The sequence below is a fragment of the Balaenoptera ricei genome, chromosome X, assembly GCF_028023285.1.
Source record: "Balaenoptera ricei isolate mBalRic1 chromosome X, mBalRic1.hap2, whole genome shotgun sequence".
In the NCBI taxonomy this organism is placed as follows: Eukaryota; Metazoa; Chordata; class Mammalia; order Artiodactyla; family Balaenopteridae; genus Balaenoptera; species Balaenoptera ricei.
In genome coordinates this window covers 118,491,211-118,635,389 of record NC_082660.1, presented here as the reverse complement: position 1 = coordinate 118,635,389, position 144,179 = coordinate 118,491,211, and the positions used below count along the sequence as shown (strand labels likewise).

The following is a 144,179-nucleotide window of genomic DNA, read 5'->3' as shown; positions in this document are numbered from 1 at the left end:
ACATTATCAAAAGATCTAACATATAGGTAACTGTCCCAGGCGAGAAAAAAAAAAGTTTAATTATAGCCAGAAACTTCCAAAATTCGGTGAGCCCCAAACAAGAGAAATAAGAAGGAATATGAAGAAATATGAAATATGAAGAAACCTATGCCTAATACAGCATAATCAATTGGATGAAAGCCAAGGATAAAAAGTAAATCTTGTATGTAGCCAGAGAGAAACAAAATATTATACATGGGGGAATAATTATTCAAATGACCACGGTCTTCTTTTCAGAAACCATGAAAGCCAGGAGACAGTGGCACAACATCTTTAAAGAGCTAAAAGAAGCATTGTCAACCCAGAATTCTATAACCAGTGAAAGGATCCTTCAAGAATGAAGATGAAACAAAGACATTTTCAGAGAAAAGAAAACTAAGAGAACTCACTGGCAGTAGACCTGCACTATAAGAAATAAGTTCTTTAGACAGGAAATAATGTCAGAGGGAAACTCAGATACTCAGGAAAGAATGAAGAACATCGGCAATAGCACCTAAATAGCACTCACTAGTCAGAAAGTGTTCATTTAGTCAAAGAGCTAGATATAAAATACTAACAGTGGTTTAAAGGGCTTAAAGATGGTGTCAGAAGAATTTATTGAAAATACAGAGCTCACACAATCTCAGTAAGGCCATAAGCAGTTTCCTACTATTAAAGACATGGTTGGTCTCCCTTCTTCCTCACTGTAAATGTGTGGAGGCTTTAACGAGTGAGGATGGTGTCTCAGAGCTGGTCCAGAATGGATCACTTCCTATGTGCCACAGGGAGGTCTTGACTCGTGATGTCTTATCTGTACTGGGATGGTGCCTTCTCTCTTCAGGGCCATTTTTTACTAAATATGAAATATTGCTTTTGCACTTGTCCATAGGGGATACACATGCACCCCTGGACACCTGTAAACTTCTAGATATATCTAGATTTTAAAGTGTGAATTACATATAGGACTCATGCGTTCGTCAAATTTTATTGAAATGGAATGGACAAAATTAAAACTACGAGATAATATTTTAAAACAATTACAAAAATGATTTTAAAACAATACTAAAACAAAAAACCACAATACTGACAGAATTGTGGTTAAAATGTTACCTCTATACAATGTTAATGCAAATTGGTTTAACCTTCTTGAGAAGCAACATGTTACCAAGAACTAAAAAAAATGTTGATCTCACTCTTGGAAATTTCATTCACTACAAAAACTAACAGGAAGCCCTGTGTATGAAGTTATTCAATTCAGTGTAATTGTGAACAGTGTGAGACTGAAAGCAACCATTCCCATTAAGAGGGGAATGATTAGCAAATGACTGTCCATTAATGGAATAGAAAGAATATTAGGAAACTATTAAAGTATATTATGTGGGGCTTCCCTGGTGGCGCAGTGGTTGAGAATCTGCCTGCCAATGCAGAGGACACGGGTTCGAGCCCTGGTCTGGGAAGATCCCACATGCCGCGGAGCAACTAGGCCCGTGAGCCACAACTGCTGAGCCTGCACGTCTGGAGCCTGTGCTCCGCAACAAGAGAGGCCACAACAGTGAGAGGCCCGCGCACCGCGATGAAGAGTGGCCCCCGCTTGCCGCAACTAGAGAAAGCCCTCGCACAGAAACGAAGACCCAACACAGCCATAAATAAATAAATAAATAAAATTTTTTTTTAAAGTCAAACCCTATAGTTAGTACTTAAAAAAAAAAGTATATTATGTGAAAAATAAATAATAACATGTACAAATGTGTACTGTGATGTTCAGTAAGAAAAGCAAATCATAAAATTACTTATCATGATTATGACTATGCACATACATGTATTAATTCCTTCAGGAAAACTTATTGAACACTTACTACTTACCAGGTGTAGTGCTATGTATAGGAAACACAAAGGTGAAAAGACATGATCCCCTGCGCTCAAGGAGGTTTGGTCTAAGTGGAAATTACACAAACAAACTGAAAGGTGTTGTAACTCACAAAATGCTTTTGGGAGGGGGAAGGAAGTTAAAGCCTGCTGGAGAAGTAAGGAAATACTTCACAAAAGGGCTAAGACATATGTAGACAATAACAAAAGAGAATATGAAAAAAAAAAATCAGTTGTATTAGGGCAGAGAGATTGGGAGTCATTTATCTTTGTACTTCCAAATTTCTTATAATGTGAAATGTTTAAATGTTTTTAGAAATGAAAAAATTGAAGATGTAAAAAATGAAAACTTCTATATTTGGCTGCTGCTGTGGGAAAGGTTTATGTGAAACAAACCACAAATATGTTGTAAAAATAAAGAAACTAAATTTTTAAAGAAAATAAAATAGGCTCTCTGGACATTCTCCCCCATTCTCACTTCCCTTAGGGACAGGGCAGCAGTATCTCCTGGCCCCCCAGCATGACACCACACTTAAAATATCCACCCCAGATGGTCGTTGACTTACCTCCTTGCACTGGGATCATTGTTAATAGTCTGGAGTCTTTGTGGGGGTTTTTTGTTTATTTATTTATTTTTAACCTGAAGTTAGGAAGTGGCCATGCCAGAACTCTTCAGATTCCCATGGCAGAATTCCACATTAGTGGGTTGAATGGTGCCCCCCCCAAATATATGTCATGTCTTAACATCCAGAAACTGTGGCTGTGACCTTATTTGGAAAAAGGGTCTTTGCAGATGTAATTAGGCTAAGGATCTTGAGATGAATTCATCCTAAATTCAATGACAGGTGGCCTTACAAGAGAAAGGCAGAGGGAGATTTGGGACACATAGGGGAGAAAGCCATGTGAAGATGGAGGAAGAGATTGGAATCATGCAGCCCCAAGACAAGGAATGCCTGAAGCCACCAGAAGCTAGAAGAGGCCAGGAAGGTATGATAGTTAATTTCATGTGTCAACTTGGCTGGGCCACAGGATACTTGGATATTTGGTCAAATATCATTCTGCGTGTTTCTGTGAGGGTGTTCTGGATGAGATTAACATTTAAATCAGTGGACTTAGAGTAAAGCAGATTGCCCTCCATAATCTAGGTGGGCTTCATCCAATCAGTTGAAGGCCTAAATACAGAACAAAAAGACCAGGTTCCCCTGAGCAAGAGAGAATTCTCTAGGGTAGCCTTCAGACTTGATCTGAGACCTGGCTCTCCCCGGTGCTATAGCAGGCTGCCTTCACACTCAAACTGGGACAGTAGCTCTCCTGGGTCTTCACCTTGCTAGCCCACTTGGCAGAGTTTGGACTTGTCAGCCTCCATATTCCTTATAATTAATTGATCAATAGAGCAATCGATCGACAGGTCCTATTGGTTCTGTTTCTCTGGAGAACCCTAACACAGGATCTTCTGCTGGGTGTTTCAGCAGGAGCATGGCCTTGCTGACACCTTGATTTCAGACTCCTGTCCTCCAGAACTATGAGAAAATACATCTCCATTGTTTTAAGCCATCCAGTTTGTGGTAATTTTTTATGGCAGCCCTAGAAAACTAAGATAGTCACCACGGCCTCTGACTTTTTAAGGACCTGGGCCAGGTGGCCTTTGGAACATTTTCAGAAACATGGACTTCCCTGAGTATTTTTAAGCCCAACATATGAGTCAGGGACATATGCAGAAGTAAGGAAGCAGAGTCATAGAAGCACACAGACCAGGATTCCAGTTCTGATTCTAGCACTTACCACCTGAATGGATTCAAGAACCTCACTTATTTTATATATAGTAGTGTGTGTGTGTTAATCCCAAGCTCCTAATTTATCTCTCCCCCACCCCCATTTCCCTTTTGGTAATCATAAAGTTTGTTTTCAAAATCTGTGAGTCTGTTTTGTAAATAAGTTCATTTATATCATTTTTTAAAATTAGATTCCATATATGAGTGATAAAATATATTTGTCTTTCTCTGACTTATTTTGCTTAGTATGATAATCTCTAGGTCCATCCATGTTGCTGCAAATGGCATTATTTTGTTCTTTTTATGGCTGAGTATTATTCCATTATATATATGTACCACAGAAAAGGAATGAATATATGTATATGTATAACTGAATCACTATGCTGTACACCTGAAACTAACACAACATTGTAAATCAACTATAATCCAATAAAATTTAAAAGAAAAGAACCTCACAACCTCTACGAAGCTATTTCCTCATCTAAGCAATGAGGATATCTCCTATCTTTCTAGGGTCCTATGAGGAATAGAGATAACACAGGTAAAGTGCCTGGCCCAGAGTAGTAATTATAAATTGTTTTTCTTCTTCTCCCCCCACCCCCTTCCCTCCTTCTCCTCTAATATGAAAGCTTTACAGACAATACTTCTTCCAATCCCATCTGGCCTGACATCCCTTGACTCCAACCAAAATGCCTTAAACCGATTTTCGCAGCATGTGCCGTGAGCCCCCCATTCCTGCCTCAGGGCTTTGCACCCCTTTGCCCCACCTACAAAAATCCTCTTCCTCCTCAAAGGCACAGCTCAAGCTCCCCTGCTCCAGGAAGTTTTCTGTCAACACCCAGCCCAGGGTCCTCCCTCCATCCTCCAAACTGCTACAACACACACTCTCTGAACAGTTCCTCTCACTCTCAGTGAGGAACCATCTCACGCGCTTCGGTTCCTATCTGCAGCCAGTTCCCACATGCGATCAGGCACTGTGGGAATTGGAAAGCATTTCCCACGGAAACGACGTTACGGAGAGTAGCCAGACTAGCAAAAAGTGTGCTCAATACTCTACTGGGCTTTGCGCTTCTGGAAAGCAGGCCTCACATGCGTTCCAAGTATTACAATTATGACCCATTACGCATAAGGAGGAGCAATATAGACGGTGCCCCGCTGTTCTGGCCACACCATCCTGCGTAGCTGCCTCCTGGGCTCAGATCCATCCATTCCGTCCCAGGAAGGCTGCCTGTTCCCCAGGGCCCTGGTCCGGGCCCAGACCACCCAGACAGGTGGCTACAGGTGTCCAGAGAGAGGCCACCAGCCCAGCTGGGCACCTGGCACAGAGATGAACCAGCCTGACGGGCAGGAAGTGCTTGCCAGACCCAACAGGGAGGAGGGGGCCTCCGTGCCCTTGTTTGTGGCTAGTGGTCGTGGCTGCGGGGGGCAGAGGGACTGGAGGAGGGGCGGGCCTGGCCCACACTGAGACCCCAGCGAGCCCGGGCGTCTTTCCTGGGACAGGGCTGCCTTTTCAGCCCCGCCCAAGCCTGGACAATCAATCACTTGCCTTTCAGCGGGGTGAGGCTCAGAGATGGGCAATCCCTCTGGCTGCGGTTCGGGGCTGGGGGCTCTTCCTCGGGCCCACAGGGAGGTAGCGGGCAGCTCAGCACTTCGCCTGGGGCTGGAAGGACAAAACAGGTTTGTGTCTGGGTTAGCTCATTTAACTCCTTCGTGCCTTCTACCCAATCCTGAAACTAGCTTGATCAACATCACCTGGGTGCTTATTAGAAATGCAGACTCTCAGCCCCCCACACCTACGCATTCAAAATCTGCATTTTAATAAGGTCCCCAGGTGATTCGTATGCGCATTAAAGTTTGAAAAGCACTGCCTTAATTGTTCAAGGCAGAATGGACTGAAACCTGGATTTGCAATTTGAAGACTGGAGGCAGCAATGGTGGATTTCAGCCACTCTCCAAGCAGAAAAACTTCAGCAGCAAGGCTGGTGTGGATAAAAGCCAAATTCCCTACAGCCCAGCCCAGCCTTCCAAAACTCCAGAGGTGGAGAGTTTCCAGCTGAGATACATGAGGGTCTTCTGACTGTGAGGAGTGTCCATAAACCCAGGACTGACTGTACTTGTATTTATGTGTTTGTTTTATCTTCTCAACTGGACTACAAAGTTTAAAACGTCAGGAATCATACTGTATATGTATGAGTATATCTATTATAGGAGGAAAATGGTATATAATTAATGAGCACAAGCTCTAAAGTAGGCAGACATGCCTTGTAGGCTCAGAATTTCCAAACTTACAGTGTGGTCTTAACCATGGCGCAAGCTCTTTTGGATACTTTCAGTGACTCAGTTTCCTCATCTGTAGTACTAGTACTAGTGAAAACCTATCTCCCAGGATTGCTGGAGGATGAAATGAGTAAACATCAAAAGTGTACCTGGTAAATAACCGGCCCTCGAGGAAACAGTCACGCCTTCCCCTTTGAATCTCCCCACTCCCAGTGCCTAGCTCCAGGCCAGCAGGTTTTAAATGCTAAAGAAAAATATGCTAGGTGATTGATCACCCTGATGGTCCTGAATAAAATACATTCTCAATAAATAACTTGCTGTTTTCTTGCTGCTGTTTTGCCAAATATCAAAGCAAATCATCCTTGTTATGGAAATTTGGGGAAAACACAGGAAGGTCTTAAAGAAAAGTCTAGCTCTTTTCCTACCACCCCCCAATCACCCGGAGGCGGAGGCTCGGGCGAGTTCAAGATTCAGCTCCACTGGGAAGCCAGGGCCATGGCCCAGGAAGGCATTGATGCTGGAGCAGCAGTGGGCTTTACAAGGAATGCTGAAGACCGTCCAGTCCGGGATGACCTAGCAAGTGGAATTCGAGAAGCTGCCAAAGCCTATCTTTGTGAGCTTGCATCCAGCTGGGATGAGCCCGGGTATGATGAATTGGTGGAGGCCCTTTGTGCTGAACACCAAAGCAGCCTAATTAAGGCTGGTGAGGACAGGTAACTAGGGGACTGCATAGACCTCTGTAAGATTGACAAGAGGCAACTCAACTGTTGGTTGCAGTTGTGTGGTAGTTAAGGACTATAGCAGAGTCTCAGGCCAAGGATGTCGTCAAGGGGGAGTACTTCAAGTGCAAGAAACAAACAAATAAAAAACTTGGCTTTTGTTCCTCAAAAAAAAAAAAACAAAAAAATCTGAAAACTTTTGCTCTAATACCACCACCCAGCAACAACATAACATGTTGATACTACTAACATTTTGGAGTATTTCCTTTCAGATACAAAGATAGAGATAGAATGAATAGGAAGGTCATAATAATTATCTGTTATTTCTGTTGTTTTACACAAAAGTTTGTTGGTCTCTGAAGACAATGGACCCCTGGATTTCCTTCCTTGCTGAGTGCTGGGTGTGTGGGTTCTGGAAACCCAGGCCTTGGAACCAGCCCAACTAAGACATTTCCCTGGTTCCATGGCTCGCCTCAGTCACTCAGATCACCAAATGATGTGTGTTGCACAACCATACTTTCTTTTTTTGTTTGTTTCATTAAGTAGTACCTGGTTCTCAATGCTAACATATTTTTTTTAACATCTTTATTGGAGTATAATTGCTTTACAATGGTGTGTTAGTTTGTGCTTTATAACAAAGTGAATCAGCTATACATATACATATATCCCCATATCTCTTCCCTCTTGGGTCTCCCTCCCTCCCACCCTCCCTATCCCACCCCTCTAGGTGAACACAAAGCACCGAGCTGATCTCCCTGTGCTATGCAGCTGCTTCCCACTAGCTATTTTACATTTGGTAGTGTATATATGTCCATGCCACTCTCTCACTTCGTCCCAGCTTACCCTTCCCCCTCCCCGCGTCCTCAAGTCCATTCTCTAGTAGGTCTGCGTCTTTATTCCTGTCCTGCCCCTAGGCTCTTCATGACCATTTTCACAACCATACTTTCGAAGACTCTGTGCAGAATAGAAAGTCGTGAAATAAGAACACATTTGTATTGGTGAACATTCGAACCTAATCTATGTTTCCAACCCAGTTTTTAGTGAAATAATGAGTTGAAATAAGGGGCTAGGGGACGAGTGCCTTTGAAAATTTCACTCTGGCTTTGTCTACCACAGACCCTCTAAGCCAGGCACAGTTTCCACTTTAATTGAGAGAGAGGGGAGGTAGTTGAAATTGAGCAGGAGACATTCTTTCATTAATCTAGGGGAGTGGAGAGCCTGTTAGGCAAACAGGAATGCTTGCAATCTCACATTCACTACTCTGGCCCCAAGAGGAGCTGGCATTCCGAATGAGGCAGTGGTTAGCTCTAAGGCACCTGGCCTTCAAATAGCTGAGGATTTAGAAATCAGAATTCTTGTTAGGCCTTGGTAAATGGCCATCAGGGCCAACCTATTCAGATGCAGGCCGGGATTCTGATGACCCTGAGCCCCTACTCCCCAAAGAATTTGAGGGTGTGGGCCTGACCCCCAGGCTTTCATGATCTGGATAAATGCTGTTTCTCTTCCCTCCTTTGTCCAAATCTTATCCATGATCCCGAAGGTATTAAGTTTGAAGTAGAAAGGCATGGTTTCAAGTCCTTATTTCTGTCACTTGTAATATATGTGAGACCTTGGCTGCTGCACTGAACCCCTCAGATCCTCAGTTTCCACATCTGTAAAATGAGGCTAATGATATTACTTCTCTCCTTGGTTTAGTGTGAGGATTCATTGAGATAGCCTCCAGAAAGTTCCCTGGGTTCGGGGAATGCGTTCAGTCAGTGAGAGTCAGAGTGGGGGATTCCCTCCCCCCTGTACCTGAGAGACTCTGTCATTTCTTTAATCTGAAATTCACTTCTCTTTCATCTCTTCGCCAAATCCTTGATGCCGATTTCATGTCTGGAGTCCAGCCTCTTTTGCTTCCTATTGGTCCAAACAGCTGCTAATAAACACGGTACATCTTTCTCACACCTGCGCCTAGGACCACATCAAGGGGCCTGCTGGCTCCACCGTTTAGCCCTCCCAAGCTCATCCCTGACTCTCCCTGTCCCTTTCTTTCCATGGAGAAAGAACTTTCATCCACTTCTTCCACTTTGCCATTTCTCCTTAAATGTCATTACTGGGACAGCCTCCCAGTTTTTTATTCACTAAGCCATCTTTCTTCATTCAAATCCCACTCACTTCAAAAGCCTTGCTTAAAAAATACAACCAGAAAAAAACTAGTAATCAAACTCAAGGGGTGGGGAGGAAAGTGTTCCTTTCACTGTCAATCAAAGCATAGTTACCCTGAAAAAAACAATCAACATTTTTTTTAAAAAAGCTGATAGCCTGTGCTGGGAAGGGTGTGATGAGAAAACACTGTCACGTGGTCAGAGTGTATATTGGTTCAACCCTTTGGAAAGCATTTGGGCAAGATTTACGGAACCATAAACATGTTCATACTCATTAACGCCATATTTCAATTTCTATTAGATGACTTTAAGGAAATAGTAAGAAATTTGGGTGAAAAGGCATTATACTAATATATATTCATTGTAGTGTTAGTTACAATAGAGAAACATTGGAAACCACCTAAAGGGCTAACAACAAGAAAACTGTAAAATAAGTGACACTGAATCCCCTAGGTGTAGTCCACAGTTATTGAAATAATAACTATGAAGTATCTACCTAGAAAAGTTTTTAGTGTGAAAAGCAAGGTACAACAAAGTGTGTGTGTGTGTGTGTGTGTGTGTGTGTGTATAGAAATAAGTAGGGAAAGTTTAAAATGTTTTTAAAAAACAGTAAAGTACTACCAGCGTCTGTGTTGAGTTGTAATTATGAATAGGGAGGGATTTTCTTTTTCTCTACTTTTCAGAGGTTCTGTCATGTGGTTATATTACTGTTATAAATATATATAAATTATATGTTACTTTTATAAATATATATATCTGAAGCCTCCCTGGAATTAAGGAGTTCAGAACAAGAAGTTCCCTTCCCAAAGAAGGACCACCACAAACAGCCCTCTACCCTTGCCATGTTGGTGAAACCACCAAGAAACCAACCCCCCAAGGGACCCTATTTTGGGATCCACTAATCCCAAAGCTAGAGCCTGGAAGATGAGCCAGGTCTGCGCCCTTCCTCCATGGGAAACACTTGCTAAATCTTGGGCTTGCAATGAAACACCTGGAGGATCCGGAATGGGAGGCCGAGAGGAGCTCTGCTCTGGGGCTGTCCCTTCCCCGCCCCCCTCCCCATGCCTGGGGGAAGGGAATTCTAAGTGGAATCAGGGAAGAAAAAACTCTGACTCCAGGCTCTTAAGAGACGGTGAATTGGGGCAAATACTTCCCAGGAAGAAAGTTTTAGTGGCCATTTGGAAAACTGAAAGAAGCAATTCAGGTGTGTGTGCTCCCGCAGTGATTGGGAATTAGGGTTTTCTCCAAGGCGTGGACTGGATTTGGGAGACAAAGGAACAGGATTGGAGCCAGAGTGTTTCAGGGTTGGAAGGGACTTAAGGAGGAAGCCGGAAAGGAACTCAAGTTTCCTGAGTGCTGGCTACTATGTGCCAGACACTTTAAAAACAGTATCGCTTTAATCCTCAGGATAGCTCAGTCAGGAAGGTATGATGGTCCTTGACTTTCCAGGCGAGGGAACTGAGGCTCAGAGAATATCTGTCCAAGGTTACACAGCGGCCAGTGGCCGAGCCAGGAGGCAGACCTCCAGCTGTCTGACTCCAGAGCCGTGCCCTTTCCTCTAGGTCTAGGTCAACCCCTTTCTTTTGAAGATGAGAAACCTCAAAGTCAGGGAGGGGAAGTGATTATACCTTGTCGCAGAGCTCTTCAGAAAGAGGACAGGACTTGAAGCCCAGCGCTCTTTCCACTTCCCCCCAGGGCTGTCGCCCACATTTGCCTGGAGGCTTCTGCACAATCTGTTGCAGGAAGGGGACCCCTTCCAGGGCCCAGGAGTGGGCTCTTGTCTAACACTCGGAAATGAATTGTCCGAGGAGACTCACGTGCTGACAAAGCAAGAGACTTTATCGGGAAGGGGCGCCCGGGGGAGAGCAGCAGGGTGAGGGAACCCAGGAGAATTGCTCTGCCGTGTGGCTCGCAGTCTCGGGTTTTATGGTGATGGGATTCGTTTCCAGGTTGTCTCTGGCCAATCATTCTGACTCAGGGTCCTTTCTGGTGGCGCGTGCAGCCGCTCAGCCAAGATGGATTCCAGCGAGGAGGATTCTGGGAGGTTGGCAGGGCATGTGGACTGGTGTCTCCTCTCTCCTTTTGACCTTTCCCATATTCTTCTGGTTGGTGGTGGCTTGTTAGTTCCCTGTTCCTTACCAGGACCTCCTGTCCTAAAATAACTCATGCAAATTGTTATTTTCCTTGCCTGGCCAGGGCGGCCGGTTTCAGTCAGTGTCTCCCCTAACAAACCTGCTGCTTCTATCAAGTTCCCCTTTCTGGGGCAACTCCTGCTTGCGTGGGAAGCCCAGGTTGATGTCTCTCTGGGTTCTTTGCAATTTGGGACTTATTGTTATTAACATCACTATTATTTTTATTTCATTTGATCGTTCGCTTCTGTATTTCCTCCCGGGCTGGGAGTATTTGTGGCAAAACATTATCTGTGAAGTAAAGAACATGTAACTGAATACAGAAAAGCTGTTCACCCTGGGGCTTTATGTTTGAAACCGAAGTCGGCACGACCATTGAGTGTATTATCTGGATGATATCTAATACCACTGCTTTAGAGTGTGAGAGTGAACCCTTTTCTTAAAAGAAAAAAAATCAGAAAAGAATATTGACCTTCCTAATGTTTCCCAGCACAAAGAAATCCATCTACTGTAGATTCCAAGACAGACCAGACCAATATGTTGACATGCTGGGCTCAGATTTCATTCCTGAAAATCTGGAACCTTATGCTGTATAAATAACATGATCTTTTCCTTCGTTCGAATCACAGGGGAAAACAACTGCTGGCAGATCTCAGAGTTTGCCCTCCCCGCTAACTGTCCCCACAAATCCTAACTTGCTACCCACAAGTCATGATTCGCATATTTTCATTTGAAGAGTTTTGAAACATTCTGGAAATCATAGGGGGAAAGAGAATCAAATCCTCCTGAGACATACAGTAAGGGGAAAAAAAATTTTTAAGAAAAAAAACATAAAAAGAAATGTCTTGCATATATATGTGTATATTGAAATAGTTCATGGGACTTCATAGTACATTTTCTAGCATTGCCTTGTCAGATATAGAAGCACTGTTAGATCTCTCTTCATTTTCCAGAAGAACAAACTGGTGTGCAGAGAAGGCATATGCCCAAAGCCATATAAGGAACTGGCTAACTTTGACTTCTGGTCACGTTCTCACTTCTCTGGGCCGATCAGAAGAGCTAAATACCATATTTTAGTCTTGGTAGAATAACTTTCTGCCTAAACCCCTATCATTTCCTGGTAAAAGCTTTGATATTAACAAAGTGATTATTAGAAGTCGTTATCATTCTAAACATGTTTACATGTCTTAGAGTAGTGTTACATTTGCTACTGTTTAAATTACAGCCAAACCCTCTGATAGAATTCTAGATTATTCAAATAGCAGAAGAGTTGAGGGCAGTGGCCATTCCTTATTCTTCTCTATATTCCCAGAGTGCTTAGCACTGCGCCTTGCACCTTGGGTCATTCATATAAACCAGCTGAATGAATGGAAATTAGCCTATGGCCCATTCCTAGGCTGTTGCCTGTGGTACATTTTCAGAGACAATGGAATGTACTGTACAGATAGAACTTGGTTGGAAGCTGAGTGACCTTGAGTGAGTGATTTCAATAAATATCTTGGGAGTAGAAGCAGGGTCTCTGACACTCTACTGGTTTTTCCCATGCAGACTTACCCCTCTCTAGTCCATTCTCACCAATATGCCTTCCAGTGTGTTCCCATTGTCATCAAGTCCAAACTCCTCATAGGGTCTTCTATGGCCTACCATGCCAACTCCAACACCCAGGTGTCCCCATCTCCTCCCCACCTCTGCCCTGGGCTGGAGCCAAATGCTATTAGTCTCTGCTCCCCCGCCATCCAAGGCCAGACTCTTAGATGCCTCGATGCTTCTCCCTTGAACACCCAACTCTCCCCTATTCTTGGCGAGTGAACTTCTACTCATCCTTTATTTAGTTCTCGCGTCATCTCCACGAATCTTCCCCTATTTCTGCATTCAGAGTGCAGCATTCCCTTTCCTGCGCTCACACAGCACCCTGTATATCTGTACGTAGCACGTGCCACACTGCATTGAAACACATTGCTTAGATGTCTGTGTCCCCTGCAAAAGTGTGATTTTTTTGAGGGCGGGGACCGGATTTTGCTCATTTCTGAGTCCATGGTGCCTAGCACAGAGCCTGGTCAGAGTAGCCTGGCCCATTTAATGATGTCTAAACTGCCCTGAGGAGTTTTAATGGGTGAGACCACAGCAAGAGTGCAGTAAGGGTGTTCTCTCTTAGTTGGGGGAGGAGTCAGAGGGAAAGTCTAGCATTTCTGGGGGCTCCCAATCTCCTTATAAGGAGGAGTTTTACTTCCTGGAGCATTAGGATAATAGTCAAACGTCACTGTTGCCTGGCTTCGCCCCGCTTCCCACCCCTCCACTCTATTTCCACTCTGCTGCACAACTCCACTCCCCACTATAAGGTTTGGTTTTCTTTTTTCCTGAACCCGGGCCATGGCAGTGAAATCCCGGAATCCTAACCACTAGGCCACCAGGAAACTCCCTAAGGCCTGGTTTTCTGTGAGTAAGGTGCGGGGGCAATAACTAGCTTTAAAATCCGATCAGATATTTCAAGATCTACCAGGAGACCTCACCCATCCTGCCAAACAGCAGCCTCTCAGACGGACTGGTTGTCTTAGAGAATGATGGGGGAAACTGGGTCTTTCCATGAGTCAAGGTCAGTTACTACCTTAAAAGTGGTAAGATCGTGCTTTCAGGAAATAGGGTTTTATTACTTTCCATCATGTAATAACAGTAAGAAAGTGTTGCCCAAAGAGATTGGGTTCACCTCTTTGAATGAATATAAGGAAATAATGTGAAACAATCAGGTTACTATCAGCAAAGGATTCCAAGTGGGTGCTCTAAAGACATTTGGTCTCTTTAGTAGGGCTAGTGTATGATTAAGACACATTTGATATGATTTTGACTTGCAGATCTCTTTTCATAGATGTTCCAAAGCAGCAGTATCCAGTAGAACTTTCTGAGATGATGGGTATATTCTATATTTGCATTGTCCAATATGATAGTCACTAGCACAAGTGGCTGCTGGGCACTTGAATTGTAGCTAGTGCAACTGAACTGAATTAAAAATTTTTCTTTATATGTATAACTGATTCACTTTGCTGTACAGCAGAAACTAACACAGCATTGTAAATCAACTATGCTTCAATAAAAAATTTTTTTAAATAAAAAATAACCTTCTTAATTCCAATGAATTTCTTTTTAAATAGCTATGGTTATCTAGCGGTTAGCATATTGGACAGTACAATTCCAAAGTAAATCTCAGGCCAGTGAAGGCCCCAATCACCTTGCCACCTATAGATCAAGATCAGTTTGTCTCTGGCAAACTTTCTTTTAACAAAGCAATTATTATTATTATTATTTTTGGCCTCACCGCATGGCTTGTGGGATCTTAGTTCCCTGACCAGGGATTGAACCCGGGCCCCAGCAGTGAAAGCGCTGAGTCCTAACCACAGGGCCACCAGGGAATTCCTGCAACGAAGCAATTTTTAGAAAAATTACTATAAATACTTTCCTGAAAAGGGAAAAAATTCATTATTCCTAATCTTAGGATTGTTACAACCACTGATACATTTTGGTACATATTTTTCCCACTTTGCCCAGCTTGCTCATTAGGACCTTGGGCCTTTTGGCAGTCAGAAGGCCTTTGCAGGGCAACAATAGACATGTGCTCTTCAGTGGACCCCAGGGACCCCGGGGTCAGCCATGGCTGGTTATCCAGAGCCTCACATGAGTGCTTCCGGAGGGGTGAGCAGAGGGGCCGAGGCTGTTCACCGTGGAAGCGGCAAACATCATGGCATCCCAGTTTTGACTCCCCAGGTGGAAAGGTCTTCTGTGTGTTCCAGACTCATGTTCTGTCCTACCTTTTAACTTCTAGAAACTCTCCTCCAGAGGTAAATTCTGGAATACTGGAGCTGGAAAGATCCCTAGCAATGAGCTAGTCCAACCTGCTTAGAATGTAGATGAAGAAAGACACAGGGCCAGAGACTGAAGGAGATTGGATCCCTGACTCTTGACTCCCAGCCCAGTGCTCCTTCCCCTCAATCACCAGTCTTTTCAGCAGCTTCCCAAGTCCAGTGACCAGGGCCTCCTTCTCCTCCTCCTCCTCCTGGTACTGTCACACCACAGCTGCTGAGAGGGACCGAGGCAGGAGAGGGACCGAATGTGATGCACTTCTCCTCTCCCAGATCCTCTTCTCTGTTTCATTTGCTCAGCAAAGCAGGAGCAAGTGCCCATAACTACATCTGGCCTCTGTCCTTTGGGAAGCCCCAGCCAGATAGCGAGGCCACCATTGCCTCTCCTCCATGCCTGCCACCATTGTGAAATAAGGTCCTTCTCGCCTGTTCCCACCATCCCCTTCTCTCCGGGCCTTCTCAGAATGGCCTGGTGGAAACCTGAGCCCAGTTCTTTCCCACACAGGAAAGAAAGGTTCCCACAATGGAGGCCACCTCTTTAAAGGCTCCCATGGCACACAGGAGGGAGGGCCACATTCCTCTAAGGAGGCAGTCCTGGCCCCAGGTTGGGTAATTTGCCCACATGCTCCTGCCTCTTAGGGGGAAGCCCTCCAGCTAGGGTACACATTCACGACTCGCTCTACGCCCTCTTAGTTTCTCTAAGAGCCCTGGCCATCACGGGGTCTCCATAACTTGGAAGTCGGGACCCTATTGCTACTTTCCAAATCCCCTAGCCCCATTTGCTCCCAGTAAATTTAAACAACTGCCTGAGTGCGTCTAAACTCCCCTTTGTGCTATAATTAGGCTGGAACAAGGCTCACCCCAGGACAGAAGTACTGTATGCAGCGGCTTATAGACTACTGCTGGTCCCCACAGTGGGGAAGGAGCGACCTTTTCAATAGGAGGATTAACACATTAGCACATAGATTCCTGCTTCCGGGGAGGGTTGAATTCTAGGATAAGAGCTCCAGCTTGTAGAAAGGGGGGAGGGGAAGGGGGAAGCCGGCACACTGAAGACTGTGTGTTCCCGGGGTACCTGGGGAGTCGACACAGGAAGAGGCCGCCAGGCACCAATCAGAGGAGCAGAGCCACTCCAGACCTTCCCCAGTTCAGGGTTGTGCCGGGAAACTGCAGAAACCCAGGAAGGAAAAGCCTCTCCTGCCATCGCCTCTTTCTTCTTCCCTGTCAGGTAGTGTTGGCGCAGCTGGCAGGCTGCAGCAAAGCCCAGGAAACAGGAGCACTGAAGCCAGCCTCACGGTGGTACCCGGAGAGGCAGCTGCGCGGCCTGGGGCAGGTGCCGGCACTTCTCCGGGCCTCTGTTTCTTCACACACACAATAGGGGATATTGACATTCATCTCAGGAGGTTGTTAGGAAGATTACATGAGATAACATAAGAAAGCACCTAGAAATGAATAAGTAACACCTAGCAGGCCCTCAACAAATGATAAGGCCTCACGCTCCAACATCCCCTCTGCCACCCACGTTGGCAAGAATTTCCTCAGCAGATTCCCCACCGATTCTTGTCTTTGACTCTGTTTCCAGCTATGCCCCAAGACAGTTGTCCCATGACGGTCCCCTCTCCTTGCCCATTTAGTATACGGGGCAGAGTAGGAGTGATTGTGGCCACCCTCCTAGTTCTCCTTCAAAGGACTCAGCCCTGGAACACAGTCAGCCCAAGTTGGTGATCAGCTCCGCCCTGCTACTCTTCACAGGAACTCATGGAAAGGAAGCTCTTGATGTCCTCAAGGGCCAGAAGGGAGGTGATGGTGGCTGGGAGGGGACCCATAGGGTCTCTGTACCCACTCATGAAAATGCATTGAAGTGGGCTCCGAGACAGCAACAGAGGAAGTCAGCAATCAAGGGGCTAGGTGACAGGTTCATTTAAAAGAGAGCAAGAGAAGTTGGGACGTTACCAGCTTTCGACCCACCCCCCTTAAGAAAGATGAAAAAGAAGAGAAAAAAACTTAAAAAAAAAAAAACCTGAAAAACTTTTAAAAACCAAAGAGAACCTGACAATAATAAAGTCTTTCTCAAATCTAACAAAAACAGCCAAGAAACTCAGGGAAATGTCTGGGTTGTTGAGTCCCTAAAATAATGAAAAGCTTTTCCTTTACCTCTAGGGTAAGATTTGAAGGGGGCAAAAGATGTTTCACACCCCAAACCTGCTGGACAACCACGACTCTGCAGCTTAGATATGAGGCAGGGTGCAAAGCAATATGAAGGATGGCAGCGGAGCGCCCCTTGCCCTGCAACAGATTTGCCTTCCCCAGAACAGCACAGGGCCAGTTCATTTTCATGGTTTCTGCTTGCCCTGTTTAGTTGAAGATTGACAGATGAGGCCAGAAGACAACTCACTGAATGTCTATAAGTCTCAGTTTCCTCATCTGTAAACTGCGGGTGGGTGACAATACCTGACCTGCCTTCACCCCAGTGGGACCCTGTCATGTGAGTTTTCATTTGAGATCTTAACATTCATTGAGCGCATATGTTCCTGGGGTGTGCTGAGTCTTTGCTCCTTTGAGTCCAAGAAATGAAATCCTTTGTAAATTATAAATTAATACCCACCCCCCGAATTATTATTATTGAAAGTAGCACTCCAAAGTCTTGAATGCGTTCTTTAAAATGAATGTTCGTTTAAGGACTGAATACACTTAAAACTTAGATGGAACTCAAGATACAGGCTCTAGGACTTCCCTGGTGGCGCAATGGTTAAGAATCTGCCTGCCAGTACAGGGGACATGGGTTCGAGCCCTGGTCCGGGAAGATCCCACATGCCGCGGACCAACTAAGCCGGTGCGCCACAACTACTGAGCCTGCGCTCTAGAGCCCGCGAGCCACAACTACTGAGCCCGCACGCCACAACTACGGAAGCCCAAGGGCCTAGAGTCGTCCCTGCTCCGCAACAAGAGAAGCCACCGCAATGAGAAGGTCACGCACCGCAATGAAGAGTAGCCCCCACTCGCTGCAATTAGAGAAAGCCCACGCGCAGCAACAAAGACCCAACGCAGCCAAAAAATTAATTAATTAATTAGTTAATTTTTAAAAAGATAAAAAGAAGGCTACACAGATCCTATGGCCTGATTGTCATCTTGTTCTGTCTAGCAGAGCTAATATTAAAAAAAAAAAAAAAAAAAGATATAGGCTCTAAATCTGCCTCTCCAAGTGCAAATCTCCAGGTTGAGTCTATCAGGCCTGAATGGCTGAATTCTGCTTTGTGAATAGCCACTCTTTCAGAGAATGATGATTTGTGTAGGGTCAAAGGTCAAGAATGCTAAGTTCATGTTTTTACTCTTAGAGTACCTTTAGGGGACTGGCAAGCTACTGAAAAATGGTTTGGAGTTTGTAAACGTCTTGTATTTACTTGCCAAGCTTGCTTGGTGGCAGCTCTTTCTTGGGGCAGAAGAATGTACTTGCCTTGGAGAGTGACTAAACAGGTGGGATGCTACAGCCAGAGGGCCTGCCTGGCACCCGGGAAGCCCAATAACAGAAGGAAGGCCCAACACCTGGAGTGCCCAACTCCCCGAGGGTCAAAGCGGGAGCACCTCAACTCACCCCAGGAAGTACTTGGTCTGGAGCCACGTCCCCTCCAGGAGACAGGCTTGGGGGGGCCCTACTTAGATTTCTAAGGGAAGAAATCCCCATTGTACCAGCTGGCACTGGCATTGGCCCTGGACCTAACAGCCACCGAGGTCAGGATGCCAGGATCTCATATTTAGTCACTTTGAATTATGGGCGGTTAGGGCTTTGGTTTTGCAAATTTGGGCAGAGAAGCAGGATTCGTGGTTAGGAGGACTAAATCAGAAACTTAAACACTTACCCACATGGAGAACTCGTTACCTTAGCAGGCAACCCATCTAGATTTTAACAGCTCTAGTGTGTTAGAAATCTCTTCCTTATATAGCATTGAAATCTTTATCCTTGTAATTTCCACCCTTTGTTCCCAGTTTCTCCCTCAGAAACCACATGGATTAAACCTGCTCTCTTCCCCCCAAGAGGCCTTAGGAACATTGTTCCTTGACTCTCAGATTTGGCTGGGCATTGGCTATAGTGATATGCAGTTGGTTAGATAGATGCCTTTCCATCCTTATGATTCTTTGCGGGAAGGAAATTGCTCCTAAAAGGAGACATGACAGTTCCTAAGTCACATAGTATCTCAGTGGTTCCACTAGGAATCCTTCCTGACTCCAGGTATGCTCTCCTTTACCCCCTCCCCCAAGAACAAAAAGGCTCCCCTGAATTTCTGTTATCAACCAGAATGTTGTGCTTTGGCTAATATGATCAATAACTCCTTAGCCAACAGAAGCAAACATCACACAAAACCCTTTACTGTGGTGGGAGTAGTAGCAACCAGAAATGTTTACAGTATTAAACATACCTTAAAAGGTCAGGCTTTTCAAAATAGACACCTCCATCCTCCCACCCCCACCTCCCCTTCCCCACTCCCTTTGGCTTCTAGCACTTCTAATAGGCAATTTGGGGGGACTTCCTTGGTCGCGCAGTGGTTAAGAATCTGCCTGCCAATGCAGGGGACACGGGTTCGAGCCCTGGCCCAGGAAGATCCCACATGCCGCGGAGCAACTAAGTCCGTGCACCACAACCACTGAGCCCGCGTGCCACAACTACTGAAGCCCGCACGCATAGAGCCCGTGCTCCGCAACAAGAGAAGCCACCGCAATGAGAAGCCCGCGCACGGCAACAAGGAGTAGCCCCTGCTCGCTGCAACTAGAGAAAGGCGGAGCGCAGCAAGGAACACCCAACGCAGCCAAAAATAAATAAATAAATCTATTCTTAAAAAAATAGGCAATTTGGGGACTTCCCTGGTGGTCCAGTGGTTAAGACTCTGCACTTCCACTGTAGGGGGTGCAGGTTCGATCCCCGGTTGGGGAACTAAGATTCTGCATGCCGTGCGGTGCGGCCAAAAATTTTAAAAAAATAAATAAAATTTAATTAAAACAAAATAGGCAGTTTGCTGTCAGAGACTCAATTCCACAGAAGGTAATCTGGGCCTACGTTGGAGAGGTAATTATATCCAATCTCCTGAAGGAGATGACTGAGCCACCGCCCTGTGCCACCTCCCCCCACCCCCATCTGCTCACAGGCAGGCTTTCTGGACCGAACTGCCCTTGGCATGTTTGCACTTTGTGGTTCCTTTTGCACTGTCTCAGCCAGCCAGCCAGCCAGCCAGCCGGCCAGGTTCACCAGTTAATGCCACTTAACACTACTTAAGCTGGGCTTCTAACTAGCCTGTTGACCAAGTCCCCAAGGTCAGACAGTCAGCAACTTCTATTGAGTCTCTGCCCTTTGCTGAGTACTGTTCTAGTCGCCTGGAGGGGGAGAGGGAAACAAAAGAAATAAAAGCCAGGGCCCTTGTCTTCGATGGGTTTACAGGCCCAATTAGCGACTCTCTTGAGAAAAGACTTAAGGACACTTACAAAACAACACACAAGTGGGTATAATAGGGAGGGGAGTGAGCCAAGGGGAGATTCTAAGTTCCTTGAGGGAAGGGCTCTGCCTTTGTGTCCCCCCAGGAAGGACCTCTCCACTTCCTCATTTACCTTTTGTTTGGAGCAATTAAACAGACCTTGAGGCTGGCCGGCCTCCTCTTTCTCTCTGGTCTCAGGCTCAATGATCAAGTTGACAACTCTGGGGACTTCATTGACTTCAGATGGGGGTATTTCAATATCTTGCTGAGATGGCTGAATAGGCCTTTGATGTCATGTATATCCATTCGGATCTCAGCATTCCATCAAGGAGAGGAATGATAAAGCTTTCCTCTGGAGTGTCTTCCCCTACTGTCTCCTGCTTTATAATAATAATAGCAGCTGCTAATAACTGAATACCTACCCTATGCCAGACACTTTACATATGTTATTTCATTTAATACAATAGAGGATTATTATTAAGTTAAATGAAAACAGTACTCTCAGTATTTTATTTGTTCAGAAACATTAATCTGCAAAAACAAGAAGGCCTGGGTCCAACCTGGAGTTCTTCTGCAGGATGGTGAAAAATAAATCTGAAGAGGACACAGAAAAAAAAACACCAAAGGAATAAAAAGTTCTGAACATACAGATGAGATCCGACTATAAAACACGCCATCACAGCCACATCTCCCCACAGCAAAATGCTGGCGAAAACTCTAGGCAGTGTTACATTGATTAAAGTAATATTTAGATCAACAGAAATTGACATAGATCATGTTTTTTGAAATGGATTAAAAAAAATCGGTATGGCACATTGACATAAAAAATGAAGGGAGCTAATATTTGTCATCAGTATATTGTGTTCAAGCTTCACAACCACTCTTTGAGGAATGCCCTATTCTTATCCCCATTTTTCAGATGAGGAAACTGAAGACTAGAAAGATTAAATATCTTTCCTGAGATCACATATGAGCAAAATGGCAGAGCAAGGCTTGAGACACAAGTTTACCTAATTCCAAATCTACATCATGTTGCCCTCTATCAATGAATGAGTTAACCCAGACAATGAGACAACAGAGGAAAAAACTCAATTGCATCCATCCAGCCCCAGGCAAAGTGCTGAGCTGCCCGCTACCTCCCTGTGGGCCCGAGGAAGAGCCCCCAGCCCCGAACCGCAGCCAGAGGGATTGCCCATCTCTGAGCCTCACCCCGCTGAAAGGCAAGTGATTGATTGTCCAGGCTTGGGCGGGGCTGAAAAGGCAGCCCTGTCCCAGGAAAGACGCCCGGGCTCGCTGGGGTCTCAGTGTGGGCCAGGCCCGCCCCTCCTCCAGTCCCTCTGCCCCCCGCAGCCACGACCACTAGCCACAAACAAGGGCACGGAGGCCCCCTCCTCCCTGTTGGGTCTGGCAAGCACTTCCTGCCCGTCAGGCTGGTTCATCTCTGTGCCAGGTGCCCAGCTGGGCTGGTGGCCTCTCTCTGGACACCTGTAGCCACCTGTCTGGGTGGTCTGGGCCCGGACCAGGGCCCTGGGGAACAGGCAGCCTTCCTGGGACGGAATGGATGGATCTGAGCCCAGGAGGCAGCTACGCAGGATGGTGTGGCCAGAACAGCGGGGCACCGTCTATATTGCTCCTCCTTATGCGTAATGGGTCATAATTGTAATACTTGGAACGCATGTGAGGCCTGCTTTCCAGAAGCGCAAAGCCCAGTAGAGTACTTCAGTTTCCCAGTGAGTCTCTCACACACAGAGGCACGCACACACACTTTAAAGAGCAGGCCAAAAAGTGTTCTAAATAAAATTCTAGGACATGAGTGGGAGGAATAAACAGGAAAATTTCACTGTAAGCGATGAAAATGCACCAACTCCTTGTCGGATGGCTTTGCGCCAGCAGCCCACGATTGTGCTGTTAATCAGAAAGCAGGTGAGATCTGTATTGTTGCTTTGCTCAGGTTTTTTCTCCTTCTCCTTGTCAATACACGTTAGAGACAGTGTAACTACCATTGGTTTTCGGGGTAAAGCTAGCAGTAAGGGAAAGAAGACAGTCCTCATCGATACAGTGACAGAACACAACCTGACGTTGCAGAGCATCCCTTCCTCCCAGCCACTCCGGGCTCCAGGCTGCCGACCCCATGGGCTTAGCTCGCTTGCTCCCCACCACCTGTATCCACTCTCCCCCCAGGCTCAGATGTCCTCCACACTCCGCTCTCTGCTCGTCTCCAGAGGTTCCTCATCCTCTAGGCCTTTGTTCAAGGTATTCTGTTCATCTGACACACCCTCCGCCTTCCTCCTACCTCTTTGGGGTCTCTCTGGTGTGGATAACACCCCTTGCCTGGACCCAGCCCCAGAAGGCCCAGCCATCTGACCCCTCCTCTGACCATGAGGACCGCCGGCTATCTGGATCTAACACACACTGCCTGCTTTGTGAGTTAACAGTTCGGTCCCCACTAAAAGTGGATGCTCCCGGAGGCCAGGCCGGGGCTGTGGCTTATTCCCTCTTCATAATATGTACTTGATACGTGACTTTTTTCAAAACTTGGAAAGCAAAGGAGTTGTCCAGGGCATGGTCCCTATTTTGATGGCTTTCATCAAAGCGTAATTTACTCAGTGGCTGCGTACGTGATTCATAACTCTCTTGACAATTCCTCTATCACTTCATTCTTCTCTTATTCGCACAACCTCTCCTCTCCCCCACCCCTGGCCTTTGGCTCAGTGTTTGTGATGGGCCAATAAATCATATTTTTCAGGCCAAGGTAGTATTTTCAAAAATAACACAAGAGCCAACTCCATAGCGCTAGAACTTCTTTCAGTTCTTATATTGTACAAGCCCAGGAAATACACACGGAGTTTGCTAGGAAGTAGAGAGATGTTTTTCTTTGGGCCTCCACAAATTAGAAATAAAAGAACCCATGGGAAAAGACGGGTTCTGGAAGGCTCAGAAGAACTCTTAGAGAATCTGCTAAATAATATTTTTGTCTGCTGTTTGTAAATGTGACTCACTTTGAAACCATCTGTCATGCAGTCCTTTGGAGAGAGCTGAGAAGTATTTAAATCTGTGAAAATGAGTATATTTTGGTATATACCAAAGCAGTGTTTTAATGGGCCCCTGCTGCACGTTGTCCAGTGCATTCTTTGAACTGTGAATTTATCCAATTGTCAAGTAACATTTAAAATGGAGTTGAAAGAAGGGACACGGCAAGGAATGGCGAGGCCACGGTGCAGTCTGTAGCTGTGTTTCTTCACGGAATGGGCAGAGAGGCTGCAATGCAGGTGGGAGAGCCATGTTTCCTCAGGGGTCTAGGGTGGAGTTAGAGATTTTGCTGCTTTTCCTTCCGTTTAGGGAAGCATCCTTCCCCAGGTTGGGGGAGGACTCTGGCCAGCTGCTCCTCATTTCCTAGTAAAGGGCTAGCTTTGTGCAGGCAGAATTGGGCATGATGACAGCTTAGCACTTCAACCTTTATAACATTTCTGTTTTCACTGCTGTTTAAATTACTGGCAGCAGCAGCAGCTGCTGCGGTAAAAAATTTGAAAATCATCAAAAAGGGCTTCTTCATGTAGAGTGGAGAAGGTAGATGGAGAGAAAAACTCCTTTCTCCCGACACCCAAAAGACTAATTCCTGGTGTTTCACATGTGCGGTGGTGGGTCACCAATTGTCTCTGGGGGACATGCCTTGTTTGCCAAGTAAAATTGTAAATTTCTTGAGGGTCAGGATCTTGTTTGGGGCAAAAATCAAGCGTCAGACCTGGAAGGAACTCCAGAGCCCAAATATCAGAGATGAGAAAGTTGAAGTCAAGAAAGTGGGAAGTGGCAAAGTTAGGACTCATCAGAAGCCTCCAGATTCATGGCCCAATGGCTTCTTACTATGCCATTCTCCAAAATCTGCCAAATACAGACTACTCAACTACTGTGCCACGGAGGACAGCAGGCTAGAAACTTCTCTTATAATACCTGGACACAATCCATGATAAAGAAAGTATGTCAATACCCAAAAGAATTGGAAACTGGTACTCAAATACATGTACATGCATGTTCATAGCAGAGGATGAATGGATTAACAAATTGCAGTATATATACACAATGAATATACTTGTAACGATTTCTTTATGCATCTCCTTGGTTATTTCCTTAGGATAAATTCCTGGGCATGCAGAAAATGGAAACAACCCAAATGTCCGTCAACTGATAAATGGATAAACAAAGTGTGTACATTCATAGAATGGAATATTATTCAGCCCTGAAAAGGAATGAAGTACTGATACATGCTATAGTATGCACGAACCTCAAAAAAAATATGCCAAATGAAATGAGCCAGACAAAAGGACCAATATTGTATGATCCCACTTATATGAAATGTCCAGAATAGGAAAATTAATAGAGAGAGGAAGTAGATGAGAGGTTACCAGGGGCTAGTAGGAGGGGGAAAGGAGGAGTTATTACTTAATGGGTGTAGAGTTTCTTTTTGGGGTGATGAAAAGGTTTGGACATAATTAGAGGTGGCCGTTGTACAACCCTGTGAATGCACCAAATGCCATGCAATTGTTCACTTTAAGATGGTTAATTTTACGTTATGTGAATTCCAAGTCAATTAAAAAAAAAAAAAAGAAGGAAAAAAAGCATGTCAGCATCTTAGCTCATAGGTCTAGGCCGTATCTGACTGCTGGCTGCCCCAGCATCCCACGTGGTCTCACTGGGACGCAAAGACCAGCCTGGCAGTCAAGTGCAGGGCTTTAGTATCAGAATCAGGGACAGTTCTCAGCTCTGCTACTGGTCATCTGGGTGCCCTCGGGCAAGTGATTTAATCTCCCTGAGCCTCAGTTTCCTCAGTTTCCTGTAAAATGGGGATTCAGACCCTACCTCATGGAGTTGCCACAAAGATTAAATAACATATAGCAGGTGCTCAAAAGGTGGTAAATAATATTTTTAGGGACGGTGTATAGATGAGAAGAAATCAATAAATAGTAGCTGTTATCAAGGGCAGGGCAGCACCCTCTTCCACCAGCCTGAAAGAAACAACAAAGGAGCCAAATGAGTCTTGGACCTTAAAAGTGCAACATCTAACAGTATTCAGCTCAGGGGATGTGACTGTCGCACCCTATTACCTTGAAGCAGTTGGACAGCCAGGAACTCAGGTTCTCCTGACTATTAAAGATGGACTATGCTCCTCAATAGAACTTGTAGCTTGTACTCTTTATTTTATTTTATTTTATTTTGGCTGCATCGGGGCTTAGTTGTGGCCTGCGAGATCTTCATTGAGGCACGTGGGATCTTTCGTTGCGGCTCGCGCTTCTATCTAGTTGTGGCGTGAGGGTTTTCTCTTCTCTAGTTGTGACGTGCGGGTTTTCTCTTCTCTAGTTGTGGCACACAGGCTCCAGGGCGCGTGGGCTTTGTAGTTGTGGCACGTGGGCTCTGTACTTGTGGCACGCGGGTTCCAGAGTTAGTCCCTGACTAGGGATCCAACCCGCATCCCCTGCATTGGAATGCAGATTCTTTACCACCGGACCACCAGGGAAGTCCCCCTGTAGCTTGTACTGTCGACTTTATCCCTAGTTTCCAACCAAGTTCTCACTTATGTAGTTTCTACCTGGTTTTCCACTTTCAGCTCTGTAGTTGGTAATGCCACCAAATCAGCCCTGGGATGCTTGTGTCTATACAGTCACTTATTCTTCATCCTCAGATCTCCCTCCAGGACTTGGTTCATTCATTTTTCCAGCTTGTCAGCTTCTGAACATCCTGGGCAGGCCTTGCCTGGATAACTCAGCACTGCATTCTAATCTTCACCCACACCCATGCCCACCCGAGAGCCCTGAGGTGCCGGATTTCCAGAGTAGCTGCTTGGTAAATGCTTGAGAATAATGCAAGAAGAAAGAAGACTTTTGTTTAAGTGGGCCGAGATATAATGTAACTAACAGACTGGGAGCATCAGGGAGGAAAGAAAAAAGCAAGTAAGGAAAATGAGAGCTTCTCTTCACCAGGACAGTGATACTCATTTTAAAAATATATGTTTATTCAAACTTACCAAACAGGAAAGGGGGGGAAGGGATAAATTAGGAGTTTGGGATTAGCGGATACAAACTACTATATATAAAATAGATAACCAGCAAGGACCTACTGTATAGCACAGGGAACTGTATTCAATATCCTGTAGTAACCTGTAATGGAAAAGAATCTGAAAAAGAATATATATATATATATATATATATATATATATATACACACATATATATATGTATAACTGAATCACTTTGCTGTACACCTGAAACTAACACATTGTGAATTAACTACACTTCAATAAATATATATATGTTTATTATTTTCGAGACTGTAAAAATCACACGTTTTTACTGTAAAATAGAGAAAAGTTTCCAAATTTTATGTGTACACACACACACACACCCCCCTCAACCCTTCCACTGAAAAGAATTATAGTTGTGGTTTGTTGCATCCCCTTCTTTTGTATAGCATACATACAAAGTGCATGAATCTGCAATGTATAGACTGGTGAATTTTTACATACGTACACACTCATGTAATCACCACGAGGTGCTTACAAGATATAGAACATTCTAACACCCCAGAAGGTTTTCTTGAATTCCTTTTTTCATAAATATTGCCTAACGCCAGCAAATTTTAAAAGTCATATCATTTGTACATATTTATTAAAGGTGGACAACCTGACACGAATCTATACTTCAAAGGAAATAAAGTTAGGAGTCAGAGACATGAGAGCATTTAAATCGGAAATTTGACTTACGAAAACAAATTTCTCTTGATACATTTTGTAGCTGCCCCCTTACCTTGCCCCTGAGAAGTCAGGGCAGAACAGGCAGGGTCCTCTTAGAGGTGGTGGAAGTGGAAGAGTGGGGAAGAGCCTCTTTCTCATTTCTGCCAACTCGTGTGCCTCCTCCCCCTTCCCCCCAAGCCACGTGCATGCTGTGTACTCGGAAAATTAAGAAAATGGCAGTTTGGATTCTGGAAAGTCAGTCTGGGTAAGGGAAACTCGTGTATGTCAGCAGAGAGGGACACGGGCAAGGCCAAACCCCTGTGCTGCGTGTGCAGCCTGGATTCAGCGAGAGGCTCGGAATGTCTGTCCAGGTTTAATGGTTTCCTTGCTCATTTGAATGTGTTATTGTTTGAGCGGCAGCGAGAGCAGCCGTTCTGTAGACATTACCCATCACTGGTTAGAAAATGACAATGTCAAACTATGTCTGACCCTGACTCTCTTCAGCTCTTTTTATCTGTGGTATCTCTTTGGAATAAAAATGCCTGCTCCCTGCTGGGTCTTCTTAAAAATGCACATTGTCTCTTCACATAAAAGCAGGGATGATGGTGCTAGGGAAAAAGAAGAAAAAGAAGAGGAGGAGGAGATGGGGGGAAAAAATAAAAAGAAAAGAAAAGGCATTCATTCAGACTTCTTAGGTTTGAAGTGCAAGTCCAAAAACCTGTTGGGCTAAATTGGCACTTCATTAAGAACTTCCTTTAAAACATTCTGGTGCTTTCTAAAGGGGCCTTGGTTCCGTGGTTTCGTAGCTCAGTATCCTGATGCTCACAGAGGAACTGGTTTCAGAATGTTCAGGGCCAGTACTGGGGAGGGTGCCCTTCAGCTTCTTGGAGCCCTGCAAGTGGGAAGCTGCCACCAGACGGCTTGTCTGTTTTTCTAAACAAAGCAGAGAATAAATATAAAATGCGCTGGGCAGTGCCACGTGTCCCTGGGTGTCCTTCGCCACCTTGAGCCACAGTGTGCCCGATACCTAGGAGCCTGTGTTCTCAGGTAAAATCCTCAGTAGAAGCAGCCAGGTTGGACAAACACCATTAATATGGCCACTGTTCTAGTCAGCACCTATGTTTTGCCTCTGACAGTCTTTCCCTGGCTTGAAATTTCAAACAAAAAAGGAAAGGTCAAGTTTGAGGTGGACTGACTAGACAAATGCCAAGTTCCCTTCCAGATCTCACAGTCTAGTAGCCTCTACTCAGACCATGCTGGGTTTCCTGCCTCCATGCTACCTTTTTGCCTGTGTGATTTTCTCATCAGCTAGGCGAGATGTGGAAGAGTTATATAAACAATTTTGAAAAATGAATGTTCCAGAAGCGCCTTCACAATCTAAATGCCAAACACTTAGTACTTTTATTTAATCAGAAGGATATGAAGAAATAATTTTCTTTCCATCAATGAACCATTTATGTCCAGTGGGTAAATTACAGAAGGAACTCTCTCCCAATTATATTGAAATACACATTTTATATCTAAAGCTGCAGGGCAAATTATAGTCAGCAGCTAGAGTTTTGCCATTACATGGAAGTGTACCCACTGAAAAGTGGGGGTTTTTTTCCCATTAATTAGAAATCCTCTCTATAAATCAGACTATAAATAAGAGCTTAGGTGTACAGAAGACCAAGACCAGAGACAAAAGATCTCTTCCCATACCACCTTTGGTTTTTGTTCTCCTACAAGCATGAGACATGAGTTGGAATTTTTACAAACTACATACTTCATGAAACTTTTGCCCCAGTAATAAAGTATGAGAAAATATCAATACCAGTAGATATGTGATTATTGCATAAAAATGTCCACGTTACTCTCTGGGCCTCAGTTATCTCATCAGGAAAATGGGGATAATAAGAAACACCTTCCCTGTAGTGACAGAGCCATACTGTATGAAAGTAACTCAGATCCCTCTCTGCTCTACAACTTGTATAATTCAATGCTAATTATGGACCAATACAGAGGTAATTCATGTATCCCAATACAAAATTATCAGACCAATTTATTATCCCGCTAAATAGCATTCAATGCTGACAGGGCTGGATCTGCGCAAACTGTGAAGTAGATGGAATTTATAATAACCATAAAAACAATAGTATTGGCTCATATTGATTGAGTCCCAAATTTTAGGCTCCATGAGAGAAGAGACATTGTTTTATTCATGAATATATTCCCAAAGCCTGAAAGAGTATTGATCTTCTAAATATGTGTTGAATGAAGGAATGAGTGAATGGATAAATAAGTGGATGATTTGTACCAGGCTGTATGGTAAGTGCTTTTTGATTATTTCAATGAATAGATATTTTCTCCTCCATGCTTGGTGCTGAGGGCACATAAAGGAATTCGACATGCTCCAGGCCAAGAGGAATGCTTTTCATATGTTTTCTCTTGTAATCTTCACAGTGTAGGCATGACACATGAGAAAAGGGAGGTTCAGGGAGGGTAAGTTACTTATCTAGGGACACACAGACAGGAAGTAGCAGAGCCAGGATTCAGCTCTTGGTCTGACTGACCCTATAGCCTCGCCTCTTTCACTGGGCAACACTACCTTTCTTCTGTCTTGTATTTATTTTCTGCTCTTCATAAAGAATCCCCGGATGAGGAATCGTTGGGACTTTATCACTTGGTTGAGAAGACTGCCATGGCCTAACTTGCCTCTTTTCAGTCCGTCCTGTGCCTCCTCACTTCCTCACCTCATTCTTTCGAATGCACTACTTGTATCTTTTCACTCCCTGCTTATAAATCTTCCGTGTTGATAGGATCAAGATGGCACCATCCTCCCACGGTAATGTGCCCCCCTTATCTGGCACCGTATTTCATGATAGTCACCCGGATGAACCTGTACTTGGTCAAGATGGTGTCTTCACTGGCCTCATAATCCCCAATCCTCTCTGCCTAGTGATTCTTCCCCATCCTTCATGGTCCAAACGGAGACCTACCTTCTCCACTCCTTTACACATCAGCCTTGCACTGTCTTCGAAGTTTTCCTGGGCATATTTTGGGCTTGGAACATAGTGAGAAGTGACTACATCATTGAACTTGGACTCAGAGGACCTCAATTTAAGACTCCGAGCCAGTTTCCTCACCCATAAATTATGGAAAATAATACATGCTTCACAGATAATACATGTGGAAGCAATACCTAAACTCTGCCGCACTAAACAAATGTGTTATTATTGTGAGATTGTCTTCCTATGGAATTCTTTTTTCACCAAAGAGTGTGACACTTGGAAATCATGCTATAGGAAGATTGATTCTGTGACAGTCCCTGGGTGGATGGATGGAGGGAGAGGTTGGAGATCTGTTAGGTGTTGGCTCTACAGTCCAGACAAGAGGTAATAGAACTTGGACAAAGGTTGATGGCTGTTGAGTGGAAAGGAAGACTCAGTCCAAGTTTTTAATAAAGAGAGAGGGAGTGTGGCACCTATGGCCTGGGGAAAACAGGGGGCAACCCTGGCACAAGCAGGAAAGTATGGCGGCTAGGTACCTGGAGTTGGTGATTAAAGCTGTAATCACAGATGAGCTCTCTGAGAGAGAAGGAAAAGTAAGGCAAGCTTCAGGCACTAGAGGAAGAATACTGAAGGGAGGTCAGGAGTAAGGAGACAGGAACAGACCACACACATCAACTTCTTCAAAGTGGCTGATCCTTCAATTACTGGTACTTCTGTAAATTTCCAGAGGGACCCAGACAAGAGGGGCCACCATGAAACAAACAGCAAATTGGGATGAGTGTCCTGAGGGACGTGCATTGCCTTCTGCTTTCTTTGCCAGTGTCTTTCTCCATGTAGATATGGATCTTACCTCCCCCGGGCAAGATGCCAGCTCCTCAAAGGCTTCTGGTCTTTCAAGTTTCTAGGGCCTTCGCAGAACCAACTTTTGTTCACAGGAAGTGGTCAGAAGACACTACTTGCTTGGTTGCTTGGAAAGGAGAGGTGTGGAGCGAGGGAGGAAAGTTACTTGGTGAGATCTAGGCTGAAGACAGGCTGAGTTTGTCCAGGAAACTTTTAAGAGTTCTTAAGTAGTAACTAATTTAAAAATCAGGAGATTTCAGGGAGTTCCCTGGTGGTCTAGCGGTTAGGATTTGGTGCTTTCACTGCAGTGGCTCGGGTTCAATCCCTGGTTGGGGAACTGAGATCCCGCAAGCTGTGCTGCCTGGCCAAGAAAAACAAAAAAATCAGGAGATTTCAGATACAATTCTAGGTCTTTGTTTTCCCCTGGGAAACTGCCCATCAGGTGAACCTGTACCCTTGCAGGCAACAGGCATTTACTAAAAAGCCTAAAAAAAAAACCTTTTGGAGGCTGGGGGTTGAGGAATCCTCAGAGAAATCAGGACCTCTGTTAGGGCACAAATGTGGTAGTCATTTTATATAGACAGTGCTCTGGAGGCCTAGAAGCAGGAGCCATTAGCTCTGCTTGGGGGGAATCTATGAAGGTTTTCCAAGAAGAGACACTATCTCAGCTGAGTTCTGATGGATGAGTATGGAGGACTTGTCCAAGGAATGGAGGGGAATGAAAAGGTATTCCCAGCAGCGGCAGGGTAAGGATGCAGGCATGATGCAGAATGATACAGGGTTGGGGAGGCCCGGTGAGAAACCTGGTAATGTAGACTATGGCCCAATAGCAAAGATCCAGAGCTGTTGAATGACTTGGCAATTGACCTGGAAAGCAATAGGGTACCATGGGGGAGAGGGGCAGGGTTAAGCAGGGGTGGGGGGGGGACATTGTTCAACTGATGTCAAAGGCTCACTCTGATGGCTGTGGGAGGGTTGGGTGCGGTAGGGGGAGAGACTAGAGGCCCACAAGCCCTATGCTAAGAGAGGAAGCCACCCTACTCCTTGTCTGCCTATTTGGCAACCAAAGCAGCTTCCCAGCAGGCCAAGAGAAGGGCCCCCAAAGCTGAGAGAATGGACCTAACTCAACGAATTCTTGAGGACAGCAGCAGCGAGTACATACTTTGTTCCCTCTGCCCGCCAGCGAACATACCCCAGTGCTGCATCAGGAGCAATGCCTCACCTGGGAAGACCAACTATACCACAGATACAGTAAACCGTGAACTCCTTTTGGCTTGTATATCTCCCCTCTCTCTAGGGCTGGGCAGCATCTGGCACATAGTAGGTGCTCAATGAACATTTATTAATCTGAAATAGGGACACTCATATGGGATTCAGTCAGAGGCCTTACATTTTTTTCCATCTTGGTTCAGCCACTCAAGAGCTCTGTGGCTGTGGACAAGCCACATAACTTCAGTGAGACAGTTTGTTGATCTATTTATTATTATTATTATTTATTTATTTTTGGCCACGCCGCATGTCATGTGGGATCCTAGTTTCCTGACCAGGGATCGAACCCGCGCCCCCTGCATTGGAAGCACGGAGTCTTAACCACTGGACCGCCAGGGAAGTCCCTGTTGATCTATTTTAAAAATCACTAAAATTTTCTGAGTATGGGAGTGTGCCTGGAAGCACCAAAAGTGATGTATCCATAAAATGGAATATTATTCAGCCATGAAAAGGAAGTGCAGACACATGCCACCACATGGATAGATCTTAAAAACATGATGCTAAGTGAGAGAAGCGAGACACAAAAGGCCACATGTGACGTGATTCCTTTTATATGAAATGTCCAGAATTGGCAAATCTATAGAGACAGAAAGCAGATTAGTGGTTGCCAGGGGTTGGGGAGAGAAGGGAATGGACTTAATGTGTTTTCTTTTGAGATGCTGAAAATATTCTGCAACTAGATAGTGGTGATGATCGTACACCATGATGAATGTACTAAATGCCACCAAATTGTACACTTTTTTTTGACCACACTGGGCAGCTTGCAAGATCCTATTTCCCTGACCAGGGAGAGAACCCAGACCCTGGGAGCGAAAGCATGAGTCCTAACCACTGGACCACCAGGGAATTCCCTGTTAATGTACTTTATCACAGTTTTTAAAAAGCCCCCCAAAAGGGCTATATGAAGGTTAATCATCCTGAGAAGTTGTTGATTCTTGCGCTCTACCTGCAGACCCCAATCCATTTTTTGGCATTCAGAGAACTTACAGAGTAGATGCACCTCTACTAAGGAGCACAGGAAAACTGGAATGGGAGTGGGGGGAGGGAAGGAGGAGCTTCGAGCCATCAGAAAAGGGAATCTGGATGGTATTTGTTTCGTAGATTGCCAGTTGTTCACCCTGTTTGTATTTAAATGAAAGGAGGCTTTGAAGTGGGAGCCGCCTCTGAGCAGGGCTTGGGGTTCCTGGCTTGTGTGGTAAAGTTCAGACTTGTCCAGATCCGTTTCTAGCCAGAGGTTACTGTTTCTGGTGGAAAAGTCTTAAGTTTTGGTTAATAATACATGAACGGGAAGAGCCGGAGTAAACTGGGGGGCAAGGAATGAGTTCCCCCTGGACTTGGTATGAAAGGAAGCTTTCTCTGATTTGGGCTTCATAGTTTGGGAGTATCTTTTTCTCGCTTACAGTGGCTGGGTTTCATTTTATTATTAATGTTGGTTGCATCTCAGATCGTATTCTTTTTGGTAAAGAACATCTTTAAGTAAATGCATCAATCAATGAAAGTTAAAAGTGCTCTGGGCTAAGCCCTAGCAATGCCTTGAGGACCTGATGGTTATCAGTTTAAGGAAAACCTGGACCATTTGAAAGTCCCTTGAAAATGGCAGGAAATTCATCTGTAGTTGAGCTTGCATATTTAGAAAGACTCCTCTCCTAGCTGCAGAGTTAAATATTATGCCAACCCACCGAAACTGGAAATTTAAGTCCCACTTATAGATGGGTCACAATCTGTCTGTTTATGCTGATGATCTCCAAGAGTTAATAAAATGTAGAAGAGTCTGCAGTGGGCTTTCAAAACAACAGCTAGCTACTTTCTACAGCTCCTCACAGCCAACCATGTCAACGAGGTTCACAAACAACAGTGGAGGAAGTCTCAACAAACCCCATAAGGGCGATAATTGTAACAATGGTTCATATCTTCACCCTGTGTAATTTTATGGGAATTGAGAGTCCAGCCAAATAATAAGTTCTAGCCCCTTTTATCTGCCCAGTTCCCAGCACACTCCCGAGGTGTCTGAGGCGCTTCTCACCCTAACCTCTTAGAGCAGATTGTAACAATAACAACCGTAATGACAAGTTCTCAATCTGCACAGTTCCCTTCATTAAAGGAGCCCTAGAAGCTTCAAAAACACTCATTAATGGAATGTGACAAAGCTTAGAAGGTGGGAAGACTCACCCATTTCCAGTTTTCAGGTGGCTAAGTGGAGACAGGGTCCCAGAGAGGTGTGAGACTCTGTTAAGAGGCTTAAGGGCAGAGGGGAAGGGGGTTCCTGGTCTACCTTTATTCCACGTGACCTGGGAGTCAAGTCCCGGGTTCTGGACACCCCGCCCCCCCTCCCCACCCCCCCGCACCAGCTACATGCTATCAGCAAGTCGCTTCTCTGGACCCCAGTTTCCCTTCGTGAAGAAGGAGGGTTTGGGCCAGAAGATTTCCAAGGTCAACCCTGAATTTGCTCTGCGGTTGGCAGGGCGGTGGTTCTCCCGCTTCAGGGTTTGATTAGACTTGTAGCAGAACCAGACTGGGGGCTGCGGGGTCTGAGAATGCCTGCCAGGTTTCCGAACAGGTCGGTGCTCCATGAGCACCGTCTGCCGGAAAGCAGGTCTGAGGAGGCCAGGTGAGGCTCTAGGGCCAGCTCGGAGTCCCAAGTCCCTCTGGTGCCCGCATCAAACAATGAGATTAATGCCAGCGCTTTCCCCTCCTAGCCCAGGAGCTGGGCGGTTACGAGCGTCCTGCAGGCTGCGGGGCTGCAGCAGCGGCGGAGGGGTGCTGGTGGTTAGGGATCGAGGCCGGAGGGCTCCGTCCGGCTTTGGCCCGCGGGCAGCGGGTCAGGTGGCCGCGCGCAGGAGGCCTAGGACTCGGACGTGGGTTTCAAGTCCCCAGCCTCTCGGTCCCCTGGGGCTTGGGCCCTTCACCCCGGAGAAGTCAGCCTGTCCTCCCCGGGTGGGGGGCGGCGGGCAGGCTCCCCGCCTCCCGGGAGGAGGGCAGGAGGGAGGAGTCCCGCGGGGCGTGTCGCGCGAGGGCGTGTCTCGCGAGGGCGCGTCGCGCGCCCGGTGCGGGCCCCCTAGGAAGTGGATTTGGACGCTCCGGTTCCAACCCCGCTTCCAGGTTTTCCCCCGTCCCGGCCCTGCTTGCTCCCGCCTGTCTCCGGCCCCCCCGCCGCCCGCCCCCTCCCCCCGAGTGCCGCCCGCTGGGCCAAGTTTGTCGAGCGTCGCCGCGCACGCCGGCCAGTCAATCAGCGGCAGAGCTGAAGAGGGCACAGCCGTGCGGCCGAGGGCAGAGCGAGCCGAGCCGAGTCGAGCTAGCAGGGCGGACCAGCGCCGGGCAGCCCGAGCCGCGCGCCGCGAGCGCCCGCCGCCGCCCCTCACGCCCTCCTCGGCCCCCGCGGCGCCTGCCACCTTCCCCTCCTTCCCCGCGCCCCTGTCCCGCCTCCGGTCAGCCCGCCCCGATCGCTGCTCCGGCGGAGCCGGGAGGTCACCGGCCCGCGCCTCCGCTCCCCTGGGCCGCGCACCGCCTCCACGCCCTCCTCCTCCTCCCCGGGCTGGGCGCCTGGCACCGGGGACCGTTGCCTGACGCGCGAGGCCCAGCTCCACTTTTCGCCCCGCGTCTCCTCCTCCTCCTGCTGCTCTCCTCCTCCAACTCCTCCAACTCCCCTCGCCCTCAGACTCCGCTCGCGAGTCCCCGAGTCCGCGCCCGCCCGCCACTTTCCGTCCCGTCCCGAAGGTGGGAGCGCGTCCGCCCCGGCCGGCACCATGGCACGGTTCGTCTTGCCCGCGCTGCTCTGCACCCTGGCCGCGCTCAGCGCCGCGCTGCTGGCTGCCGAGCTCAAGTCGAAAAGTTGCTCGGAAGTGCGACGTCTCTACGTGTCCAAAGGCTTCGACAAGAACGATGCCCCCACGCACGAGATCAACGGTAGGTGGGAGCCCCCGGGAGGCGAGCGCAGAGACGGGAGAAGGGGCCGCAGAAGCCCCCTCGCCCCGCCGCCCCCCGCGCCGGACGCAGGTAGCCGAGACGGAGAAATGGGCAGGCGCGCCAGAGCGAGCCCCGACGCAGAGCGTTCTCTGCGGACGCGGGGGCCCCGGGTGCGCAGCAGGCGGAGGGGCGCCCCCGAGTTACCCGGCGGCACTCCCGCGCTCTGCTTCCTTCCCCCACCCCCGCCCCTCCCGCGGTCTCCCTGGTCCCAGGAAGCCCCAGAGGACTCTGGCCCGCAAAGTGCGTGTCACCGGCTCCCTCGCCTTTTCCGGGTTGAATTCCTTACTGGGCTCCCCGCTTTGTTGTGTGGGTGACGAGAGGTCGGGTAGGGTGGGGGTTGCCAGGTTCCGGGGGGCGCAAAACGTGGAACTTGATGTTTCATTGATGTTCCTTAAAAACCCACTCCCCGCCTCTCTTCCACCGCTGACACGGATTAGGAGTTTTAGTAGCTACAGCGGCTTTAGAAGTGGCCTTTAAAAAGCAAACGACTCTCCACTCCTCCAAACCCTGAGTTTTGGGGACTCTCCTGCTTTCCGGAACGTGTTGGACGAGAAGGGTATTTTCCCCCCTTTTCTTTTTTTCTCATCTCATTTTAAGGGTTAATTGCACTTTAAATTATAAACCTTTGAAAGGACTGATTACTGGAAGCCTGAATCTCAGTGTGGAGATGGTTATGCAAATAGAGACCGCTTAGCCTGTGAAAAAGTTCACCGGGTTTCGGCGCTGGGGGTGCGTGGGGTGTTTGTGAAAGCCCTCCTTGGAGCGCTGGGGAGGCAGCTTTGCGGCGGGTGCCCTTCGCCCCTCCTCGCCAGGCTGGCGGCGGTGGCCGGGCCGATCCCCTCTGGGTGGCACTCATTCGCAGAGAGGCCAACTGTTGCGCGCAGTCCCGCGGGCCGCGCTGGGGCCAGCGGCGGCGCAGGTAGCCTGTTCGCCCCGAGGGTTCGGAAAGAACCACGAATCTAGCTGGCTGGTGGCCAGCTTAACCTAACGGAGAAGTGAGCGATTCGAGCCCCGGGGGCCAAGCCTCCATTCCGAACCTTTCATGGAAGTGAGCAGAGCGCGCCTTTGCCTCGCGGTGTTGGTCACCCGGGTGGGGGCGGGCAGGGGGCCGGCAGCCAGCAAAGGAAATACTGTAATTTCAACCAGGCGCTTCCAAAGGCTTAGGAAGACGTGGGGGTCATTTTTTGGGAAGGGCTATTAATAACCTTGGAGATTAAGTGCAGTCATCAATTACATATAAATTACAAAGGTAATTGAGGGAAGTTGCTGGGCACTTTTCGAGTGTGACCGGCATCTATCTAGAAATAGAACCTAAGAAATGGTTGGAGCAGCCTAGGAGCCCGCGCACCTTGGGAGTTATCAAGTAACTCGCACGTTACTGATGAGAGACTGTTTGCCCTTGAGCTGCTTGTCTTTTGGGGAGCTCACGTCTGTCTTCACAGCGGCGCGATTTTATTGGTTGTAGAGCCCTAAGAAGCCCTCTTTCCCCTCTCCCTTCCGCCCCGCTCGAAAAAGTAAAGTTGAGCCAGTAGCCACTGAAGCTTGGGGGCTCCACAGGTCAGACCTGGGGTCTTTGTGCCCTGCACGGTTTGGGCCCGGGGCCCAGCGGAGATGATTGGCGTGAAGGCTACAGTTGTCATTCCCACATTTTGAAGGGATAGATGCAGCGATGCACTTAATGGGAACGTGACACGTTTTCATCTTCTGCTCATGCAGAACAATATGTGCCTTTGAGGGGGACTGAAGGCGTTCGGGGAGTGGGCTGTGAAATTGCCCTCCCCACTTTCTCCAACTTCGTTCTGTGCGGGCTTGCAAGGGCAGGACATCTTCCCCCGCCAGCATCTCAGGAGAAAGGAAGTTTGAAGGGTGCCCAAGGACAGTGCTAGGTGTTCCCTTTGATTGTCATGGTCCCCAGAAAACACCTGAGGAATATTTTTGCATAAATATTTCTCTGGACATATTCCCCCTAAAGATAGGAGCGTTATTAGTGACCAGCAGCAGGAAATGGAAGCTAATGTGCTCACACCCAAAACATTTTATTCTTTTTGTCTTGTCCTTCATCTCCCTCCCAGGGCTGCTGCTTTTATTTCCCCTTTTGAATGACCTACTGGACTGCATTCTCCCGAGGAACAAAGGAAGTGCCTTTTTAGCTGGAATCCTTGGAAGACCACCAAGGACTTTAGCTCATGCAGTGCAATTTCGCACCACTTTCAACAATAACAAAAATGCATGACTGAATGGCTCAAAAATGTGGAGTGTTAGAGGCATTCATTTGAGTCTAGGACACTGTCACAACACAGACAGACCCAAGTAAATACCTTTAGACGGCCAGTATAGAAACGGGGTAATCTTTACCATCACCCTGGCCTCTCCAGATGCATACATTGTCGTTGTCTTCCCTGGGCTCCACTCAGATAATTTTGGTCATTTGGGAGAGCATAGTCAATGTAGCCACTTGAATGAATTAATTGCCAGGCACTTTCCTTGGTTGGGGGTGTGTGCGTATGTTTTCTTAAGTGCAAAAAGTCCAGGATTGTTTTCCAGGCAGAGGGTCACAGTGTCTGGGTGCCTAGCCCCAAGTTTAAGGTTTGATTCTTGATGGACTTGCACTTGCCTTCTAGAGGTTTGAAGAGGCTTTGAGAATACTCCACGTTCTTAAGGACTCTCTGTCTTTTTAGATCATAATTAAGATAATTTGATGTGCTCACAAGGGTGTCAGGGAGTACAGCATGCTAACGGGGCTCCAACCTAGGTCCTGCATTGCCTATCCACTTGACCCCTGAACTTAACCAAATAATGGGGAGCCCAGATGCCATGATCAAAAGGGATCTTTAACACAAAGGATGGGTTTTTGTGCAGCTTTCAATGGGCATATCTTTTGGAGCGCCTACTGTGTGCGATATTCTGTGCTCAGCATCGTGGGGGCAGCAAGAAGGACGGGAGGGTCTCTGCCACCAGGACCTTCGCAGGTAATAGGGAGATAAGCCTTGCACACACACGATTGGAATACAACATGGTGTGTGATAAGGACCATATGAGTGGTACAGATGAGGAGAAAGGAGTACCCGGGGAGTTCAAGTGAGAAGGGATTTGGGACTAGGGTATTAACTTACTAATGGTAGTTCAATAGTAAAAAAAAAAAAAAAAAAAAAAAAAAGTATTTATAACAAGAAATTGTAAAATCTTACCATTCTCATTGCACCTCCCTCCATAAGGACAGGATAAAGGATATGCAACAATTGGCATTTTATTACTAATCTAATCTTTGCTTGAAATTGTCTTGAAGAGTGAGGCAGTTGGTTGGAAACCTACTTCACCTTGCCAAAGGTCCCTTCCACAGTGACATCGAAGGATACCAAGGAGAACTTTGCATCACAGTTGTGATTCGGGAGTTTTTATTTTCCTGTTCCCATTTACGTTCATGACCAGTGCACCTGTGAGTGTGCACGCATGCTCGTATGTATACCTCTGAGGGAATCACATAAGCTGTGTTAGGATTACGTGGGAAAACGTGTGCTGGAGAAGTAGGAATACTTTCTGATACTGCGTTGATTATTCCATGTAAGACACACAGCATGTATCTTCAAGAATTGTATTCCCTCTTACCTACTTTAAGTAGATGGGTTGGATTTTGCAGAGAACTTGTGATTTTTCTCACCTGTCAGTATAGAAATTGTCCCAAGTAGTACAGGGACTATCTCCTGGACATGCTCAAAAAAGAACTTGGTAAAAGTTCTGGCTTATGCAGCTCAATCTCTAGTTAGAACATACAAATATAAAATGTTTGATTCAGCATAATTACTATTTTCCTTTTTTGTTTGACTCACATTGGGTTGCATGCAATTTCAGGATTAGCTGGAGAGTAGACTGAGGAATGAAAAAGGAAGGTTTTTTGTTGTTGTCTCAACAAGGGAAACATCAGTGTTCATCTAAGTCAGTTGGGAAGGGGTCTGTAGCTCCCCAGTAACATCTGTTTTAGCACTGAGGTGGTTGCCATATATGTTCACCAGAAATGCATTTTGGCTTCAATGAAAAGATGAAAAGAGCTAGTGGCTATTAAGTGCTTTCCCTGGGCCTGGTCCTAAACAAGAGTGTCTCATTTAAAGTCCACAGCAACCATATAAAATCAGAATGATGATTATCTTCATCATCCCCATTTTACAGACAAACTGAGATTCAGAGGGATTTATTTATTTATTTTTAATTAATTTATTTATTTATGGCTGTGTTGGGTCTTCGTTTCTGTGCGAGGGCTTTCTCTAGTTGCGGCAAGCGGGGGCCACTCTTCATCGCGGTGCGTGGGCCTCTCACTATCGCGGCCTCTCTTGTTGAGGAGCACAGGCTCCAGACGCGCAGGCTCACTAGTTATGGCACACGGGCTTAGTTGCTCCGCGGCATGTGGGATCTTCCCAGACCAGGGCTCGAACCCGTGTACCCTGCATTGGCAGGCAGACTCTCAACCACTGCGCCACCAGGGAAGCCCCCAGAGGGACTTAGAAATCTATTCGCAGTCTTACAGCTAGTTAATGTTGGAGGTGGGCTTTGAACCCTAGGTCTTATCTGACCCAAAGTATAGTCTATGCTATGTTGTACAGATAATAAGAAAGTACCTTCCCAACTCCCATAGGGGGCTGGTCTTAGAAACATAAGCTATGAGAGGACCAGCAACTAACTAGTAAAAGACCATCATCACAGCACTATGCTGATGCTCTAGTAGAGAGATCCAGTCATGTCCTTTGCAGGCAAAGTGTTGTACCCGGACAGAGACAATCTAATGTTAACAGTAGAAGGACTGTAAGTTGTATTTCCTGGGTCATGGGGAGCCCACGATAGCTTCTGAGGAGGGGATAGCTTCCGAGGAGGGGAATTTCGTTAGTCAGGCTGTTTCAGGAAGATAGCTAGTGGCACTGCAGAGTTCAGGGTTGGTGAGGCAAGGGGAAGGCAGGGAGAGCTGTTGGGAGGCTGTTTTAATAGTTCTTAACTGCTTCTTGTCTGTTACCCCCCTATTCCATCCTAGATATTGCCAGCTTCCTTTGCTTTCAGCAGTGCTTTGAATGGAGTCATTCCTCTGCTTTGAGCTTCCCTGGTTCCAAGTATCTCAAATGATAGTTTCACTGAGTCACTCCTGAACCTCCCCAGGGTTATGTGCCTTCTTCCTCCGAATCCCCTGCTTGCTTGAATCGGATCCATGGTCTTTGCACACAACTGTCTTGTTTCCTAGTTCATCATGTGTGCAGGCACATGTGTGTCTTCTTGCCTCAACTATAAGCAACCTGAGGACAGATGGCAGCTCCTGGCATTTTGTGTACCCAATGGTACCAGGTGAGCGCAGTGCAGTATTTGTTAAACAAGTAGGGGGATGACATAGACAATTGTATCGCCTTGTCTGGCAGGACACTGGTGCTATCATGGGATTATACTGCCTTGGTGATAGATCATCATCCCATGGTCTCTTGCTCTCCTGGGAAGCTTTTGGGTCTAAACATTCTGAAGTGAAATAAATTTAGAGTAAATCTCCTAGAAATGTTGTTATAACTTGGAGAATGTTTTTATTCTTTTGGGAGCGTACTCATCTTCACCACTTCATTAATAACCGAGTGTCATAGGAATTTTTCAGAAGGATTCGGAATTCTGTTTTTCTTTCCGCCTTGAGATATACTTCTTTAAGAAACAAACAATTGAGACTTGTGATTAGGCAATTTAGAACAAATGGAGAAGAGTAATTTAACATCTTAGATTCAGCATATGGAGCTGTCTGATGCATGTCAATTACCTATAAAAAAATAAAATCTTAAATTTGTTGTCTTTACCAAGGTGAAGAACACAGGCTTAAGGATATCAATATTTTATATAAGCAGGGAATTCCCTGGCGGTCCAGTAGTTAGGGCTCCGTGCTTTCACTTCCTAGGCCCTGGTCGGGGAACTAAGAACCCACAAGCCGTGTGGTGTGGCCAAAAAAAAAAAAAAAAAAAAAAAAAAAAAAGCAGACACGCTAAAATACGAACAGGTAAAAACTAGCATTTTCAATTCCACTTGGCTAAACATCTGTTGCTTACTATAGAGAACATGAAAGTGCAGAAAATTCATGAAGCGATTCCATCTTGGAGGTAATTTGAAATATATTTAAGTTCTGATGCATTTAATTCAGCAATCTGGTGGGAGAGAAAAATCAAAGAGATCCATCAACCAGGTATTCAACGTTTGAAAAAGAAACTCTAACAAATGTTAGAAATTAGGAAAAAAATTGAATGGAAGAGTTAAAAAAAAAAAGTCAATAACCTCCAGGAAGCCTGGAAACTATGTAAAAACATCTTATTGGAAGCCCAGATAAATGTGTGCCAGACATCAAAAAGACCAGCTGCTTGGGGGAAGAGAAAAAGAACCCGGCATGACTAACTGGCAGAGTGAAAGAGGTGCTTCAGGGAAAAAGGCATCTTTCACAAAATGGAAAGTTTAAGCCAGCAGAAGAGGGAAGTCCACGAGGTATGGCAGGGCAGGTACAAACTAGAAATTAAGTCAGCTGAAAGAGAATCAGAGGTGAACCTTGCCAGGGATTTGAAAAAGGGCCCATGTGATGATAATGGTGAAAAGGGTGGGCTGAGTCCAGCCTCTTAGAGGAAAAGCAATATGGCTTCTTTAAGGGGCAGCCATGCCTGATTAACCTCCCGGAGTTCTGTGAAAGAAGCAAGTGGGTGGATACAGGGAAACAGACCTAGTTTAGATTGTCAAGAATTATGCAATGGGATTCCAAGACGGAGTATATTCAGAAGATGCATTTACTTTGGGATAGGTGAGGACATTGGTTTATTGAAAAGAGGAAATAATGGAGGAAGGGCGGGGGGAGAGGGAAGAAATCCCACTGTCCTAGGTGGAGTAGTTTACACGGAAAGGCCATGGTTTCTTGAAAAGAGCAGTTCTAGCCTAGCTCTGTGACAAATCAGTTGTCTGATACCTTTGGTGAGGTTCTTTCTCCTCGATTTGAAAAATGGGAGTGGGGTTGATAGAATACTGGATTACATCAGTGATTCTCAACCCTGGCTACGCTTTAAAGCACCTGGAGAGCTTTTTTTTTTTAAATAAATTTATTTATTTATTTATTTTTGGCCTGTGTTGGGTCTTCGTTGCTGTGTGCGGGCTTAGTTGAGGTGAGCGGGCGCTATTCTTCGTGGCGGTGCACGGGCTTCTCATTGCGGTGGCTTCTCTTGTCGTGGAGCACAGGCCCTAGGCACATGGGCTTCAGTAGTTGTGGCGCACGGGCTTAGTTGCTCTGCGGCACGTGGGATCTTCCCAGACCAGGGATCGAACCCGTGTCCCCTGCATTGGCAGGCGGATTCTTAACCACTGCGCCACCAGGGAAGTCCTTGGAGAGCTTTTAAAATCCAGTAGTGCCTGGGCATCACCCCAGACCAATTAAATCATACTTTCTGGCAGTGGAGCTAGGTCTTGGTAACTTTTTAAAAGCTCCTCAGTGGCTCTAATGAGCAGCCATGGTTGAGAACCAGTGCCCTAGATGATCTGTGAGTTCCCTTCCATCTCTGAGATTCTGTGATTCTGAATTTTCCAATGAAATTCATCACAAAGTGTTATCTCAGAAGAGAGCTTTGACTTAGACCCAGTGCATGCTTGTTTCAATCTTGGCTAACTTGGATTTAAGAGGAACGTCTGGTTTATTTATTTATTTATTTATAAAATTTATTTATTTTATTTATTTATTTTTGGCTGTGTTAGGTCTTTGTTGCTGCACGCGGGCTTTCTCTAGTTGTGGCGAGCGGGGGCTACTCTTCGTTGCGGTGCGCGGTCTTCTCATTGTGGTGGCTTCTCTTGTTGCGGAGCACGGGCTCTAGGCACACGGGCTTCAGTAGTTGTGGCGTGGCGCATGGGCTTAGTTGGTCCGCAGCATGTGGGATCTTCCCGGACCAGGGCTCAAACCTGTGTCCCCTGCCTTGGCAGGAGGATTCTTAACCACTGCGCCACCAGGGAAGTCCAGGAACGTCTGTTAAACTTGGGAAAAATATTTTTTAATCAAGGCGCAAGTATATGCCATAACCAGTGATGCTTTGCTGAGGGTGGAGAAATAAGACTAGGACATTGAGAGTACTTTGGAGAGAATTAGACGGGAATCCAGCCTTGCTGTTGTTTATTGATTAAGTGTCAGTGTGCTAGGTGATACTTCTTCCCCTCTCTTTATTGGTAAAATAAAAAAATCTCTTTATCCCTTACTTTAATGTCCTCTTTGCCATGTGTTTATTCTCTTCAAGTATCTTATCAAGAAATAGAAGTACAGTAAATCCCTAGGCTTCTGGCCGGCACAACCATCCAGAACACAGCTGGGAATGTGGAAGTAAGCAGAAAAGCTAAATGATGGAAACAGCTGTCATAAAGCCCATGCATTCTACTTGGAGAAAAGGCCTTCAGAAATTTATCATCCGCAATCATTGATTGAATAGCTCTTCCATCAAGAGCAGAATGCTACGTGCTGGGGATTCAAAGAGTTCGTTTAAAACCAGAATCAAGCTTTTTTGAGGCACTTACATTCAAATTAGGTAGATAGGGTTTAAATGTGGGAAGATAAAAAGTTTAGGTTACCTGGCTTCCCAGCACTACTTGCTACTCCTTACCTGATTAGGAGTAGCAAGTAGTGCTGGTTGGGTTGTGGACCCATCAGAGGAAGGGATGGGTTTGGAGGCAGGCAACCACTGGACCACCAGGGAAGTCCCTCAGGGCAGTATTAAATAATTGTGTTTGGTATATTCTGATGTAAAAGTTCCGAAGGTTTTTTTTTTTTTTTTTTTTTTTTGCTGCACCATGTGGCTTGTGGGATCTTAGTTCCCCCACCAGGGATTGAACCTCAGCAGTGAAAGCGCAGAGTCTTAACCACTGGACCGCCAGGGATTTCCCAGAAAGTATATTTTAGAAAGAGTGGACATCTTCGAAATACAAAAATTGCTCTTGAAAGCACATTACCTTTTTAGAGCACCTAGTTTCCCAGCAGTGCTGGGTCAATAAGGAGTCAATTCTGTGTGTCACTTTGTCCTTTTCTGGAAAAAAAAAAAGTATTTTAATATTAATATTAATACCACTGAGTATTATTAATTCAGTGGTTTACTCACTTCAGAGCTTTCGGTTGGTGATTTTGTTCCTCTGCACCTTGTCTTTTAATCCCCCTAGAATGTCAGATTTTGCTCCTACTGCTGTTACCACCTGCTGCGCTCAGCTTGGGAAACTGACATGCTGACCTGAAGTCACTAAAAGGCAAGAGTTGGTTTTGACTTAGAGGTGACAGGTTTAAATCTGTGAATATTGGTTTCCCTTTTATACATTTACCAAACTAAGTAAATGGATAATCATATTTAAAGAAACACTAGAAGTTAAGGATGGGAGCCCTGTATTAAGAATGAGGACACGCGATGAAGAGTAGCCCCCCGCTCGCTGCAACTGGAGAAAGCCCTCGCACAGAAACGAACACCCAACACAGCCAAAAAAAAAAGAATGAGGACACATTTGAGGGTCCTTGTCTCTGATGAGGTGGCTGTTGGAACCTTTAAAGGAAAAGAAGCTGTCGCTGCCCGGTCACGGCCATGCAGCTCCAGCTTTTATCACACTGCCCGGCACATGATAGGTGTTAGAGAAATGTTCGTGGTTCACAAAGAAGTTCAAGCATGATTTGTAACTTTTGTATTCATTCTGGGAATGAATATTTCTATTCATCCATCCCTTTTAATTCAGTTAACTTATTTTTAGCTATCCATTTTAAAATTTCTAATACGTTTAGTCCTAGATGCCTGAGTTAGAAAGAGAAAAATAATCTTTTTTTTTTTTTTTTTACTTAGAATGTAGTGTTATTTCTCAGTTTGCTCAGAGGTGGGAGCTAAGTATTTCATGTGGTTTGTTTTAATCCTGGTAGACAAATGTTTGCTGCTTCTTACATTGTCTGTTCCAGACATTAACAGGAACTCCGCTGTACCTGCAGAGGTGCTTATAGGAAAAATAGCCTTGCTCCTGGTCCTTTAGACTCTCAGCCAGGTGCTCGAGTCCCTCCCCTTCCCCAGGCAGTTCAGGTTGGGCCCCAGGCAGGGTTGTGGTCTTTGTCTAGTCTAGCTCAAGGTCACCTGGTCCCCCCCCTTCATCCCAGCCATTCTTTTCATGCCAGTTCTTTCTCCTCCCAGCTACTTTGTCCGTTGGCTTTCGCAAGCCTCTTTAAGCCTGGCTTCTTTCTTGATGTTGGGCTTCTGTCTACAGGAGCAGACTGGGAAGTGGTTTCTTTTGGACTGCAGAGGTTTCCTTAGTTCTCCAAACCCTTGACGTCGGCATCCCAGCAAGCATCAAGCCGCAGAAAAAAAATTTTCCCTTCAGTTATTGTTTCTATTCCACCACCCGGGTTTGTCTCTGTTGAGTTTTCAGTCTGGTGTTTGGTTAGAGATGAAAACAAAGAACTGTGTCCTTGCAAACTGCAGTGTGAAGCATGTGGTTAACAGTTACTGCTTGCGATGGTCCAGCCTGAGTGGGAGTATCATTTTTCTTGGCAGTCACTTCACAGAAAGTCCTGCTTCTTTGGTGCCAGAATAAGCAGTCACTGCATTCCTTACAATTTATAGTCAAATTATTATCTACTATTGTTAAAATTGCCTTAATTATAGAATATTTCCCCATGCTAAGATTTTAAAAAGCAACGCAAGACAGCTTTTCACTGGTGTACTTCAGAAATAGTCCTTGAAAATCACTCTCTGACTAGGATGTGTCAGAGGCTATGATGAGGAATAGTTTTTTGTTTTTATGGGGAGAATTTTTTTTTTAAGGGGAGGAGTGCAGTGGGTTCACTTTAAACTGAATCCGAACTAAATGCCCCCAGCTGGCTGGTTGGTTAATATTCTGCCTTGTTTATCCCCAGTGTGGAAGTAACTTTCTTTTTCCCCTGCCTCTTCAGGTCCCACGGGCCTGGATTCATTCTGGGAAGAAGGCTCTGCTGGTGGGAGGTGGGTTGATCATTAAGCAGTGCGGCGATGGGAGGAGATGGTCTTGTGTCTTTCAGGTTGGAGGGCAAATGAAGAAATCAGAACCTTCCAAAATAAGAGACTGTTCGTTTTCTTGGGATCAGAACAGAGATTTAGGTGACTGGGTGGGAAATGTTTCTGTTTAGATGCTCTCTCAGAATCTCTGCCTTTGAGCTCTGCTTTCAAGATGGATCCAAGAATCTGTCCCCTTCTTTACCACCTCGGTAACTACCGTCCTGATCTCATCTCCCATCACCTCTTCCCTGGATTATCGCAGTTGCCTCTGACGAGTCTCTCTGCTCTGGCTCTTGCTCCAGCCTCTTCCCCACCAGTGTGTTCCCAGCACATTAGCCAGTGTGATCCTATTCTGTTAAACCTCACTCTGACCTTATCACTTGTGCTTAAAGTGCTCCAGTGACTCCCACTGCCACCCAGACCGAAAGCCAGACGCTTAGGAGGCCTTACAGGGTCCGCCTCTGGCCCCCTCCCATGCCAGCCCGCGCTTTTTATCGTTTTCCCCCATATACTGGTCTGTCTTCCTCAGCAGGGCTGGCTCCCTCACAGGGTTCTGGGCTTTGCTTACCTGTCACCTTCATGGAGAAGCCTTTCCTGACCTCTGTGTAAACTCGAATGCCCCCCACAGACACTTTGTCCCTCTCCCCCACTGCTCTGTTCAGTTCTCACAATCTGACCTAAGGGCAGGGACTTTGCCTCTTTTACTCACTGCCCTACACCTAGTGTCTAGTGTGTTGCTTGGCACTCGGATGTTTGTTGAATGAATGCATGAGTGATTCCTCCTGGCAAGTAGCGTGCTCTTAACCGTCCGAAAGCTTTTTCCTGACTAAGAGCATCCTACTTGTGAGTGTGAGGCTACACATCTGACCCTCCATCTGTAGAAAGAGGGTGCCTGGGCTGAAGGTTCATTCAGCAACTACTTAGCGACTACCTCTGAATTGACGGGCATGGTGCTGGGCACTGAGGGTAAGGCAGCGACCAAAGAGGACACAGGCTTCGCATGCATGGTGTCACGGTCTAAACGGTGAGACACATATTGACTTGGTAATTCTCCAAATCAGTATTTAGTGACAGTTCTGATAACTACTTTGAAGGAGAAGTAGTCTTGAGTGCATGTTGCACGTGATCGGAGTGAAGCACAGTGTGCTGGAACTTTAGACCCCCATTTAGGCCCGTGGGGCTCTTCTCACTTCCTAGGAGATGTGCGTTTTACACCATCACAACCACCGCCCCTGCAACTTGAATGGCAGGGTCTGTTCCTGCCAGTGGGTCCTGAGGCGAAGGCCGGAGTACTTGGAGCAGCACAGGGGAGATGGGCCTAAGTTAGCGAGGCTTACACGAGCACTCTTCTCTGGTTTTATCTCTCGGCCATCATTTTAGAGACGGGGCTTACGTGGGCACCAGAAAGTGCACGGTGAACTCTTGTGTCACTTTGCACGGTTGTCTTCTGTTCTCGGGGTGCTCTGCGGGGGAACCACCAGGTACCATGAGTACTGAAGCCGCCAGGTTTCTGTGAAAGGTCAGCGTCCACTCTTAGCCCCATAGAGACCACAGAAATGCTAGTTTTTAGAAAATATTTTATTGAAGTATAGTTGATTTACAATGTTGTGCTTAATTTCTGCTTGGCAGCAAAGTGACTCAGTTATACATATATATTCTTTTTCAGATTCTTGTCCATTATGGTTTATCACAGGGTACTGAATATAGTGCCCTGTGCTGTACAGTAGGACCTTGTTGTTTATCTATCCTGTATATAACAGTTTGCATCTGCTAATCCCAAACTCCCAATCCTTCCCTCCCCCACCCCTCCCCCTTGGCAACCACAGGTCTGTTCTCTATATCTGTGAGACTGTTTTTGATTCGTAGGTATGTTCATTTGTGTCGTATTTTAGATTCCACATGTAAGTGATATCATATGATATTTGTCTTTCTCTGTCTACTTACTTCACTTAGTATGATAATCTCTAGGTCCACCCATGTTTGCTGCAAATGGCATTATTTCATTCTTTTTAATGGTTGACTAATGTTCTGTGTATATACATATGTATGTGTATGTATATATATATACATCTGTGTATGTATATAAACACATATGTGTATGTGTATATATACATATATGTATGTATATACACCACATCTTCTTTATCCATTCATTTGTCGAGGGACATTTAGGTTGTTTCCATATCTTGGCTATTGTAAATGGTGCTGCTATGAACGTTTATATAACGTGTATCTTTTCGAATTATACTTTTGTCTGGGTATATGCCCAGGAGTGGGAGTGCAGGATCATATGGTAACTCTCTATTTTTAGTTTAAGGAACCTCCAGACTGTTTTCCATAGTGGCTGCACTAATTTACATTCCCACCAACAGTGCAAGAGGGTTCCCTTTTCTCCACATCCTCTCCAGCATTTATTATTTGTAGACTTTTAAATGATGGCCGTTCTGACTGGTGTGAGGTGGTACCTCATTGTTGTTTTGATTTGCATTTGTCTAATAATTGAAATGTGAGTTTTTTTGACCAGTGAGTGGCTCAGCACGAAGCCCTCTGGCCCCGCAGTGACTGTTCCAGTAGAATTCTGGGTCAGCAGAAATGGGCCAGATGCTCTTGCCAGTTGGTAGCAGGATTCCTTCCCTCTCCAAGGCTTTATGAATGGCAACCAAGTGTGCAGGTCTCCAAGACAAGAGGGGGACCCTGGCTGTGAGGGTAAGTGCGGAGGCTGGCCAGGGAGATGATAGGATTGTAAGGAAATGCAGCCCAAGTGATAAGTGTTCTAGCAGTTATCATTGGAACAGGATGGGAAGGAACATTCCCTGCCGTACATTGAGCCCCTCAGAACAGGGTTGTCCCCATTTCAAGAAGGAGTGTTTTTCAGAATTTTATTATATATATATTTTTAAATTGAAATAGGATTGATGGTTTTCAGAATTTTAGATGAGTACTCTGGATAAAAATAGGGCCTTATTTTTGTTAGTATGTTTGGAAATTCCAAGCTCTAATGAGGAACCCTGAGGCTGAATTACGTATAGGCACCACCTTGCCTGCTTGGCAGTTTTACCTACCAGTGCGCAAGTAGTCATGAGATCCCAGTATTCCCAGTGTTTCCTGGTTACAAACCAGTGGTTTTCACCATCTTCTAATCCAGACCCCCTCCTTTTACAGCAAGGACAGTCTGTATTGGAGTGATGAAGGCTGAAGCCCCAAGCTCTTGATTTAATGCAGTGAACTGGCTGTATCTGTAGTAAATGGGTGCGTATGTTTGTATGCAAGGGCCAAGTCTTGCGTAGATACGCAGATTAAGGTGTTCCCTATTTTATATATGGATTTAAATATGAAGATTTTGGCGTATGCCCTATTTTAAATACAATAGGCTGGCACTATCAATATATAAGGATAAGTTGCCTGATGAAAAATAGAAATAAGCATTTTGTTTCTTGTTGTCCAATCAAGCAAATGGTCCATATGCTACGAAGTACTCATGGTGTGGACTAAGATGTGTGGGGTCATGCTGGGGCAAACCAGTCCTTAGCTATCTAAACATAGCTTTAAGTTTTTAGGGAGAAGTGATTAATTGTCTCTGGTTTTATTTTTAAAACAGACACAGCGTGGACCATTTTTTCCAATAACCTCTTAGTGTTTCTCTTAGAGCCCAGAGATTTTCTTGGTTGCTCCTAAGCTCAAGAATGAAGTAAAATACAGTGAGATTCTGGGATAATGGAGGCTGAGGCTAGGCTTGTTTATCTCTGCTGGATCTGTAATAAAAGGGTTTCCTAGGCAAATGAATGGTGTAAATAAGATCTTAGGAGATGTTTGACACCTGCATAGGGGAAGCAGGATCTCCAAACACCTCAGGAACAGCCATTTTTAATTGAAACCATTGTGTTAATTACGAGTATATCTCCGTTTATTGAAGTAGGGTCTCTGAGTTACTTTAAAACTTCGGATGGTGGGACCGCGGGGAGAAGTCCCTTTGGGTTTAAAAGTGATAAATCTGTGTTTCTTTAAAATATTGTATAATTCAACTCATATTCCCTCCAATTAGTCAAATTTATAGAAGGCATTTCTATAATTGACCATAGCAACATGAGCGACTAATGGCAGTTCTGCTGTTAGGGCAGGATATTTGTTTTCCTTCTTGAAGTCCCAGCAGCTGTTGTATCCTCAGAGTTTGCAGAAGGGAAAAACAACCCGAAAAATTGAGATGTGTTTTTCATGTGAGAGGAATGCAAGCTGATCACTAAGAATAAAGGGAAATGACTGCATTGGCGCAGTTATTAATTTCAGAAATGTCTTTGAATCTGTGCTGTATGCTGGAGTGTTATGCCAATGCTTTGTGGCTTCCTGGGGTGACACTTAAGAACCGTAAGATTTAGATCCTGTATTTTGCCAAATATGAATTGCCTCAGTATTAAGTGTTTTTCTTAAAAATTGGTTGTAAAGGAATTTTTCACCATTTTCAAGTTACTTGATGTGTGATCAAACCTTAAATTTTCATAATAGTGTATATTTAGTACTGTACGCTCTTGTGGAAGAAAGCAGAACCCCAACTGCAGACAGCTTCCAAAGGACCATTAAAATGTCCTTAAAGTATTTCACTTGTATAGTCATTCTTGGAAATGAAGGACAATTTTGATCCTTAATTTAAAAAAGGAAGAATAGGGCTTCCCTGGTGGCGCAGTGGTTGAGAATCCGCTGCTAATGCAAGGGACACGGGTCTGATCCCTGGTCCGGGAAGATCCCACATGCCGCGGAGCAACTAAGCCCGTGCACCACAACTACTGAGCCCGCGTGCCACAACTACTGAAGCTCGCACGCCTAGAGCCCGTGCATTGCCACCGCAATGAGTAGCCCCCGCTTACCACGACTAGAGAAAGCCCGCACACAGCAACGAAGACCCAACGCAGCCAAAAATGAATGAATGAATGAATGAATGAATTTATGTTAAAAAAAAGGAGTTACTCCCTCTTAATTGGAGGGAATATTAAAAAGAAAAAAAAAAGGAAGAATAGGTACTTCCTTGGCCATCCAGTGGTTAGGACTCCAAGCTTCCACTGCACGGGGCACGGGTTCGATTCCTGGTGGGGGAACAGATCCCACATGCTGTGTGGCTCAGCCAAAATACAAAACAAAACAAAACAAAAAAAACCCCAGGAAGAATAGCAGGACATTTTACTCCAGCTAAATGTAAAATGTTGGAGATTTCTTCAAATACCACATCACTTCAGTACGTTTGTTGGTTGTATTGAATTCTGTCCACTGAAGTAGTTGACTTTTGTGCTTTTGTTCTTTTCTAAACAATTTATTGTAACCTTGACCAGGCCTTTCTCATCTCCTTTCTCTTCTCTTCCTTTCCTAATATTTGTTTTGTTTAATCAGTCAATGTTGATAAATTTTTTCCATTTTAAAAAGACAACCAAGAGGGACTTCCCTGCTGGTCCAGTGGCTGAGCCTTTGTGCTCCCAATGCAGGGGGCCCACGTCCAATACTTGGTCGGGGAACTAGTTCCCGCATGCCATAACCAAAGATCCCGCATGCCGCAACCAAGACCCGGCACAGCCAAATAAATAAATATTAAAAAAAAAAAAACACAACAAACCAAGAAGAGGCTAACGTGATTTCATTAGCCCTCTAATTGCTTTATTAATGGAAATCTGTTGGTCCGTTCAACAGCAAGGGTGCTGGTGACCGGTTCTTCAGCCATATGTCTTTAATTTTTAAAAATCTGGCAGGGCCTGAAACTTTGAGAAGTCATGCCATTTTCTTCCAAGGTTTTAAAAATTTAACTGTAATATAAACCCTACCTACTTAAGATTATTTAATCCATATTCAGTAATATTCCTACAATCAGTGATCATCATTATTTTAGTTACAATAGATAGTATGTACTGAGCACTCACTATGGGTCTTTTTGGAAAGCATTATGTAGAGTAACCCATTTTATGTAAACAGAAAATAAAAAGACACACGATGGAAGGAGAAGGGAATGAGGAATTCTAAAAGCAAGGCTTATGCCAGTGAATGGGCTATGCCAGTAGGCTTTCCAGGTAGCATTTATCTGAGAAAAAAAAAAACCTGACAGTTATTCAGGCAAGACACTTTCTTGTTGTTACTAAACCTGGAAAGAATTTATTATATAGGTTTTTATGTAAAAGACATCAAACAGTATAATAATCAGTGTCATCAACATGATTTCATTTATTGTACTGATCTCCCATAAAAACCCCAAGAAACAACATTTGAGAAATTCAGTCTGGCTTTCGGATCCATGGTATTATCTTCAGTCTAAAGAATTCACCTCTTCTACCTTTCTGCGTAACTGCTTCCTTTTGTGTATGAATTCATATCTCTTGGTCTCTGAGTCAGAGCTCTCCTGTAACAGCCCCATGATGGCAGCAAGTACAGCCACCTGCAATGTCCAGAAAACCAGAAAGAGTTACATACCAGGGGAAGTGAGAGCCTGTGGGCTGAAGCCACTTTAGATCTAGGGATTGAAACCATTTTGGGCAGCTGGACAGCATCTTTGATTCTTCAGCCATTTTTCTTCTCCCTGTCCTGACTAACTCTGCTCTCAGGACTTTGTACCTGGCACTCAGAATTGTCAGAGTGTCATTTGGCCTCCAGAGATTGCTGTTTATGGTAGGTTACATTTTTTCCAATTGGAAAGATGATATAACAGTAATAATAATGAGTAACTTTTATATCCTTTGCACATCACAGCCCAATCCCTATTCACATGTACACGTTTTTAATGTGGCTTAAATTATAGTACTTGGTGTATCTGCTATTTTTCCAGTTTGATTGAGATATAGTTGGCATATAGCATAATGATGTGATTTACATATACCATGAAGTGATTAGTTGAACATTCATCATCTTGTATAGATAGAAAATTAAAAAAATTTTTTTCTTGTGATTAGAACTCTTACGATTTCCTCTTTTAACAACTTTCATATATAACATACAGCAGTGTTAATTCTATTGATCATGCTGTACATTACATCCCTAGTACTTATTTATCTTATAACTGGACATTTGTACCTTTTGACCACCTTCATCCAATTCCTCCTGTATCTGCTATTTTTAACATAACATGAAAAGTGCTTCTGTAGTTCTATAGAATTCAAATTTTCTAATAGCTGTATAGTAGTCCCGGAAGTTGATGTACCAGAATCTATTTTACGTACCCCATACAGCTGTTTAGTTATTTCTGGTGGTTTGTAGATGTGTGTGTTGGGTTTTACATTGAGTACAACAATGATCATCTTCATCCCTATGTGTTTGGCTTCTGCTGAAGAACTTCCTTAAGTTAAATTTTATGTAAATCTCTGGGTTTTTTTTTTTTTAATTTCAGAAAGCTTAAAAAAAAAAAAAAAAAGGAAACGTTCCCCTGGTGTCTAAAGTATGCTGGCGGCACACTCCAGGCTCCTCTGTTCAGGTGTGCAGGGAAGAGAGAGGAGAGGAAATCTGAGGTTTAACCCAGGGACTTGGTCAGCTCTAAGAGTTCAGTTGTTTTTTCCAGCATTTCCCAGATGCACCCTCTCTCAGCTCTTGCCAGGAACCTACATGTACTTTGGTCCCTAAAAACCTAGTTCAGCAATAATCCCAGAAGCAGCTCAAATGTTGGTTGGTGGGAGGGGGGATTAAACCTGAAGGCGAGTACGAATTAGTTGCTTGCAGGGCAGTGCCTTTTTCTCTGGTTCTTCTGCCCTTTGATTGGAGGAGGGTTTCCCACATGTCTGTGGGTCCCACTTAAAACAAAACAAAACAAAACAAAGGGGAAAAACCCAAACAAAACCCTTCCTAAAAACATTTGTCATCTAAACAGAACTTCCTAGAAAGCAGTGTCATTTTTTCTCAAAGGAGGGGCTTGTAATAACCCTCCTTCTCACTCCTCTCCCAGTTTTTGACAATGAGAAGATTTTATGACTATTAGTTGTGAAATGGCTTAATTCAGTGTCTTATTCTTTATGGAAAATAACTTTGCTATGCCTAGTGTCTGTCTCTGGTCAAAGGGCGTTTCCTCTGTCATTGACTTCCACGGTTTGTCTGCTTTCAGCTTTGTGATCAGGAGGGTACAGTCTCGCCCTTTAAATTGTCCACTTCATCTTTTATCTTTCAACAGGTCCTGGAAAGAAATCGTCCAACGGCTTCTTTCCAGTGTCAGTTTTTGAAAGATCCGTGGCTTGCTTTATTTTGACAGGTGGCTGGTGAAAGAGGTGCTTACAGGGTGGGGTAAAGGAGGAGGGGCATCTCAGTGCAGAGAGAGGAGAGAGGTTAGCTGCTGCTTCTGGGGCTTTCTGACACAGGGCTAGTGATTATCATGCTTTCTCCTCAACGGGGCCTTGAAAGAGGAGTTTGCCGACAAGGCCTCCAGTTGGAAGACAGCTGTACCCTTTTTAGGACCATTTCGGAGTCTTTGCCTTTTACTGGGAACAGAATTAGAATCTGTAGAGGATGCAACTGTGTAGATTAATTTCCTGTGATGGTGAACAGTAGTGATAAGTCATTCAAAGGCTAAGTGTCTTTATTCGGGGGAGCTGTAGCTTTGGATCAGCCCCAGAGGCCAGGCCAGCGTGGTATCTCAGATGGTCTCAGTGACCCTGGTGTTCAGGGATATCTTCCAATAGTCTTGATTTCCTTTAGCCATGCTTGCGTTAGTTTATACCACTCCTGGGGATGGCAAATTGACTGTTGACTGCCTGCTGGATAAGTTAGTGCCTCTTTGCTATAACTGAAGCAACTCCCCAGGTCTTTTAACCTTTGGTTATTGGTAGCTTCCTGAGATTGTCACTTCTAGGGTTAATGGGCCTTTATGATGTCCTAAGAGTTAGAATACATATGTATCCCTTTACATCTTCTCTCCCGTACCAGACAGCCCTCACTCCTCAATCCCATTCTACCGCTGACTTTTCATCATTCCAGTTTCTGTCTCCTGAGCCTTCAATTCAGTTTACGGCTTGTTTCATTTGCACAACCCGGGATTATACAAGAATATTCCAGGTGGTTGGAAGAGAGGTAGGAGAGTGTTTTCTGATTCCCATCCCCTCCCTAGGTTCGGGAACAATTTTTTGTGTGTTGTCAACTACAGTACATTTAACAGATTAAGCCCTGTTAATAATTAAGAACAAGATGTGAGGTTTAAACCGGTCTAAAGAATTAACCAGTAAAACAAGTGAAGCTAAGACAATACATAACTGAAAGGATTTGGGATCTAGGAGGCTCTTTTCCAGACCCTCTTTTCTTGCTCTAGCCCAATCCTGGCTTCCAAGTGGCCTCTTGGGGAGGAAACGGAGTGGTCAGTAACGGTGAAAGCAGGGAGCAGACGTCGGTCCACATTGTCTTTTTGTACTAGAACACTGTGGTAACAAAGGCCTCTTGGAAAGAGGGCCATCTGCTGAGGCAGGGAAAGCTTTCTGTCTGCCATGAAGGGGGATACTTCTTGCATGGGGTTTTGGAAATTCACTGTAAATTAGAGAGCCTTGATATTAAAGAAAGTGGTGGCTCAGTGTCCTAAGTGAAGGCAGATGCTAGCAATAACAGCAATAATAATTAAAGTTTTTTTAAGGAGGGGTTTCGAGAAAGTTGACAATATGCGTAGCTCTTAATTCCTTTTGCTGACCTTTTCAGAAGTTCTAAGCTACTTCACTATGCTGTTTGATTAGAATATTTACATTCGACTTTCAGCTGATTTGTTTGGTTTGGTTCGGTTTGGTTTTTCCCCTAAGCAGACACAAGCTGTAACGTAAGCATGCAAACATATCACTGGCAGGCAGGAGAGACCCTTCCTTGGACGGCTTGTGAGTCAGGAAGCCTGGGTTCTGCTCCCTGCTCGGCCCCTGACCAGCGGGGTGATGGGCATTCAATAAGTCATCATATCAGGGCCTTGTTCCTGGTGTTCATTAAAGGAGGGCGTTGCACTAGATTATCACTAAGATCCTTTCCAGCTCTGATATTCTGTATTTCACTGCAAATGTGTTGAGAGCTGATGAGATGATCTGGAAAGATGAGAGGAATATAAGGAAAGCCCTTTCCTCATTGCATATGTATTCTCGAATACAATAAAACCTTGAAATGAGCAGTTCTGGGTAACTGAGCTTTCTGAATGGTTTTTGTCTCCTTCCTCGCTGTCAGCTGTCATTCTGTATCGCTGTCAGCGTGCCGGCTTTTAGCAACTCCTGTCCCCGCTTCTTGGCTGCTTCCCTTGTGTTCTTAGAAACCGTAGCATTAGGCTCATCAGAACTCTGTGCCAAGTAAGTGGAGAGAAGCTGTTGGGAGGGCCTCTCCTATGACCCCAGCCCGTGGACTTTGGCTGATCAGAGCTTTTTGGGGCTTATTTTTAGGTTCCAGATAGGCCATGTGTCACTCTATCCCTGTTTGTCTCAGGCTAGACATTAGTGTAGTTAATAAGCACATTTCTTCTCTAAGCTAATTAGTCAGAGTAGGTGGATGAGAGGAGGCGAGGAGGCACTGAGACCAGGAAGGGGCTGGGGAGTCAGTGTGTATCCCAAGGTGTAGCCAGATGGGTAGATATGCATCCGAAGATGCCTCGTTTTGTAAAGGATCAGAAAAGTGGTTGGGAGTGAAGAGCTAGGCTAAGGAGCTGTGGCTTGGATTCTAAAGAGAAACCTGGCCCAGGCGGGCCTCTCTGCTTGAAGTAGGGTGCCGCCCCGGCCAGTGTGTGTATGTTTAGGATTCGCTTGTCTGCCTGGTGCCCGGAATGTTGCACTCGAGCTTCTGAAAAGCTACAGACACGCTGCTCCCTGTGACTCGGGGCGTAGTCCCAGAGTGGGAACTTCAATCAAGCCAACCCTTCAGAAAGTTCATCGGCAAGGCTTTAACATCCCAACATGCTTCCTTTTTCTGAATTTTCTTTCAGTGGCTCCTGCATGAGACAGAAGTGAAATGATTCGTCATTACGTTCAGAATAGTCTCTCTGGCCATCAGGCCAATAGCAGTACATAACCCACGGTCCAGGCGGATAAACCTTGCCAAGTAAAGGAAGCCAGACTGCTCATTCCCCAAGAACAGCAGGACTGTCAGGTCCCCTCCCCACCAACCGTGGTACACGTGTTCTTCCTTCTGCCTAAACTTGCCCCTACCTACTTCTGCCCATTGAATGTTCTGCGTCTCTCTCAAACCTTCGCATTCATTTTCTCTGATACCCATGGTTGAACATCTCCCCTTTTTGCCCGTAGCATTTTGCTAGGAAGGACTAGATGGACGAATGAATGGACATTAGAATTAGAATTAGAATCAACTATTCATTCACTTATTCTGTAAGCATTTATACAACATCTTCTATGGACCCAACTAAGTGGCAGTTACTAGGGATATAAAAAGACAGATTGTGTCTCAGTCCTCAAGGAAATAATCCTCATCTCCTATTAAAATTGGCTATTGGTTTTATTACCTCTCCAGGTTTGGAAGCTCCTTGAAGTCAGGCATCCTGTCTTGCTCAGCTCTATAATCCCCCATCATGCCTCGCACACAGTACAGGGGCTCCATAAGTGTTTATTAGCTTGATTTGAAAAACACCCAGCTTTTTGCCCATGAAAAAAAAAAAGGGCATACATTCCCAAAAGCCCTTTCCAAAGTGTCATCGTTGGCGTGGTGCTTTTATCTAACAACAGCAGGCGTGTTAGTCTTTGAAGCACACACTTCCCTCAACATCAAGTGGACTAAAAACACAGAGGGTTAAGACCAGCCACTGCCAGCCAGGTACAGGAAGGGTCTTCTTTTTACTGTGAAGCCTCCAAAATAAGGACTTCTGCCCATTTGTACTTCTGGATAAGTGCACGTTCCAGCCTGCCACCTATCTTGTTATGCCCAGAGTTGATAGAGTGCTTTAGCTACAAATATGTGCATCTATTGAAAAGATTTGATGCCATCTACTCAGCTGTAGGAAAGCCTAGCAGAAGAACTGTTTCAGGAAGAATAAGGCTTTTAGACCACACAGTGGTGTTGGAGAAAACAGCTTCTAATTATCTAGTTGTTGAGTCTAGTGTGAAAATAATATAGCTAGGGATCATTTATTATGCTGAGTGTAAATGGGTGTTCAGAGTTAGAAACTGAAGAACTTACTGGGGGAATTCAAGTATTTAAGCCCTTTGATTCAAGCATCAGCGCTGCACTGAGAGTTAGGAAAATGAAGGGCTGCAACCTCACAGGTCCTACATATCATGTGATTAATTATCAACAAACCTTTCGAAGTATGATGATAAAATTAAATCCAGCTCTCATTTACAGGAAACCCTGCCTCTAGTACAAATTATAGACTTACTAGGTTTATCTGGCAAGGCCTGTCCTTTAAGTGCTATATAATTATTCCTAAACCTTTCAGGAAAGAATTTGAGAAATAATATTTTAAACCTATAAGCTATAATTCACTAACAAGTTGGAAATCTCATTTAGTCTTCTGTGCTGGCTGGCTGGCTGGCTGGCTTATTTATTTATTTATTTATTTATTTAATGTTCAAAAATTAACCTTTACTCCCCAGAAATGCTTCCAATTCTCTGCTCTTTCTACTCTGGCAGACAACTATAAATAACAAGGAATTAATATCACTACAAAATGCTTCAGGACAGTTATTCGCAGCATATCGTTGAAACCCACTGCTGTTTTCATGCCGCATGACTACAATAACAGAAAATACTGGGAGACCAAAGGCGAGACTCTCAGCTCACCCCAAGGATAACCGGACGCCTTCTCCCATAAAACCATTTTGCCCTTGTGAACTGAGGCCGGTGTGTTATGGCCAAGTAAGATTTAGTGGACGTCTGTAAAAACAGGCTCCTGTCAGGACACAGCTGATCAGAAGTCACAGTGAAGATCTGAACGGCCCATTGGCCCATAGCGCAGGTATCCTTCATGGGCTGCAGATCCCAACATCTGCTCCCACCAGTGGGCTGGGTTGCATGATCGACCCCTCAGAGGGAGGGACTGAAGGCTTCTGGCTGCAGTCCCCCTCAAGTCTTCCCACAGAATCTGGTCTCTAATGGCCATGAGAATTAGCTTGGGGTCCAGAAGCACCGGGTGTGAGTTTTTTTCTAAAATCAAATTCTGCATAAAAGGAGCTCTCATCTCAAAAACATAAACTAAACGGACTAGAAACTGGAGGCGGGGGGGCGGGGGGGAGTCCTTTGTACTCAGAGAATAGGTACTTTTACTTTAAGTGTGCCAGAGTGAATTAGGACTATTAATGCTTTCACAACTCTGCTAGTTATTGAGCTGGTCCTTAAAACAAGGGAGGCAAGGGGGGATCTGGAGGCAAGGGGGGATCTGAATAGGCAGATCTCTGACTTAACAGCCACTTCTCAGGTTGTTCTTTAGGCTCTGAGCATGTGCACCTGCCTCCCATTTCCATTCACGTCATTAAGAGCTGCATATCATGTGTAATACAGGACCATCAGCGTTCTTTATTGCTGTTCTTTGAAAGGGAATAAAATCATGTCCCATTCATTCTCCCTGAAACACGACGTGTTAAAATTAAGGGCCCTGGTGCTTTGCCCAATTACTTTTCCAGATAAAGTTTCTTGATAATGTGCCTAGAAGTAATTTTAATTTAAACAAGCAAATATGTATTCTTTGTTTAAACGTTTTCCAATTCCATTTGTGTCCCTGGTAGAGTCCTCTGAAGGAACTGCTTAGATTTAAAAACAAAACTAAACGAAACAAAACAAAACAAAAAAAACCCAAAGAACAAAAAAACCTCCCCAAATCAAGTAAAATGGACGCCGGTGCCCTTACTGCTATTTCACAGCCACGAGGCCCCCGTATCAAAAAGCTGCTGCATAAAGAACCAGCATCAGTACCCTCAGCAAAGCTGAAACCCCAGTCCTATCCTTCTGCCAAACTACTATTATCAGTATTTTAGGAATGTCCCTTAATTTTAGCATTAGCTTAATAGCACATACACATAGGTAAGCCATCGACAAATCAAACATGAGTTTTGGCTCCCTTGCTTTTTGGGATCTAGGTGGGAACAGCAGAAGGAGCTCAGCAGTTAGATGACCTGTATTGTATCGTAACTAGTACAGAGGGCCTGTTCTGGGATAAGCCTCAGGGAATCTTATCGATATATCAACTTCACAAGCATCTTGGAAGAGGATTTTATTTCTTCATTTTTCTGATCAGAAACTGAGCCTCAGTTTTTCTGACTGTAAAACAGGATACTACCTTCGACAAAAGAAAATAATACATGGGAAGATGCTTCAAGAGCCATACGAACCATGTGAGGTGCCATTATTAAGACAGCTACTTCTGTTCTGGTTATACATAGGTACTTTCAAGTAAAAATCAAAACCAATGAGCCCAATCTTTTGACTGTTGCTGATGTTTAACAACAGAATTTTTTAGTGTTTCTGACGTTTCTCCTAAGACCACCTCGATTACAAACATTTTTTAGACTCCTTTTCCCCAACCTGCCACCCCATAAAAATTGATTTGTAAATGCCACTGCAGGTCACCCTGTTTGCGAGCAATACTGCGTCCTTGAACGAAATGCTCTACTACAAAGTCAAAAAGGACATGTTCTGTGAGGCAGAGGCTGTGTTGCCCCTGAATACATTTTCTTTATTTACTCAAGTTGGAAAGGTGCAGGGACTTGGTAAGGAAGTAATACTAGGCTCTTGGAGTCATCTGTTACCTGTACTGAGATACATTTTGATATTTTTATGCAAACAGATGTGCATTCATTATGAGTCCTGGCTTAGGGTTCTCTGGCCCTGATCTGAGTCCCCTCTTGAGTTCAAAAGGGCTGCTGAGGGGATCCTGAAGGGCAGTGCCTCCCAGCAGGGTCTTACAGACTAGAGAGGGCAGGCCTTAGTTTTCAAGCTGGGTCCAGATACTCTTCCTGTTCTGTGGGGAGTGGGCGGCAGGTCAGAAAGGGGAATGCTGGCTAGTAAGAGATTTGCGGGGGCGCGGGGCTGTATGCATGTGCCTGAGATGTGACATCTGTGCTGGTAGCTTCTTAGGGTTCCTGGTTACTTTGCTGACACCCTTGGGGAGTGATGTCTGACCTGGGACCTTTCGAGGTTCCTGCTTGTACATGTAGCCCAATGTCTGAAACCTTCTGAAGCCTTCCGGAAACGCTTTATATGTGCCAAAGACAAGACCCCGAGTCTGCTTTTGGCTTGGGCTCTCCCTCCTACTCAGGTAATTGTGCATCCTTATGTAACCTTTCAAACTGAAGACTGAGACATTTATAGCAACCCTAAAGTTCCTCTCTCATCTCTTCTCTCTTTCCCCTTTCAAAGTTTGAGCTTTGAGATCCCGGGTGGGGGTGGGGGTTTAAGAAATGAGTTTAATTCACTGCAGATTTAACAACATTGTATGTATGGCCCTGCTCCCAGCTTCAGCTGAAGGACGTGGCTTTGTTTGACAGAGATCCTTGAAACTTATTAACTTTTAAAAAACAGATAGCACAATTCCTTCCAGGAACAAAGAAAAAGATTGTATGGCTCCTTTTCATAAAGGAGTCAAAGTTGTCACAATTAGTTAGGGCTTTTTTATTTTGTGCATGGCCATTTGCTCTGGGTGGTGGGTTCCTATGGACACATTAAAGTGCAATTCTTTGTGCATTTTTAGTTCTCTGAAGAAACTTTTCACGTTGCATTATCAAAGTAAGCATAAATGTTTTTGAAAGGGCTTTTTAACTTTAAGAGCAACTCAATATTTTTTAGAGCACTTTTAGGTTCACAGCAAATTTGAGCAGAAAGTACAAAGAGTTCCCATGTACCCTGCGCCTCCCCACGTGCACAGCCTCCCCTGCTATCAACATCCTGCGCCAGAGTGGTGCATCTGTTACAATCTGAGCCTACAGAGTTACATCAGTGAGCCTACATTATCACCCGGAGTCCACCCTTTACATTAGGATTCTCTCTTGGTGTGACACATTCTGTGGGTTTTTGACAAATGTATAATGACATGGATCCACCATTACAGTATCACACAGAATAGTGTCACTGCCCTAAAAATCCTCTGTGCTCTGCCTATTCATCCTTCCCTCCCCCCCTGCCTCCAACCCCTGGCCACCACTGATCTTTCTACTGTTTCCATAGTTTTGCCTTTTCCAGAATGTCCTATAGTTGGCATCAGACAGTATGTAGTCTTTTCAGATTGGCTTCTTTCAGTTAGTAACATGCATTTAAGCTTCCTTCATGTCTGTTCATGGCTTGATAGCTCATTTCTTTTTAGCACTGAGTAATATTTCATTGTCTGGATGTACCACAGTTTATTTATCCATTCACCTACTGAAGGTTATATTGGCTGCTTCCAGATTTTGGTAATTATGAATAAATCTATAAAGATCTGTGTGCAGGTTTTTGAGTGGATATACTTTTCAGCTCCTTTGGATAAATGAGTATGTTTAGTTTTGTAAGGAACTTCCAAACTGCCTTCCAGAGTGGCTGTACCATTTTGCATTCCCACCAGCAATGAATGAGAGTTCCTGTTGTTCCACATCCTCACCAGCATTTGGCGTTGTCAGTGTTTTGGATTTTAGCCATTCTAATAGGTGTGTAGTGGTATCTCATTATTGTTTTAATTTGCAATTCTCTAGTGATGATGTGGAACATTTTTTCAAATGCTTTTTTGCCATCTGTGTATCTTTGGTGAGATGTCTACTCAGGTCTTTGCCTCATGTTTTTAATCAGGTTGTTCATTTTCTTATTAATATTTTTTCATCCTATGACAGATGTTCATTTGTTCTCTTCTAACTGGCAGCTAGACATTTTAATTTTGGTTACATATCTCACCTAAGATATGTAGGGTTTAAGGCAGATCATGCTTGGTATATGTTCCCCCGGGCTTGCTGAAGGATTCACTTTTATTAACATGACTCTGGTGAAAGGGCAGGTAAAAGTTAGTGATCAATTAAGTGTGCAGCTGCCAATTAACCTATTGAATGTATAAACCACGTCAGAAAATCCAGTTAGTTCTGCTATAACACAACGTATTCATTCCTAAAAGTCACTCTGCTATGTAAAATCATGCAGTAAAACCACAGGGCTTATTGGGAATATTGGGGTTAGGGTCCAACAGTAAAAAAAAAAAAAACTTCACCAGTGGCACATTTTAAAAGCAGGAAACCTAAGAAAAACAATAGCCTACTTTTGCACATGCTAAAATGGTTAAGAAATATATAAAAACTACAATAAATACGACACTTTACCTTAAAGAACACCTGAAGTTTGCTTGTGGACACGGGGGGCGGGTGGTCCGAAGGGTTGCAGACTGTGAGTCCTGGTGAAGTGGTGGAAGGATGTTATCTGAAAATCAGATGGGAAATTAATAAATGTGAATAGGTGTGACTCAACACAGTGAACTGACAGAGCTGGTAGATGTTTGTGTGTTTATGTGTGGATTCCTACTTGGTTTGTTTCAGCTGTTTGGAGTCCTCTGCTTTTACCTAGTGTTTCTTGAAGATGAAATCACCAGTGAGCGAACCACAAGTGAGCTGTGAAATTCACAATTATGCCCAAATTGCTTCCTAATTTATCAATTGCATTGGAAGAAATTTACATTTTCAAAATAAGCATTGTAGCATAGCGACTATAGTTAATATCCTTTGTTGATTTCTTGGGTGGGGGTGGGGGTGGGTAGTAGCTGCTCACATATGACCTCCTTTGTATGTGCTGCCCAGAAGTGCTGGTCTTCAGGGTCCACTGACCAGGGCTCTCATCACCAGTCAGTCCCTCCACAAGGGGCCTCTTGTGCTGCCTGGGAGGGCCGGTTAGCATGCGAAGAGTGACTTCTGGTTTTATATGGATGGGAGAATGCTGTGTTAAGACCTCTGGCTTACTCAAAATTGCTGGTGTGGATGAGGCATTGGCCAGCAGTGAGTGGCAAGAAGGCTTCCCTGGAGCTGGTCTAACTAAGGCTGGCTGTATATTTGAGCCCTCAAATGGACTATCTTCCTAGAATAATTAAAAGCATATTAGACTCTGGTCTTCTTTCCAGTCTCTGGCATGGATCGTAAGAGGACTGGATTCAGTTGTGTCTCTTTTCTGTGCACTTTTCCCCTTATGGATTAAAGAAACCGTCTTTTACTAGGGAGACTTTCAATCATGTCAAAACCTCGCTTTCAAAGGGTAAACAACACCTCAGAGAGGAATTTATTTTCAAATATAGACATTCACATTGCGTATAAATATATAGACAAGTGCTCTAACAACAACAGCAAGATGCTGCCCTTCTGTTCTGGGGAACAAATACATTATTTTCACTTTGGAGGGAGGAATTCTCCACAAAATACAGATGCTCTGCTCTATGTGTATTATTTCCTATAATCCCCCTCACTAAACATGCTTTGGCTCTATTATTCTTGGGAACCTTTGGGTTTTTCTGTAGATTGGCTGAGGCAGATAGATCCTTAGCCTTAAAACTTCTTGCTATCTGGGAGCTACATCAAATTTATGGGGCTGCTGTGCTTGATTGGGAATGGGTCCTTGGAATTAGGAGCTGACATTGTAAAAAGGTTAAGGTTTTGTGAAGAAAACTCGGAACTGTCCCATCTCCGGGTCAAAGCCATCTAGTTTTCCTGGAGCCCCATATTTCTTTGTTACTATTTGCTATTTAGGACCACTGTCTTCTCTATGGAAACTCCACTGTTTCAGCACTGATTTTCGTATGTCACCTCCTTTCATTCTTGCAAAACATTGTAAAACTACTCCCCCCCTCCCGCATTTTCCACTTAAGGGAACTGAGACTTATCTAAGTCTCTTGCACAGACAGCATCAAGCAGCATGCAGTTTGAACCCAAGACTTTCTTTTTTTAACTCTTTTATTTTGTTTCATTGTGGTAGATTTCACATAGAAAATCTACCATTTTAACCCTTTTCTTTATTTTTTTTGGCCATACCGCATGGCTTGTGGGATCTTGGTTCCCCAAGCACGGATCAAACCCACGCCCTCAGCAGTGAAAGCGCAGAGTTCTAACCACTGGACCACCAGGGAATTCCCCATTTTAACCATTTTAAAGTGTACAGTTCAGTGGCATTTAGTACATTCCATAATACTGTGCAACAGTCAACACTCTAATTCTAGAATATTTTCATGTCAAAAGTAAAATCCTGTACCTGTTAAGCCACCATTCTTCATCTGCCCACCCCCCTCCCTGGCAATCATTAATCTGCTTTCTGTCTGTAAGCACCTTGCCTATTCTGGATATTTCATTTCAATGGAATCATACAATATTGGACCTATTGTGCCTGGCTTCTTTTACTTAGCACGGTTTATCCCCATGGTTGCATCTATTGGCATTTTATTCTTTTTACGGCTGAATAATTGTCCATTGTATGGACATACCGCATTTTTAATCCATTCCTCATTTGATGGACGGCCTGTGGGTTGTTTCTACCTTTTGGCTATTTCAGTAGTGCTACTATGAACATTCATGTACACGTTTTTGTCCGCAACACCTGCTTCAGTTTTCTTGAGTATATGCCTGGGAGTGGAGTTGCCGGGACATACGGTAATTCTGTGTTTCATTTTTTGAGGAGCTGCCAAACTGTTTTCCACGGTGACTGCACTATTTCACACTGCCACCAGCAGGTGTGAGGTGAACGCAGGTCTTTCTGACACCAGAGGCTGTGCTCATTTTCTTAGGCCATACCGTCTCCTAACAACTCCGCAAAGGCTCCGGCAGCCCCCTGCCAAGTCTCCCCTGCAGCCAACAACAGAAGCACGTTTCAGCATGTCTCGTGTTTCGAGGGGAAGTTGGTGGTAATATGACTTCGGCCTGGGGGAAAGAACAGGTGTTTGCAATTTGTCAGTGGCCATCTCCTCTTCCTCAGTGTCAAGTAGTGGTGAAGGGGGTCGGCTCCAGAACCACATACTGTATGATTCCAATTCTAAGAAATATCCAGAATGGGCAAATCCATAGATAGTAGGGTCAGTGACTGCCTAGGACTTAGGGAGTGATAACTATGGTATGGAATTTCTTTTTAGGGGTCATGAACATGTTCTAATATTGGCTGTGGTGAAGGTTGCACTAAATATACTAAAAACTATCGTGTGGTATACAGTTCTTTTTTTTTTTTTTTTTGCCACGCCGCGCGGCTTGTAGGATCTTAGTTCCCCAACCAGGGATTGAACCCAGGCCCCTGGCAGTGAAAGTGCCGAGTCCTAACCACTGGACCGCCAGGGAAGTCCCTGTGTGGTATACTTTAAATGGGTGAATATTGTATGTCACTAAAACGTTAAAAACCAGTGTCGGCTCTGGAGTCTTACTGCTGCTTATTAGCTCTGACCTTGGACAGGTTCCTTAGTGACTTATGCTCCAGGGTTCATATGTGTAAAAGATGGTAAAATAATAGGTTATACCTACCTCATAGAGTTGTGGAGATCAAAGGGGCTAATATAGATAATATAGCGCTTGGCATGGCGTCTGACACATAACCAGTGCTCATTGCATGCTGGTAACTATTAATATTAGCGTCATAAAATAGTTTTTGAAGATCCAACTGATAGATGTTGTTCATGACAGGACAGTGAAGACAGGAAGTAGGTGGAATTCCTCTTACAATTTGAATTCTTAGTTCAACCCTGCTGCCAGGGCAGTGAGCGATACAGGACAGCATAATGAGGCAATAATTCGGATAGTAATGGGAGATGAGGTCATGTGGCAGGGAGTGTTGGGTAGAGACCTAAGGGCTAGAAAAAGAATATTGGTGCTGATGTGGGAGAGGAAATTGTATTAAAAAGGCTGCTCTGCCCTTCACTGACAACAGATGTTGGGAGGTCTTGGGCTCTGGGCTCCAGGGTCTCTGACCCCCTTGAAATTCTCTCCGGTTTCTTTGGAGGTCATGATCCCACAGTTGGAGGAGTCCTGGTGTAGATTAGCTCCCTTGGATATGTTTTCCTCTCTCTTTGCCTAATGCCTCCCATACCCAGGAACTTGGAGGTAGGTGCTCGTGCTAGCAAAGGAACCAGCAGCTTTTCTAGAGCAACGGAGGAAAAAGCTGGGATGGGATGGAAGGCAGGAGCCTAAAAGACAGGGATCTGTGAGTGAAAAGAAAGCAGAACAAAACGCCGAGCTGCTCCGCTGGTCCAGTTGCTCTCAGGCTGAAGGCCCTCCAGAGAGAGCCAAGCCTTTGTCTGTGTTCCAACTTGCAGGCTCCAGGCACGGGACGATGTCCCACTTGAGGGGCACACAAGAGCGAAGACAGCCTCCCTCCCCCCAGTATTTGAAGAGACAGACTCAAAGCAAACACATAAAGGGACTGAGGATCATGTCCAGAGAACATGCTCTCGAGTCCAGTGGGCAGGCTGTAAACCGAGTGTGTAAAGTGCCTAGCGAGGCAGTATGGTTAAGGGTTTCGGTTCACCGAGTGCTTTCCTGCAGTCTCTGCGCCTCCTTTCCATAAGCCGGCGTCCTGCGTGGACTGATCGTGTTTTACGGCTGGGAACACCCTGGGCTACTGACCCACTAAGTGATTTGTCACCGAGAGACTGTTCAGCGCTGGTGTCTGCTTCTGTGAGGGTATCTGTGCTGGATTCCATCATGGGGGTAGGGGTGCCTCTGCCAGCTGAAGCCGCACACGCACGCACTGTGGCCGAGCCCATGCCCGGGCCATCGTGGCAGATATGGGGATATCCTTGCCAGGAGGCTGGCAAGTGTGAAATGCCGTTGGCAAGGACCGGGGGCCGGAGCGTGCAGCCCTGTTGCCCGGGGTTGGGGGGGGTGGTCGTGGGCAGCAGGAAGGGTCCTGGGCTCTGATGTGCAGCTTCTCCCTGCCTGCTCGCCCACCCCTCTCCAGCCTGCTGTCTGTCCATCAGCTGTGGGACTGCCAGCCTGAGCACGTGGGCTGCTCCCTGGCTTCGAGCCAGTGGCGAGCTGGGAACCTGTGACTTTGAGACTTGGCCCTTTTCAGTTCTCTTTGTTCAGAAAAAAGTTTCATCCTGGCTCTCTTCAGTGGCTGCCGAGGATTAGGAGAACCCCGGGGAGACTTGGCTATAGGACAGCTCTCAAAGCTGTGCTGGGAAATTTGAAGAGGGGCCATTTCTCTCTGTCTTATTTCAAGTGACATTCTTCTCTCCTTTCCTAAACGGGTTTTTACTGTTGCAAACCCTACAGCATAATCCCCTCGTGTACTTTTGTGATTCTGCAGCTATGGAGGGGATTAGACCAGTATCTGGACCAATAAAATATGGTAAGGACCGTTGAAATGGACAATAAGAAGGAAAGTTCAAATCTAGGCGCTTGTTTTTAATGGTTGGACCAGTTAGAGCCTGTGCTTGTTTTCCTGGGTTAGCATTTCTCATTCTTTAAAAAAAAAAAAAAGTCTGCTTTTCAGTGCCTTGGAGGGAAAAAGAAAGAAGGGAGGCTTTGCTCCCCTGAACAGAACTTGAGAACCGGACCGCTAAACGGCCAAAGGCTATGGTATTCCCAAGTACAAGTGGGCCATTTTCCAGAATGTGTAACTGCTTGTACTTTCCCCAGTTTAATATTGTTAAGAAATGGAAATTGCCTTGGTTGTAAAGTGGTTTCGTATTAAACTTTCTTTTATTAGTGTCAATGGCTTTTAGCTTTTAAAAAATGCTATTTATTCCATGACTATGAATAAATTGTTTTTTGAGAATCTGATTATTAAAAGAGGCAGATTTTTTCCATTTTCCATACACTGCCCTTTGGTATAAGTATACGATAAATGCCTCTATCCGTCTTGTTACCATGTTTCTTTTGGTATCTTGGGGAGAACTTAACTGTGAGCTGCTTCCATTAGAATTATTTCCTGGAGGACACATTAACAAATCAAAAAACTGTAGACGACTACATATACACATACCAGGGGTGCTTGGTTCAGTTTCTGTGATCCCGCAATACACAAATGTTGGCAGAATTTCCATGATTGTATTAATGCTGTGAGCTACTTCATCATGCATGCTAGCTGATATTTACAAATGGAGGTCTGAAATTGTCCGAAACTTTGAAGATGCTTTATTATGCAGTATGTGAAAGTGGAAATGTTTATATTTCTTGTTTTAGACTATACTGGCCAACTGGGCAGCAAAAAAATACACAGTCTCCTAATAGGCTGCAACAGTCTCGTAACAAACCTGAAGGTTCCTGGGGAGTTTTCACAGCCTAAACCAACAAGGTTTGGTCAAAGGTTTTGCCAAGGTCTTAAACCCTATGGATGGGTTTTCAATATCTGCTCTGAAATGTTGGTCCATTTCTGTGTCATCCACATACCTGCTGAATGACTTTCTTAGTCAATTTCTGTATTGTGAGCTCAGATGGAATACGATAGCCCTGCTACAAGGAGCTCCTGGTTCTTTAAGGGCTCTGCTTGATTAATGGGAGAGGATTTGAGCATAATTAGGAATCACATTGCGTTTGAAGACTGGAAGTGGAAGCCCAAGAAGGGTCACTGATTTGTCCTCAAGGTCATAGAGTCAGACTGAGTCAACCTTGCTTCCTCTCAACATGTGTAACAGACTGGATGTAGGTTGCTTTTGCCCTTTCCCCCACTCTCCCGATTGGATACCTTTTAAAGGTTTCTATAATCAAAGAAGGTCTCAGATCACCCTGGCCATGCTCTTTGTGACTTTGCAGATCTCTCTTTTCTTTCCTCACCTGCCTTCCACTGGTTGTCTGTTTCTCCCACTGGCCTTCTCCCTTCCTGTCTCTTTCATTTTATTGCTGTTGTTGCCCTTCTCCAGAAAGTCTCTTGGTAGTGTTCATGTGTTTTAGAATAGCAGGCAATATTCCAGGCACAAGTGAGTTACCCTTTGGTTTGTATAAAGAGTAGGCCTTTCTTTTTCCTTTGGTTGCTGTGGGGGGAGTGTTGGTTTTGGTCTCTCATGGACTGGAGTATTTTTCCCCCCATCTCTATAAGGCATGCTATGAAACTTACCGTGTTAAAGTGTACAATTCAGTGGTTTTTAATATAGTCACAGAGTTGTGCAACCATCACTTAACAGTGTATTTTAGAACATTTTTGTCTCCCTCCCACAAAGAAACCCCTCTAGCAGTCAGTCTCCCCTTATCCCCCCCCAACCCCGCCTCAGTCCTAGGCAACCACAAATCTACTTTCTGTGTACAGAGTGACATCCTGAGGGCCCAGTGTACGGTCCCTTCCCTGTGATTAGAGGAGCCGTGTGCCTGCTTACTTGCCCACCTTGACAGTGGCCTTCCTGATTTTTGCCCATTTTTCCTCACTAGCTTGACATATCACTGACTTCTTTAGAGTCCAGTAAGCTTGGAGATGAGTGTGCCCTGCACTCCAATTCCTATTCTACAGGCTCCGGGATAGGACCTTGGAGAGCCTCTGTGTTGAACTCCCTTTCTGATGTCTGACTTCCTGCAGCCTTGTTGTTTGTCGGATGCCCCTGAACCCTGGTGATAGAAAAGCCCAAGACTGGAAGCCTCCTCAAGGCAGGGACTTTGAAACCCCAGCTCTGAGCCCAGTGCCTGCCTTAACGAAGATTAAATTACCCTAGCATTTTGAGACATACCTGTCACTGTTAACTGAGTTCATTTATGCTGTTGTGTACGTGTGTGTTTTCTTTAAATAACCCAACTATGGAATCATTTTAAAAATAGCATGTAAAACTGTCATCAGAACAAATTCGGGATGTATCTCATTTTGTGTACTAATGAGACGTATGCTTTCCTCTCAACCTTTTGTTTCTTGTCTTGTGAGTCTGGTCCCTATCGAGGAGAAAACAACATGATGCTCTGTTTATTTTAAGGGGAAAAAAAGAGAAGGTTTAGAGGACGTAGTAGGACTAATGCTATAGACATCAGTACTCCAGGTAGCTGCTTTGGTTCTTTTTAGCGCTTTTCTGCTTTATCTGAGGATGAGCATCTGGTAAGGAATGCTTTTACTTGCCATTGAGGATGTGCCTGTTGTGCAGTCAGAAAACAAGTGGGAGTGAGACATTCTATCTCAGATATCTCTGATTGCCGTAAGAGCGGGCTTGGTGTCAAAGTTGAGACAGTGTCAATAAAATGTTAATGGGGAGACTCCAGGAGTTCAGGGCATTTTGAAGCTCAGCACATATTCACATCCCTCTGGTATCACTGAAGATTCCAAAGTGAAACCTGTAGGGTCATTTGGTTTTAATGTTGTCCCGCAATAGGATATTAAAAGCCACACACTAAGGAGCACAATATTGAAAATTGCTTTGAACTTGCAAAGCTTGCTATCTCAACTGTCCCAGCAACTTTCAAAATGTGATAAGCAGGAATGCAGCAGTTCCAAAGACATGTGCTTGCTCTTAAGCAAACGCCTCAAATGCTCTTAATTTGTACCAGAGACCTTATCAAAGGCCTTGGCAAAACTTCCCGTTTGGCAGTTACGAGAATTAGTTGAGCTTAACCTCTGAGGCGTGGGGTAGGGGTTGGGGAATGAGCATTTCATGCTACTTTCTCGTCGTCAAGGCAGGTGGACCGTGGACAGAGTGGAAAAGGAATTGGGAAGCAAAGGGGAGGGAATTTGAGAGGATCCTCTTTTCCAAGCTGCCACAACTTTCCTTCCAAGACCACTGTCCCCACCGGGCACAGTACCTTATTAGTAACAATGTTAACCCCATCAGTGAAAACTTGGCTTCGTTTTAAGCTTTGGATTGTTGGCGCTCCCACCCTCAGGCCCCATTTAGCCATGATACTGCTAGGAATCAAGCCTTTTTAAAGAAATCGCTTTCATTGTTTATTCATTCTTATTAAAGACTTTTTAACAGTCCAGAAGACAAATTACGCATTAGGAAAATAAGTGATGCCTATCTGGCTGGCTGTGACCTTGAAGTAATGACTGGTTTTCCTAGAATTAGGATCTGTATTGCTTGAGAAGCTTTTGTTATTTTAGTTTTTATTTTTTAATAGATCTTTATTGGAGTATAATTGCTTTACAATGTTGTGTTAGTTGCTGCTGTATAACAAAGTGAATCAGCTCTACCTACACATATAATCCCCATATCTCCTGCCTCTTGCGTCTCCCTCCCACCCTCCCTATCCCACCCCTAGGTGGTCACAAAGCACCAAGCTGATCTCCCTGTGCTATGCGGCTGCTTCCCACTAGTTATCTGTTTTACATTTGGTAGTGTGTATATGTCCATGCCACTCTCTCACTTCGTCCCAGCTTACCCTTCCCCCTCCCCATGTCCTCAAGTCCATTGAGAAGCTTCTAAGTAGATGGTAGAAGAGCGGCTCAAGAAGAATACTTTCAGAGATGCAAAGTATCTATAACTTTGTAGATACAATTGTCAGCAACCAGAATTTTGAAGTAATTCCATCTTTCTCAGGAAAGATGAAGGGATAGTGTTTATCAGTAAATGGAGACCACAGCTGTTTTTCTCTAACATGTGGCAGGGGGATAAAAATCTTTTACTATATTTTGGCATTTAGGAAAATGTTATAATTTGGTTTTGTTGGAGTGGGGCGTGTGTGTGTGTGAGTGAGCGAGTGTGTGTGTGGGACACATTCCCCTTTATACCATGTGTCTTGATTTTTAATCATTTCCAGAAAATGTAAGAAACGGGAAGAATTCTGAGGGAACTAGTAAGTAGGTGTTCATATTGAACCAGAAACTGCATTTAATGGTGTTTTCTCCGTGAACATCTGAGAGTTGTGGTTGTCAGGAGTAGTCCTGAAGCTGACTGGCTGTGGGGGGGGGGTCTTTACTAGTAGGGTTCGATGACTCTGGAGAGAGGGGTCCAAGGGTTAAGCTTGAGAGTGGGTCAGGAGATTTCGTTCTAGAAAATGAACACCCGCATGTTATGATTACCCTTAATTTATACCCTTGGGGCCTCCTTACAAAACAAAAAAAAACATTCTGAAATTGACAAGCAAAATTTGGGCTTCATGGAACCTCCTTCGAGCTGTTGAGCCAGGGTCTGGGTGGAGCGGCTTGGTGTTGGACTGGGCGTTGAAGGAATGAAGCCCCTCATTTAGGGTCGGGGGCCACACTCATTGCTATGAAATCACCTGCAGCCCTTTGGGCACAATTTTAGAATGACTTTTAGAGTGTCCTGGAAAGTAAATTACTTATCTTGGGGCCTCGGTTTCTGTGAATTGCCTCTCTCTGTGAGAAACCTGGTAACTCATATAATGGCCTAAAGTTTCTTAGATTTATATTGACCAATTTGGAAAAAGAGAAATCAACTCAAGCATGTTCTTTTCTGTCAAAGAAATCGCATGTTCATTAAGGACAAGCTTCGTGTATAAAGATGGCTTTATTTATATTTCTTTAAAAATTAATTAATTTGTTTTTATTTTTGACTGTGTCGGGTCTTCGTTGCTGCACATGGGCTTTCTCTAGTTGAGGCAAGCGGGGGCTACTCTTCATTTCGGTGCGCGGGCTTCTCATTGTCGTGGCTACACTTTTTGCAGAGCACGGGCTCTAGGCGTGCAGGCTTCAGTAGTTGTGGCACACGGGCTTCAGTAGTTGTGGCTCGCAGGCTCTAGAGTGCAGGCTCAGTAGTTGTGGCGCACGGGCTTAATTGCTCCGCGGCACGTGGATCTTCCTGGACCAGGGCTCGAACCCCTGTCCCCTGCATTGGCAGGCGGATTCTTAACCACTGCGCCACCAGGGAAGCCCTAGCTGCAGGCTTTTCTTTGATGAGTTTGTTTAGATTCCAAAACCTGAGCATGTTTCAGCGTTGGGGCAGGGAGGCTACTGACACTTCCCCCAAAAGACAACAGTGATTTGAGTAAAGCAAAAGAGTTGGTAGTAATATGTACACATATATTGTGTGTATGTGAGCTTTTAGTCCTGAAACTAAAAGTAATTTAAAATAATGAACACGTGTTTCAAAGGACTGCGTATTTGCCTTAAAAATATCACTATCACTGAGTATGAGTTGCTTCTTAGCAATTTGTAGTTCTGCCCTGTCTTTAGGCCTAGAAGTCAAGAATAAAGTAGACTTTTAATTAATAGTTTTAATATTTGCCATAATTTCCAATTATGTTTATATTTGAACGGGAAGAAGGCTTAGGACTTTAAGAAAAATGATGCCCATAAAACACACTGAAGGGGAACTTACTTAAAGACTGGTTTCATATATGTGTACACACACACACACACACAGCAGTAAATTGGGATGCTACAGCTTGATGAATTTTTCAGATATTTTAGGAAAGGTTTCAGAGCACTCATGAAACAAAAGCATTAAGGATTGCTTGTCATAGCTAATAAAGTTTGCTTGGATCTCACTTGATTTTTCTGCTTCACTTCACAAGGTAATTGAAACTTCCTTTTTACTTGGAGCTCCCCCCGCCCCCGCCCCCCCCAAGAGCTACAGTCTTAAAAGAACATCTCTTTTGGTTAGCAATTCTATGGAATTTTTCTGAATGTAGGACTAGGTCTTAAATAGTTATAAAGCTAGTGGTCATTCAGTCCTTGGCAGGGAAATTAGTTAAATCTCTAAGTGGCTTCTGGCGGCTGAAGAACATCCAAAGAGGAAAAAGTGGCTTATTACAACTGGAGCATTTAAAGCATCTCTTGGGTAAGACTGGAAATTTGATCCAGGTCGAAAAGTAGAGCTGATGGAACTGTCCCCCTGGAACAATGAAGGTATGAAAAAAGGAATCTCCAGTCTCCAAAAAAACCTGAAGAACTTAGGTATAGGAACTATGAATTGATGCAGATGAGTCCAAATGATGCGCTTTCCCAATGTTCCGCGTCTGCTTGTTTGCTTCTTTATTTCAAGTGGTTCTCTAGAAAAATGCTTTTCTGCATCAAACAAACCAACCTGGAACTCTTAACCAGCTCTTGCAAAATAGCTTCTCCCTCCCTCCCTTCCACCCATGGTTGGTTTTGGGTTGACAGTAAAAGACAAAAGAGATTGTTGACTTTACCAGAAAATTTGGGGGACAGATTTTGCTGCTGTGGCTGCCGCTGAGGTGAACAAAAACCTCAGATTGCATGTCCCGTATTCGCAGGGCAAAAACACTTATTTTGGGAGCAATGTGGGTGGGTTTTGAGGCGCTCTTCTGTTTTTGTTTTAAAGCGTTTGGTAAGAAGACACTTGACTTCGAAATTTTATTTTCATATGTACTGGCTTGAGAGCCCTGACCTCCCACCTCCACTCAATCCACCTTGTCAGCTTTCATTTTTAACTAAGTAATCAACTAGTTGACATAACTTGCTTATTTTAAAAGCAATCATATGGGAGTAATTTGGCCTCTTTTTTTTTTTTTTATCAAGTCGAGTGTTAATTATTTTGATCTGCCTCTTGAATGGTGGGTTGTTAATAGTAATATTAGTCACAGCTGGGCTGTGAGTGCTTGAGTCCAGATTCCTTGGTTGAATGTTTCATAGGTCACTAAACAATTTTCTGATGAAAGTGATTTATTTAAAGCCTAATTCTTGACCTCCGTCTTCCCCCAGTGCCTTAGGATAATTAAATGCTCAGTACTGTACCTCTAACTAGTTACTTGCCATTCAAGAATTCCTCATTTCAATGTTCATATCATATGCAGAAAGAATTATGTGTCCTGGAAGGAAAGCTTTGTAAATACTGGGGTGTTTAATTCAGTTTAAATTCATTTTGAAGAGACTAGTACCGTGGATTGAGTGACTGCATTATAACTCACTGTGCAAACGAAGCATTTGAAAAATATTTTGACATTCTTGACTAGGTTTCATGTCATTCTTTATCAAGTGCATCATAATATATTAGGTTTCTTTGCTTAGCTCACACTGTCTAATGTGTACAAGTTTAATATCATTTAGGACAGACTCTGGTTATCTCATATAAGTGACAATGGTTCTGTGAGAACTATAGCTTCACAGAAATATAAGAAAAACAGGAACTAGGGTCAGAGGCCCCCCAGGGTATAAAAGGATCATAACCTTTCTCAGAGAAGGCAAACTTGACTGATATACTAGTTTTTATAGAGCACTTTATTACATGAAGGAATGTAGTAACAGGACTGAAAGCAAACATATAGCAGTAATAAAGATTAAATCAATTGTATGTCCTGCTTTTGGGGGAGATAAAAGGATGTGGTTTTATATAAAATTACTTAATTATAAGTAGGATAAAAATGTCCTGGTTTTGCATATCAAAAAGGTACAGGTCTTCCTCAACTTACAATAAGTCAAAAATGCATTTAATGCACCTAACCTACAGAGAATCATAGCTTAGCCTAGCCTACCCTTAAACTTGCTCCGAACACTTACATTAGCCTACAGCTGGGCAAAGTCATCTAACACAAAGCCGATTTTATGATAAAGTGTTAAAAATCTTATGTAATTTTTTGAATACTGTCCTGAAGGTGGAAAACAGAACAGTCGTCTGGGTACAGAATGGTTGTAAATTTCTCGATGGTTTTTCCTCGTGAATACGTGGCTGCTGCTGCCCTAGCCCAGGAGAAGATTGACATTCAAAATTCGAAGTGCAGTTTCTATTGATTGTGAATCACCTTCGCACTTTCCTAAAGTCGAAAAATCGTAAGTTGAACCTTTGTAAGTCAGGGACCGTCCGTACTGTATTTTATGACATCTTGCATGTATACATTTATGTATAAGTAGGATTTACACTTGGATATATGAACAAAATCAAGAAGCCAGGTCAAAGTCTAAAGATGTGTCATCCATCATTGTATCCCTTTATATTGAAGTAATGTTGTCAGTATTTTCTTAGATGATAAAATTACCATGCTCTTAAAAATATTGAGCGTGAAGCTCTAAGTGAATCAACAAAATCTTTTAGATGGTAAGTCATGAGAGTACAAAAGACGTCGAAAGGTGATTGATTAATTTTATTAACAGAGCTTTTGTGAAATGAAAACATCCCCTTAGACCTCGGTGTGGAGGATGGAAAGAGTGTGGTGTTTTCAGCTTGGACATTGGGAGTTCTGTAAAATATGCTGCCTCGCCGGCCCCGGGGTGTCTTGTTCAGGGAGGCCTGCATCGTTATCGACGGGCCTAGATTGGCCATGCAGATAATTGAGATTAAATTAAGACTTCATATGCTGCCAGGAAAAATAATAGCATATCCATTTCATCTCCAGTACGGTTTCAAGATGATTCACAGTTGGAAGATAGATGGCATGGAGTTGAACCACTATGCATTTTTTGTTTTACCCTTTTATTTGAAAATCTCAGCAAATAGATACTTTACTTGAAATATTATAGGTGAGGGAGGGGCTCATTGTTCCAGTTTGCCCAGCACAGTCCGGGTTCTCACCTGTTGTTCCAGCATAATTGTTAGTGGCGCCTCCTTTCACTCTCAAACGTGTCCTGGGGTGGACTGTAATTTACGGTCACCCTAAGGACAGGAGACGGTGTATTCACAAAAATAACTCAATAATTAAAAATGATTTAAAAGAGTCTTGCTCCAAAAAATGGGTAAGCGAACTTGCAAATATTTGCTAGATGTGAGTTAGCCTAAGTCAGCAGCAGGTTGACGTCCTGGAGGAGCAGGTTCTGTGTCTGTTGGAAGAGCACTTTCCAAAGACGCAAGAAAGCCATCTAGACGATGTCTAAAAAGAATCACTTGGAATAGAATTGAGGCCGATTCTGATGGCACTCCAGGGCCACCGTTACGAACAGCACCTCTCCTGACCCTGGCTGCGCACGCAGGCGCAGTGAGAGTCAGGGCTCACGACTCACACCCAGGGAGGAGTTCTGTGGGCTCTGAAGTATCTGCCTCCCTCCACAGGCTTCTGCCTGAGAGTTGGATGCAGAATATATAGGCAACTGCCTTCCTCCAGGGCCTGCCAGTGTTTTTGTTTTTGAAATGACCGATAATCTTTTTTCTTTTGTGAACCTCTTTCCAGGGAACAACAAAGAGCCGCCAAGAAGCGCTCTGTTCTGTTTTATTTGTGCATTTTTTAAAAACAGCTTACAGTGCTATAGGGCGAAACTATGAATTATGGTTTTGTGCCTGGTGATCAAACCTCCTCAGCCTAGGGAACGCCATAATACCCAAGTTGGATAGAAATGTCCAAATAGTGCAGAAGAGGTGTTTTTGAATCAGAGTTATGTGTTTATTATTATGACATGTGGTTTAGTGGACTTGGAGCAGGGAGACTGATTCCCAGGCTCTATGGGATGACCTTGGATAAGTCACTTAATCCCTCTGTGCTTTAGGTCCCTTTTTTACTTTTCGAGCCTTAACAAAGCTACGGAAATACTCTTCTGGGGTTAAAGGAGTGAATTGCTTGCTTCCAGGAGACACATTCACTCACTCAGCCTTGTGTCTCTCTTGCTAAAACAGGAGAGGTCACGGAGGGCTTTACGAGTGCCTTCAGCTCTAACCCTTGCCCGGAGCAGGATGAGATTCAGAATGCATAGAGTTCCCGGACAGGAATGTGCAACCTAAGTGTAGCAGGAGGTAAGAAGGCCTGGAACTGGCCTGCCCACAGGCCTGCAGGACTATTTTTAGTTCTGGGGCACTAGGGTGGGTCAGCTCCTTTTCCAGGGCAGTGTTTTAAACTGGAACCATGAGTGGCAGGCCCCTCTGGGGAAGCTTTAAATTGGGCCAGGATGGGGTCCCAGTCCATCCCTGGCTGATGATAAGAAAACAGTTATTTGGGCAGCAGTGGATAGGGCAGGTACAAGTTACTTACCAGGAGAATATCTCAGTTGAGAAAACTGGATTACCTTGGAGCAGCTGGGAAGTGCTTCTTACGCCATCTGGTTCAGAGAGACCATGACAGAGGGAATAGGGCAAGTAGCAACGATAGAACCATGGATCCCCATGTTTTGAAAGTACCTTAGTTCATAAGGCCAGATTCGGACCACCTCTGCCTGCGTTCCACGGAGCCCTGTGCCCTTGGAGTTCATTGTCAGAGAGCTTCACATGTGGACCTTTATGGTCATGGGAACAAGTTATGTTAATCTTGCTGACTTTCAGTTTCAGTGGTGATTAGAACACTTATTTCTTAGGATTTTTTTTTACCTTAATCAATTGCAAGTGATTTTCCCTGGATTCTTTTAAATGAAAAATTAAGTAGAGAAAGACCATAGTACATTAGACTTGGGACTAGCCTACAGGGGAAACTGAGACCCCCAAAGGTTAAGTACTTTGCTTGGATACAATTTATGAAGTTGGTCCTAGGGACTTACCTGTGTCGTGCTAGGCTGGCACTGGGAGTAGGTTAGTCTGGCGGTGGCCATGGGAAGAATGTTTTGCTTTAGTTTATTACCATTTAATTCATTGCTGCTTTTCAGTCCTTTAACCTTTGATAGAATCGGAATCATATTCTGTTGTCGGTGGTATAAGTTTAAAATTGGTTTCCAAAGGACAAGTCTGCAAAGGGACCCCGTTTATTTCTGTAGAAATGTCCTCCCATTAGCCTTGGCAGGCCTCCAGCCTTGCAGACGTAATGGACCGAAAACTCTGCTGGTTGCCAGCTTTTGGCATTCATACACTGGAACGTACCAACTGGACCATCCCACAGAGGTAGACGTAACTGTAGTCTCATAATTTATAAAAATGCAGCTACTCTATTTGGCCTGCTACTAAATGCAGAATGTAGAAGTTGCCGTTGAACTCAGAGAGGCAGAGTTGGGGAAGAGAAAGTACACTGCAGAAGGAATCCAAAATGATCCGATCTTCCTAAGAACCTCTAAGGGCCTCCGTTGACTAAGAAATGAGAGGTTTGGTCTGAAGGCCCTTTCCAGCCCTCCTATTCATCCAAGGATTTATTGAGAACAACTCAACCAGGTACTGCAGCTCTGAGGACGCTCAGGTGAATAAAAGAAACCATTGGCTGCTAGAGGAGCACCCAGTCTAGGAGCTCATTCGGGGGCCAATGCTCCTCAGCTCTGCCCTCCACAGGAGGTCCCTGGGTGCCCCTGAGGAACAGAATCATGGGAGCATAGTAAGATCTTAGAGCTCCTATGAATGTTGGAGCCAGAGTGGGGGTCAGAAGTCATTTAACAGACGAGGTCACTGACACCCAGACAGGGGGATACTTGACCCACATCACCCAGCTGCCTAGTGGCAGAGTCAGTTTGAGGACCAAGGCTTCTCATCTTCTTCATCATTGCTCTTTTTTTAAATCAATCAACCTATCTATCTATCTATCTATCTATGGCTGCGTTGGGTCTTCGCTGCTGCGCCCAGCCTTCCTCTAGTTGCAGCGAGCAGGGGCTGCTCTTCGTTGCAGTGTGTGGGCTTCTCATTGCGTGGCTTCTCTTGTTGCGGAGCACGGGCTCTAGGTGCGCGGGCTTCAGTAGTTGTGGCTTGCAGGCTCTAGAGCGCAGGCTCAGTAGTTGTGGTGCACAGGCTTCGTTGCTCCGCAGCATGTGGGATCTTCCTGGACCAGGGCTCAAACCCGTGTCCCCTGCATTGGCAGGTGGATTCTTAACCACTGCGCCACCAGGGAAGTCCTTCATCGTTGCTCTTTAAATGATACTGTGGTACTCTTGTCTCTTTGGGCTCAACAGAATATTGGTTTGGTGTCATCCATGGTGACCATTTTTTGCTGAGTACAGAGTGAGAATGGTTCACCATCCTTTCCTAAATCATTTTGATCATTTGTCTCTAGTGCACCAGCTCACTGGCTGCATTCTCTGAGGGATGTGCAGTAGTGCTCAGGGTAGGCTGCAGTGGATCGCAACCTTCTGTAGTCTGAGAAAACCATAGTGCGTTCTGTAAGTGGGGCAGTATTCAGTGTGCAGAAAGCACTTGGCAGACCTGTAAATCCATAGATGTTTGGCAATATCGCTAAGACCCACAGGTTGAGAACCACTGAACTGAACCATTGAAAACATGTGTGTGTGCCTTAATGTAATGATAACATTTGGAGCTTTGGTCTTGGAACTTGATGTTATGATCTGAAATGCTTTTAAACTTGAGTCATCTCAGTGCATACCTGATCCGTGCCTTCATTACATACTTTTGACCTGAAATGCATGAAGCTGATAAGGACTTGAGAAGGCCGCTCTGACGGCATGTAAACACTTGGACTGATGAATGTCCTGCTATAGTATTATATCCTTGCTGTCCAGCTCTTGACGGATTGCTTATTAACATTTTACCAGCCAATCATTTGCCATTTCTGATCTTACTGTCTAAAACGTGTGCCCTCTAACCTAACATCTAGTACAGGATGTTGCTCCATCTTTTTGCAGAGAAAAGCATGCGAAACAGCTGCAACTATTTAGGAAAGATGAGTAATGCAGAAAATAGTGCATATTTGCAGGTTTTAACAGGGTTGTTTCCTTTTCTAACAAAAAATAAATGAAAAAAAAATCACAGCCTGTAGGTTTGGAAGACCTCCGACAATAAAATCATTCTGACTTTGGTTTGTTAAATGAGGCTGGAAATTCTTAAGACTTTCTTGTTCTGAAGAGAGTTCCCTGTCAATGTTGGTATTCAGCATCAGAATAAAAATCGAATAATCTGAGTATGATAGAGCAGTAAGTCAGAGGGTCTTCTGGGAACAGATCTCAAATTCAGCAGCCTCTCAAATAGATAGTTTGACATGGAAGCTTGGTAGGATATTGTCATAACTGGGATGGAATGGAAATGGGTAGGGGTGGGTTGGGGGGAATAATCCATATTAGAGCCCGAGCTCCTTGAGGGCAGAGAGTGTGCTCATTTTTTATCCTCATCATCTGGCACCATGCTTGAGTGACTAGAGAAAGAAAACTGGTGGAGATATAGGTAGAGCAAGCATGGTAGTGGTGAAAGGCTAATGAAATTGGGATTAAAAAGCACAAGTTTTAAAAATTAGGTGGAAACCACAGGGTGTGTCTTCAGGCAGCCACCAAAACTATAGTTGAAATAGAATGAAACATTAAAAACAAATTGGAGGAGGTCGTAAAAAATTACTTATTTGGCTTTGGGGCTAAAATTCTGCAGCTGTCATCAGGGAGAACGCTCTGCCCAGCAGCCTGAGTGATGAATAAAAAGAATTTTCAGAAGAAAATAAATCAACAAGCTCTGTGACTGTCCAATTGCTGCCTCCCACCATCTTTGACAAGAATGACATTTTACCCACCCAAGCCACTCTCCTAAAATGAATTGATAATGTTTGCATTAGTAGGATCTCTTGTTAGAGAATGAGACTGTCTTAAATTTCTTACTCAGTTTTCAGCTGTGTTAGAAACAGTGGCTATTCTTAGATTTTCAACAGCATTCATATCTGGATATCTTTGGGATAATTTGTTGTGTTCTGACCTGGAAAGTTGATTATGTTTTCCTTTTACCATTTCTGAAAGGTGTAATTCACATGAGAGTTATTAAAGTAATGAAGGGGGGGTGTTATCTGATTCTTATTTACTATTTCATTCCAGTTTTACAATTGTGTGTGTGTATTGAAGTTCCGAATGCCCTGGCTAAATTTTAGGATGAAAACAGGAAGTAGTGACTATATTTAAGTGTTTTCTTAGTTGAGGGATTAAAACCCATGTTTTCGAGTTTGTTTTGTTTTGGTCATCACTCCCAATTTAAATGGCATTGTTGTTTTCTGGTGGCCAGAGGAGCTTGTGGAGACCAATAACTTGTGTTAAGCTTGTATGCGAGGTCATTTCAGATGGGATTCTTCACTGTAAAATGTCTATGGATGGCATTCAACATACTTTTTGGCCTATGTGACTCAGTAATTCCACTCCTAGGTACATACCTAAGAGAATTGAAACCCTTTGGGCAGAAAAAAGAAAAACAAAACTGTAAATTTGGGGATTACTGAGATTTTAGTGCTGTAAAGGTGGTTTCCTATTAATTTTTGTATCCAGTATCAAAATAAAAATCTGATACTATAATAAATAACGTAAGTATGTTTGTCACAACATTATCCACAGTTGTCACAAGGTGGAAACAACCTAAATGTCCATCAACAGATGAATGGATAAACAAAGTACAGGCCTACATCGTTTTATTGTGCTTCACTTTATTGCACTTCACAGATATAGCATGGTTTTGTTTTGTTGTTAAACAAATTGAAGGTTTGTGGCAATCCTGCATGTTCATGTCTCAGTCACATTTTGGTAATTCTCACTATATTTCAGGCTTTCATTATATTTGTTATGGTGATCTGTGATCAGTGGTCTTTGGCGTTACTATCGTAATTGTTTTGGCATTTTTAATAATAAAGTATTTTAAAATTAAGGTCTGTACTAAAGAAGGCATGTAAAATTAAGGCATAGTATAGTGTAAACGTGACATTTGTATGCACCAGGAAACCAAAAAATTCACGCGACTTGCTTTGTTGTGATATTCACTTCATTGTGGTGGTCTGGAACCAACCCTGCAATATTTCTGAGGTACGCCTCTAAGGTATAGCCATACAATGAAATATTATACAGCCACAAAGAAGAATGAAGCACTGATACATGCTACAAGGCAGATGAACCTTGAAAACGTTATGGTTTGTGAGAAAAGCCAGTACAGAGAGACTATATATTGTATGATTCCTTTTATATGAAATGTCCAGAATAGACAAATCCATAGAGCCAGACAGTAGATTACTGGTTGCCTTGGGCTGATGTGTGTGTGCAGTTGGAGGGGAGGGAGTGATGGTGGATACTAATAGGTATGAAATTTCTTTGGGGGTGAGGAAAATGTTTTGGAATTAGATAGCGGTGATGGTTGCAAAACTCTAAACATACGAAAACCCACTGAATTGTACACTTCAAGCGGGCAAAGTGTATGGTATGTGAATTATATTAGGATTTTTGGAAGTTGCAGGGTGGGAGTGGAAAGAGCATGTTAGCATCATTTCCGACGTCCAGTTCTCAAATGGCTCATGTCAGGGTTCACCTGACTGATGGGATGGAAGAACTACAAGCTGGACCACAGGAGACCAGGGTTCTGGCCCTAACCAAATAAGTTGATACTGTCCCACCTTGGACAAGTTCATCCACATTTGCCGGGAACTTCATTTCCTCTTCTATAGACTGAGGAAATGTGATCTCAAGATCATAAGTCCCTTCCAGTTCTTAGTAGTTGGAAACTTTGATGGCATTTACTTACATGCAACCTTATTTCACTGTTCTCCATCCCCAGAGAATGAAGGGTGATGTTGGGAGTTGAGCAGTGGGAAAAATAGCGTATCCTTTTCATAATAAAAGGATTGAGGGTATCTGGGGAAGGGGGAAGAAAAGGAGCTTGGCTTCCGTCACTTTGGGCTGCTATAACAAAAATATCATAGATTGGGTGACTTAACAGAAATTTATTTCTAACAGTTCTGGAGGCTGTGAAGTCCAAGATCAAGGTGCCAGCAGAGTCAGTGTGACTTAATAAAAATTTATTTCTAACAGTTCTGGAGGCTGTGAAGTCCAAGATCAAGGTGCCAGCAGAGTCAGTGTCTGGTGGGAGCCTCTGGGGTATCTTTTGTAAGGTCCCTAATCCCATTCACGGGGGCTCCGCCCTCATGACCAAAGGCTCCACCTCTGAATACCATCACAATGGGGATTAGGTTTCAACATATGAGTTTGGGGGGTGGAGGTATACAAACATTCAGCCTATAGCAGAGCTATATGTTTAAAAAACAAATCTGATTTCTCAGACTATTGGGCGAGGGGATGCATGTGGGGTTAATTCCTATTTCTGATCCAGGCCGGGCATCGACAATGATTTACCCAGGCACCCTTTGGCCTCTCTGCCATGGCAATCCCAGCTCTCTTCATGCCTCAGCTTTCTGTCAGAACCGCAATCCATCACCACCATTTGTTTTACCAAAAGGAACATCGTCTCTGCCCTGCCCTCCCCTTCTGCCCTTAGCCTGGCTCGCCTGACCTGACTTACCTGTTCTTTGTGGTGGGAGACAGCTGTGCAATGGGTGGGAGGTGGAGGGGGTCCATATCCACAGCAGCACCCATTCATCATCGCTCTGAGAGGAAACAAGGAGTTTACAAGCTTTTACTGAAAAGTCATCATTGTGTAGGTTTTCCGGAAATAAAGATTGTGTGAGCCATCACAGAGGGCTGTTTTCAGGACATCCCTCACAGAGGATGTTTGTTCGTTCCCCTCAGAAATGCTGGCAGTGTGTAAGCTTTTCATCCCTTCTTTAGCAAGGCATTAGTCTGGTGCTTTTAGTGTCTGATCCTGCTAAAGAAGTAGGAAATGTTAAGAGGGCCTTGTTCTAAAGAAACAATCTCCGAATATCAGTGCTAAGCACCATCTATGACCACACACATGTCCATTTATAAAATGCCCTATGAGACTGGGAGCCATGGTGGTTTTACATCAAAGTTCAGTCTCCAAATCAGGGCCATTTAAAACTGTAAAACCGTTCTGAACTTGTATTGTGTTTATGTTACACATAGGGTACAGATGTGGCAGGTAACATTTGGTACACTGGCACTTTTAGAATGAGAAATAGCGAGCTACTGTTTTCTCCTGCTTCTTCCCTTCTCTGTCCTTTTCCTTCAAGGTTTTTGTTTCCATTATCATATGTAATTTGTTTGGGGGATCTTTTCCTTACTGAGCGTCCTGCCTTGTCACTTGTTCTCTTTTGTGAGAGATGAGCCATTTTTGCATTGGGGTACTCTAAAATGAATTGAATGATAGAATTTATGCAATTTGGTCTTCCAGAAACCTTGGTTATTTTGGTCTTTGATATTACCCAGGTTTTCTAACATTTTATTTCCCTGGAGCACTTCAGACAGCTATGGTGTTCTTCTGGTGTGCACAGTGGCTTATTCTAAGGCATATGGTTTGAGAAATGGCTCTACTTAAGCATCTTATTTTTGCTTTCTTCTTGGATGTTTCAGATCTGTTTCCTTCACTAAGACCTAGTTAGTTGTCTTGAGAGAAATTAAGAATGGTCTGAAGTGCAGACAGCAGAGTTTCTCTTTCCAAGTAGGAAAATATGTGTTTGTAGAAATAAACAAGCCCATTCTGAGAAATAAATTTATTTTCATGTTTACTTAACTTTTTTCTTTTAAATCTTTTAGGATTAACATTTTTGGTAATATGAATCAGCTGTTTGAAGCCCTTTGAAAGAAAAAACAGCATTATGACCTGGGTCAGCTCTCTGGTCAGTTGTGTCTCTGGCAAGGACACCACACTCAGGTGGAAGGACAAGGAATGTTCTTTTTTGGAATAAAATCTAAGGATCTAAATGTATACAAAACAAACCAGTTTTCGTTAATAAATCACTCCATTGATCTCTCTCTGAATACATCTAGAACTTTTGTGAAGCTCTTGAGTTGTAACCTCGGACAACTGTTGACCTTACACTTGTGGCAGTCAAATATTATGTGTTAGTTGTCTTGCTTCATCTGAAAAGGAAATATTTGGAGTAACAGATTTTTCTAGATAACTGTTCTTTTACACATCAAACAAACTTTTAAAGATGTTCTAAACATCTCAGTGAAAATATTTCTGAAATATTTATTCTCCTGCCTAATTAAACAGAATGATAAAAACCATAACTAATTAAAGAAGACCCAGGGTCATCAGGGAAATCATTTAATAAATGATACTCTAATGCGGTAATGTCCTTAGGGGTTTTTGAAGTATGAGGAGCTATCTGCCCCTAAGCTAAGTGGCCCTAGAAGGTTCTGCCTGTGTTGCTTCTGTCTCTGTTTTCAGCTGTCACTTGAGCTGTCCTTGATTTGGGTTCACTCTTTGTCCTTTTCCACCCAGGGCAGAACTGAAGGTCTAGAAATCAGACAGCAGAGTTGGTTAAATATGCAACTGGAATATTTGTGTGCAAAATAAAGGCTGCGTCCCAGAGGGTGGCTCCAATATTCTACAGTAAATTTCACAGACTTTGACTGTTTCTGTTTTCCGCTTTTTGTTGTTGTTGTTAAACCTCGGCTTCCCTTGCTCACTGGGTTGTCTCAAAAGTTGAGGCAATGTGTGAGCGATTGCTATGCTTCTAGGGTTGTTTACTGAGTGAGTGTAATATATCGGGAGTCCATAAAAAATACTTTTAAAGCCTCTCCTCCATACGTGTAATTAAAAAAAGTAATATTCCCATCTTTCCACACCAAACCTTAATTTATTTTCCTTCGTCTCGTCCACCACCCTTAACTTCTTTTTATCTAACTTCGGAATTTTGCTCATCTCCTTTGTATCTTTTAAGGTTCAGTGCCAGTACACAGGAGCACAGGTGCATGGTAATGCTTTCTGTTATGCTTTTAGCACCCTCCGTAACTTGTATATTCAGGGTCCCCTTTATTCAAATGCATATTCTCCTTGCCTCACCGACCCCACAAGCTCTAGTTTATTAGATGAACTGGATTTTTCTCCTTTGCCAAAATATTTGGTGTTCTCTCCTCCCAGGCTTCATTTTTGTAAATATGCACTGATTTCACCTTTATTGTAAAGTTGGCCGGCCTGCTTGATATGGAAATGAGTCTTACTGGTTTCTACTTCCCAGGGTCCCCTCTGGAACCCTTCTTATGAATAGGAATCGCGTTGACAAGCACCGGTCTCTTGGGCACAGTGGCTGTTTGTAATGATGGCCGACACATGTTGGCCAAAACAATTTCACCCTTGAGTGACTTCAAAACTGGCTGGTGGATACCATCTGGTCCCAGTGATTTATCTACTCCTGGTTTGTGATTAGATGCAGAGCATCGTGTTTACCACTATTTGATCTAGTACCTCTGACCTGCCGAGTTCAGTGTTCTGGTTTGGGAATGCGAATCTCTTTCCAAGACAAAGAGTTCATTCAGTCTCTTGAGCATCTCCCTTTTAGCTGTGTGACTGTGATTAAGTGGGTCCTCGGATGCTCTAAATGGCTTCCTCTCTTACTCTGTTGGCTTTGCAATCTCTTGCAAGTTGCTCCTGCCTAATTTTTATTATGTGTCTAACCTTCTATGCCTTTGGGGCTTTCCTCTGTACCCAGTATGGGACTAGCTTTTTACTTCATCGATGGTACCTTTACTTCTTTTTACTCTGGCCTTTTAGCCATGATGAAGGTTCTCTTCTCTCGCTCTCCAGCCCTCTCCTCAAAATCTAAGTGCTTGGGAGCACTTACTCTGAAGTAACTATAAGGAAAGGTTCCCCCCTCCCAACCCCCTATTTTCAAACCAGTCTCCAGGCATCTTGTTTGTTGTTTACTTTTTGAACCCTTTTTTTCTCCCTCAGTAATGCCTGGTTTTGTCATAGCTTCTTAGTCTAAAATGGGAAAAATCCATGTAATTTTGAACTTTTCTTTTCCTCTCCCATGGCATTGTTGAATTTCAGAGTGCTAGGATCCCCACTACATACTGTTTATCCAGTTCCTTGGTGCCTAACTAACGTCTATATACTACTCAGGACCAAGGCCAGGGTATCTCAGGCCCCCGTCCTCCCCTCCCTCCCCGCACACCCCCATCCCATGGAAACATTTGTTCAGGAAGCATTTTTCATCTTTCCAAACCTTGCCTCCACATCCTGGCAGGTGAGTATTATGTTGATGAGTTTTCCTTTTCTCACTCATGTCTGTAAATTATATGCACAATTGTGAAGGGGAAATGCAGGGAAATCTATGGCCCCAGAAAGACCTATTTGACAGAAATATTAAAGAAATAAAGAGAGTAGAAGGAGGTGATCGGATGATAAACAGACAGACGCTCTGAGGTCGGTATACTCTCATCAGCAACATCAAAAAATCAGCACTTAAATGCATCACAATTGTGCAGGGGAGCTGTCATTTCCATCTTTGTTCTCCCTTTCTTTGATGTGATAGGGAACAAACAAACTCCCTTCATCTCGGGGTGAGTGTTTTTGTTTGTTTGTTTTTATTTGATACACATTTATCCTTAGATACTCTAACTTTCTGAATCATCCGCCTTTATTTTATAGAGCAGTGTTCTTTTCAGCAAAGTGATTGGCTATTAAGAAAGAACTGATCATTTGTCAGGATAGTGCAGTTAACATAGTATGTACTCCAGGCACATGTATTTTTTTAAAAAGTAAACATGCATATTTAAGTAAGTAAATAGGAGTGTCTTATTTCTGTCTTTTGTATTCATGAGTGCAGGAGTTCTAGAATGCAAATGATTCATAGTTTATTTGTAGAAATACTTGGATGTTGATGCAAAGTTGATTCCTCAAAATATTAGGCTGGGCTATGTGAAATTGTTGATATTTCACCCTTTTGACCTGCAATAATGGCAACTTCATATGAATCAACCTTTATTATTTTGTTTTTTTATTAATCTCCAACTTTATAACAGAGCCATTTCAAAATTAAAGAAAAGATCCTCTAGTCTGTAATCCCAAAGTGATATTGCTATAGCCTGAATTTTTACCAAGGGACAGTTTGTGTTTGGGCTAAATAAAGCTAAATTGCTGGTTATTTCTGTAATTTTTAGAAGTAATGCTTAAGACTACTAATAATAGTAGTAATAATCACAACAGGAAAACAACACTCTTCCCTTGATTAAATATAGCTGAACCCTGAAGCATAGAAAGGACCCCCCTTCTGAGGAATATACAGCCATTCCTCGGGATTGGGGTGGGGGGTTGGTTCCAGGACCCCCCCCCCCGCCCCCCCCCCCCCCCCACTCAGGGATACCAAAATCCATAGATGCTCAAGTCCCTTATATGACCTAGTACATCGTTCCATATGCTTTAAATAATCTCTAGATTACTTATAATACCTGATACAATGTAAATGTTATGTAAATGGTTGCTGGTACACGACAAATTCAAGTTTTGCCTTTTGGGACTTTTCTGGAATTTTATTTTATTTATTTTTTAAAATATTTACTTACTTAATTTATTTATTTGGCTGCGCCGGGTCTTAGTTGCGGCATGCTGGATCTGTTTTTTAGTTGCGGCACGTGGGATCTAGTTCCCTGACCAGGGATTGAACCCGGGCCCCCTGCATTGGGAGCGCGGAGTCTTAACTACTGGACCACCAGGGAAGTCCCTAGAATTTAAAAAAATATATATTTTCTATTCACGGTTGGTCGAATCCACAGATGTGGAACCTGTGGATACGGAGAGATGACTATAGCATCTTTTGATGTCAGTATTTATAATAATAGCTACTATTGAGTGAGGCACTATATAGTTTAATGCTTATATTGTATATATATTATATATAGTTTGACACTTATATAGTTTAATGCTTTCAACGATAATGCTTTCAACGAATCTATGAAGTAGGTTCTGTTTTTGTCCCTATTCTACAAAAGAAGAAGTAGTCTAGAAGTAAAGAGATCAACCCAAATTTGCACCATTAGTAAGCCACAGAATTCAGTTCAAACTCAGGTCTATGTAACTCCAAAGCCTTGATGCTTTCCGTGTAACATGGTGCCTTCCTGCCTCAAAGACTCAGAACAAGTACTGTGTGTAGGAAGCTCTTCAGTTTTCTTTGTTTGAGTTTCCTGCTTGTTGTGACTTTATTCATTTGTTTTGTAATGAACTGGTCTGACTGAGGAACCTTGGTGATGCTGAATAAAATAAGGTGAAGCTCTGGGTTCTTTAAGAGCATGATCCTTCCTGTTCCAAGTTGCTGTTCACTGGAGAGATGGAAAGAAGCTTGAGTTCTGTATGCTGTTCCAGGGCTACCACATTTGTCAACACTATTATAAGAGTTTTAACCAATAATGCATCATGCTTTTTTTTAAACATAGGCTCATTATTTTTTTTCCATAGGCTCATTTTGTAATAATCCCTGAGATCATTTCTGTTTACATTTGCGGCCACAGATCATGGTAGCACAGAGGTTCATCTCACAATGATGGAACAATGCCTTTTTATAAGAGTATACCCACCATTCACCCATACCCACTCAGTCATCAGGCCAAATGGAAACCCAGAAAGTCAGACTTGTGTCACTGAGCACCTCTTGGCGTGTATGTTTATGAAACTTGAGATTGAACTGTGGTTCTTTTCCAAGCTTACTTAATTATGGTCTCAGAATCATATTCTATATGATTGAACTTATCATAGTAGGGTTAAACTTCGATATGATTAGTTGGTCTTTTTGTATTGGGCTGTGTCCATTGTAATATATTAAACATAGAAACGCCCATGGGCAAAAACATAAGTTTTTTTTTTTTTTCAGATCACCCGGTCGAACTCATTCTAACTTAAGCTGTTCATTTGCAAAAACCAGGGCTTATAATGCTGGACATTCAGCTTTTGGAATGGCCTTTCCCTACTACATTGAAACTGATTCCAGAATGTGATTGAAAATATTTCACCATGGTAATGCATATGCTCCTGTAACATTGGCTGTTATTTGGGGTCATGCCACCTTGGCTCAGAGTTAAAACGTAAGATTAGGTAGATGTTTTTTAAAAATGTGACCTTGCACGGTTTATGATCCTATGAAAGACAAAGAGGACAAAGTAAGCTATTCTCCGTTCTTTCATATTTCTAGTTACCAATACTCATTTAGGTACACTAAATGTTTACTAATTCAAACAGATAAGCACAGCACTGCCCAGTGTTATTTTTAAAAGAAGACAGACATTTAGTGTTGCTTGTTGTTTGTTCTCATCCTCCAAGACAGTTTAAAAAATTGCCTCTCGTGGGTTACTGTGGGATCCGGAAAAACTAGGAGCTTGTGCAAATATAGGTGTGTGTGTCTGCAAGGAGAAAGTTACTTTAGTTTTTATTTTCCTTTGAAGTACCTTTAAGTATATTCTTAAAATACATCCTAAACCACATACCATTATTCATTTTTCCCATAGGATAAAACATCTTCAAGGAGAGGAGCCAAAAACAAGTGTATTAAAGTGACTTATTCTTTTCTGGCAAAAAGTCCTGGTATGAAATTGGGTCCTTGAATTTTCCAAAGGAGGCTGTATTTACTGCCCTTCTTTTCTAAGAAGGGCCATTTTAATAATTTTTGCTATCACATCAAAGACTTTTCACAATAATTATAGTCAATAATTGCAGTAGTAATGCTGTGTGCCATCTGCAGGCTCTGTGTAGTGGAAACTGGAGAGAAAAACGTGTCCCTCTGCTTGATGGGAGTTACCGTGAACTTGAGGCCCTGGTGCCAGATTGCCACTAGCATCAGCTTTAGGTGGCCCTGCCACTACTCAGCCCTGGGTCACACACCGGCTTCCTTTTCTTTCTCTTGCCCTGGGCCCATTTCTCTGCAGTTCTTGCTCTCTGTCTCCCCTGCCCCTGCCCCTGCAGCCTGAGCCTCCCCATCCCCCATGGTTGTTGCTCATCCTAAATTAGCTGATGGGTCTTGACGAAGAGTCACATTCTCAGACTGGAGGAGTAATTGGAACTTCTTTGGGATCAGATATTTGACCAAATCAGTTGCTTTACGAGTAGTTGGCCCATGACCCAAAAGATTTATGGAAAGCAATTGGATATTGAAATAATGAAACAGGTACTTACTCTCCCATTGCTCCAGGCCATGGAAAGCTGTCTGATGCTTGGAATTTGTGAACATGAGGCCTCCAGACTGTCTCCTGGCCGGACTCTGATGCTCTGGTACTTCTCTTAGGTCCTGTGACAGACACCATTCTATAGTGATTCCAGTGTCAGCCCTATGGCAGCAACCTTCCTGTCTTCTTCGAGGCTCAAAGCAGAATGGCCTCTCTCCTTTCATCCCCACCCAAAGCAAAACACGGGAACAGGCAACCCCTTTATTCTTAGTTTTCTGACAGTTCTGCGGGAAACAGGGCCAGGGTGCACCTCTGATGCACTAGTTGCTTTCTGGAACATTCATATCTATCTCTGTGGCTCTGGGGTGACTAAGAGGACTCTGATCTGGCCGGCCTATATCTGAGGATGGACAGGAATGGAATAGGCCTGTGGGGGCTTGAATGCAGAGCAAATGACTGGTTTCTCTCTTTTCCTTGTCACTTGTTGGCAAGGTCAATCACTTTTCTATCTTCTTCTGTAATGAAGTAAATTTTTTTGTGTGTCATAAATAAGTAATCACATTAATCTGTTTAGTGCCCAAGATCTGTCCTTATTTTTCCCTTCTCTGTGATACTTAAACCAGAGGAAAATGGTAGATGGCTGGCATGACAGCCCAGCCGAAGAATTTCCTAATTGATACCTTACATTTAACTTTAAGTACCTTTTTTATCAGTTTCAGAGCCCAGAACAAACAGGGATTATTCCTAGCATGGTAGAGAGGAATTATGAAGTCTCTCAATTCCTTTGCTGTTTGGTTTGTCAGTCACTTGAGGGCATAGAAGCTCCTCTCCTCTGACCTCAGCTGCAGAAGTTGGATGGGGTGTCACGCCAGTGATTTATTGACTATTGGAATATAAGGTTCGGGAAGCTCATCATCAAGGGACCAGATTTAGATTTAGAGACTTTTCAAAAATTGAAGCATGAACATCGTCTGAGAGATGGCATTTTTAAATTAATTTGCATGTTCAGTGACCTGATTTGTCAAGCCAAATAAGTAAAGCATTTGTATGAAGTTTTTCCTTTGTGGATTTTGCTTTATTGACCAAGAAAGGCAGCGGAACTAGATCCCCAAGGAATTTGTTCATTGCAAGATTTTGCTTTGAGTCCAAGCTAATACCTTCTGTTAGTTTTGGATGACTCAAAAAATGGCCACGGCATATCTGGCAGTGTACAGATTATATTTGAGTAGATGAATCTCTCCCAGTTTGTCCAAAGGCACCTCCTGAGGCACATCTGTTGGATGCCCCAGTGTAAGAAGCATGGGCTGGGTGGATTTGCCTGGGATGGTGTTCCCCTCTCCTCCTGTCTTTTGAACTTGAGTTGTTTCTAGATGAGATCAGAAGACCTCAGAGATCTTTGGTGGGGGGAGGGTGGAGGAGTGGAGTGATTCAGAATATACAGTAAGAGGGAGAGAGAAAAAGCCTATAGAGCAACAATAAAATCCACTTCTGTTCATCTTATAATTTTCAAGAGGGTGGAGACCAAGCCTTTTGCCTTTTCTGCACTGAGGAATGGCATCTAGAACGTTAAGAGGCACTGGGTAAATACTGCATTAAGCACCAACAATTTTTTTGTGTTGCCAAATTGGGCCAAAGGTTAGTTTGGGAGAAGTGAACCAATACTTTGGTATAGAGTTGGGGAAAATTTTAGGACAGGGTTCCATTTCCAGATAATCTCTTGAGGTGGAATGGTTGAAGTAGTAAATGTACTGAATTTTTTAATCCAAATGAACAAATCAAATGTAATTAATCAACAGGTCTGATCCTAAAGGAGAGATTCTGAAAGGTGAGATTGGGGAATTGAATGGCGCCGAGGAGACGGTCATTAGAATAAATAGGGAGATGGCCATTAAAATAAATGCCGATCAGACCTGGGATGCCTCACTTATAAAGGCAAGCAGGTAGAATGTATAATAGACAATGGCAACACTGGAAAGTTAAGTAAACTTAATCTTCTAGGAAGGGCAACATCATTTCTATAAGAGGAATCTGTGCTTGATTAATGACCTTGTGTTTTTCAGGGGACTAAAGCATATGTGGACAAAGGGAAACCAGTGAATGTGATCTATCTGGGCTTTCAGAAAGCTCTTCTTGGGATTGCACAGCAAGCCAAGGAAACTTAAAATAACTGGCATCACCACAGAATTGTGGGGCTATTCCATCAAATACTATGATTGGCTTTGAGGCAGGAAGCAAAGGGTTAGGGATAAATAAGTCAAGCCTCTGTATAGCCACATTAACAGTGGCGTTCTCTCCAAAATTAGGATGGAGACAAATTTTGCTTAAAACTCTAGTAAATGGCCTAAAAGAGGAAATGTACGTTGAAAACTTTACTTTTGGCAACAAAAATGGGACTGAATTCTAGGGTGTCTGCCCCAAGGGTGGCAGGCCCAGGTGTTAGGATACTAGATAATGGTGAAGAGGAGCTTTTTTGAGGGTTGGGGAAACTCAGCCTTGCAAAATGAGGGCTCTGCCTTTCCTCCATCTGCCTGCGCTAAGGTTGAGAAACATTTTTATCTCATGCTATAAAAATTAACCCCTGTTCAACTGTGGCCCATGTCCATGGGAAGGGAGACTAATTAAGAGTCCTTAAATGCAGATCTGTATTAGAGTAAGCTGTAACTTACTGTGACCTTTAACAAGAATTTTGTGCAAGTGGGTTTTAAGGGTTTTAATTAAGTACAGACTTTGAAAAAGTAACTTTTCTTTCCCCTTCGCCATTTCACTGATACCTGGCTAGAATTTTAAAGAATGGTTCATGTGGCTTGAAATCTGTTGTTAGAGAATCATTTTTCTTTACGTGAGGCAGTGAACTTTGTTATCATTTAGGGTAAAGGCATTCTAAGTGGCCATTTGGAAAAATATCTGTGGGAGAATTCCTAGTGAATGACTATGTTGTTATTTAGGTATATTTTTCCTAGAAAGTAGATTTACTAAAAACCTATTCTCACACTGTATTCTGGAGGGAGGAATTTTAGGTATGTCATGAAAGGGGGAGTAAAGAGAAGTTAAGGAGGGTTTTTATTTTTCTAGTTACCCAAGCTGAAAAAAGGCATAAAAAAAGAGAAAACAATGTTAAAAATGTTCATGACCCACATGACCCGTGACACGCATATAAAGCGAAAGGCATTATTTAATGTTTGTATTAGCGCCTCCCCGCCCACCTACTGCGTTTTCTCCTACACTTGGAATAAACTTGGTACCCAGCTGTTGACCCTTTCCAATCTTGCTGTGAAACCTAAATGGCTGTGGCAGGTTATCTTAGAATGGGGCTCCTGGGGGTTTCTTTAGAGATGATTAGGAGATAATAAGGAAAATCTCTCCCTGTTGGAAGTCTGGTGTTCGGTCAGACCCCTGGGAGGAGGAGGAGAGGAATGTCTCCAGTGTTTTTCTGAGGATGCCTTCCTCCTCCACTTTCTCTGAGGTCTGATGTGATTGCCCGCAGGAGAATGCTCACAGGGATCATTGTAAGAGTGTACACTAGGGGTGCAGAGAAAGGACAAGATGCTGGGGGCCAGCATCCCTCCCATCCCAGGAATCCCCGTGACCCTCTGAGCCTGGTCTCTTCACTGTCTTAGAGACGGCCCTCACGAGGCCTCAGTCTACCAGTAATTAGGACACTTGGCTTGGGTACATAGGTTCCAGAAAGAAATACTGTTGGGCACCAAAGAAAAAAAATGTTCTAGCCAATGGTGTTTCCTCTCTAGGCTACTTTTTATTTGTAGCTGAATTTGAAACAGGCATATTTGGACTCAGGCATTCTGTTAAATGACGAGCCCAATGGAGATCGTAAACTAGTATTCGAGAGAAACTCTCAAATGATGCTACTCCAGGTATGTGCACCTGAATCACTGACAGGAAAGATCTTCTTTATTTGTAAAACAAGTAAGAGAGCTCCTTCTTTTCCTGCTTGCCCCTATTCGCTCCCCAACCCAAGTCACCAACACATTTCCGGGAGCCTTTTATTAGCTTAGGTAGTATTTACTGGATCCTCAGAATTGTTGAAGAGATTTGGGTTAATTGCCAGTATTATTATTCCTGTTGAGTCCTGGACCTGGAAGAAGTGGTTGGAAATGTGCAAAATAGATGCAGTTGCTCTACGTGCTCTAAAGTGATAGTAACATAAGGTCAGAGTATGCATTTCAGGTCATTCACTCAGTTTGGTTGATGTGCCTTTCTTCAGTGAACCTTTGGTACAGTTAAAATGGAGTTTGGGGCTTCCCTGGTGGCGCAGTGGTTGAGAGTCTGCCTGCTAATGCAGGGGACACGGGTTCGAGCCCTGGTCTGGGAAGATCCCACATGCCGCAGAGCAGCTAGGCCCGTGAGCCACAATTACTGAGCCTGCGCGTCTGGAGCCTGTGCTCCACAACAAGAGAGGTCGCGATAGTGAGAGGCCCGCGCACCGTGATGAAGAGTGGCCCCCGCTTGCCACAACTAGAAGAAAGCCCTCGCACAGAAATGAAGACCCAACACAGCCATAAATAAATTAAATAAATAAATAAATAATTAAAAAAAAAAGTCAATTCTTTAAAAAAAAAATGGAGTTTGAAGATTGTCAGATAAAAACTTTGGTTCATAATTTGCTTATCAGTATAAAGCAATAAAAAGCCCTGCTTGATTTCGATGTGAGGTGGATTTTAAAGCTGTTGCAAGCTCACTGAAATGAAGTGTGGAGTTTGAAAGTAGCAGCCCTAACTCTTGCAACTACACGTAAACGAAGTATTCTTAGAAAAATACAATAAAGCTGATTTTTGAAATGTATGTGTTTCTGATTGGCCTTCTAGCCTACCTTGCAGGATTAGTGGACCTAAAAATAATCGGTAGCAAAGCCCTCCAGAGCTATATTTTGGCAAGGTTTTGCAAAATGCTAACTGGCTGCATTTCTCCTACTGATTGGTAGGTGATCTCAAATCATACATCTCCATAATGACTGTCATTTCTGTGCTTTATTATTACGGTTTAGGTCAAATGGTTTCAGGCTTCGGATGTGCAAAGCACATTACGTGCAGTCATTTCACTGCTGTTTTGCAAGGGAGGAAGGATGGATTAATGTATACATTCCCTCATCCCCCTGGGATTATTAAAAACCTTTAGAGATTTTCTTTCTTTGTTCCCATGAAGCAGAGCATTGTATATTCCTCCTGGGGTTCTTAGATAGCTTGGAGGGGATGGAGTTATACAGCAACCTGCATTTTAGCTCACTTTGTGGCTACATGAATTTAGATCTAGAAAGTGAACAGAAACTATTTTGGTAACTCTTTAGACCAACGGCAAGGAATTGTTTTACCTTCAGAACAAATAAAAATTAGGAAAAGAGTAAAGTAGCAATTGAGGGATTAGGAAAATTACTGCAGCAAGTAATAGCTTGATGTTGCTCCCCAATATTAGAATTACGTCAAGTGTTTGATGTAATACTGATGAAAGCCTCCCCCCACCCCACATATTGATCCTTTTTACTTTGAAAACTGAAGCTTGCTTTTTTTTTTTTTTTAAGTTTAATTTTTTTTTTTTTTTTTTTTTTGGGCTGTGTTGGTTCTTCGTTGCTGCGTGGGCTTTCTCTAGTTGCGGCCAGCAGGGGCTTCTCATTGTGGTGGCTTCTCTTGTTGTGGAGCACGGGCTCTAGGCACGCAGGCTTCAGTAGTTGTGGCGCATGGGCTCAGTAGTTGTGGCTCTCAGGCTCTAGAGCACAAGCTCAGTAATTGTGGCGCATGGGCTTAGTTGCTCTGTGGCATGTGGGATCTTCCCGGACCAGGGCTTGAACCCGTGTCCCCTGCATTGGCAGGCGGATTCTTAACCAGTGCGCCACCAGGGAAGTCCAAAGCTTGCTTTTTTTAAAAAAAGAAAAAATAAAATGTATCTTAGAAGAGTTAGATTTACAGAATTTGCGAGGATAGCCCAGAGCTTTCCTATACCCCAAACCCAGTTTCCCCTATTATTAACATCTTACATTTCTGTGGTACATTGTCACAATTGATAAACCAATATTGATGCATTATTGTTAACTAAAGTCTATATCTTATTCCGATTTCCTTAGCTTTTTTTTTTTTTTTACTAACAGTTTCATTGAGGTATGATTCATATCCCAAACAATTCACCCATTTAAAGTATACAGTGGCTTTTAATATACTCACAGAATTGTGCATTTATCACCAAAATCAATTTTAGAACATTTTCATTATCCCAGAAAGAAATCTCATACCTTTTAGCTGTAACCCCTCCCTTACTTCCCATCCCCCTGCCCACCACCCTGCCCTCTCAGCCCCAGGCAACCACTAATCCACCTTCTGTCTCTATAGATTGACCAAGGCTGGACATTTCATGTAAATGGTATCATACAATATGTGGACTTTTGTGCGTGGCTCCTTACTTAACATAGTATTTTCCAGATTTCACCATGTTGGAACACGTTTCAGAAGTTCACTCCTTCTTATGGCTGAATAACATTTCATTATTCAGATACACCTCATTTTGTTTATCCATCCATTGTTGGACATTTGGCTGTTTTGAATAATGCTGCTATGAACATTTGGATGTAAGTTTTTGTGTGATTTCCTTCGTTTTCCCCTAATGTCTTTTTCTGTTCCAGGATCCCAGCCAGGGTACCACATTATATCTCGTCATCATGTCTCCTTAGGCTCCCAAGGCTTTTCTTTTGAAAGCCCTTTAAATAAATGTCTGTGCTTACTTGTCATCAGTTCCCCATCACTTACGCATGCCACTGAACTCCTAATTGATAATGCTCTCTTTTCTGGCTATCTTTATTCCCCTAAATTCTGCCTCCAATAAGAAATTTCCCTGAAGTAGCTGGAAGAAAGAAGGTGCTGCTCTCCTGGCCCCTCTGCCTCACCTAGTACAAGTCATCAGAAAAGTCTCTTCCTGGAGAACTTCATGCAGTAGCTTATCAGTATAATAGATGCTCTTTATTTTTGGCTTGGTTTTGTAATTGCACTGTATTCATAATGCTTCCTTCTTTACAAAGGGCTTCTTTAAGAGCCTACAGTGAATCATGTAGAGCTGGGACTCAAACCCATATTTCTTACTCCGCAGATCAGTCTTCTTCTTCTTTTTTTTTTTTTTTTTTTTTTTTTCAGATCAGTCTTCTTATCCCCAGACTACCATTAGGCCTACAGAATAAAAGACACAGATAGTATCAAGTACTTGGAAGCTTTTTAAATTCACTTCTTTAAAACCCCTTTTCAAGAGCTAAGTATCGATAAACTTCACCAAGAGGTAAAAGAATTATATGCTGAGAACTACAAAACATTAATAAACGACATTGAAGATGATTCAAAGAAATAGAAAGATATCCCATGCTCTTGGATTGGAAGAATTATATTGTTAAAATGGCCATACTATCCAAAGCAATCTACAGATTTAATGCAATCCCTATCAAATTACCCATGACATTTTCCATAGAACTAGAACAAATAATCCTAAAATTTATATGGAACCATAAAAGACCCAGAATTGCCAAAGCAATCCTGTGGAAAAAGAACAAAGCTGGAGGCATAACCCTCCCAGACTTTAAACAATACTACAAAGCTACAGTAATCAAAACAGCATGGTATTGGCACAGAAACAGACATACGGATCAATGGAACAGAATAGAGAGCCCAGAAATAAACCCACACACCTATGGACAATTAATCTTCGACAAAGGAAGCAAGAATACACAATGGGGAAAAGACATTCTCTTCAGCAAGTGGTGTTGGGAAAGTTGGACAACCACATGCAAATCAAAGCTAGAACACACCCTCACACCATACACAAAAATAAACTCAAAATGATGAGACAACATAAAACTCCTAAAAGAGAACAGCAAAACATTGTCTGACATAAATCATACCAATGTTTTCTTAGGTCAGTCTCCCACGGCAACAGAAATAAAAGCAAAAATAAACAAATGGGGCCTAATGACACTTAAAAGCTTTTGCACAGCAAAGGAAACCATAAACAGAATGAAAAGACTGGGATATAATATTTGCAAATGACGCGACGAACAAAAGCTTAATTTCCAAAATATAAAAACAGGTCCTACAATTTAATAACAAAAAACCAAACAACCCAATTAAAAATAGGCAGAAGACCTAAATAGACATTTCTCCAAAGAAGACATACAGATGGCCAGTAGGCACATGAAAAGATGCTCATCATCTCTAATTATTAGAGAAATGCAAATCAAAACTACAACGAGGTACCACCTCACACCAGTCAGAATGGCCATCATTAAAAAGTCTACAAATAATAAGTGCTGGAGACGGTGTGGAGAAAAGGAAACTCCTGCACTATTGGTGGGAATGTAAATTGGTGCAGCCACTATGGCAAACAGTATGGAGGTTCCTCAAAGAACTAAAAGTATAGTTGCCATGTGATCCAGCAATCCCACACCTGGGCATATATCCAGAAAAAGACGAAAACTCTAATTCAAAAAGATACCTGCACCCCAGTGTTCATTGCAGCACTATTTACAATAAGCAAGACATGGAAGAAATTCAAGTGCCCATCAACAGACGATTGGCTTAAGAAGATGTGGTGGATATAGATAATGGACTATTACTCAGCCATTAAAAAGAACGAAATAATGCCATTTGCAGCAAACATGGATGGGCCTAGAGATTATCATACTAAGCGAAGTAAAGTAAGTCAGAAAGAGAAGGATAAATACCATATGATATCACTTATATGTAGAATCTAAAAGATGACACAAATGAACCTATTTGTGAAACAAAAACAGACTCAAAGATGTGGAGAACAAACTTGTGGTTGCCAAGGGGGAAGGAAGGATTGGGAGTTTGGGATTAGCAGATGCAAACTATTATATATATAGAATGGATAAACAATAAGGTCCTACTCTATAGCACAGGGAACTATATATTCAATATCCTGTGATAAACCATAATGGAAAAGAATATGAAAAAGAATATATATATATATATATATATATATATATATATATATATATAACTGAGTCACTTTGCTGTACAGCAGAAATTAAACACAACATTGTAAATCAACTCTACGTCAACAAAATAAAATTTTAAAAAACACACACGAAAAAGGAGCTAAGTTTTCTCCAAATCCCTTTCTGCATGAAAGGCCATTGCAAAATCGAATCTCTTACATTGGCAGTTTTCCTAAGTGCTTTCCAGTCTGTTATTCTTAAATATCCCTCACTGTAGCCCCCACCCTTAGCGTGCAGTTTGTGTGTCTCTTCTTTACCAAAGGCATTTGGTTGCATTTTTGGTAAAATGAGTTGGGCTACAGAGAATGTTTGCTGTCCAAATCGTGCTGGTGCAGGCACGCCTGGGTTTTCTGCATTGTGTCCCATAAAAATTTCTGGCTGCTGTTTCCTCCATTTAGGACTCCGGAGGAGTAATCCTGAAGACATTTACTTTATCTCCTACAGGTATAGAAAGTTGAAACCCTAGTGGTAACTACAAGTATTCCCCTATCATCATGTCCCCCAAAATGTGTGAGAATCTGAGAGACATTTTCTTGGTTTCTACTTGGACTTCAAAATGAAGTTACAGATAAATTGGGAGATCGGGATTTTCATATATACACTAATATGTATAAAATGGATAACTAATAAGAACCTGCTGTATAAAAAAAACAAAGTATATGTATGCTTTAATAAACGTAAAATGTGGAAATATTACTGAAAAAAATAAATTGGAGTATAATGGTGTATCAAGGAGAATCTTATTATAAAATATGTTAATAATGTCCCTTTACTCATCTTTTACATGACACTGACAGAAAATGTCCTTTTATGTAAAAAAGACATGAATCTGGATGTTATTTTAAATGCATCTTCAATAAAATATGATACTAAGCTGAAAAAAAATGAAGTTACAGTTAGAAGTAGTTACGTTGATAGTAAATAGGCTGGGAGCTGGCCTGAGAATGTAACCGCCATTTATAACATTTAATGTGGGCAGGTGGGTTATGAGTAACTGGAAATAAATGGACATTATCTGCACCCCATCTGTACGTCACAGCCAGCCTTTGGTGGGAGGAATAAATGAAATAAAATGAGAAAGCACAGTTCTACAGATTGCCTGCCGCAGAGCCCTGTTAAAGGATGGACTAGATCCCTCATATTCAATGCCTGCTTCTTTAACTATTGAGTTGAAGTTCTTCAAAAAAAAAAAAAAAAAAGGAACCAATCCACACACTCGGCAGGATTGAGTAGTAATTTATTGTGATTGTCTTTGTTCAGCTTTGAAAAACGAAGGCATTGATATTAAGACTAAAGAGAAATTACACAGAGCTGGTGTGACTGAAAAAAGTTTGGCTCTTTCGAGTGATTTTTTTGTTTTTAATGCCACAGAGTTAAGCTTTAAAAGCACGCTTCATTGACTCTCATCCAAGCCTCCGAGGACAAGGCTAAGGGACCTTTTTTCTTTTGAGGGCCACTGACCCACAAAGAAAAACCCTAATCGAGGGCCATGTACAAAAAGCAACTTAATTTAGGTGCTTTCTTAGAAATCCATAAAGCCTTCAATTCACCTGCTTTTAAAATTAAGAACAGGGAACTCTCAACAAGTATAACAAACAAAAAAGTCCTTCGGTTTCACATTATGTGCAGTTAGAAGAGGTGAAGTGTGGTAAGAGAGAACAGGATGGGCAGAGTGAAAAGAGAGTGGAAAGCAGACAGAAGAGGGCCATGGAGAAGAACACAGAAGGGCCCGGAAGCAGGAGGTTGAGTTAGGGAAATAGAGGAGGCAAATGATGGGTGTAGATCATAACCCACTGTTTACTCAAACCATTGGATGAACTTCGATTCCTGGTTCTTCTGTGGCTCTAATGCTTCAGCCTTTCAAGCTAGAATTCTTCAGGAAGGGTATGTATCAGAATCCTCTAGGGCCACCCCCCACCCCCCTTTTTAAAATGCATGAGCTCATCGCTTCCCCTGCAGTGGCTGTCATCTTCCTGTCCCACATTGGATCCTGTCGTCCCTGTGCTCAACGCTTTCAGCCTAAAGAACAAATTGTGACATCCTTCTTAAATAAGAAGTATACAGGATCACCAGGTTGAGAGGAGATCTCCAGAAACAAAAAGCATGTCTCATTCAGACACAGCATTTTAGAAGCAGTCTCCAACAGGCAAAATGGAATGTCTTTCCGTTGATACGTATGCCCTGGCTTTTAATCATAGAAACCATTTTTGGTGTTACAGTAGAAATATTCAAGTTTTAAAAATCAAATGAGTTGCTAGAGTTCTTAGTACAGTGCAGAGCTGTAGTTTCATTTTCAGATGCACCAAGACTTGTCCCCTTTTCCTTCCTAGTAACTTCTCATCAGCGGAAACTGGTTACGGCACTGAATCCCCACTGGCCCATGTGTGGCTTGGGATTTAATTCATAAGTGTGTCTTGGACAGGGCTTTTGGCAAGAATGTCAGATTACATTTTCAAGGAATGCTTTTTAGAAACACAGACAGAATACGTGGTATATGCAAGGCTCAGATGGGCAAAAGTGGCCCGTTGGAGTGGCTTGTTTGCACTCAGGGCAAGATGACTTTGCCAGCAGAAACATTAGCCAGGTATCTACCCAGTTGTCACCCTTTCCACAAGGCAAGCCTTTACCATTAGACAGAGTCTTCCTGTAAAGGTCTTCTCTGTAACATGGACGTGGACTCTTTTTCCTTAGTTTTTGCCAAAACAAATAAATGTGCTCCAGTGTTCAGATATCAGCAGGACTCCCGAAGGTCCTGCTGAGGGCCCCTGGTGGGTAGGTGGTGGGCGGAGTGCACGGGCCTTTTGTTTAGCTGCTGGCTAGTTCAGTCGGTCACCAGTAAAACTTTAATTGCTGTGACCCATTTTTGAAGGGTGTTTGTTCAGTGCCAAAAATTTAAAACTCTCAACATCTAGCACCTTCTTATATGTAGAAAAGTATTCTTTCCTGCTGTCTCTTCGAATTTTCTGGTTTTACGTTCTGTGTGTGTGTCTGTGCATATGTGCATTGGAGGTGCAAAAAAGGGTGCTTTTTTTCCTTGGTCATAGACGCCTGTTTTGATAAGATCCAATGAATGACCCTTTCGTTTATTGTATGTGTGAACCATGTTAAGATTAGGTGAATATAGATTCGCTTCCAGACTCTGAACTGTTTTGCCTTGGAAATTCAGTGCATTACCACAATCGAATCTTTGCAGGGGCTTGAAAACCAGCCTGTGATTAATTTTAGCCTGTGAAAATCTTTAAAAAGTAGCTGCTCTCTTTTTTTTTTTAAGTTTAATTTTTATTAATTAATTAATTTATTTATTTATGGCTGTATCGGGTCTTCGTTTCTGTGCGAGGGCTTTCTCTAGTTGTGGCAAGCAGGGGCCACTCTTCATCGCGGTGCGCGGGCCTCTCACTATCGTGGCCTCTCTTGTTGCGGAGCACGGGCTCCAGACGCGCAGGCTCAGTAATTGTGGCTCACGGGCCCAGTTGCTCCGCGGCATGTGGGATCCTCCCAGACCAGGGCTCGAACCCGTGTCCCCTGCATTGGCAGGCAGATTCTCAACCACTGCGCCACCAGGGAAGCCCGCTGTTCTCTTATTATAATTCATTACGTCCTGAGTTCTCATTGTGAGCATTTCAGCTAATTTTCTTTGTGGTGTGTGAGAGTGATATGGATACTTTAATACAGCTACATCAAGTACTGTACTAGTTGGGGGTCCTTTGTATTACTTTATGTATTAAGATTGTGTTTGGGGAGATCCTCAACCCTGAAACCAGGAGACAACTGGATATCGCTTTGTTAATTAGGTGTCCCAGTACCAAAGGCCTGCTGTGAACTTGTTAAGCCAGTCAAGAGGCAGTTTTGTTTTTGGTTGTAACAAGATGTTTCCAGAAAACTAAGCTTCTTCCACTAATGAGATCTAAGATGTTCGGCAACCTCACAGCTCTAAACGCTTTCACATTCTTCCCTGTGCCTCCCCCACCACCCCCCGCCTTTGTTAGAATTATCGGTTGACCAAGGGTTTCAAAAATGCCAAATGAAGCATTTAGCTGTTTCTGGATGAGGAAGTTATTTGAAGAATGTTTCCCTTCTCCCCTTCTTTAAAAGTCCTTTAATGCTGCGTACCCGTTTTTGTCTGGCAATAACACTCTCCCTACTTTTGAATTGCCAGGAAGGAAGAATGATCAGGAATATATCTGATTATGTAATTATTTGCATCTGTGCAGTTGACAGTACTAGTGTTCGTCAAATAAATTGCCAACACCATGTTATTTGAAATCCGCCCCCTCCACAAAACTACTTTGGTATCTGTCCGAAGTGAAGACTTATTTCCTCTAAGCACCCACAGCCAAGAAGCAGCAATGGCCATCGGCTCCCGGGCCCAGTTCATATCCATGATTAGTGTTGTTAAAAAGATTTTGCTCTTCATTCCTCCTTCCTTGATTTATTATACACACTTACCATTGATAGGTTCATATGCCTTCAGTATACGCCTTCCTGAGTTCCTGAGACCTTAGGTCTTTTCAGACCCCTTTTGTCTGTCATGGAACATGAACTGCAATAACAGAAGGAACAGTGAAGGTGAATCCTTATAAACATCTGTAGAAAATGATACGAGGGCACCTATACCCCACAAATGAATATTGGTGTGACTAACGTGATAGTACCTGGTGGGGTTATTTTTGAGTGGCGCCATATCTGGTCATTATGAGGGAGAGGCGTGGTCTGTTCAAAGCACAATTTTTGGTCTGTGACAGAGGAGGAACAAGGCAGAAGCTCTCCAAACCCTCAGGTCCAAACCACAAACAGAATGCCGTTGGTGTAGGGGAGGCAGATGGTGTGCATGTCTTTGACATTTTCTTGGCCCTTAGGGCTACCTAAAGGCGACATTTACTGCAAGCCATTCATCTGTATTTGGACAAGTGGCTACACCTCACACAATCATAAAGGTCAATATTATAGTGTCTAACATCTGTACAGAAGATGCTGAACAAGAAAATCTTAAAACTGAGAATCATTTAACATCCCCCTTTGTGACTTAACCATAGACTCAAATCCCAGCGTGGACTCCATTCTTTCCTCTTGGCTGACAACTCCTTGAAATGCACTTATCCCTTTGCTCTGTTTGCCACATCAATTGCTTATATATTTGCTCAGTTCTTGGTTGTTGTCACGTATTTTACAAATCATTCTTCATTAACGGTACCCTCTCTTGTAGTGTAAACTCCCAAAGCTAGAAAAACTATGTCTCATTTGCATGACTTGCACAGTATTTAGCATAAAATCTCGAAGAATTTATGCGAGCCTTCCACTGATATTGAATGATACTGTCTTTACTGGCCACACTGATTTCTCCTGTACGATAACAATCTTCCTGATTAGAAAGTTCTTTTGTCTCTTGGAGATGGCTTCATTATCTTATTTTTCCAAGAAGGAAATCAATATTTTCAGTATAATGAAACTTCTTAGATACGCATGATGCCTGGGCCTTTGCAGGAACATCACGGAGAGAAATGAAGCCAAGCATGTGCACCTAAATCAAACTCTTCCGTTTTGGACTTGATGAATGATGATGGAGATTGATTGTCCCACATTTTATCTTCCAGGTGATCATTTGAAGATTTGTCCCCAGGGTTATACCTGCTGCTCCCAAGAGATGGAGGAGAAGTACAGCCTGCAAAGTAAGGATGATTTCAAAAGTGTGGTCAGTGAACAGTGCAATCATTTGCAAGCTGTCTTTGCGTCCCGTTACAAGAAGTTTGATGGTATGTATTGGAACTTTGGTCTAAGTAAGTGTAGATATTTGCTTTGTTCTTGAATTCTTTTTTTTCTTTTTGCCATGCGGCTAGCAGGATCTTAGTTCCCTGACCAGAGATTGAACCTGGGCCACAGCAGTGAAAGCGTCGAGTCCTAACCACTGGTCCACCAGGGAACTCCCTTGAATTCATCTTACACCTTTTAGTCAAGTCACATCTACGAGCTGCCAGTGAAGTTCGTACAGTTGCTTTTCCCAAGTGCCTTTCTTCTCTCAGTGTTCAAGTTTTCTCCCAAGAGGCTCTCCTGGCTGGACCCCAGGGGCAAGTTAGCCTTACAGCTTTATTGCTAGAATCCTTCCAGATACACTAGAATCTGTACGGTATGGTAGCCATTATGGAAATATGGTCACAAGGAGCCAAAAAAGAGATTAAAGTAGTTTAATTTAAATACTTTCATTTATATTCTTGGGTGAACACACAATAGTGTTGTTGACACAAGTCACTAAAGAAAAATCTTCCTAATAAAAAGCAGGCATCTGAAAACTTAGTCAAAATAACCACAGAGATTCTGCAGATGCTGGACTTCAAATTAAATTTCAGAATGGATCCCTCAAAGCCAACTAGAATTCCTAGAAGCCCTGTAGAACACAGGATTAAAGCTCATGCAGCAGTGACCCAGAGGTAGCTCCTGGGCTCCAGTCTTCATTAAGTTCAGCACCATCCCTGGCCTCATTTTAGCTGAAGCTTTGGTCAATCCACGTTAAAGCCACAAGAAAACCCATTTCAGTCCCCTTTGCCAAACACAGATTTTCACATGCACACTTTCTTTTCAGAGTGAAGAAATAGACGATCTGAGCCAGAAGAGAGGCACTTCAATCGTATCTGAAGCAATGTAATAGATAACAGACTTTCAGAACTAGAGTATGGGGTCCAAACACCTCAGGGTTCCTTTCTCTGGTGCTGTTCACTCAGTCTGCAGGTCGTTATGAAGTAAATTTAATTTTAATAGGAATGATTTCCTTTGTACCTGTTGTAAAGGCCATTCTAATTACATAGTACCTTTGAAGCATGCTTTTCCTGACATTCTGTGTGGTGAAGAAGTACAAGGCAAATTTTTGAGACGTGAAATGTCTTTGAGCATTTCTGCAAAGGGCTCATTACCATGGTGAGAAGTGGGATTAAATTAGATTTGATCTAGCTGATAAGGCAGCCCCCAGCTAAAGAACAGGTTGTATTTCAAATGTTGCCTTTGAGATTCGTTATTTGAAAGTGGTAACTGATTTAATGTGTTAGTCGGTTCCCAGGCTAGACGACAAAAGCATATTTTTATATATATATTTTTTATAAATTTATTTATTTATATTTTCCTTATTTTATTTTTGGCCGCATTGGGTCTTCATTGCTGCGCGCGGGCTTTTCTCTGGTTGTGGCGAGCGGGGGCTACTCTTTGTTGCGATGCGCGGGCTTCTCATTGCAGTGGCTTCTCTTGTTGTGCAGCACAGGCTCTAGGTGCACGGGCTTCAGTAGTTGTGGCACGTGGGCTCAGTAGTTGTGGCTCGCGGGCTCTAGAGCGCAGGCTCAGTAGTTGTGGCTCACGGGTCTAGTTGCTCCGCGGCATGTGGGATCTTCCCGGACCAGGGATCGAACCCGTGTCCCCTGCATTGGCAGGCGGATTCTCAACCACTGTGCCACCAGGGAAGCCCTGACAAAAGCATATTTAATTTGTAATGTAGTTGAACTAAAATTTTCCATGTAGTGTACCATTTATTGTGCCCATTTCCCCCAATGCTTTGTATGTGGAGTTGTGTTTAGTCTTTATCTCCTTTCCCTGGATGGATGGAAATAATTTATGTATCTATATATCCTGTTTATTATTCTATAATCCCCAATGCACAGGCTGTTAACTATGTTAACACCACGTGAAGATGAGTGTTATTGGCAAAAGACATCATTAGACCACCTCTGTCTCTTGGCCACTAAATTATCAGTATGATTATTGAAAAGAATGGTATTCTCTTGACAATGGCATTTCTCATTCAAGACAGTAACCGAAGCAATTTCTTTTCCTTTGAGGAGAAAACTTAGAGAGATAATCAGACAGTCATCTTTGAAAACCTGAGATGCTGATATTTAAAAATTACCACTTGGGGGTTTAATAATGGGACTTAGAAGGGAAAATTCCTGCTCTTTAGAAATGGCTAGCCTGTCAGTAGCAAGATACAGTGGAGATGAGGCAGTTTCCAACTTCCAAGGTCACTGCCTCCAAATCACCCCATTTCTTCTTAGACGTGTCTCCTCCAGGTGTGGAGTGCACAGACATTTAGTGATTTCTCTTGCCAGTGGGCCTGGTAGTTTCACTATTCTTTCCCCTTCTCACTCCCCATGGTTTTATAGCATTATTCATATGATTCCAGTGTGTACTTTTTAAAAAGCCACACAGAGAAGTTTTATCAGTAAGTATTAACATACGTTTTTTAAAAAAGGACAGAAAGGGACTTCCCTGTTGGTGCAGTGCTTAAGAACCTGCCTGCCAATGCAGGGGACACGGGTTCGAGCCCTGGTCCGGGAAGATCGCACATGCCACGGAGCAACTAAGCCCGTGTGCCACAACTACTGAAGCCCGTGCACATAGAGCCCATGCTCTGCAACAAGAGAAGCCACCGCAATGAGAAGCCCGCACACTGCAACCAAGAGTAGCCCCCGCTCGCCACAACTAGAGAAAGCCCACATGCAGCAAAGAAGACCCAGCGCAGCCAAAAAATAAAATTAAAAAAAAAAAGGACAGAAAAAGATTCTCTTGCCCTTCCCTACCAGCCTTCACCTTCAATAAATGTGTTTAACGCTGTTTATCAGTTTCAAAACTGCCCATGAAAAATGATGATGAAACCCCAGCTTGTTTCTTCTGACTTCAAATTAGACAATGGCACAGACAATAAAGGTAGGGAGCATAGATTTAAATTTTTTTGAAGGAGTCGTAGCCTAAATGTGTTTGGCCTGGAGATCAGAACAGAGCTGGGATATTTTGCATATTTCCTCCAAGCTAGGCTTTCTGAGACAATTAACTGCTTTTATATGGTAATATCTCAGTTGATTGGTGTCCAACAAACTGTAATCCTCAAGTGGGTGCTGCATTTATTGATTGATTTTTTTAAAAATTTTTTATTTATTTAATTTTATATTTCTGGCTGTGTTGGGTCTTCGTTTCTGTGCGAGGGCTTTCTCCAGTTGCGGCAAGTGGGGGCCACTCTTCATCGCGGTGCGCGGGCCTCTCACTATCGCGGCCTCTCTTGTTGCGGAGCACAGGCTCCAGACGCGCAGGCTCAGTAGTTGTGGCTCACGGGCCCAGCTGCTCCGCGGCATGTGGGATCTTCCCAGACCAGGGCCCGAACCCGTGTCTCCTGCATTGGCAGGCGGATTCTCAACCACTGCGCCACCAGGGAAGCCCTATTGATTGATTTTTAAGGTTGGCAATTATGACCTGCCAGTACTCCACAAGGCCTGAAGACGATGTTGAGTGAAATTGTATAGGGGCTGTGGTGACTCTCAGAAATTCAAGGGTGGAGTGCTTTGGTCAAAGAATTGTCTAAGCTTGTATAAAAGCCAAACCCTGGGTTATTGATGTGAATGGAAGGGAGGAAGTTAGGCAGAGTAACAAGATGGCGACTGGAGAACCAAAATGGGGCAGCAAGGTGGCATAAGGAAGGCTGGGGATAAGTACTGAGGAAATAGCAAAGGACACATGGGAACATAGGAGGTCAAAGTACGTCAGAGGAGCATTTTTTGCCATCTCCAAGTTTACAGTATAACTTTGACGTGGTGATCCTGAGCTCAGGCAACTTCATCTGTCATCAAAACTTCAGTCATGTTTATGAGATACCACTTCTTTCTAAGGCAGGAACAAGGTTTTTTGTTTGTTTGTTTGTTTTAAATAAACTTTCAAATAAAAATAAGGTTTCGAGGCTTTTAGGGCATTAGCCTTCTTTTACCAGAAAGCATCCCATTATCATTCTGCCTCCATGAGCTCTGGTCAGTCTGAGCGCCAGCGCTGGCATTTTGGAGTCAGTCCACTTATCTCTAAGGTCCTTTTTTGTTCTACACATGTAATTTTCTATTGTTTGCACCTCTAAAGAGACTCTACAGTGTATAAACCAGTTTTTAAGTTGTAAACTCTGTGCACGTGTGTGTGTTTTCAGACCTGGCTGAAGTACAGAAGAACTTCCTTAGGCAGCACCTCCCCCCCCGCCCCCCAATTCTCAGATTTCCCATATTTTAAACCTGCGCCTCTGAGTTTAAGGACTCACCTCTTTATTTTCTTACACGTTAATCTTCTTCATCTAATCTTTGACTTAGAATATTCAATACCAGAAATCGACTATCCTGGGCTAGAGACATAGTCAGAAAACTTTAGTGACAGAGCTAGCTGCTCCCCCTCTTGGCCAGTTTTGGGAATTTTTCTTTTTTTTTGAAGTAGAATTGCTAATTAACATAGCTGAATCAGTTGTCTCATGAATATGCTAATCAGATACTCCGTTCAGGGGGCTTTGAAAGAATTGCTTGGCAAAAGGAATAGAAACAATAGAAGTGCGGCATAATCCGTGTTTGGGGACCACAACATAAAGACCCTGCCCAAAATGTCGCATTTTGTGAGAGACTAGTTGTTTTTAAAAGAATCAGAGCGAAATCAAACAACCCAGATAGATTAAGATTAGAGCTGCCATGTTAAATATATTTCTGAATTACATAGCAAAAATGATGTTAACAACTACAAAGATAGATTATTGCTTGCAAACTCCCAGAATCAAGTTATTTGCTAGATGTTTTTGCATGTTCTAAAAGAAATTTTAAGAAAATAGTGATGTTGTCTGACGCTAGTGCATTGGGAAGACTACTTTCATTTGCCATTGTAGGAGCAAATGTAGCAACTTTGCCCGGGAGGCAGAGCCCACTGAGTTGTCAGCCTGTTTCTGCTGTGAGCGCACTGTGACCTGGGGCAATTAACTGGTCTCAGTTTTCCCATCCATAAAATGAAGGGGTTGAGCTGGGTGCTCTCTCAAAGACCCTTTCAATTCTACAAATTCTGTGAATCTTCTCAACATGTGACTAGACCAGCTGCTTCAGTGCAAGGTCTTACAAGATGTTAATTAGGCGTCTGCATGGTCCCCTCTATTTTCCTCCTATCATTTCTTAACCCTCCGCTACTTTCACTGGGTCTTTGAAAACCCTCCCATGAGCCTGAAGCTTGTTAACTCGAATAATAGTAGAAATGTTCTGAATTAGCTTAAAACGCACATAAAAGAAATAATTGTCCCATCTATCTGAAGAGTGCTTCATGTCCTGCCTTTGTGAAATGATAGAAAACAAGGGGGCTGGAGAGCTTAAGGGAAAGGGTGGCCACTCTTCATATTGAGCCAAATTTCTGTTTTAATCCGTGACTAAAAATTTTCCGTGGTTCATCCTGGCCATTACCTCATTAGGCCAGTAGGCTCAGCAGTGTGGAGACTCAGCAAGTTGAAGGCATTCGGATTCCCATGCCCATGAAAGACAAATATAGCCAACTAAGCTTCATGGCTGTTGGCTAAGCTGAAGTTTCTGGAATTTTCCTGACCCCTGACTGCAAGCATTTTTCAGCTGCATGGTTTTCTTATTGTCCTTTGCACGGCCATACTGACCTCGTGAAGACCTCCCGGGTCTTTAGTTTAAGTCTTCGACATCCTCAAGATAAATGTGTCATAGAAATGTGTGACGTACATACAACATACAGTTGTTTTTTAATCCTTACCTCAGATTTCATTCATTAAGATGTCTTTTTAAAATTTGTAGCTTTTGTAAACCTCTGCTACAGTGCGGCAGGCAGGATGAGTAGCCCCGAAAGTACAGAAAAAGACATGAGGCCTCTGACCTTCCTGCAAACGCAGTGTTCCTTCCAGATCATACTATGGGTGTTTGATTTGGTTGGAAAGCACTGCTGCTCTGTGCTTTACAGTTCTATTTTCCTTCTTTTTTTTTTTTTTTTTTCCTTTCCAGGCAAAAGAGACTAAAACGCTGGGTGTTTTTGCTAATTCTTTGATAATCTCTGTGAAGCGTGATGAGAACAAGCCACTGCCAGCTTAATGGAATCAAATCAAGAGCTCAGATAAAACACACACTTTTCTGTATTGACAAAGGTTTTCTGCCTTTTGAGTTGTTATCTCAGGTGTGGCCGGTTGTGGCTGTAGCATTGGCCGTCTCATTGAAAATGCTTGTGCAGCTTCCAGGGGGCCCTGAGCACACTCTCTTTGGGCCTCTGCTATTAGCTGTGGCTTCTTAAAGAAGGCGTGGCGTCAGCAAGAAGCAGCCGATCTGTTTGGAGGCGAGTAAATACACAGAAGAGCTTGAGCCGAATTGCTTTTATCTATTTTTTTGTTCATTGTGCTTTGAGCCTGGGAGTTGAGAGCCTTGTTGATCATCTCTGCTCACCCTTTTTCCATGCGTCTGTCTGTCCCAGCAAAGAAAAGGGCTTATTTGATCTAGCAGTGACTCTGAGAGAATTCCCAAGCCAGTCAGGCCTTTCTTGTTCATTGTCCTGGCCCATCTCTATTGCGCGCTCTTTGCACGCGGTCTCTCTCTCTCTCTCCCCCCCTCCCCCTCCCCTCCCCCCTCCCCTCCCCCTCCCCCCTCAAGAATCTGAAGCTCTTCAGAATACAGAGGACTGGAGCAGGGAATGTTACATGGGCATACCTTTTCTGGAGGTCAGTTTGGCAGTGTATCAGAGGTTTCAAATAGCTTCATTCATATCCTTTGACTCAGTAACTGTACTTCTAGGTTTTGATCTCAAGGAAAGAAAGATCTGCATACAGATTTATGTACAAGAATGTTCATCACAGTATTACTTGTAATAATGAAAAATAGGAAATTATCCTAAATGTCCCATAATGATTACATTATGATCTGTTCGTATGGTGTCATAGTATGCAGTTGTTAAAACTGATGTTTCTGAAGGCTTTTTAATCACATCGGAACTGCTAAGCATACAGTGTTACGTGAGAACAGGGTATAAATACAGTATGACCTCAACCATGTGACAATACATACCTTCACAGAAAAAGCAGGAAAGAAATTCAATAAACCATTGTTGTTCTTTTAATGGTGGGATTATGGGCATTTTTGTTTTCTTCATACCTTGCCATATTTTTCAAATTGCTGCAATTTGAAAGGAATACTTTATAGGAAAAAACGGTATTTTTAAATGAAAAATGTAAGAACTGCTTTGGTGGTGTTTTGCCATGTTTGGTTTTTTTTTTTCAGTATTACAGTGCTCACTGTAGACAGTTTGGAAGAAGTAGAAAAAAATGCGTCGAAGCCTCCAGCATTTAAGTCGGATGAATAGAATAAAGGGAAATAAGTCATTTTCGAAAGCATGAGATAGATTACTTTTCCAATTGTGTCACTGCAAAATTGGGGTGAACTAAATTGAGAAACATTGAAAAAAATCACGCCGATTCCCTAACACCCATCCAACACCACTGTGTGCACCTCATCTTTTTTTGGTCAGGTAGACAATGTATATACATACATACAAATCAGAATCATAACCGATTGTGCCATTTTGCATCCTGATTTTTCTCTTGATATTAGATCATGAGCAGGTAGACTGTATTATGAGGTTTGTGTATGAGGTCATACAATAGGTCCACGTGGAGGTTAGTATATGCAGCACTTGGAACACTCCTTCAGCCTTGGAGCATTCTTTTCTTCTTTTTTTTTGGCTGGCCACGTGGCATGTGGGATCTTAGTTCCCCTGATCAGGGATCGAACCCATGCCCCCTGAGGTGGAAGCGTGGAGTCTTAACCACTGGACCACCAGGAAAGTTCCCTCAGAGCTTTCTTAAACATGCCCTCATGGGCCCTTCTCAGTGAGAAGGAATTCGGCTGTGCTAAAGAGACTTGGCTAGCTGGTGCTGGGAGTACCATTGCTAGAAATGGAATGCGGTCCAGGGGAAGGGACCTTACCGTACTGACCGTGTGTCCGTGGCCAAGTTAGTCCGGAGAGAGAATTAGCATTCAAAATGCATTAACTACTAGAAGTAACCTTGGGAAGAAAGGGCTGCTCCTACAGTGGCAGGGTCCCCTAGCCCCCTTTCATATGCTAACAGCCCCTAATAAGGGCCTCAGCTGGCAATGGCCTGCTCCTCCTAGGAGAGGACCATTGTTGGGCTACAGCTGATGATTGTTAGTCAAGTACACATCGTTTTAGTACACCATGCCCTCCCTCGCAGGCACTCCTGAGGAATGTGCCTGTTAGAGACTTAACACAGACTTGACCAAAAAAGCAAGACAGAGGAGGAGATAGTCTTTGGTTTCAGTCAGTAAAATGCTTGCTTAATTTCCTTTTTTTCCCCCCTTCCATTTGTAGGTGCTTATGTTAGCTGTTCTTCATCAAGTACTTGATCTTGGGTGAAAGAATGGATGGCTATAACTCTGAGTTTTCTTAACAGTGTGAGAACTATGATTTGTAGCATGTACCAGGAGACTTCTTTCTCAGGAATTTTGTGGATGTGGTGACTTAACTGTTTGCACGCTACACCAGGGCTGTGAAATACAGCCTTCACATTAAAGAGGAAATTAATTCTTATATGTAAAAGGCAGCTTCCTAATAATATAAATACAAGGGGGTAATTTATAGCACCAAGCAAATGGATTGAATAGAAAGGGCTTCCAGTCTCTTCAGATCACAGGTTAATTCTAGAATGCATTCTAGCACATTAATCAATAGCCAGTCGATTGTTTATAAAGTAGTAGCTAATGGCATTTAATAGCAGAACTGAGGGTCTTTTGACCTGTTTCAAGAATTTTGAATGTTTATTTGATGCAAGACGAGTGGCGGGGGATAGAAGTTCCAGAAGTACATGATGTTCTTCTTTTTGTGAAAGACAGGATACTTACATAGAAAACTTTTATATGGAAAGGTTTTGCCTTTTCTCTCTAGTAGTTTTTTCCATGTTAAATTGGTACTACTGACATTAAGAATAATCAGATGTTAGAGCCAGAAAACACTCCCAATCTCCCAGTCTCCTAGCTCAACCCTTGCATTGAGGTGCTTCTGGTAGGATGCAGATGAAATACATGGGGAGGGTGGGGCATTGACCTGCAGCTTAATTCTCAATTTTCCTTTCCCTGATTCTTTGCCTCGATCTTTTTGTATATACGCGTGCTGTGTATGATACTCTGTGTTGTAATATCATGTAAAATCTCTTCCCTGGATTTCTTCATCCCGTGTTTTTCACTCAGGAGTTGCTCCACCCTCGTAGATGTCTGGGACATTTCACAGAATTGGAAGCTAGAGCCATTAAGCATTTCCTTCGGCTGAATTGTTCCCAGTTTTATAAGGCCTTGGGTCTTCTTAACCATTCTCCAGCAGCTTTGGCTTAATTTATATTCCCCCCAGATGGATAATATTTGACTCTGCCAAGAAAGATAAAAACCAGCCTTGAAAGGTTTTTTTTTTCTTTTTCAATAATTGTAGATATAAGGAAACTCTGAAGGTGACAGTAACATCATTTCACATATTATGAATAGTGTCCATTCATTGAGCAGCTATTGTGTGCTAGCCATTATCCATATGAGGTGAGCAGTAATAGCCCCATTTTATGGAAGAAGAAGCAACAGAGGCTCAGAGAGTTTAGATCTTCTGTCCCGTCAAGGTCACACAGCTCATAAATGAGAGGGCCCATGCTTTTCCCACTGTGTCATGCTGCTTTAGATCCTAGCACGTTAAACTGTTTATTTCCACTCCTATGTTGTGGTCATTCATGAGCCCTAGGCGTAGCAGTTGCTTCATCCTTGGAACATAAATCCTTAAGCCCTCGAACTGAAAATTGAAGGAGAAATAAACCCTGCTCACAGACACCATATTTAAAATGCTTATGAACTGTCTCCTCTCTCACTCTTCTTTCGGACTCTCAGAGCAGCATTTTTCATGAATACAAGCAGTTGCTGCAAGGGAGATCTGAATTCCAGTTAAGTCAGCTTCTGATCCTGGTGGAACTCTGGTTTACACTGCTCCTGGCTGGTTCTCTCTTAGCCACCAAGTGTCTTATAATTGGCTTCAGGCATAATGTTTACAATGGGATGATTGCTAGGTGTCTCAGACCTGCACAGTTTTTGTTCAGCAGTTAAGATCTGATTCTGAGTTCTAAATAATGGGGGGAAAAGTGGAGATGAGCTTTGCAGCAATGAATGAAGTTGCTCTTGGTGACTGGGGACCAGATCCTGAATGTCTAATTTGTGTTCTATCCCCCATTGTAGAAGGAAATGTGGGAAGAAGGGTGGGGAGGTGGAGAGGTTAAGGAATCTACAAGAACATATGAGAGCGGCTAGTTTGATAGGAGAAATAGATGTAAAAGTTTTTCCCCCCTTTTTTCTTACAGCAAATTATTATGCTTTGATTGATATGGTACCTAATTGGTATGGATTTTAGCATTTAAATTATGTCTGCCACCCTTAAAAGATCTCTTTGAGACAAAAAGCATAGGTAGAATAGCCCCATTTACCAGGGCCAGTAAGAACACGTCTAAGGAGAAATGAGTTTGGGTCTTTTGGTTCGCTTGACTTTTGTTCTGTTGACTTCGCAGGTGAAATAGATGAATATTAAAAAAAAAACTTGCTGTATGAAATGAAAGATTAAGGATTTTATAGACGGTTTAAAAATCTCTGGTGCCTCCGTAAAACCATGTGTGGAAAGTGGCGGGTATAGTAAAGGTGAATTGGATGGAGAAAATTCATCGTTCTAGAAATTTTCATTACAGTCTCATTGGGCAGGAAGGTTAAGATGCATGGCAAAGCTGTGTGCTTTGATTTGAGCCCATACCAACCACTTAGTACATACTTGTCAAATTACATAGCTATTTGGAGAGATCAAATTAGCAGATTTTAACTCCTTATATCAGTTTTGTAGAATTTCTATATATAATCTACTCAGTGGAATTATATTTGCAACTTACACGGCCACACTAAAGAATCTTTTAAAATGTGAAGGAAAGGAAATCAATTTTCTGGATGATTAAATGAATTAGAGTTTAATATGTATACAGCACCAAACTAAACTCTGAAAATATAAGCTAACATCACACACACACACACACACACACACACACACACACACACGACCTTCCTAGCAGAATTTGAGTCCCAGGAAATAAAGTAAGGTCCATTGTGATATTGGACAGAGGGCATGCTGGGTTAAAATCAGTCCTGTTCTTCGTTGGATCATTGCTCTTGTACTTTGAAGTAGCTGTATTATAAATAACTACACCGACCCATAGGCTGTTGACCTGAATGAGGATCTCTAAGAATGTTTTATTTTTTCCATAAAATGTTCAGTGTCTTAGCGTTTCTTTGACCTGGAACACTTTTAAGCCTAAAAAAGTAGTGACATTTCATAGTGTTTTTCAGTTAAAACTGAGCTCGACATGCCACTCTGCCCCAACCCTTAAAACCAGCATTCATTAGAAACGCAAGTGAGTATTCAGAATTACTTATTTAATGAGTCATGAAAGCACAAGTCAAATAATTCTCAACATCCTGTTTCTACACTAAATGATGTGTGCCAATTTTATGAGCAATATAGTAAAAATCCAATCTAAGGAAGGACCTATGGTTGCCTTTGGAATGCGCTCTTTTGGATGGTGAAATATTAGTAGCACTGGATTGACACAAGGCTTCCACACTGATCTCAATAACCAGGCTTTATTTTTCCAGTATGTGAAAGCCAGCACCACTTGGCAAGGCCGCTAGTGATTCAAGGACGGTACGGGAAGTGGACCAGATGACATTTAAGGTCTTTTCTCACCCTAAGATTCCACAACTTTGAAGTCTAGAAAAGTGCTGCCTGCATCTCGACTCTCAGTTGAGAGATACTTCCACACAAGAAAATCCATCCCCAAAACCTCTTTAAGAAATGACACCCAAGAATGCAACAAAAAATTTTAAACCTAATTTACTGGAAATATATTTTCCTCTAATTAAAACATTAACCCTTACCCTGAATGCTTCACGTTGAGCACAGTTCCCAGGTTGGTGCTGATTGCTAGTGAGAGGCAAAATGGGAGAAGTTTCATTGGCTAGAGTCTTGCTTCTCAAACTTTGGGGTATAGCAGAGTGCCAGATGGCTGGGTCCCGCCCTCCAGAGTTTCTGATCCAGTAGGTTTAAGGTGGGGTCCAAGAACTTGTGTCCCGCTGGTGATGGTGTGTGCCCATGGAAGCACACTCGAGAACCACTTGGGGTTTGGAGAGAATCAGAGGCGGCCTTCCCGGCTACCTGATTTGACTAACTCTTTTCATTATCATTCCCCTAGCTCCTTATGTACTTTCTGGCCTCCTTCCAGGGAGAGAACTTTGGTAAAAATGCCAGGCTGTGCAGTTGTAATGGGGATTTCCCTTTCTCTCACTGAAGAAAACCCAGGAAATAAAAGGCAAACGGTAGAGAATGGTTTTGTAGCGCTATTGCATTTTGAGAAGATCACTAATGTTCTTCTGGCTTTGAAGGAGTTGTCTTATTTTCCTTTCTGTTCCATGTTCACTTGGAGGCAGCTTCTTTCTTGATGTGGTCCTTATATTTTGCTTTGGTATTTATTACATTTCCTGCTTATAAACTTGATACCATGAGGTGTTTATTTTTATACCAGACATAGAGTCTTTAAGAATGATTAATGTTGCAGATAGATTGTTAGCTCCTCTCTTCAGGGAACTTCCTGAGAAAAGCTTCAGGAGAAATTCATTTGACATTTGTATTTAAGAGATTAAAGTCTTTAACATTTAGGCTGTGTGGGTATGCGGTGCCCAAAAAGTAAATCTGAAAAAAACCCAAAAAACACAGGTATTCTTTTTTTTTCCCAGTTATTTTTCCATGTTATCTTAATCTCATGGTCTTACTGTATGAATCCTTTAGGAACCCGAGGTCACCTTGGATATCCCTCTTTATACTAATGTCACCGGGAACACCTGAGAAGTTCTTTTCCTGCTTATGTGGCGTGTTTCATTCTGTTTCTTGGCCTCAAGCATTTCCCAGGCAGTTTTCTTATATGTCATGTAGATGTAAGGAGGAGAAAAGGAAAAAAAAATCATGTCTAAGTAAACAGCATGTCTTGAAAACACCTGTCCTGGTGTCAGGTTACAGTGAGGAGGCATTATCCACTTTGGTTTAGATTCTTACAGTAAAAAGTTCTGGGAAACCTCATGTTTTAGACTTTATGTATCCATTTTTTTTTAATGTATCCATTTTTATCCAGTTCTTTATTTACCTTGTGACTAAATGAGAAAAGGAGGAAGCGAGGGAGTCCTGAGAAGTTGTCCATTTAAAGTTTCATTTTTTTCCCTCTTAGACGTAGACACACGTGACTTTGTGACATAGGTTTCCTTTCATTGACAAACGATCAGAGATGCCAAATTCCCCCAAAGAAATCCACCCTATATACAAGCATGTTTTCCAATTTAATTTCAGGATTTTTTTTTCCAGTTTTCAGATTTACCTGAAAAGCAAGCACTTTGTTATTTAATTACTGAGAACCCTTTCTTTTTTGGTTTTGTTTTTAGAGTTCTTCAAAGAACTACTTGAAAATGCGGAGAAATCCCTGAATGACATGTTTGTGAAGACATATGGTCACTTGTACATGCAAAATTCCGAGCTATTTAAAGATCTCTTCGAAGAGTTGAAGCGCTACTATGTGGCGGGAAATGTGAACCTGGAAGAAATGCTGAATGACTTCTGGGCCCGCCTCCTGGAGCGGATGTTCCGCCTGGTGAACTCCCAGTACCACTTCACAGACGACTATCTGGAGTGCGTGAGCAAGTACACGGAGCAGCTGAAGCCCTTTGGAGACGTCCCTCGGAAACTGAAGCTCCAGGTCACTCGTGCATTTGTAGCAGCCCGCACTTTTGCTCAGGGCTTAGCAGTTGCAAGAGATGTAGTGAGCAAAGTCTCGGTGGTAAGCGCTGTTTGCATTCTGTGTTATTGTTTTCTTTTGTTTCACGTTAAAAGAAAGTTTGGGAGATGTGGAAAAATAAGTCAGTAGAATTCCATCGTTTCAACAGTAATTGTCTTTTTCTTCTGTTCTTTTCTCGTCTTTCTCTCCCCTCTTGTCTCCTACACTTCGTCCTGATACATGTGCATCATGTGGCTATAAACAATACAGCGATGAACATCTTCACGTATCAACATCATTCTTTCCTGTGGTTTCTTTGGTAGCTATTCTTAGAAGCAGGATACGTGTTCACTTTGGAACCTTAATTTTAAAAATGGATTTAGGGACTACCCTGGCCATCCAGTGGTTAAGACTCCGAGCTTCCACTGCAGGGGGCGAGGGTTTGATCCCTGGTCGGGGAACTAAGATCCCACATGCCGAGCAGCCACAAAAACAAACAAACAAAAAAACTTGCAAAAAATGGATTTAATACCTCCATATTCTTTTCAGCACCTATTCTGCTTCTCCTTCAGAGAAAGAAACATATACAGATAGACTCCACATTTGGTTGTTTTGAGTGACTATGTTTGAGCCTGCTAGTTAAAGTCTAGAAAAGAATTTCACATCCATTACTATATGTTTCCTTGTTATAAGGTATACTCAGAGCCCTTTAGAAGACAGACCTTTCTATGACAATTAACGTGGACCACCTGCTCTTGACTTAATGGCTTTGTTTATAGAATTACCAGGAAAGAGAATGGAATTGTACTAGCAGGAAAGAGCAAATGAAATGAGCCACACATTCCTCATTTGTAAATTAGAGGAATTGGACCAGACCAGTATTTTTCAGACTGTTCTTTGGAGCCAGCTAAGGAGGTACCCCAGGGGCCTCCTTGAGGAGAGACAAGGGAGACACAGGGTTCTTCTAGTGGGCGAGACTCTGCATCTGTGCCTTTATCTCCTGACTGCACCAGGGAAGCTTTGCTTTCCTCAGTTGTATGTAGTAGGGTTTTGAACATGATTTCAAGGGGGAAAAGATTCTATGGCTCCTCCACTCCCCCCCACCCCCCAAAAAAGATGAAATTTGAAAACCTTTTGAAGGCCTTTCCACCTCTACCCCTCTGTGACTCAATGCCAGTGAAGAAATAGAATATTCTGGAGCAAAGTTATCTTTGCAGGACTGATCTTAGTGCTGTTACCTTTAGGCCCTCAAAGGAAAAGCCAAATTTTAGCCCATTTGGTTGTTCTGAGGACTGGAGGAGTGGTCAAAATAGAAACTAGACAACGATACTAACAGTAAAATATAAATCCAGTGGCTTCTTAGAGAGTTCATTCAGAGCTAGGGTAGCCATATAATTTATTGTCCAAACCAGGAGGTGCTTAAAAACAATTATACCCAGATAACACGAGCAGACCAGGATTCATGGTCCCCCTAGCAAGGAACCTTACGTTTACCAGAGTGAAGATAAAGAATAGTGTATTTTAAAAATTAGGTGCTTATTGGCTGTTGCACGTTAGCACTGGGGGATGTTAGTGTTAGTTGGTTGGTTGCATTCCATTATTACACTTGTGTGTGTGTTCCCATTTCCCAGCCATAAGCCATCAGGAAACAATTCCTTACAGTACATTTTTGTTCACTCCTTTTCCTCCTGATATTTTCATCATAAATTGCAAAAAAAAAAATTGTTGGGGCATATGAGGGGTGGGTGGGAGCAAGTAGGGAGATGATGGGTATAATTAAAGGAATAGTCTGAATCCTGAACTGCTGCCCCCGCCTCTGCAACCATTATTAATCTTGGATATGCTCGTGTCAGAGTCCCTAAACAATGCACAGTTAATCCAGATCAAAGTTAATTACATAGTAGTTCCCCTAACACATCTGCCCTCCTTCAGCAATTCCTCGCATTTATCCTAAGCTGAATAGGCAGAAAGGTGCTGCTGTGTTTTTGTTTTTGTTTTTTTTTGGGGGGGGCTGCATTGGGTCTTCGTTGCTGCGCGCGGGCTTTCTCTAGTTGTGGCGAGTGGGGGCTACTCTTCGTTGCGGTGCGTGGGCTTCTCATTGCGGTGGCTTCTCTTGTTGCGGAGCACATGCTCTAGGTGCACAGGCTTCAGTAGTTGCGACGCACTGGCTCAGTACTTGTGGCTCGCAGGCTCTAGAGCACAGGCTCAGTAGTTGTGGTGCACGGACTTCATTGCTCCGCGGCATGTGGGATCTTCCCGGACCAGGGATCGAACCCACGTCCCCTGCATTGGCAGGAGGATTCTTAACCACTGTGCCACCAGGGAAGTCCATGCATGCCATGTGGTTTTGAACGTCTATGTGCGTGTGCATGTGTGTGCCAAAGAGAAAAGCAAGGACTAGAACACCCTTTGCAAGTGTTTGAAAGTGGTTTCTTTACATTAACCATCCCCCCCTCTGAGTTGATTCCTGGGAAAAAGGACCAGGCTGACACAAGCCTGCGGTGGTGTTAGCCTCTCTTAGCCCCGTTGGGGCCCCTTTAGAGAACTGAGATTCCAGAACCCCTAACTTGAGGGGGAAGGTGGTGGTCGAACCAAGGAAGCAGGTTAAAAGATTGAGGGCTAGAAGTCTAGTCCACGTCATGCCACCTCCCAGGGTAAATAAACACTCGAGGCTTCCCAGTATTGCATTCTTCTTGACATGGTTCCCAGAATTAACTGAGAACCAATAAGATTGGTTCACCACCAGTAAGATTGGTGGGAAATCAATAAGATTGACTGTTCACCCTTACTTACCTGTGCAATAAACAGTATGTGACCCAAAAGGAAATAATCACAATTTCCAATGTTGCTTTTGGTATGAATTTTTTTAAAGCAGGAAAGACATTTCTGTGTACCTTAGTTTTGTCAAGTTGTTTGAGAAAGTTAATTTCCAAATATGACCCTAAATTTTTGGAGAAATGATCCCTATTCTATATTCATTGTATTCTCATGTCTGCCTAAGAGATGTTTGTATCATTATATGAGAATACAATGAATACAAGCTATAGGGCTCAATTTACTTTCAGTAAAACATTACTTGCCAATTGTTTAGTGGAAAATACTGTTATGACTTAAAAAAATTTTTTTTATTATAGTTGATTTACAATATTGTGTTAGTTTCTCGTTACACACACACACACACACACACTCACACACTTTTTCATATTCTTTTCCATTATGGTTTATCACAGGATTTGAATATAGTTTCCTGTGCTGTACAGTAGGACCTTTTTATTTATCTATATTACATATAGTAGTGTGTCTCTTTTAATCCCAAACTCCTAATTTATCCCTCCCCCACCCCGTTCCCCTTTGGTAACCATAATTTTGTTTTCTATGTGTGAGTCTGTTTCTGTTTTGTAAGTAAGTTCATTTGTGTCATCTTTTAGATTACATATAAAAGTGCTATCATATGGTATTTGTCTTTCTCTGTCTGACATACTTGACTTAATATGATAATCTCTAGGTCCATCCATGTTGCTGTAAATGGCATTATTTCATTCTCTTTTTATGGCTGAGTAGTGTTCCATTGTATATACGTACCAAGTGTTCTTAAGGCATTTTTCTGTTGATGGACATTTAGGTTGCTTCCATGCCCTGGCTATTGTAAATAGTGCTGCTGTGAACATTGGGGTGCATGTATCTTTTAGAATTAGAGTGTTTTTCCGGATATATGCCCAGGAGTGGGATTGCTGGGTCATATGGTAACTCTATTTTTAGGTGTTTTTTTTTTTTTGACGAACCTCCATACTGTTTTCCATAGTGGCTGCACCAATTTACATTCCCACCAACAGTGTAGGAGGGTTCCCTTTTCTCCACACCCCCTCCAGCATTTTTTATTTGTAGACTTTCTAATGATGGCCATTCTGACTTGTGTGAGGTGATGCCTCATTGTAGTTTTGATTTGCATTTCTCCAGCAATTAGTGAAGGTGAGTATCTTTTCATGTGCCTATTGGCCATCTGTATATCTTTTTTGGAGAAATATGACTATTTTAAATGTTGTGTTTGTAATTGGAAACTTTAAAAAATAATGTTTTGCTTTACTACTGAGCATCTTCTTGACTTAAGGACTGACTTGAAATCAAACCCTTCAACTAGGTTGAGTTATATCTAAATTACATAATAATAAGACACTCAAGCATCAAATCAGTTTCTAAAGACGCCAAAACACAAATTATGTAAAAATATATCATCAGTGTAATGTTTCTTTTTAGAAGGCTGGAAAGGAATACTTGCACATTTGAAAAAATATTCATTACCTTCGTTTTTGGAGTATGAGTACCAGCTCAACAGAGATTTTAATTTAAGGTGTAGTGGTATGGGGAAGACAGTAAATGATCTGGCTATGAAAAACATATTTCAAATTGAACATGTTGAAAATAATCTACATTTGATTGAGAAAAATTAGTAAGCTCTAACAGTGTGGGGACCCAAGCAGTGTTTTTTCATGTAGGAACTGTTGCCCAAATGTAGTTGGCGGGTGGAACTGGAGCAACCCAAGAAATACATTCCTTCTTTTGGTGTCCAGTAGGATTAATTACCTTGGGCCTGAAAAAGACCCTTCAGGGTGGAGACCTCACCCATTTCATCTACAAAGAAGTCTTTAAAGTCAACTATGAAAACCATTGTGGTCTTGGGACTAGTTATGCATACTTAACTCAGAGATGTTCACACTTTCTTTTCATGAGCAGATGCCCTGCTTCTCCAGTTTACTTTTTTTTTTTAAATTAGTTTTTTTTAAATTTATTTATTTTTATGGCTGTGTTGGGTATTCGTTTCTGTGCAAGGGCTTTCTCTAGTTGCGGCAAGCCGGGACCACTCTTCATCGCGGTGCGCGGGCCTCTCACTATCGCGGCCTCTCTTGTTGCGGGGCACAGGCTCCAGACGCGCAGGCTCAGTAGTTGTGGCTCACGGGCCCAGCCGCTCCACGGCATGTGGGATCTTCCCAGACCAGGGCTCGAACCTGTGTGCCCTGCATTAGCAGGCAGATTCTCAACCACTGCGCCACCAGGGAAGCCCCAGTTTACTTTTGCAACAAAAGAGTTGCGGTTATTTGTTGAGCAATGATTTGATTATCACTAAACCTTTTAAAGGCTATTAGCACCAGCAAGCTTAACTGACTTCAGGAGAAACTCACTTCTTACTTGAAGTATACTTGCCTTGCTTCAGTTTTTCTGGGCGCAGACATCCAGTGATTTCAGCTTACTCCATTGAGCTTTGCAATTCAAACTTCAGAAAAGTCCCTTTAATTAGGAACAGATGGTTCACGAATACCCTGGTGCTACACATCTTTGTATTACTTATTCCATCTTTACTTGTCATCGTTCATGATACATTTCTTATTTACCTGCTAGCAGCAGCAGTTTTGCCTGGAAGGGTGAAGTCTGTTGTGGTCTTTCATAAATGCACAAGTGGTTACATGCACCGTGAAAATTAATAGCTCCTGTGCCAAAGAGAGTTGCATTCTCATGGTTTCAATTAACACTGACATAATGGGGCTGTGTCTATACCCCAACCCCAAACTCCGGGGACTGTAATTAGAAATCGGTGCCTTAGCCTTGTGATGTCTAAATGACTGTCCTGCCTTGAAAACGATTTCCATTGATCCCCCTTCATTGTTGTCTATTCGCAATGCCCCGACACCTACAAGAGTACTACACAAATTAGCTTGCCATTTCCCCAAATCATTATGTCTATTTTAAAAAATGAGCAATACAAAAAGCTTTTAAGTGTAGATATGTATTCAACATTTAATATTCTTTTTCACACACAACCTTAAAGACTAGAATTGCAAAGAGGAAGGTGGGATATATATATATATATATATATATATATATATATATACACACTATAATATATACAGGGGTGGACATGAGGAAGGTAGGGGTGTGGGAAGTGTCAAGGACTGAATACTCTCAAAACAATAATAGAGCCCTCTACAAGGGGGCGGATACAATGATGTTTCAACTTATCATAACTGAGTCTGATTTAAAACACAAGACTTATTTTCAAGCATTTATGCAGTTTCAGTTTTACCTACAGTGTGGCTCCAAATATTCCTGAATGAATCCTAGCTTATTTTATATCTTTTGTTATGTGTTTAAAATCCTATTATCAGGGACAAAGGAGAATCTCCACCTTCTTTCTTTGCAGGTTTGTGTATTGAAATCAAACCGAGTTGGGAAGTTGTTGAATAAACCCTTCACATCTCACAGCGTGTTTGGGTTCCTTATCTCTTTCTTTCTTTTTTTCTTTTTTTAATTTTCTTTATTTCTGGCTGCGTTGCGTCTTCATTGCTGCGCGCAGGCTTCCTCCGGTTGCGGCGAGCGGTGGCCTCTCTTGTTGAAGAGCACGGGCTCTAGGCACATGGGTTTCAGTAGTTGTGGCACACGGGCTCAGTAGTTGTGGTGCAGGGGCTTAGTTGCTCCGCGGTGTGTGGGATCTTCCCAGACCAGGGATCGAGCCTGTGTCCCCTGCATTGGCAGGCGGATTCTTAACCACTGTGCCACCAGGGAAGCCCCCTATCTCTTTCTTTGATAGTCCCCCTATCTCTTTCTTTGACCATAATTTGGGGAACGATTTCCTGTTATTTTTGTTGGGTGCTTATGTTACCAAGAACAGATAAAAATCTATACCCTTTCTGTTTGTTTGGTACTATTGGCAGTGCAGGGGGAAAATGTTGCAGTGAATGTATGTTAGGAACTGGAAGAAACTAGAAGGAAATGTGTTTCTAACTTGAGTGCCGCATGTTGACTGCCGTCACTGTGTAATGTGGCTGAAGGCTCATTCTGAATTACTGGAATGAGATCCAGGCTGTGTGAAGAGTTCTGTTCCAGGATTTCTCTTTTTTCAGGCGGCTTGCAGTAGTTTTTAATGTGGTGTTTGGAAAATGCAGGTTATTTGGTAGAAAATCCCAATCTATATTAAGAGAGTCTTTGCAGAGAAAAGGACTTTTCTGCAAAGGCATTTTGTAGCAGAAATGGAGTGCAGATGTCACGTTAAATGTATATCCTGAGAAACGCAGGAATGAGTATTTTTAAAAGAGTCTTAATAAGTTAAAAAGGAAATGAGGATCCCTCCCCCTCCACTGACTTTTACCATGAAACATAGACTAGCTCCTAAGATCTAAATTCTTTGTTACCTTACCATTTAGAAACACCTTAGTCAGTCTTGAAAGATTTCATAAGGCTTGGAAGTTGGCTATTAGTGTATTGTCATTATGCTCAATGACTCAGATTGATTTTGATTTGAGTTAATAAAGGAATATTGAGTCCAGACGATGTTCCCTTTCTATCATACTGGTCCCCCAAAGTAAACAAATCAAGCCATCTCATTCTTCTATAATTGTTAAAACCTTTTTCTTATATAAATAATATGCCACGTTCTAGTAGAAATTGATCATCTCTGCTACATTTAGCTGCAAGTTTTTCAAACTGTTAAAACTTTGGCAAAATATATAGTTTCCTGTTTTGTTCCAGTAACCTCTTTTCTCTTTGTGTCCAGCAGTGTTTACTTGAGCTTTTGAGTTCTTTGTGTCTACCTCTGGTGAATATTTTTTTTTCTCATCCCTGTAGCATCTTGAACCATTGTAAGGATGTAGCATTGAGTACATAAGTCATTATTAAAAAATCTGTCATCTCATCCATAGTTGTCCAGTCAGATATTGTTCCATGTAGAACAGTTGCATCCTAACTTGCCCATCAACATAAAAACTGATTCATTTGGTCAGTAAATTTGAAACCTGCAAATTCTCACTAGAAAATATCCAGCCCCAGAGCTGAGGTATTCACTGTGTGTGGATACCCTATGTTAGATCTGGGAACTATGCAGAAGGACCAGGCCCATGTGCTGCCCTCAAGGTTCCGATAGTCTGGCACTCAAAAGATATACATCAAGGAAATTGAGTGTACCTGCTCTAGGACAAAACTGCCCCAGTTCCAATCTTGGCCATCTACTGGAAGATGTTGTGTTTGTCCCTTAATCTCTTTGGGCCTCTGCTTCCTCATCTGTGAAATGAAATAATAATACTCATCTCCTATGATTATTTTGAAGCTTAAATGAGTTAATACAAATAAAGTACTTAGAACGGAGCCTGGCACATAATAAGTACTCTATATCATATAAAGCAATAAAGTCCAATAAAAGCTATTAGTAGAAAATTAATTCTGACATCGAACAGGATATTTTTCTCTTCAGTATTAACATCATTACCTTCATGATCATGAAACCATAGAAACTGAATAAGCATTTTCTCTCTGAGACCATTAACCCATTCTTTATGTCAGTGGTTCAAAGGAGGAAGGGAGGAGTGTACAGTTTTCCTTTTCCTTCCTTTAGTTCTTTCTAAATGTCATTTTGAGAAATAACTATTTAATTGCTAAGTGAGGTCTGAAAAATCTGACTTTTATAAAAGCAACCATAATTATCCCCTACCCGACTCCTCCCCCAGCCCCAAGGATTCTGGAAGTCACATCTGGGCTCAACAGACCCTTCTAAATAAAAGGAAAACATACCAAACGTTAGTCAAGACCTGTGACCCAAAGGAATAATCAGATTGATCATTTTAAGTGGCGTGGCATGCCATAGAGAATCAGTACATAAGTGAGGACTAAAGGAAGATCTTAGAGTACGATTACCCGTTTTGTTAATCCCCATGTGGCATGATCTACCACTGAGTCTTGGGTCTTCTGGTGTAAATTATTTCAGTAAGTTAGTTATTTGGGGACTTGAGAGAAGTAATTGATTTTGAGTGTTACAAGGGAGTAGAATGTGAGTGAAGTTGAATTTATATTCAAAATTATTAAATCCCCAGAACACAGTATGACTTAGTCTACTATTATATCTGCTTACGAGTCTACTATTATATCTGCTTTCGGGTGAAAGGTTTGCCCGTGGCATGGTGGGGAGACCATTGAGAGCTTGTAATGGAGCACCCTTGAGGGCCTGGTATATCATGACATGACAGCGAGAGCCATCACTGGATCAAGGAGATGCTAGATTTTACCAGAAACTCCACAGGAGATTTTAAATTGAAGTACTGTATACTATTAGGCTTTTTCTTCCCAGTGCAATAGTATTCCTTTGGCTTGTTGACCAACCTACATTGCTCTTTACCGAGAAGCCATAGACGATTCCAAAAGAGAGACAGCCATTTTGTTTGTCCACTGGGGTAGTCCAGAGTCAGAAAGGAGAGCTGGTCCTTAGTGCTTTGTGTTCACCATCCTGAACTTGGTCAGGTCAGTGAGAATGGGGACCCAAGACCTGGGGGGTGGTCTCATCACTTCTGGGGGAGTGAGCATTGCAGGGGACCCCTATTTCTTTAGTTCTCATGACTGTTTTAAAAACCTTTGTCTTTCTACTTTATCCCACACAAGGGGTTTATTTCCCAGGTTCTGAATTCCCTTCATGTAAAAAACACTGCGTGGTAGTCTGATTAGTGGTTGTGAGACGAAAGACAGAATTTCTCTAACTTTGCTATTTCATATGTCCTTTCTCATCCCAGTTTTCTTATAACTTCCCCAGTTCTGGTATTATTTAGTGTTTCCATAGCATGTTTTAGCTGAGTTCCTTGTGATCATTTTTAGTAGTTACACAACAAATCATGTGCAGAACATGAGCCAGTACTTAGCCAAAGAATGAAATGGAAAAACTCCACCAAACCCAGCTTCATAATCTTCCTTTAATAAAACTCTACTGTGTCATTTGGTTTGGTCTCTCTTTTATAACTTGAGGCTCCATCAACCTATTTTAGGATACTCCTATAAGGCCTACTGCATAAATGATTTGACTTACAGTTGAACCAAGGATATGGTGAACCCCCTCCTAGAGTTTAAAAAAGAGAAAGAAGGGGAAAGGACTTCTTTAGCCAAAAGTGTTTCTTGAGCACAATTGTGGAGTTTAAAATTTTTTCTTATTTCCAAAAGGTCTATACCATTTGGAAATTTCTTTGTGTTTTCTAGGACAGGTCTCATAGTCTAGAAATTCCTACTTGCCTTGCTACCTAATCACAAATGCATTCCAGAATAATCCCTGGCACATAGTAGGCGCTCAGTAACTGCTTGTTGACATGTTAACTTTTTACATTGTTTTCTCGCACAAGTCCATCGTTTCCTGATAAGCATCATAATCAAAAAATGCCATACACTAACCTGGTTTTCACAGGCATTTTCATAACTCCTTACCTCTCCAAAATCCAGCCATTTTGGCAGTCTCACCAATGTGGAACCTAATTTAAGATAAAGCAGAAAACTACCGATGCTTAAGATTCGAGTTTCATATATTCAGTTTAAAGAGGCAGGGACACATGATATATGTGGGAAATCGTTTCAGTGTTTGCTAAGGTGCAGCGCTAGAATCATATGCAGTGAGGTGGTTGCCCACAGGTCGATTATTCTCTTTGGCTTTGGTTTTCTCATCTCTCACATATGAGAGCTGTACTCAGTGATCTCTAGGGCCCCTTCCAACTTCTGTGATTGTCTGGCCACCTCCTCTCTCCAGGCCTGTTTGTCCCTCTGTCCAGTGAAGGGGTGGGAAAGTTTCAAAGTCCTAACTCTCTGTGACGTTAAAGGCATGCTCTTGTAGCTGTCCAGGAAACTGAGCTATCCAGATTGGCTATTCCTCCAGGGTATTGGTTAGCCAAGATTTGACTGTACGTTAATGCGTAGTTAAAAGGACTAATTTACTGCCTAGGAAAACATTTGGCACTGGTTAAAACTGTGGAAAAGTCCTAATTGTTCGCAGGGAACGTTGACTTCGGTGTATACAACTACCATCCTGTTGGATGTTCCTCCCCCTTTTAGGCTAGAGTTCTGTTTGAGATAAGAGGGTGTGTGTGTGTGTACATCAGATAGGAGCCTAACAGTGTGAAGTTTGTCTCCTGATGGTGCTAATCCCCCATTCCTGTTCCTAAGGCTACTGTTGATAAGTGGTATCCAAAGTTACGCTCCAGAGCAGGTGAAGTGCACTGCTGGACTGCCCTGTATCCCAGCATCTGTTCCCTGCGGTGGTATCTGCTTTCAGAAGTCTCTGTTTGCGGAGCTGGTTGGTACTGATAGAGAGGAATGCACTAATCCTCTGATATTGACTCCAAAAGGGGAGGGTGGGGCAGAGAGAATGAGAACACAGGAACTCTTGGGGAGCTGCCAGCTTGTGATCCTGGCCATGATCCTTTCTAAGCATTGATGGAAATGAGTGACAGGATGGGATCGGCTCTTCTATGCCCAAGACAATTGCACCCTATAGAAGTGCAATTGAAAGGTGAAACAATTGAAGAAAGATGAAACCAAGTCTCATTTCTCTACAGAGGACGCCTAGTCCAATCCGTCTTCGGTGCCGCCTTCATCCTTGCCTCTTCCCTTGTTCATGAACTTTCAGTAGCTCCCTGTGTCCTGCCATATGGTGTCTTGATTTCTGCCTGGTTTTCAATCCCCTTTACTGTCTGGCCACATACACAGCCCTTCCTATACTCAGCCAACCTTATTTCCCATAATTCCTCAACCCCGTTCTGAGATTCCACGGTCTGCTCAGTACCATGTATGCTTTTGTTCATTTCATTCTTCCTAACTGCGATGTTCTCCCTTCATTTGATCATTGAAATCCAACCCCTTCTGATTAGCAGATGTAAACTATTATATATAGGATGAATAAACAACAGGATCCTACTGTACAGCACAGGGAACTATATTCAATATCCTGTGATAAACCATAAGGGAAAAGAATAGGAAAAAGAATATAAATATGAGTCACTTTGCTGTACAGCAGAAATTAAACACAACATTGTAAATCAGCTCTACTTCAATGAAAATTTTAAAAATAAATAAATCAATCCAACCCCTTCTTCAGAGTTTAGCTGAAGTCCCACCTCTTCATCAAGTGTTCCCTGAGCAGTCTATGCTGTACTGCTCCCAAGCCTTGGACGGCATTCACAGAACCCCAGGTTCAAATTTATTCACATTCTTCCCTGTAGGCTACATTAATTTTGTCTTCTGTGCAGCTATTGGCACAGAAGGGAGTACACACGAGGTACCCTTCTAAACTTTGACTGGGGGCTTACGCTTGAAAGGGCAGTCTTGTGGTCAATGTGTTTGAAGAGAAGATGTGCTTGAGTTCCAGTCTGGCAAGGCAAACACAGTGATGGGAGAGGCCACAGCTGGCCATGGATGGCGGGCAGGTAAAGACCACCTCTACTACTGCGTCTTACGGCGATCCTGGAAATTTATTTGTAAAAGGACTTTGAAATCATTGAGCCGTTTAAAATGAGTGTGAGTAGTTGAGTGTGTCTGTGATATGCAACTTGGTTGTTTAAGGTAATTCAGTGTTCACCCCTACCTCCGCCTTCTTCCCAGCATACCCCTTTTCTTTATCTAATTTTGCTCTTCAGGAAGCAAGCCAGGCCTGCTAAATGTGACCCATCACGACTCATTCTTAAGGGAAGTTCATGGCCAAGCCTTCAAAGTCAACTTGATAGACTTGCAATTGCTGTGTCTATCTTTGCCCCACCGTTGTCTTTTTCTTCTCCCAATTAGGTAAATCCCACAGCCCAGTGTACCCATGCCCTGTTGAAGATGATCTACTGCTCCCACTGCCAAGGTCTCGTGACTGTGAAACCCTGTTACAACTACTGCTCCAACATCATGAGAGGTTGTTTGGCCAACCAAGGGGATCTTGATTTCGAGTGGAACAATTTCATAGGTGAGCAGGCGATTAATGTATTTCCGTTGCTATTGATTGCTAAGCTTCTGGCCACAAGGAATGCTTTATTTATTTTTTAATTTTAATTTTTTTTTTTTTGGCCATGCCACGTGGCTTGCGGGATCTTAGTTCCCCGACCAGGGATTGAACCCAGGCCCTGGCGATGAAAGCATAGAGTCCTTACCACCGGACCGCCAGGGAATTCCCCAAGGAATGTTTTAATTGTCAGCGATGAAATTTCTGTTCGTTATGTAGTGTTTGCCAGAGTTCTAACTGTACTCAAAGTTCACACCACTCTACAGGTAAATGTTCCCTTGAACTAATGGTGGCATTTCTGAAGACGTTAGACATTAGACACAGCGAATACCAAGTTTTAATAACAAGAAAGTGATTTTTTGACATTTTCCCCCCTAAAGGTCAGTTTTAGTTCTGCATCATAGGCTGGTATCCATGTAAATGCTGGAGTACAGCCATCACTGAGCTGTGAAAGCGGCTTTTCAAGTGTTATATCTGTTACATTGCAACCAAATCTTCTGCAAACGGCCAGATACCTGTTGGGTATTTGGATCAGGTGCAATCTGATTGTGGAAATTTAAGGGTTATGTTTCTGTAGAGATTTAACAATCACAGACTGCTCTGGTGAGAATGGAAGGACTTTTGTCCTGATAATTTTAGAGGTCAGTGTTCTCATCTACATCTAAAACTTAGAAAACCATTACTGGGAACCCAGCCAGCAATGGAAGTAAAGTGGCCTGTTTCTAAGAACGTTAATTATGATTTGTGGGAAAGGACAAATTATGGATGATTGAAATATCCAGTCATTGACTCCCTCGATGCCTGCTTAATGCATATGGGAATCCCGGAATGTTAGTGGCGGTTGTTGAAGGTGCTAGTGGTGGGGGCTTCACCCACATACTATCAACACCCCAAAACAAACTCAAGTTTTTCTCCCATACCCAGTTACATTTACATAATTGTAGAATTTGAGTGTCTTTGTAAGCACCTATTTTTCACTTATTTGTCCGCATCATGGGAACACGTATGCAATTTGCTGAGGGTTTTTTGGGGGAGGGGAATGCGGGGATTGGAGCCGGGGAATGCTGTTTAGTCTGCATGAGAGCTGATTACCATATTAACTCTGAAAGTGCATCAATAAATTGACTCCAACAGATTCTTGAGAACACTGACACAAGGGAAGAAAAAAAGATGTGAATATTAAACGCTTCAGCACAATTGTAGCCTAAATAGCTCAAAGCTAGAAGACCTGAAAAAATCTTCCACACACAGAAAAGCAGAATCCCATGAAAGGGAAAGCATAAGACCAGCCAACACACACACGCACAAATCATGCCCAGAAAGAAGCCATGGGAGAAATTGTTGCTGGAAAACATTTCCCATGGAAATAAAAGCCCATGGCATTTCTAGATCTAAAGTTGAAAGTTTTTTCTTTCTCTCTTTTTTAATCCCACTCTCACCCCCACCCCAAATGTCAAGTTTGCAGCTCACTTTTGCTAAATTCATTTTTAAAAAACAAGATGGTTTGCCTTTCCGCTTTCCCCTGTAACATCTAATGCACTAGTTCTCTGGACAGAGCTGTAGCATTTGCCATACAGTAGCAAAAATGTCTGGTGACAGTGATCTAGTTTGGCTAACTTTTCTACAGGCACATCAGGAATGAAGTACACTATTCTGTTCTTCTAATGTGTCTGACAGAAACTATAACTCAGAAACTCGTCTTAAAATACAAATTCTTCTACATATTTTTTTCCAAGAGTCTGCAGGTCCATATCAAAACCATACTCTGGCTTGCTTAATTAACGTCTTCAACCAGGTACTCTAAATCAAGGAGGACTTCCCTTGCTGCCACTGTTCTCGCTGTGTGTTTTACAAATTACATTTGTTGTCTTTGATGAAACAAAAATTCAACCCAAGTGGAAATTGGTAGGATTTCACAATCAATTTTCTTCAGTTATTTTAAATGATACTTTCTGGAGGGAGGAGGAATATAATTATATCTAAACTTCATTTTTAATGGGTGTTTTATTATTTATTTCTAATAAGCTGATATAAAAGGCCAGGAGTAATAGGCATTGTTAATCTCCAGTGCTTTTTCGTGGATTTTCACAAGGGTTTAATTAATTTGCTCTGTGGTTATAGAATTCAGTCCCAATTTACATACCTTGGCCATAAGTTCTTTTTTTTTTTCTTTGCAAGGAATTTTTCCCCCCTTAAAATGACTGCAGTTAATGAATGGGCAAGGGCTTTTTTCCCCGCTTCTTTAAATCAGATGTTGGGGTTAAGTCGGGAAACTGCCTTTTGTTCATCCAGTCGGGTCGCGAGGCTGAAGATGTGGGTCTCTGATTATCGGCGGCGCAGTGCAGGAGGAATCGCTTTCCCTCGTGAGAAGGGGCTGCTTTGTTGCCCGGGTGGCGGGGGGAGTGTCGTGAGCACTGAAATCCTGCAGTGGGACTAGACCCTTTGAAGAGACTGAGGATGAGTTTTCCAACTCTGCCTTCTCGCTGCCGAGCTCTTCTGTCCCTCTCTTGAACTGTACCTATTCAACTGCCGTCCACCTTTATCAAGGTGGATCCGAATAGTCCAAACACCTTGGACTTGGCTTCGTAAGAGGTTGGTTACAGGAAACCTTCTTTTTGAAAAATACTCCCACCACCACCACCAACACGAAAGTCAGTTTCTGGGGAATCATAAATTACGGGTAGGTGCAACTTGCTCTCCGTCGCATCCTGCCGTCGTGGTGACATTCATTTGACTCCTAGCCACCCTTATGAACGTCACGTGTCTGCTGCCACTGGGAATTTAGTATGAGGGGGTCGGGATTGCCGGCTGGGACGTCAGCCAGTTCCTGGCAAGAGGCAGGAGCCGGTCAGATACCCCGCAAAGGGAGACCTGCAGCCTAGATCCATCAGAGGCAACAACACCGGACCGGCCATCGTGGGACTCCTCTTGGGGCTCCTCATCAGGGCCGGCCGCTTCTATGGAGGCGCCCAGTGGATAGCCAGGCTGGACTTGCCCTGGGGCTGAGGGGCGCCTTTGGCTCCCGGGCTGCAGGCTCCAGGCAGACCACAGCCTCACTCGCATTCTTCAGTCGCGGGACACGCAACGCCATGGCACCGGCGCGACAAGGGCCTGGCCCCTCTCCCTTCCTGGGCCCTTGTGCACGGCCGGCTGGCCTGGAGTTGACAAAGACACCAAACAGCCAGAAGAATTGGGGTTTATGTTCCCTTTCGCAAACACACGAACACGTTCACGATCTGGCCTTTCCTTGCCACTAGGGGAATAAGTAGTGACGAGGTGCGCTGTTTCCTTCCTGTTGAAACCTCTGTGTTTGAGATGTTTATGGTCTGTCCCTTCATGATCTTTTTCTCTGGAGCCAGCAACTCCTCCTCGGCCCCGAAGGCATGTGCTCTCCGGGCGTGGCAGCCCCGATGCTTTGAAGATGATGAACACGTTTAGGTTGTGCTCCGCTTGTTTACAAAAGTCCCCTTTCGCTAGCACATCAAATGCATCTTTCCTCTCCTCGCGCACAATGGTAGATTCATGCTGGCAGCCTTTCCTTAGAGGTTGGAAGTGTCAGTTTATTGGCGCTTACCACAGTGCAACCTGAAACTTCATTTGTTACGACTTTCAAAAAAAATTGCATTGCACGGACATCTTTTCGTGGTTTGTGACATCGGAACGGTAGTTGAAAGAAATGAGCCCATGCTTTAAAATGTTGGGTTGCATTTGTTCTCGGGGGAAAGTGAAAGGTTGCTGACCAGATTTGGGTTCACTGATCTGCTGATGCCAGAACTCCTTTCTGTCAGCGAGCTTAGGTAGAAGTTCAGCTGTGGCCTGTGCTTTGAGAGAGACACACCATCTTCTAGAAACTCGCCCTTCTTTCTGGCAGCTGTCCTTGGACTACCTGAAGGCTGTGGAGAATGTGAGCCTAACTCTCCTTTAAGGGGAAAGAACAAGTTTAAAAGTTCACTGCTTGTCATGAATGAGGCATCCTTTTTCTCATTTGGAGATTACCTTTCCAATTTCTTCTAATTTTACGCAATAAGTATCAGGGAAAAATACTAAATCTCATAATCCCAAGAACCATGGATGACAAGAAAACCCATACAGCGCTTTTCATTAAAGAGATTCAATGTGTCCTAAAAAATTCTAGACTCCTCCAAAATGTAAAAGTGATTTCCAGAGTAATTAGTGAAGACACACATTGTGAACACATGGATTTTGTGCCGTCTTGGGTTGTCTTTTCATTTGAATAAAAAGAGGTACATGTTTTTGCTTTAAAATAACTCAAGGCCTTTGTATTTGAAATGGGAAGTTTATCTTAATACAAAAATTGCATTTCTCAAAATGTCATCATTTGGAAGGTCATTAAAATTCCTAGGAGCACTTTCATTTGTATTTTCTAACTGCGCACTCAAGGATCTGAAAGGGTTTCATTTAAAAAAAGAAAAGAATTGGTATGCCAGGATTCGAACTGATTTATGGTTTTTTTTTAAAATTTTATTTATTTATTTATTTATTTTTGGCTGTGTTGGGTCTTCGTTTCTGTGCGAGGGCTCTCTCTAGTTGTGGCAAGCGGGGGCCACTCTTCATCGCGGTGCGCGGGCCTCTCACTGTCGCGGCCTCTCTTGTTGCGGAGCACGGGCTCCAGACGCGCAGGCTCAGTAATTGTGGCTCACGGGCCCAGCCGCTCGCCGGCATGTGGGATCTTCCCAGACCAGGGCTCGAACCCGTGTCCCCTGCATTGGCAGGCAGATTCTCAACCACTGCGCCACCAGGGAAGCCCCCTGATTTATGTTTTTGAGTCTTGTAAATGGAACATGAAATGAGAAGATCCGTGGAGGTCTCTGGGAGAACTGGCATGTTATTCTGCTTCCAGCCTTAGGTTTGTCAGCTGGGAGCTAGCTCAGAGCCGTACAACGACAGCCACTGACACATGGAGGGATGAATAATCAGTGTGGTAGAAGGTTCCCGTTTGGGTTTCCTTGCTGTGGAATAAAGCCTTCATCTGGTCACTTCACACTCTAGAGAGCGAGTGGTACATACTGACTGAATGAAGTTCTGTGTCATAGAAATAGATCTAAAAGCATGAATTAATGATGATCATGCCTCTCCCTCGCCCCCCAGCACCACCCCCCAAGGGAAACAAAGACAGTAAAATAATCAGACTGATCACCCAAGGCCAAGCTAATGATTTCCTTTGTATGCTGTATTGTTCTGCCCCAAACCTCATGTTAGATGCTATGCTGATGGTGGCCGAGAGGTTAGAGGGTCCTTTCAACATTGAATCGGTCATGGATCCCATCGATGTGAAGATTTCGGACGCTATTATGAACATGCAGGAGAACAGCGTGCAGGTGTCTCAGAAGGTAAGGAAGGCCGGGTCCTGGAAAGGAGAGGAAGGGGCCCGCTTCAGCCTGCGCTGTCACTTCCGTCACGTGACCACACTTATGCCAATGCAGGTTTTCCAGGGATGTGGACCCCCTAAGCCTCTCCCAGCTGGTCGGATTTCCCGTTCCATCTCTGAAAGTGCCTTCAGTGCCCGCTTCAGACCCTTTCACCCCGAGGAGCGCCCAACCACAGCAGCTGGCACTAGTTTGGACCGACTGGTGAGCACTTTGGCAGGAATGGCCGTGTTTAATGACAAAGAACTGAAAACATTTGCTCAAAATGCATCTTTATTTGGGACGCTTCCAACTGTTGGGTCTTTTCAAGTGGAAGTTTTCCAGCAAATTGCACAGGGATGTCGATGAATCTGCCTCTTTGATTCCCTAGCTCAGAAGTTTCATCCGTAGGCTAACAAGTGGGGTGCACTGAGGCATATCTGGACACCTGCCTTTTGTTTCACAGTGTGGGTAACACATAGGCTGGATCCTGAGTTATAAAAGCCCTGCCAGAAGAGACTGTGTCTTATCAGTGTATCTCCAGGGCGTGAGACCTGGTGGGCCTCAGAGGGCAGTTCTAATGAAGAGTGAGAACGGACGGTGGATCTAGGCACTAGGCAGCATTTTTTTCACAGAGCTTCTATTTCACCTGTTAATACTTTGGGTGATTTTATACGTTTTACATATCAGTGTGATCTGTATTTTTCTCCTCTGACTAGAGAGAGACTCTGGAGATACTTTACAGTGATGAAAAAGGCACATGTGTAGGTAGTTTTAGGGTTTTACAGAGGTCTCTTTTTCTCTCTCTCTCTCAATGAGGTTACTGATGTCAAGGAGAAACTGAAACAGGCCAAGAAGTTCTGGTCCTCTCTTCCTAGTAACGTCTGCAACGATGAGAGGATGGCTGCAGGAAACGGCAATGAGGATGACTGCTGGAATGGAAAAGGCAAAAGCAGGTTAGCCTCCGTCGAACAGGTGTGCAATCTCTCCCTTCCTGGATGCCCGGAGACCTTTCAGAGAAGGTTTGCTCAGTTGTTTAGTTGAGGCAGCATGAAGCATTTCACAAGTAGGTGGCAACAACATGGAAGGCTTCTAGACATTCTTAGGAATTGGCTCTGCTGTAGAAGTGTTGGGAAGGCCCCCAGCTACTTGCAAAGAGTTCTGGGGCAAAGGTTTGTGACAGTGGTTATAAGCTGGTGTTACAGCTGCAATGAGGGATTGAGCTGTTTTAATAGTGTCATTATTTTTAATGTTTTATACCTGTGGTCCTGTGCTCGATGGCCTGGCCTCATAAAGTACCAGTTCTCCAAAGGTCTCATTCTCTTACTTGATGATGCTCTGTGTCCCTCCCCTACATACTCAGTAAGTTAGACAAGTACCCACTTCACTCTGACCCACCAACCTCCGCAAAATAGGTAGTTTTCAAAAAGGTCACAGTCAGATTGGAGAAACATAATGTATACCCAGGAAAAGGAGAGATTCGAGTTATTCGAAAGGCAAGCACTTGCAGTTCATTGCACTCAGTGGAAAATACTAGAACCTAGGCAGGAATCTTTGACGATCTTCTGTAACTTTTTGTTTTACTGATCATGTGAATGGGGTCATTCCTCATTGCAGATACCTGTTTGCAGTGACAGGAAACGGATTAGCCAACCAGGGCAATAATCCGGAAGTCCAGGTTGACACCAGCAAACCGGACATACTGATCCTTCGTCAAATCATGGCTCTTCGAGTTATGACCAGTAAAATGAAGAATGCTTATAATGGGAACGATGTGGACTTCTTTGATATCAGTAAGCATTTGTGCTTCTAAAGGACAAATTGTTGTATACCTTGTGATGAGAACCAGCAGAATGAAATCTCTATTCCATTTTTTTTTTTCAAAAATAGGTGATGAGAGCAGTGGAGAAGGAAGTGGAAGTGGATGTGAGTATCAGCAGTGCCCTTCGGAGTTTGAGTATAACGCAACTGACCACTCTGGGAAGAGTGCCAATGATAAAGCCAGCAGCGCTGGGGTCCCCGCTGGGGCCCGGCCCTACCTCCTCACTGTCTTCTGCATCTTGGCCCTGGTTATGCAGAGAGAATGGAGATAATTCTCAACCGTAGAGAAAAAGTGTTCATCATCAAAAAGTTAAAAAGGCACCGGTTATCACTTTTATACCATCCTAGTGACTTTGCTTTTTAAATGAATGGACAACAATGTACAGTTTTTACTATGCGGCCACTGGTTTAAAAGATGCTGACTTTGTCTTTTCATTCAGTTTTGTGGGAAAAGGGGACTTGTACGTAAGGTCAGTCCTGCTCCCTCAGAATCATGTTAAATGTGGCTAACAGTGTAGGTACAGAACTGTAGTTAGTTGTGCATTTGTGATTTTTATCACTCTGTTTGTTTGTTTTTTTTGTTTTGTTTTGTTTGTTTGTGGGTTTTTTTTTTTTTCTTCAATACGGTCTCACCTTGTTTCTTACAAGAAAACCAGGGTCCTTTCTTGGCATGTAACATGTACGTATTTCTGAAATATTAAATAGCTGTACAGAAGCAGGTTTTATTTATCATGTTATCTTATTAAAAGAAAAAGCCCAACAAGCAGTAAAATTGCCAGTTATCCCTGTTGTTTTTAGTTGCCTTATCTGGAGAGAAGAGGAGGTCATTTTTTAAATTTTTTATTAAGTTAGGACAGAATGTGAAGGCGCAAGGGGGCTTCTGAGTCACTTGTCAGGTTGTATTCAAACATCAATACAAGAAGAAGGTTACACTTCATTTATAGCTGGTGACTGGAAGAGACTGCAGACTACCCATTTTGGTTGAGTTGGATTGTATAAACTAAGATCACAGGTCCATTTCTTGAAGCCACTTATCCTTAAAGTGTAGTCCATCTAGAAGATTCCTGATGCATTCTCCCTCGAAAGATATAAGGCATGCAGGATATCCTAGTTATCACCTGTTCACACTTAGTTTGGGGGTGGGTTTGGTTTGGTTTGGTTTGGTTTTTTTATCCAGGCAAGTTAGCACGCCCACTGTGTGCTGGTCTTCGTGTCCACACTTGACCCTCCTTGAATTGATATCCCAACAATCTCATTTGGTCCTTCTTGTTCCAGATTTCAACCCCGGTCATATAGAGGGAGCTGTCTGGGGACTGGCCAGAACTGGGGTACAGCCTGGGCTCAGGGAGTAACTATCAACACTCAAGCAAAGTTTTCGTCCGAGCAGGTGTATTTGCGTTTGTTTTTGGATCCCAGGTTTTTTTTTAAAAAAGATTTAAGGTGTCTTATTTGAGTCTTTTTCTCTCCTAGCCCCATCTGATCGGAAGGGCAAGGGTCTTGCCATGCATGGTTCACAGCTGTGTGCTACCCTATCAGCCAAGTAGCCCACTTGGGGAGATCTGAGTGTCCGGATTGTTTTTCATGTGTTGTCGGGGGTGGGGAAGGAGTGGGAGTAGGTAGAGCTGAGAAGACCACATCTTAGTGGTGACCTTTAGCCACACGTCCCAGGCCAAAGAGTAAGTAAGCACTGCCTTGGCCCCTTTGGAGCCCTTTCTTTCCTTGAGTCCTTACCAAATGACAGCCCATAAAACTATGAGAATGTAACAAAATCACGTTAAAAAGAGTTCCCAGAAGTCTTCAGAAAGAATCACGCTCTGCAAGTCTCTTCCTGCTTTGACAGCCATTAAGATACCAACCAATTCCACGGAAGCTGAAACCCACAGAGAGGTTGTTTGTGTTATTGTTTAATCTTCAGTTGTAAGAGTAATTCTCTATTTTTATATTGAAACATAATTACTTGATAGCTCAGGGTCTACATTTCCTTCAACTTTTTACACCAAATTCTGTAGAATGGACAAAATGGAATATTGGGGGCTGTTGTCAACAGAGGCTTAATTTTATTAGAAGTAGCCAGTTATTTATTAAAGCATGATGTTAATAAAATAGGCATATTCTGGCTGGTGTGTATAAGTGTTTTGTTCTTTTATTTTTTAAACAAATCACAGAAGACATAAAATTGAAAAGGCGCTCCATTTATGTATGAGGAAAAATTGATTGTAAATAGCTAAGCTGCCTTGTGAGAACTTGGAAAATGTGCTGATACTTAGTAACTACCTCAGTTGTGAGGAATTTCCTTTTTAGCTTAGACTGCTATTATTTTTACTTGGTAGAAATGAATCTGGTCTCCAAAATGTGGCTCAAAGAGTTATCCCCATAGACCTTGTTAGATTGTTTTTTAATTTAAAAC

At 43.3% G+C, this 144,179-nt stretch overlaps 1 protein-coding gene across 1 annotated transcript; it reads left to right on the top strand.

Annotated features, from left to right (window-relative positions):
* Window positions 1-35,259: 35,259 nt before the first annotated feature.
* On the top strand, window positions 35,260-143,889 carry GPC4 (glypican 4). Its single transcript, XM_059911144.1, has 9 exons — window positions 35,260-35,964; window positions 107,772-107,930; window positions 121,491-121,882; window positions 134,384-134,549; window positions 139,806-139,936; window positions 140,030-140,176; window positions 140,771-140,907; window positions 141,569-141,744; window positions 141,842-143,889. Exons 1-9 carry the CDS (start codon window positions 35,805-35,807, stop codon window positions 142,042-142,044), a joined length of 1,671 nt encoding a protein of 556 aa, XP_059767127.1. The 5' UTR covers window positions 35,260-35,804; the 3' UTR covers window positions 142,045-143,889.
* Window positions 143,890-144,179: the final 290 nt, after the last annotated feature.

Excerpts from the sequence above, each read along its gene's own strand:
- GPC4 (XM_059911144.1), top strand. The coding sequence starts at position 35,805 with ATGGCACGGTTCGTCTTGCCCGCGCTGCTCTGCACCCTGGCCGCGCTC. Across the intron at positions 134,550-139,805 it reads CGAGTGGAACAATTTCATAG|ATGCTATGCTGATGGTGGCC; the intron begins GTGAGCAGGCGA and ends ACCTCATGTTAG. Across the intron at positions 139,937-140,029 it reads GCGTGCAGGTGTCTCAGAAG|GTTTTCCAGGGATGTGGACC; the intron begins GTAAGGAAGGCC and ends ATGCCAATGCAG.